The 144179-nt window shown below is 40.3% G+C and overlaps 3 protein-coding genes and 1 pseudogene across 5 annotated transcripts; all 4 read right to left on the reverse strand.

The window, feature by feature from the left end:
- Positions 1-20867: 20867 nt before the first annotated feature.
- RPF2 (ribosome production factor 2 homolog) lies at positions 20868-60635 on the reverse strand. The gene is made up of 10 exons (XM_060114682.1): positions 60537-60635; positions 58440-58572; positions 57455-57492; positions 52319-52358; positions 47786-47867; positions 47044-47120; positions 40788-40887; positions 29303-29405; positions 21869-22013; positions 20868-21094 (listed from the first exon to the last, which is right to left on the reverse strand). Exons 1-10 carry the CDS (start codon positions 60557-60559, stop codon positions 20915-20917), a joined length of 921 nt encoding a protein of 306 aa, XP_059970665.1. The 5' UTR covers positions 60560-60635; the 3' UTR covers positions 20868-20914.
- LOC132499965 (ubiquitin-conjugating enzyme E2 D3-like) lies at positions 44398-45408 on the reverse strand (annotated as a pseudogene).
- A 703-nt stretch (positions 60636-61338) lies between the features above and the next one.
- Positions 61339-73108, reverse strand: GTF3C6 (general transcription factor IIIC subunit 6). 2 transcript variants are annotated; one of them, XM_060115224.1, is made up of 6 exons: positions 72882-73108; positions 72450-72530; positions 70699-70762; positions 70549-70593; positions 68912-69025; positions 61339-61407 (listed from the first exon to the last, which is right to left on the reverse strand). In XM_060115224.1, the coding sequence occupies exons 1-6, from the start codon at positions 73017-73019 to the stop codon at positions 61397-61399; spliced, it is 453 nt and encodes a 150-aa protein (XP_059971207.1). In that variant the 5' UTR covers positions 73020-73108; the 3' UTR covers positions 61339-61396. The 2 variants fall into 2 exon arrangements, with proteins under 2 accessions (XP_059971207.1, XP_059971206.1); XM_060115223.1 differs by lacking the exon at positions 61339-61407 and adding an exon at positions 64208-65770 and having other exon boundaries at positions 72882-73067.
- Positions 73109-102582: 29474 nt separating this feature from the next.
- On the reverse strand, positions 102583-126298 carry AMD1 (adenosylmethionine decarboxylase 1). Of its 2 annotated transcripts, none has more exons than XM_060114823.1 (9): positions 125867-126298; positions 110133-110219; positions 109008-109134; positions 107211-107313; positions 105924-105966; positions 105681-105825; positions 105476-105568; positions 105205-105360; positions 102583-104783 (listed from the first exon to the last, which is right to left on the reverse strand). In XM_060114823.1, the coding sequence occupies exons 1-9, from the start codon at positions 125974-125976 to the stop codon at positions 104643-104645; spliced, it is 1005 nt and encodes a 334-aa protein (XP_059970806.1). In that variant the 5' UTR covers positions 125977-126298; the 3' UTR covers positions 102583-104642. The 2 variants fall into 2 exon arrangements, with proteins under 2 accessions (XP_059970806.1, XP_059970808.1); XM_060114825.1 differs by lacking the exon at positions 125867-126298 and adding an exon at positions 115769-115861.
- Positions 126299-144179: the final 17881 nt, after the last annotated feature.

Raw genomic sequence — 144179 nt, forward strand, 5'->3', positions numbered from 1 at the left:
ATATCTTTAGCATGAAATCTTCATCCTCGTGGTTGCAAGATGATTGCTGTACCTCCAGGCATTGTATCCTTTTCCCAGATAGGAAGAAGAAGAAAGAGTGTAGGATAAAGGAACATACCTTTTTTCAGTAAAGCAATAGACTTCCCTGAGACTATTGAAGCCCATTCAATAGACTTCCAAATTATATCTCTTTAGCCACTTATACTGTCACATGGCCTCCCAAGAGGTTCCCTGTGCCAAGGGAACCAGTCAATTTTGCATTTTTGACTGAATACATTGAAGCCTTGAACAAAAAACAGGGTTTTGTTAATTTTAAAAAATGATGTCTAGAAGCATTGACTACATTCCCTTTAACATAGCCCTTGCTTCTAATCTTTTGATGGTTTTCCATTGCTCTTAAGAGCAAATCTGAAATCCTTAATGTTGCCATTATGGACTGAATTCTGTTCCCCCGCCTTCCCAGTTCATATGTTCATATGATTAAAAGATAAACTAAGCTATATTAAAATTTTTAAGAGTTTATTTGAGCAAAAATCAATTAGAATTGGGCAGCAGCCAATGTGGCAGATAGAAGGGAGCTCCAAGGAGCTGTACAAAATGAAAGACTTTTATAGCCAGAAGAGAACAGGATCAAGGAAATTATACTAGGCAAAAAAGCGGGTTAGTTATTGTAAGGTCACTTTCCTTTAGGGGATGACACGGGTCTCTTGGGCAGATTATCTAACTAGTGCTGATCAGACAATTCCTGATTGACTGGTTTAAGATTCCATTTCTGGGAGAGCCGAAACTGTAATTAAGTCTCAGTTTGATGACATGGGGCTTAGTATAAGCAACTCCACTTTGGGCCTGTTGTTTGTTTTTTAACATCCCACTACTTCAGAAGGTAACTGTATTTGGAGATAGGGCCTTTAGAGAGGTAATTAAGTTAAAATGCCTTTAGGGTGGGCCATAATCAAATCTGACTAGTGTCCTTATAAGAAGAGATTAGAACATACAGAGACACCAGGGATGCATGGGCACAGAGGAGAAGCCATGTGAGGATACAGAGAAGGCAGCCACCTGCAAACCAAAGAGAGATGCCTCAGGAGAAAGCACACTGCCAACACCTTGATCTTATTCTTCCAGCCTCCATTTCTCCACTGTGAGAAATAAATTTCTGTTGTTGAAGCCACCTAGTCTGTGCTATTTTGTTATGGTAGCCTGTGATATTGTGATTTATAATAAGAACTATATATTTGGTTTTCCTCCACTTGCTAGCACAGACCTCCTAAAACCCTTGGAATTTTCAAAGTGATGAGAGCAATAAAGGTGTCTTTTGTTATGTTAATAAAGTGACTTTTGGAAAGCTCCTAGGTAACTTAAGGATCTGGGCTGGTTGCCAGGTGAACCAACCAAGGGATTAGAGGATTGGAAATTTCAGTCCTCCAAAGAGGGGAGAGGGGCTGAAGATTGAGTTCAATCACCAAAGGCCAATAATTTAATCAATCTTGCCTATGTAATGAAGCCTCCGTAAAAATCCAAAAGGACCGAGTTCAGAGAGCTTCTGGGTTGGTGAACACATGGAAAGGCAGGGAGAGTGTTGCTCCCAGAGAGCATGGAAGCTCCTCCCCACTTCCCACATACCTTGCCTTAAGCATCTCTTCCATCTGGCTGTTCTTGAGTTATAGCCTTTTATAATAAAGCAGCAATCTAGTAAGTAAAATGTTTCTCAGTGTTCTGTGAATTGTTCTAGCAAATTAATTGAACCCGGGGGAGGGGGGTGCATCTTGTAAGACTAAGCCCTTAACCTGTGGGATCTAAGCCTAGCTCCAGGTAGACAGTGTCAGAATTGAGTTACTTGCTTCATGGTATAGAAAAAATGAAACAAAACCCACATATCCTAGGCCCTAGCAAACTAATACAGTTGCTTAAAAGAGCTGAGCATGATCTGGATGCCCACTAACCTTGGGCTCCCTCCAGTGCCATTCTCCCTTGCTTACTACCTTCCAGACAAGCTGGCCTTCTTTAGTTACTAGAACAGGTGAGTCCTGTTCCAGGCTCTGGACCTTTGCATGTGCTGTTCCTTCTCCCTAGAGCTCTGTTCCCCTGCTTTTTTTTTTTTTTTTTTTTAACTTATATTTGGCTGCGTTGGATCTTCGTTGCTGTATGCAGACTTCCTCTAGTTGCGGTGAGCAGGGGCTACTCTCCATTGCAGTGTGCGGGCTTCTCACTGCAGTGGCTTCTCTTGTTGCGGAGCATGGGCTCTAGGCACGTGGGCTTCAGTAGTTGTGGCTCGCGGGCTCAGTAGTTGTGGCTCACAGGCTCTAGAGCGCAGGCTCAATAGTTGTGGCTCATGGGCTTAGTTGCTCTGTGGCATGTGGGATCTTCCCGAACCAGGGATCAAACTCGTGTCCCCTGCATTGGAAAGTGGATTCTTAACCACTGTGCCACCAGGGAAGCCCTGTTCCCCTGCTCTTTACATGACCAACCTCTTGTCCCACAGGTCTCATAAATCTTATGAAAGGTTATTATGATTTATAATAATTTTGTTTGTTTACTTTTGTCACGTTCTTTGTTTGTCTTTTCCAGTAGAGGACCTCAAGCTTCATCAGGGCAGGAAGATGTCTAGTTCCTACTTGTGTCCCTATGGCCTAGCACATTCTATACCTTCCATAAATAATTTCTGAAAGAGTGAATAGGATGTATGTTATCTGATATTTTCTGTTGGTTAAATTTATTTTTAACTGTGTGTGGAATGAGAGGAGGAAGAGCAAGTCTGACCTTTTTGGATGGAGGATGGGTAGCAGTTGGATACAATCACCACCCACAAATATGCTCCTGGGGTTTTGGGGGAAAGTGGTACTCTCCTGCTTCCTTTAAGCCATTTAACACCTTTTACTGACCTCATTGGCATGGAGTGAAGATGATCTTCCAAGCAGTTTGCTTGTTAGTGGTTCTAGTAACAACTTAGTGAAAGAAGAGGTTAGAAGTAATCGTGTGACCTAAAGTTGGTCAGAATCTCATCAGCTGCAGTGCAAACTTTTCCAACTCTAAGCCAAACTCAACCTAGTCATTAAATGAAGACATCCAAATGTATTCAAATCCTTATGTGTTCCCTTTGTAACAATCCAGCAACAAAAAACAAAACCCAAGCTATTTTTATAAGTTTTGTAGAAGGGACGATTATTCCAATCATCACATATCACAAAGGCTGAACATTCCACAAAGGACTATCAAATGCAAATTGGAATCTACTCCAGGTCTCTAACACTGAGCCAGAAGTAAAAAGAGTCTGTTATAGGGACCTCCCTGGAGCCTCAGTGGTTAAGAATCCACCTGCCAATGCAGGGGACATGGGTTCAATCCCTGGCCCGGGAAGATCCCACATGCCGTGGAGCAACTAAGCCCGTGCACCACAACTACTGAGCCTGCGCTCTAGAGCCCGTGAGCCGCAACTACTGAGCCCATGTGCCTAGAGCCCGTGCTCCGCAACAAGTGAAGCCACCACAAGGAGAAGCCCGCACACTGCAACGAACAGTAGCCCCCACTTACTGCAACTAGAGAGAGTCCACGCGCAGCAACGAAGACCCAACACAGCCAAAGAAAAAGAAAAAGAGTCTGTTAGAGTCTCTACGTCTAAGGTGAAATCTTAAGATTCAGAGCAGTGATTGCCCTGACTCAGCCAGCCATAAATATCTCCTGGTCTGAAAAATTCATGCCTGCCAGATTGTTGGAACAATGCAATATTATTTCAAAACATCCATGATTATGTAAATGCAGAGAGACTAACTAAAAATAAGGATATAATAAGAGTTACTGGAGTTCCATTAATAAAATCTACCTCAAGGGACTTCCCTGGGGGTCCAGTGGTTAAGACTCTGTACTCCCAATGCAGGAGGCACAGGTTTGATCGCTGGTCAGGAAGCTAAGATCCTACATGCCATGTGGCTGAAAACTAAAATAAAATAAATTTTTTTAATTAAAAAAAAATTTTTTTAATAAATAAATAAATAAATAAAATTTACCCCAAAAGGTATTCTGTCCCAAAGGTTTCTGAACATGTTGAAAGGGAGCAAAAATATTATGTTTGCATGTTTCTGCTAAATGAATAAAATGTGGACAGAGTTGGCTAATCCTCTCAATAATTAGATCAGGGCTTTTCCTCTAAAAGAAATCCAAATATTAGCTTTCCCTTTTTCTCATTTTATAACCATAGGTGTGCCTTATTTTAAAAGACATTGTGTTCCTGGAAGGATGTATGCAAACAATACTTTTAGAAATGAAATCATATAATATCTAAAGATGCCAACTATTTTAGGGCTCCTTATCCTGAATTTTTTTAAAAATTAATAAATGTGTTTGCAATGAAAATATTCACTTTCTAATTCTTCCATCTTTGTAAAAGTAGATTTTAGAGGCTCACATTTGTTTATCTTGTAGAGTATAAGAAGGATTATAGGGCTTCCCTGGTGGCGCAGAGGTTGAGAGTCTGCCTGCCGATGCAGGGGACACGGGTTCGTGCCCCAGTCCGGGAAGATCCCACATGCCGCGGAGCGGCTGGGCTCGTGAGCCATGGCCGCTGAGCCTGCATGCTCGGAGCCTGTGCTCCGCAATGAGAGAGGCCACAACAGTGAGAGGCCCGTGTACCGCAAAAAAAAAAAAAAAAAAAAAAAAGGATTATAGGGCTTCCCTGGTGGTGCAGTGGTTAAGAATCCACCTGCCAATGCAGGGGACATGGGTTTGAACCCTGGTCCAGGAAGATCCCACATGCCGCGAAGCAACTAAGCCTGTGTGCCACAACTACTGAGCCTGCACTCTAGAGCTCACAAGCCACAACTACTGAGCCCACGTGCCAAAACTACTGAAGCTCGCATGCCTAGAGCCTGTGCTCTGCAACAGGAGAAGCCACCACAATGAGAAGCCCATGCACCACAACGAAGAGTAGCCCCTGCTTGCCACAACTAGAGGAAACCCGTGTGCAGCAACGAAGACCCAATGCAGCCAAAAATAAATAAATAAATTTATTTAAAAAAAAAAAAGAATTATACACCATGATCAAACAGGGTTTATCCCAGGAATGCAAGACTGGCTTTTAACATCCAAAAGTCAATTAATGTATTATATCGCATTAATAGAATAAAGGCCAAACCCCACAGGATCATCATAATAGATGCAGAAAAAGCATTCAACAAAATTCAAGGCCCTTTCATGATAAAAACACTCAACAACGTAGGAAATGTCTTCAACCTGATATAAAGCATGTACAAAAAAGGAAATGTCTTCAACCTGATATAGAAGGAAATGTCTTCAGCCTGATATAAAGCATCTACGAAAAACCCACAGCTAACATCAAATTAATGGTGAAAGACTGGCTACTTTCCCTCTAAGATGAGGAGCAAGACCAGCATGTCTGCTCTCCCCATTTCTATTCATCATTGTGTGGGACATTCTAGCCAGGGCAATTAGGCAACAATAAGAAATAGAAGAGGGACTTCCCTGGTGGTCCAGTGGGTAAGACTCCTCACTCCCAATGCAGGGGGTCTGGGTTTGATCCCTGGTCAGGGAACTAGTTCCCACATGCGTGCCACAGCTAAGAAGGCCGCGTGCCACAACAAAGACCTGGTGCAGCCAAAATAAATAAATAAATAAATAAAAAGAAACAGAAGCCATCCAGATTGGAAAGGAGGAAATGAAATAAAGAGAAGAATTCCATTTACAATAGCATCAGAAAGAATAAATACTTAGTACTAATTTTAACAAAAGAAGTACAAGGCTTTTACAATAAAAAACTACAAAACAGCATTGAAAGAAATTTTAAAAGGCCCACATAAATGGAAAGCTATTTCATGTTCATGGATTGGAAAACTTTAAATTGTTTAGATGGAAATATTCCTCAAATTGATTTACAGTTTCAAAGTAATCCCTATCAAAATCACAGCTGACTTCTTTGCAGAAATTGGCAGCTGATCCTAAAATTCATGGGAAAATTCAAGAGACCCAGGATAGCCAAAATAATTTTGAAAAAGAACAGAATTTGAGGACTCACATTTCTCCATTTCAAAACTAACTACAAAGCTACAGTAATCAGGGCTTCCCTGGTGGCGCAGTGGTTGGGAGTCTGCCTGCCGATGCAGGGGACACGGGTTCGTGCCCTGGTCCGGGAAGATCCCACATGCCACGAAGCGGCTGGGCCCGTGAGCCATGGCCGCTGAGCCTGCGCGTCCGGAGCCTGTGCTCCGCAACAGGAGAGGCCACAACAGTGAGAGGCCTGCATACTGCAAAAAAAAAAAAAAAAAAAAGCTACAGTAATCAAGACAGTATGGTACTGGCATAAGGACAAGCATATAGGTCAATGGAATAGAACAGAGTCCAGAAATAAACCTTTATATTTACTGTAAATTGATTTTTGACTAGGATGCAAAACTATTCAATTAGGAAAGAATAGTCTTTTCAACAAATGGTGCAGGGCCACTGGATATCTATATGCAAAAGAATGAATTTGGGCCCCCCCATCTCACACCATACAGAAATTAACTCAAAATCAAAGACCTAAGAGCTAAGACTCTAAAACCCTTCAAAGAAAACATAGAAGTCTTTGTGACACTGGAATAGGCAATGGTTTCTCAGCTATGACACCAAAACACAATCAACAAAAGAAAAAATTAATAAATTGGACTTCATCAAAATTCAAAATTTTCATGCATCAAAGGACATCATCAAGAAAATGAAAAGACAGCTCACAGGATAGGAGGAAATATTTACAAGTCATGTATATAATAGGGGACTTGTTTCTAGAATATATAAAGAACGCATACAACTTAGTAATAAAAAGACAACCCAGGGCTTCCCTGGTGGTGCAGTGGCTGAGAGTCCGCCTGCCGATGCAGGGGACATGGGTTTGTGCCCCGGTCCGGGAAGATCCCACATGCTGTGGAGCGGCTGGGCCCGTGAGCCATGGCCACTGAGCCTGCGCGTCCGGAGCCTGTGCTCTGCAACGGGAGAGGCCACAACAGTGAGAGGCCCGCGTACCACAAAAAAAAAAAAAAAAAGACAACCCAATTGTAATATGAGGAAAGGATCTGAATAGATATTTCTGCAAGGAAGATTTACAAATAGCCAATAAGCACATAAAAAGATGTTTAACATCACTGATCATGCATATCAAAACCACAATGAAAAGCAAATCTGTCTGAAAACAGCTTATGGCAACCTGTTGTTTTTTTAAAATTATTATTATTTTTTTTTTTTAATTTTTGGCTGCATTGGGTCTTCTTTGCTGCATGGGGGCTTTCTCTAGTTGTGGCGAGCAGGGGCTACTCTTGTTGCAGTGCACGGGCTTCTCATTGCGGTGGCTTCTCTTGTGCGGATAACAGGCTCTAGGCGCACAGGCTTCCGTAGTTGCAGCATGCAGGCTCAGTAGTTGTGGCTTACAGGCTCTAGAGTGCAGGCTCAGTGGTTGTGGCTCACAGGCTTAGTTGCTCCACGGCATGTGCAATCTTCCCGGACCAGGGCTCGAACCCATGTCCCCTGCATTGGCAGGTGGATTCTCAACCACTGTGCCACCAGGGAAGTCCCACAACCTGTTATTTACTGTCAAAGAAATATCTTTCTTTGACAGTAAATAACACAAAAGACAAAAACACAGAATGAGATACCATTTAACATCCATTAGGAAAATGAAAAATAACAAGTTTGGTAAGAATGTGGAGAAATTGGAACATAGAATTACCACATAATTCATTTATTCTACCCCTATACACCCAAAAGAATTAAAAACAGGTATTCAAACAAATACGTGTACATAAACATTCATAGCAGCATTGCTTACGATAGCCAAATGCTGAAAATAATCCAAATGGTCATCAACAGAAGAATGGATAAAAAGTGGCATATCCATACAGTGGAATATTACTTGACAATTAAAAAATTAATGAAGTACTGATACATTGTACAAAATGGATGAGTCTTGAAAACATTATGCTAAGTGAAAAAGGATCCTATTTCATATAGTTCCATTTATATGAAATGTCCAGATTAGGCAAATCCATAGAGCAAATAGGTTAGTAGTCATCTAGGACTAGGGAAGGAGAGGGGAACTGGAGGATGATGGCTAAGGGGAGAAAGGTTTCTTTTGGGATAATGAAAATGTTATAAAATTGACTGTAGTGATAGTTGCACAACTCTATGAATATTCTAAAAGCCATTGAATCGTACATTTTAAATGGATGAATTGTATGGTATATGAGCTATAGCTCAATAAAAGTGTTTAAAAAATTAACACTAGGTACTTTTTATTTTTTTATTTTTTTTATTTGTTTTATTTTTTTTTTTTGCGGTATGTGGGCCTCTCACTGTTGTGGCCTCTCCCGTTGCGGAGCACAGGCTCCGGATGCGCAGGCTCAGCGGCCATGGCTCACGGGCCCAGCCGCTCCGCGGCATATGGGATCCTCCCGGACCGGGGCACGAACCCGTATCCCCTGCATTGGCAGGCGGACTCTCAACCACTGCGCCACCAGGGAGGCCCAACACTAGGTACTTTTTAGAAAAAAGCAAGCTACTTCCTTGGAAGAAGCACTACTATTTCTGGTACCGAGACTGAAGAGACTAAGACAGATCTTCAGAGTATATCCTGTAAGATGTGGTAAGTGATAGTCTCAGTGATATCCTTCAAGAAATGCAACAACTTAAGGATGTTTTTAGAATACTCTTTAACACAGGGTAGTGCATTAAAGAAAATGCAATTCAGTGCCCTCTGGCTTACTCCAGGAACGTACTCTGGAGAAATGGACAGACTACACATCTTTCAGGAGAACTTCCATAACTGTTTCTTTCAGCCTGTTTTTTTGTTTGTTTTTTTTTCCTTCCCCTCTTATTTACAAATATAATGCATACTTGTTGAGGAAACTAGAGACAAATGAAAAGAGAAAATCAAAATCTCCCATAATTTTACCACCTAGAAATGATCACTGTTAGCTTTTGAAGTTGGAGATAATCAGTATTGGAAAAAAGTTGTTTAAAAGAAATCCATTTAAAACAGGAGCCAACATTTCATAGTAAATAGTATGTGGGGTGGGGAGGGAAAGATTTGATTCGGATACTCTCTTAAAAAATAAAACAAAAAATTATGAAGAGTTATGCAATTTATATTGTTTTTACAAATATGAGTGAATCAAACTTCCATTTTAGAGATGTGTAACTTTATTAACATATTTGTTTGATAACTTGATTAGACAATCTTCATGGCATTGTTTGACCTCTGCAGCACAATTCCATACAAAGCATTATTTTGCATATATATTTCAGTACCTCACCCATTTTTCCAAGGGCCTAACTGTTGAATACTGAGTGAGAGTGAGTTCAAGATTATACTCTCTGGGGACTCCCCTGGTGGTCCAGTGGTTAAGAATCCACCTTCCAATGTAGGGGACACGGGTTCGATCCCTGGTTGGAGAACTAAGATCCCACATGCCACAACTACTGAGCCCACACACTCTGGAGCCCAAGCACCACAACTAGAGAGAAGCTTGTGAGCAGAAACGAAAGATCCCGCGTGCTGCAACGGAGACGTGAAGCAGCCAAAAATTTAAAAATAAAAATAAATATTAGGGGGCCTCCCTGGTGGCGCAAGTGGTTGAGAGTCCGCCTGCCGATGCAGGGGATACGGGTTCGTGCCCCGGTCTGGGAGGATCCCATATGCCGCGGAGCGGCTGGGCCCGTGAGCCATGGCCGCTGAGCCTGCGCGTCCGGAGCCTGCGCGTCCGGAGCCTGTGCTCCGCAACGGGGGAGGCCACAACAGTGAGAGGCCCGCATACCGCAAAAAAAAAAAAAAAGAAAAGAAAAAAAAAAGAAAAAATAAATAAATATTAGGGCTTCCCTGGTGGCGCAGTGGTTGAGAGTCTGCCTGCTGATGCAGGGGACACAGGTTCGTGTCCCAGTCAGGAAGATCCCACATGCCATGGAGCGGCTAGGCCTGTGAGCCATGGCTGCTGAGCCTGCGCGTCCGGAGCCTGTGCTCCGCAATGGGAGAGGCCACAACAGTGAGAGGCCTGCGTACCGCAAAAAAAAAAAAAAAAAAAGAAAAATAAATAAATATTTTTAAAAAGATTATACTCTGGTATATCCATACAAAGAAATATTATTCAGCCATAAAAAGGAGTAAAGTACTTACACATGCTGCAACATGGATGAACCTTGAATATATTACGCTAAATGAAAGCCAATCACAAAAGACCACACATTGTACCATTCCACTTAAATGAAATATCCAGGATAGGCAAATCCATGGAGGTAGAAGGTGGATTAGTCAGAGGAGGGAAGAATGAGGAGTGACTGCTAATGGATATGGGACTTCTTCTCGAGGTAGTAAAAATGTTCTGAAGGTTGTACAACTCTCTGAATATACTGAAACCACTGATATGTACACTTTAAAACGGTGAATTTTATGACACATGAATATGTCCCAATAAAGATTATACTCTCTGACAAGTTCATGGAGAACAGCTGTCCTCTGCTACTGGTACATGAACTGTCTTCTTCCACAAATTGAGGACCCTAAGGATGACAAGGGCTGGAAAAGTAGGTCATACCACATCCCCTAGAGGTGATGGAACCACAGCTTGAGGAGCCCTGCCTTAGAGAGTTTTATCTTACTCCTATCCTTTATGCACCCTTCCCACAGCATAGAAGCTGCCAAGAAATCCTCCTGCTGATGACCCTAAATATATTGTTCATTCATGTAAGGAATCAATAATTGATGATATGCTTTATTGAATTGATATGACACAAAGCTGTATAGTACTAAAAACATGCCTGCACTCTTTACCTGATGATTACAGAAGCATCTAGACAAGGACTGAGGACATCATGGAAGGATGAAAGCTGCAGTTTCTTAAGTCAGTGAAATAGATGGTTTTCTACTCCTCTCTGCCTTCCTCCTCTTCCTTTCCTTCCTCCTTCTCCTCCTTCTTCTGTTCCTTTATTGTTCTTAAGTTTGCACAATAATTAAAAGTAATTATAGGGCTTCCCTGGTGGCGCAGTGGTTGAGAGTCTGCCTGCCGATGCAGGGGACACGGGTTCGTGCCCCGGTCTGGGAAGATCCCACATGCCGTGGAGCGGCTGGGCCCGTGAGCCATGGCCGCCGAGCCTGTGCGTCCGGAGCCTGTGCTCCGCAGCAGGAGAGGCCACAACAGTGAGAGGCCCACTAACAAAAACAAAAACAAAAACAAAAAGTAATTATATAATTTAGTCTTCTAATACATTTTCAAAAAGACTGCATCTTTTATCTGCGTTAATACCTTGGTAGATATCATTTAATTTCAAATCACTATTATTATTTTTAAATGGACAGATGTAGGTATGTGCTGAAGGATTATCCCTATTTTTATTAACATGTCCTCACACTTCCTTGTACACTAACCATAGAAGGTGTCATTTAACTGAAAGAAGATAATGCATCCTTCTTTTTCTGGCCTCTCAAGGAACATTTGAATGTTTTCTGAGTGCCTATTGTTAAGCCCCAAATTAGTAGAAAAATGAAATATTTTTTTCTATCAGTTGCCTTACAAATTAGTGCAAATTACTGCAGTTTTTCTTTCTTTTTTTCCTTAACACTTGGCTGCCACAAGCCAGTGTAATTAGTTTTTAAGCTGGATTTATATCTGCTCAATAATTCACTTTGAGAGACCAAAGTCACTAGTTAGTTCCATGTCCATCTAGCTGTAGTTGTTATTCATATTAGTAGGAAAGGTCTTAACAACAACAACAAAAAGAAATAAAGAATGAAAACAAAACCTCAACAACAAAAAAGGACTTAAAACTTGGTCCTTTTCCTACCCCCAAACATCCCACTATGAAAAGTTTCGACTGAACCCAAGCTCTTCTCTATGTAATGTCTGCTCACTGGTCATATTTATACCTCTAAAATTTCATAGAATAAATGTAATCCCTTTTCCCCGATTGTTTTTTGAACATCTGGAGACAACTGTTATATCCTTCTTAAGTCAAACTCCATCCTTTCTCAAGGACTTTGCTCTTAAAGTTCCCAGTTCCTGGAATGTGCTCCCTCAAACCTTCATACATTGCTTCATACATTGGAGAACTAAGATCCCACATGCCACAACTACTGAGCCTGCACACTCTGGAGCCCGAGTCCCATTCGGGACTCGGTTCAACTTAAATGTCAGCTCTACAGAGAGATCTTCCTTCATCATTCTAGTTAAGATAAACCCTTCTTAGTCACTTTCAGCAACTCTTTTATCATCCTTATGTCACTTATCACTTTCTGAACTTATCCATTTGTTGACATGTTTTACTGCCTCTTTCTCCTAGAAAGTGAGTCTGGGAACCTGTTTCTCTTGTTCGTAAAGTTCCTAGTGGAACTGAGTGTTCAACAGGACCCAGCCATTCCATTCCTAGGCATCTACCCAAAAGAAATGAAAACATTTGTTCACACAAAAACTTGTAACATGAATGTACATAGCAGCTTTTTCCATAATGGTCCCAAACTGGAAATAACTCAAATGTCCATAATCAGATAAATAGATTAAAAAAATGTGGTACATCCATATGATGACATACCATCCAGTAATGAACTACGGATAGATGAAGCAAGATGTGCAAACCTCAAAATCTTCAGACTGAGTGCAAGAGGCCAATCACAAGAGTCCTGCTCTTCTGTTCCATTTATATACAATTCTAGAAAATATTAATTCATCTATAGTGACAGAAAGCAGATCAGTGGTTGCCTAAGCCTTGGGGTAGAGGGAGGATGGACTACAAAGAGGCATAAGGAATCCTTTTGGAGTAATGAAAATGTTCCCATCTTTATCGTGCTAGTGTTTTCATGGGTTTATACAAATGTCAAAACTCACCAAATCATACGCTCTAAGTGGATGTACTTTTATTGTACATAAATTATATTCCAATTAAGCTGATAAAAACAAATTTTGTTCAATGACTGCCTTTCGGGGCCTCCCTGGTGGCGCAAGTGGTTGAGAGTCCGCCTGCCGATGCAGGGGATACGGGTTCGTGCCCCGGTCTGGGAGGATCCCATATGCCGCGGAGCGGCTGGGCCCGTGAGCCATGGCCGCTGAGCCTGCGCGTCCGGAGCCTGCGCGTCCGGAGCCTGTGCTCCGCAACGGGGGAGGCCACAACAGTGAGAGGCCCGCATACCGCAAAAAAAAAAAAAAAAAAAAAATGACTGCCTTTCTCCCCCCTGGTAAACCACTTCTGCCTGATCTGGCAAGGTTTGGAGATTTTTCATTACCTTCATCACCATCTTCTGAACACAGTCCAGGGAGCTCAAGTTCCTCCAAGGGTGTGCCCAGAACTGGGACAAATACTGCAGATGTGGTTTGAGCAGATTAGAGTACAATGTGTCTCTGTTCCTCCACTTTTTTATTACTGTATATTCATATCAGGCTTTGCTGTTTTCAGACTTTCTTGTCTGTCTCATGTATTATTTCAGTCAACCCGAATGTTCTACTTCTGTCAGTGCAGTTTAAATTTCTGTGGACCTTTCTGGAAGTCTGCTCACACTGATCACTGACATAGGGTTTGTCCCCTGGGTCATTTCCCAACTGTAGATCTACACCTCCCTTATTCTAAAAATGTTCACATTTTCCCCTCTAAGTACTGAACTTTTCATTTATCTTACTCAATTTCTCCTTTTGGCTTCCGTCCACCTTCCAAGCCTGCTAAGATATTTTACATTTATGTCCTCTTAATATTCTCACTGCTTTGTCATCCACAAATTTAACAAATGTGTCCTGCCTTCATTCAAGTGGAAGATAAACTAGTTTAAGGAGCAAAAGTCAAGGACAGAGCCCCTGAGGCTTGCCGATAAAGATTTCCTTTGTAGATACCACAGATTTATGCATCATTCATCAACACTCTTTGGGTATACTAGTCCTTCGAATCGTTTTGCATTAGCCTAACTGCTTTTTTAGTTACATCACCTTTCCCCATTTGATTCACAAGAATACCTTGAGACTTAGATGTCCTGTTGAGAATCTACTCAACTAGGAATTAGAAAACAGAGGTTCTATGTCCAGCTTTACCTCTTTAGCTGTGTAACTTCAGACAAGTTAATCTTTCTGAGCCTAATAATATATAGTACCACCTGCACTATACATTTCACAGGTTATTTTAAATGTCAAATGAAATCAACATGTGAAAATATTTTCTAAAAATATTTCTCTGAAAGGATATACATCACATTACATGTAACAATGCCAAAAGGAATTGACATTAACGCCCAATAGTAGAATGACAAAATTTTAATACATCCATATAACCAAGTATTGTGTAGCTATCAAAAATAGTGTTTTCAGGGCTTCCCTGGTGGCGCAGTGGTTGGGAGTCCGCCTGCCGATGCAGGGGATGTGGGTTCGTGCCCCAGTCTGGGAAGATCCCACATGCCGCGAAGCGGCTGGGCCCGTGAGCCATGGCCGCTGAGCCTGCGCGTCCGGAGCCTGTGCTCCGCAACGGGAGAGGCCACAACAGTGAGAGGCCCGCACAAAATAAACACACAAAATAAATAAATAAATAGTGTTTTCAAAAAAAATTAATGACAAGAAAATGCTTACAATTTAATATTGATTTGAAGAGCAGGGTACCTAGTAGTTAACTGGCTCATGACTGAAGGCAGTACAAAGGGCTTCTGTAGGTCTTGACAATATTTCTATTTCTTTATCTGGATAATGGTTATCACAGTACATTCACTTTGTAAAAATTCATTGCATTTACTCATCTGAACACTTCCCCATTTGTGGTATTAGTTTAAAAATTTTAACTTTAAAAAGTTTACTTTTTTTTTTTTAAAGCAGAACTCCAAATAATATAGTAAGATCATGTTCTTATTTTAAGAGCCTGTATTTTTAAAGTGATAAAAAATACAGCAAAATGTTAATAGTGGTATTCTGGATTGTAAGATTACACATAATTTTATTTCTTCTCTGCAAGTTTCTCTTCAATAATCAAAAAAATGAGGGACTTCCCTGGTGGTCCAGTGGTTAAGACTCTGCACTTCCAATGCAGGGGGTGTGGGTTCGATCCCTGGTCAGGGAACTAAGATCCCACATGACACGCAGTCCAAAAAAAAAAAAATCAGAAAAATGATTTTTTATAATCAGGAAAAAAATCGAAATTGTATTTTATTTATTTATTAATTAATTCATTCATTTATGGCCAGGCTGCCCAGCTTGTGGGAGTATAGTTCCCTGACCAGGGATCAGACCCGGGCCCCCTGCTGTGGAAGCACAGCGTCCTAACCACTGGACCACCAGGGAATTCCCAAAATTGTATTTTAAAGAACATGCTTTCTAAATTGTAAACATATACAATGTCTGAAACATAATGCTTGATAAATGTGGAGTGAATGACTACTCCCCTCCCTATCTACCAGGAAAGGACTCCTTTCAAAAAAGGAATGTGATCAGTTGACACTCTTAGCTCCCAGGGAACCCATGGTGGCTGTTAGCAATGACTACGTTCATGTCTAAATAAGAGCTCACAAGCCACCTATGTAATGATTTTTCCCAAAATGTTGCCAGGACCAAATCTCTACCTCACTCTGCTTCTTCACAATTCCTTCAAGATTAACTGATTGTCCTTTTCTGGGATTAAGACTCCAAGTCATTTCAATCAGCCTGGTGCTTTCCACACCACATCTCACCCACCTTGAGGTTAGGACAGGACTATGGAGCACCACTTCTCAACCATGATGGCTCTGCTCTTCTCAGTTTCTAAGCATGGAAATCAGATAAGAATTCTGTCAGCTAGCATTGTACCACCTGCCTTATCAGGCCCCCTTTAAAAAAACTGTCGTACTACTACTACTACCACAAAACAAAATAAAGCCTCATTTATTTCCTTTGCATTTCTCAAAAGACGCTGGGAACTAACACTTTTGACATTACTTAGAGAACCATTCCACTAATTGGTATTGCCAATGGTTTTGCCTGTCTTTAATTGGGTCCTTGCCCTTTTAAGTCTTAGCTGAGGGCTCAGTGAGCATCAGGAGATGATGTCAGTTTCTTTCTTTTTTTTAAATATTTATTTTTGGCAGCGTTGGGTCTTCCTTGCTGCCATGTGTGTGGGCTTCTCATTGCAGTGTTTTCTCTTGTTGCAGAGCATGGGCTCTAGGTGCACGGGCTTCAGTAGTTGTGGCACACGGGCTCAGTAGTTCTGGCTCACGGGCTCTAGAGCGCAAGCTCAGTAGTTGTGGTGCACGGGCTTAGTTGCTCCACAGCATGTGGGATCTTCCCGGACCAGGGCTCGAACCCGTGTTCCCTGCACTGGCAGGCAGTTTCTTTTAACCACTGCGTCACCAGGGAAGCCCTGTCAGTTTCTTTTAAGGCCACAACTTTGGGCCCCAACACTGCACTACCTGCTGTCCCTCTCTCCCACATATTCCACTTTTGAGGAGCTCCTAGCCACTTGAGCATTGTTTATTGATTTTTCAAGATTCAGTTTAATCCTTCCCCAAGGTCTCCCTATGCAAAGGAAGGTGCTGGGCATAAAACTCACAACACATTTGTGACACAGACTAGCTTCAAGTGGTGAGTCAAATGGATGGAAATGGGGCTTAAGGGGACAGCAATGAATTCTCGTGCTCTTTCCCACAGTGCCAAAAACCCTAGGGCTGCCTCTGAGTGCCAAGCCAGAGGCCCTGTTGCAGATTGTCATCTAAAGTGATATGTCTACTCAGGTCACCTTGCCATCTGCTTTGTCAGCTGACTCTGGGGAACTAGCCAAGGGATTGAGAAAATAAACTTCTCAAGTTGATGGGTGTGAATCTTCCAAGTCCATTTCAGATGCACCCGTTAAAACAGGTTGTGCTTTGCCCTCCAGGAACATCTTTCTGAGCTAGCTTGCAGTGTTTGAGAGGGACAGAGGAGATCCCTGAACACAGTCTCTGCTTAAGCTCAACTCTGACTCTGGTTACAGGTCTTTTCCCCTAATCTGGCATCCAGAGCCAGCACCTCTGCAGCTCTGGGTTCCAGCTTAGCCAAAGGGCATGCCTCACAGATCCAACACCTGTCACTCTGCTTCTAGCTGAACCTGTTTTGAGCTTGAGGAATCAATCCCAATCCAGTAAAAGACTTAAAAGCTCAAGGGCTTTGATCTTTGCTTGGCAAAAGCCTTAACTGCTGAGCTCTAGAGGCTTTGCCATTTCCCTTTTTTTAACCTTCTTTCATATAGGCCTCAACCCCACTAAGCAGCAGGTGCCTGCCCAGCGTCAGACTTTTCTCCGTGTTTAGAACCTATTTTTTCTGATGCTCAGAGTGTGAAGGGTCGGGGTGGGGGGTGAGAATGTGTAGGGGAAAAGAGGAGGGAGGTTGTTTAAAGGAAGCAGCAGCAGCAGAACAAAATTAAAATGCATGTTGGTTATCTAGAACATGGTTGGCCATGTTCTAAAACTTTTCCCTAAGGGTTTTGAATTGGGAAAAGTGCAAAATGGCTCCAGTTCAACCAAGGCAGTCAAACTTTCTAACACAGCCTAACATGGTCCACTTAAAGGAAACTGTGTTATCTTTGCTCATTTTAAACTTGAACCACTCGCATTGTTGGTATGAGAGGAAAACAACATACATTTAAAAGCAAATTGACCTTCTTCTCACAGCTGGCATAAACCTTAAGCCAGCAAGCCTAATTTATCTTCTTGTTTACAGTAGTTTCTTTAAAGGGATGTGAAGGGCTTCCCTGGTGGCGCAGTGGTTAAGAATCCGCCCGCCAATGCAGGGGATACGGGTTCGAGCCCTGGTCCGGGAAGATCCCACATGCTGCGGAGCGGCTGGGCCCGTGCACCACAACTACCGAGCCTGCGCTCAAGAGCCCATGAGCCACAACTGCTGAGGCCCGTGTGCCTAGAGCCCGTGCTCCACAATGAGGAGAAGCCACTGCAATGAGAAGCCCGCACACTGCAAAGAGTACCTCGTCACAACTGGAGAAAGCCCGCATGCAGCAGCGAAGACCCAACGCAGCCAAAAAATAAATAAATAAATAAATAAATAAATAAAGGGATGTGAATATCTATACAATTTCATAACGTATATATATACTAGGATATATTTGCCTTTCATGCAATTATGGGATGTTTTGACCATTTCTATGATCTATTAAAAGTGCATTAAGGACACGATAAAGACCCTGTATTTTTGCAGGCTCTTAATTTTATAATGGAAAAAGTACCGATACCTGAAATTCCATTAAAAAACAAACCTTCTCTTCTTGGTCAAATTTAACAGTGGTTTTAGGGATTTTAACTTCTTCCATTTTAAAGCTTCTGTGAATCCTTTCCTGGCCTCACCCTTTGGTAAGGGGGAGGAGAAGTGGTTAAAAATATAAATGAAAGGAAGGAGAGATCAGAAGCAGCTAGATAATCAGATAATTGAAAACTGACTTGGGGTAAGTTCTTTTTTGCCCTCTTTCTTTATTGATTTGGGTATTTGCCCTCTTTCTTTAGGGTAATAACATCTCTACTTTGGATTATGTTCAATACCAAGAAAACAAATAGCAGCATTTAAGTTATTAAAAGCAATCAGATTTCATGAAATCATATATAGCTTGGTATTAGTATTAGCATCCTAAAAAACAGGAAAAATACAAAGGGAACGAAAGATGCCCACCAAACTGAGAGAGTATCTTTAAACCGAACAATGAGGCAGGCGACTCCACATAATCAGTGGATCCGCTTATTATAAGGCAGTTTACTCACAGGGTGGGAGAGGGTGGATGACATCCAGAAGCATTCCTAACTGCCACTGGAAGAATTTTACAGTTAACCTAGGGTATGGGGGTACGTGCTTGGAAACAGGAAGTGAAGTCCAAAGTCCAGATTTATGAACGGGTAACTAGTCTCATGGGCACCGGGAATACGTCAGCGAAGCTCTTCATTATTGTTTGGAGACTAACAGCACAGGGGCCACCTGGACCTAATGGTCATTAAACAACATCTATTAACTACAAAGCCCCTGACGACAGAGATTTACTACACACTACAGCCCTAGGTAGGGTCAGTTGAAGGACGGGGGGAACTGAACAGGCCCAAGATGGCATCAGTTATGCTAACAGCCATAGTGTGGCAGGGTCCAAGTGGCTGGTGAAAAGGACCCACGGCTCTGCCTCCTGAATCTGCCTACCTTCACTATTGTTAGCTGGACCAGCCAGGGGTCACACGTTGGGTAAGGGCTGTGCATCCTTTTTTTTGGTCTGCGTTAGATCTTTGTTGCTGTGCACAGGCTTTCTCTAGCTGTGGCGAGTGGGGGCTACTCTTCGTTGCACTGTGTGGGCTTCTCGTTGCAGTGGCTTCTCTTGTTGCAGAGCACGGGCTCAAGGTGCGTGGGCTTCAGTAGTTGTGGCTCACACGCTCTAGAGAGCAGGCTCAGTAGTTGTGGCGCATAGGCTTAGTTGCTCCACGGCATGTGGGCTCTTCCAGGACCAGGGCTCGAGCCCGTGTCCCCTGCATTGGCAGGCGGATTCTTAACCATTGCGCCACCAGAGAAGTCCTGCATCCATCATTTCTGATGCCCCTTTCATGACGCCCCTTCTCCCCAACTATTGTCCATTGTCCATCTACTTGCAGATGGCAGGATATGAATCATTTTCATTTCGCCCTCTCTCCCCATTTAGACATATAATGCAAATGCCTACTTCCGATCTAAAATCGTGTAGTCTTTGGTTAAATGTATAATCAAATAACAAGTGTAAATGAGTGATACCAGCTCCCTCCTTTTTAAGAGACTATTAGCAGGAAAGGGCTGGGGAGAAGGAAGGCTAAGGAATGGGTTTACAAGAGAAGGGAAAGGATAAAAAAAGTAAAATTGAGGTTCTAGCTTTTAGCAAACTCACATAAATGCATTCACACATAGACATGGAGGAGCTCCTTGACATGGAATTGAAAACAATAGCATTTCTACTTTACATAACACATCATGGTTTATGTATGTTTGTACTTTTACAGCATAATTGCCTTGTGCTTGTATAAAGGAGCCTCTTTGCCAGGGGCTCAGTCAAGGAAACTAAATTGTACATTTAGGGAAAACAAGTTTGCAGTACTAGGGAGTAGGAAGCAGAAAGCTTTCCCCCATTTTCCTAGGCACAGGGCCAGTCTTCAAGAAAATTTCAAAATAAGCTGTTTGGCTTTGGCTTACTCCTACTCTGTATGCAAACACCCAGGGCCTTCATGTGACCTTTAGCTACCTACGGCTACCCAGTACCTTAAAATGTCATGTGTCTTAACTTACCTAATCTCTCCTTCTCACTTCAACCCTTATCAAAACTTCCTTTCTCCCAAAGAAGAGGAATAGGGCTCCATTTAGTAGCAGAATCTCTTAAAATAATCAATAGTAAGGTAGTATGTCAATGATCAGGTAGTGGACATCTCAGAGATCTGTTTTAAGACACAGAGCTTAAAATCTCAAACTTAATCTCTAACTGGTAGAATTTTAGGTAAAACAACAGGAAAGTAAAAAAATAAAAGTCAGGTTGTATGTATATGCTGGAGGATGGGGTCAACTTTCCAGGTAGCTCATACTGAGCATGTATACAGTTACTTTGGACCATTTCTACTTTCCATAACTTCCTCCCTTTATCTAAAGCTTAACCCAACATTCTCTAAAATACCAATGATTGTTCTGGAGATCCCTCCTCACTCACCCACCCAATGAGATAGGACTTTGTAGGGGGTTGGCAGAGGGAAATGTCACATCACAGACAGAAAACGGCATACCAGGGTGTAATGTCTCCAGTAAGAGCCTGACTTTCAACCTAATACTAGTATGTTACTGTTCACAATGTATATAATATATAATTTAGGTAAATTATCAAGTTATAAAAATATACAATAAAACCTTACAAGAAACTCTGAAATAATTGATACTTGATAATTCTAAGTAAAGACTATAATAAAAATGCAGTTATTGGCTATATTCCATCAATCCTTTTTAATTCTCTTTGACTTTTTCTCCTGGTCTCCTGCTTTCCTTTCTGCAGGTCGCTTCTTCAACCCCTTCATTTTCCTGGTTTGTAGTTTGCTTAGGTCTTGCTTCTGCATATGAATTCTTCCGTAAGTTGTACCAAAAGTATCGTGAGAGACATTTTTCTTCTTCTTTGGCTATGAAACAAGAATATATAAATATATATTTGGTTGGGTCTACTACCATGAACTGGTAAAAATCTAGTGTACAACAACTATCGGATTAACAATCTCCATTAGTGAGCACACCTTTAATGATATAGAGTCTATAGCTCTACAGCCCTTTCTCCTCAAACTTAGGTATAAACAGATCACTCAGAGCTTGTTAAAATGCCAATTCTAATTCAGTAGGACTATGTGGGATCTGAGAGTTCAGCATTTCTAACAATTCTCAGGTAAACTGTCAGACCATATTTTGAGAAGCAACACAACAGACAGCAACACTGTCATGCACTGAGAGGATTTCCTGTGTTTAGCTTAAGGATTATAACTTCACTTCAAACTTTATTGGCATTCCAGAGATGCCATTTCTACTTGCTTTTTAAAACCATTCAAGAGTCAAAACACATTTTATGTAAGTATGGGTTACACATCCTATGCTTGAAATTACATTTTCACAATGCCTAAAATGAGCCCCATTTTTGCTGAAAACTGGCAGTCTTGACTACCAGGAAGCTCTCAGCAACACCTGATGCCTGGTTTCTACAATTTTATTATCAATTATGGTTGGCTTATTTGCTTCTTCCTCCTTTCTTTGGCTCTGAGAGTCTAATTTTTTTTTTGAGAGTCTAATTTTATCTATTTTATTGACCTCTTTATGTACGCTCTTCAATATAATATGCCACAAATTCATTTTTGGAAAGAAGAATGGAATATACAAATAAACATGGCACCCATCTACAAGTCATGTACCTTGAGGGCTTTGGGCATTTTCATAGATAACTTATAAAGGTCATCTGATGCTAGGTGTGTCCTCCTCAGAACCAGATCCAATGAGGGTCCCATCTCTTCCAATTCAATCCGAGGTGTTCTGCAGCCAGATTTCTTCAACAGCAACCTTTATGAAATAGCAAAAAAGAAATGTTGCTTTGACTTTGATAAAAGTCCCACCCCACCCCTGCAAATATTTTTGTTCTAGAAGATTACAGTTCCATAAAATATCATAAAATGTTTAGAAAGGTTAAGCTTAAAGACTTCCCTGGCAGTCCAGTGGTTAAGACTCTGCACTTCCGGGCTTCCCTCGTGGCGCAGTGGTTGAGAGTCCGCCTGCCGATGCAGGGGACGCGGGTTCGTGCCCCGGTCCGGGAGGATCCCACATGCCGCGGAGCGGCTGGGCCCGTGAGCCATGGCCACTGAGCCTGCGCGTCCGGAGCCTGTGCTCCGCAACGGGAGAGACCACAGCAGTGAGAGGCCCGCGTACAGCAAAAAAAAAAAAAAAAAAAAAAGACTCTGCACTTCCAATGCAGGGTGAATGGGTTTGATCCCTTGTCAGGGAACTAATATCCCAGATGCCACATGGCATGGTCAAAAAGATTTAAAAAAAAAAAGAAAAGGAAAGGAAAGGCTAAGCCTTAATACTTTATATACTTAGACCAAGTATTTTCTTTTTCTTTTTTTTTAAAATAGATTTATTTATTTTATTTATTTATTTTTGGCTGCACTGGGCCTTCGTTGCTGCTTGAGGGCTTTCTCTAGTTGCAGCGAGCAGGGTCTACTCTTCGTTGCGGTGCGCGGCTTCTCGTTGAGGTGGCTTCTCTTGTTGCGGAGCACAGGCTCTAGGTGCATGGGCTTCAGTAGTTGTGGCATGTGGGCTCAGCAGTTGTGGCTCGCAGGCTCTAGAGCGCAGGCTCAGTAGCTGTGGTGCATGGGCTTAGTTGCTCTGCGGCATGTGGGATCTTCCCGCACCAGGGCTCGAACCTGTGTCCCCTGCTTTGGTAGGCGGATTCTTAACCACTGAGCCACCAGGGATGCCCCAAGACCAAGTATTTTCTTTAGTCTACTTATTTTCAAAAATAAAACATAAGAGGATGCAATATTGTTGAGAAACAGCGGGTGATACAGTTCTAAGAAGTGGAATCCTTTGATTTGACTCCTTCATCTTACACAAGATTTACATGATTATAAAAAAATCTTAACTGGGTTTTTGAAACATTATATTACATGATTGATTAACAAATTCTTATTTCTCTAAGACCTATTCAGAATCAACTTTTCTCCATAGCACAGATATTTACTGATCTCTATAAATTGGAATGAACTTAATATAACAAAACCACAACTTTCTGGATACCATATGTCCAAGTAGCTCTGGATTTGAAAGCATATGAAGGATACAATGGGGAGGAAGGGAGACTCAAATTCTTTTTTTGTGAGAGATACCACAAGAACTGCTCAAAGACCTGAAGATTATTTGAGTTAAAAGACTCAATTTGGGGCCTCCCTGGTGGCGCAGTGGTTGAGAGTCCGCCTGCCGATGCAGGGGATACGGGTTCGTGCCCCGGTCTGGGAGGATCCCATATGCTGCGGAGCGGCTGGGCCCGTGAGCCATGGCCGCTGAGCCTGCGCATCCGGAGCCTGTGCTCCGCAACGGGAGAGGCCACAACAGTGAGAGGCCCGCATACCGCAAAAAAAAAAAAAAAAAAAAAAGACTCAATTTGTTACTGTGGCCAGATCTCCATACGGGGAAAAAAAGGACTAAATAATAATGTTTTAAAAAGATCAGCCTTTTCACATAAAAGCCGGAGTGTGAAAAGAGGCAACAAGTGACATGAGAGAAGAGAAAGAACAGAAGAGGAAAGCAGAGTAAAGAATACCCAGGAGGGCTTCCCTGGTGGCGCAGAGGTTGGGAGTCCGCCTGCTGATGCAGGGGACGCGGGTTTGTGCCCCGGTCCGGGAGGATCCCGCATGCCGCAGAGCGGCTGGGTCCGTGAGCCATGGCCATTGAGCCTGCGCGTCCGGAGCCTGTGTTCCGCAACGGGAGAGGCCACAACAAGTGAGAGGCCCACATACCGCAAAAAAAAAAAAAAAAAAAAGAATACCCAGGAGAGCAGCAAACACCAGGAAGCAGGAGTGAGAGTGCAAAAGCTTGTTAACAGCCCTGCATCACATGAAGACAACCAATCAATACAGTCCATTCACGGGAGGTGCATTTACTGGCTATGGAAGAGTCATAATGATAGATACACTGTATCAGACACAGTAATTTATACCAAATTAAACAAGGCAAAAAAACCACACACACACACAAAAAGCACAACCTACAACCTAGGATATGTAAAGAGCAGAAATGTTAAACAAAGAAACAAAATGATACTAACATTATAAGATAAAATAAATATTAGTATGGGGCTTGAAGGGAACAAGCACAGGGAAAAAGAACCTAAACAAGGGTCTTTAGGTCACTCTCCTCACAGTGGTTCCAGGAGAAGAGACCTGAGAGAAGGCCTATCTCAGGCCTACCGTAAGGGAAAACATTTTTAGGAGCTTAAGTTGGCTAACATCATGGCATCTTCCCTAATACCTAATTCACGCATATGGGGTCAGTGACCATTTGATCTTTTATATCACAGGTACTTATGCAGTTGCATCCACATGTTCAGTACCTCCAAATAAATGATATCTACCATGCTGAACTCATATCGAGACTAAATCTTGGGAATTCCCTGGCGGTCTAGTGGTGAGGACTCCACAACTCCACTGCAGGGGGCACGGGCTTACTCCCTGGTCAGGGAACTAAGATCCCGCATGCTATATGGTATGGCCAAAAAAAGAAAAGAAAAAGAAAAAAAGGAAAAAAAAAAGACTAAATCTTGATTAATGTATTGTGTTCAGTATATTACTTTGAAAAAAAATCAAGGAAATCACATATATAAAATATCAATGAAAAAATTTTCTACCACTTAGGATGCTAATTTTCAACTAAATGAAAAACTTGTCAATCCAGAACAGTTCATGTATCTTTTTATTTATGCAAGTGCCCTCCTAACGAAGTAAATCTTTTGAGCAGTATAGAAAATTTTTTCCAAGTAACTACATATAACTACATATGTTGCTATTTACTGAAGAATTAAGTTGCAGTGCCATACTGCCTGTGTAGATGATCTTATCTTAATCACTTCACTGAATATGTTTACTATTCTATTTGATAGAAATAAAAGGAAACTTTCTCCAGTTATCAGTTCTCTTCATATGGTTTCTCGTGATAGGGCTATCATCTTTTCTTTTTATTAACAGCTTTTAACAGTGAAATCTAGAATCTAAAATCATTGAGACTTCCCTGGTGGTCCATCAGTTAAGACTTTGTACTCCCAATGCTGGGGGCCTGGGTTCGATTCCTGGGAGGGGGACTAGATCCTGCATGCCACAACTAAAAGATCCCACATGCCTCAACGAAGATCCCACACACTGCAACTAAGACCTGGTGGGAGGGAGGGAGGGAAGGAAGGAGGGAAGGAGGGAAGGAGGAAAGAAAGGAAGGAAGGAAGGAAGGAAGGAAAGAAAGAACTGAAAGCTTAAAAAAATCAATTGTTAATCCTTTAAAAAAAAACAACCTGTTTACTCTTTCTCAGAGGAAATGTATTAATAGAGAATTTATAAAGGATTTTTGTGATTATGCTAAGGAAAATGAACAGTCTATTAAACATCGACTCTAAAAAAACAAAATGAAAACCATTTCCTTTACCCTCAATGCCATCATAGACACTGCACTTCTTTTTAAAGACAGACATTTTGACTCCAGGCTTTCATATCTCCAGCCAAATATCTATTGCCCAGAACCTTTACACCCCATGTAAATCTCCATTTCAGATCTTAACCTCAAGCTTTGTTTGTTTTGTTTCCTTATAAGCTCTAAATCAAAAGTGACATTCAGTTCTGCAAGACTACATGGTATAAGATGCAGGGACACAAAGACAAACAGAACTCAGTACCTTCCCTCTCAGAGTGGGTTTAGGCTACTAGATATGTTAATTGGTAATTTCTGTAATATATTTAAATATGATTTGCCTATTTCTTGACAAAGACTGGCATTACCACTCTTGTTTAAATTGTAATTTCCTTATTTTTCTCTCTTCCATATCCCTCTCTTCTGTTGACATTCTGTTTTCATTACTTAACTCCTTGCCTAGAATGTTGTGTTTGCTTTTTAAGGTATGCTAATACTTCCTGCTTTGCATATTTCTCCCCATAAAACCTACCCAATGCCATGGCAAAGGCATACGTGGCAGTTACTAAAGATCTTCAGTTTCATACTAATAGCTCTGGCCCTATAGTGAATAAAATTCTCCAAGGAATTAATTATTATAGGATATACAGGCAGGTGCCAGTAACACTATGATTTATTTCCCCAAAAGAGGAAAGGTCAAAGGTTCTATTAATGTAATTCCATGCTCAGAGTTCTTTTCATACAAGAAGCTCAAAACCATTTTATAAGCCTTATTGATCTTCACAAATTAATAAGTGTCAATTTTTTTTTTTTTTTTTTTCCGGTATGTGGGCCTCTCACTGTTGTGGCCTCTCCCGCCGCGGAGCACAGGCTCCGGACGCGCAGGCTCAACGGCCATGGCTCACGGGCCCAGCCGCTCCGCGGCACGTGGGATCCTCCCAGACCGGGGCACGAACCCGCGTCCCCTGCATCGGCAGGTGGACCCCCAACCACTGTGCCACCAGGGAAGCCCAATAAGTGTCAATATTAACTACTACCTTTAACCAACTGCCTAAGGGCTGGTTGGAAGAGGGCAGGACACCCAAGAGCAGCCTGTGAGAATGCCTGAGGAGCCACACTAGGTCAGACACACTTCTCTGGCACATTCCCACCTCTATCTGCACCCCTCTCCCTCTCATAAAGGAGAATTATCCGTCTCAGAGGGACCTCAGAATTACCTATATGATATCACCACACTTTGCAAAGGAAAAACAGGGGCCCTGAGGAGTGACTTGCCCATGTCATGTGGCAAAGCCTGGCACAGAGCCAGGTCACTAGGCTCAGAGGTGATGCTCATTTCCGGGACCACCTCTTCCTTCCCCTCCCAAGCAGAGCACAGCCCTTGGAGGCTAAGCTAATCCACATCCAGGGACTTTCCCCAGTAGCAGCTCGCTCTCAATCCCACTGTCCATTTTCTATTTCAAATCAATAGCTAGCAGGTATTACAGGATATAGATATGAAAACCTGGGATTAAAATTTTACACTAGGGTTTCTGATCTTAAAAATTCAGATCTTGGGACTTCCCTGGTGGCCCAGTGGTTAAGAACCTGCCTTCCAATGCAGGGGACATAGGTTCGATCCCTGGTCAGGGAACTAAGATCCCACATGCCAGAGGGCAACTAAGCCCTGTCACAACTACTAAGCCCATGGGCCTCAACTAGAGAGCCCATGTGCTGCAAACTACGGAGCCCATGCACTCTGGAGCCCACGTACCACAACTAGCAAAGCCTGCGTGCTGCAACTGAAAGATCTTGCATGGTGCAAAGAAGACCCCAAGTGCCGCAGCTAAGTCCTGATGCATGTATGCATGCATGTATGCATGCATACATACATACATACATACATACATTTCGTAAAAAATTCAAATCTTTTTTTTCATTATGGTAGATGCCATGCTAACCTAACAGTGATTCCAGCAATTACATACTTCTTAAAGTAAGTGGACAGACAAATATGTGTAGTTACACTGCTTATTTATCCTTGTTCTTAAGCCTGATTTGCTAATTTTTTGTCCATTTTGCTTTATTTTCTCTGTGTTTTCTTTCTTTCTTTACAAATTTATCTTTCTTTTCACTAAATACAAGTTCTGATACAAGAGAATACATCCTTTGAAATTGTTCACCATGAGTTTTAGATTATTGTTATTATTCATTTCTCATTCTCAAAGACTTTTATCTTTATATTTTTAGCTCCTTTGTATCCCAGGGTCTCCTTGTTTAACATAAGTTTTCAAAAAGATTTTTTTTTGTTAGTGAGTTTTCATCTTTTATATCTTGCTCTATAAATAGGAGTCACCTTCATAATATTCTTTTTTTTTTTTTTTTTTTTGCGGTACGCGGGCCTCTCACTGTTGTGGCCTCTCCCGTTGCGGAGCACAGGCTCTGGACGTGCAGGCTCAGCGGCCGTGGCTCACGGGCCCAGCCGCTCCATGGCATGTGGGATCTTCCCGGACCGGGGCACGAACCCGTGTCCCCTGCATCGGCAGGCGGACTCTCAACCACTGCGCCACCAGGGAAGCCCCATAATATTCTTAACTGCCCCAAAATCAAGTTTGGAAATGCAAACAACAGATTATAGGGACTTTCAATCTCAACTAGTTAAAAATGATTATAAAATTATTATTTAAAAGAGAAAAAAATTATTTTTTGCCCATTATTATTTAAATGAGGAAAAAATAGAAAAACAGAAATGGTCGTACCACTCATGTGGTGAAAAGAACTGAGCATCTCTGACTCCATACGGTTGAGACAAAGATGGAAATTACTAACAAAAAAAGAGGTGATTACTTAGTTTATTTGGATGTTCACTGGACACAAGCTGGTCAACCATGTATTCCATTATGATAAAAAACAAAATTAAAACCATGGATGAAATGCTGAAGTCCACGAATGGTTGCACAAACGGCACCACTGCACGAAGACACTGTCAACACTGGGCTGTCGGCGCTCAGGCTGCACTGCCACCCCACAGCGCGAAGCAGACGTCAGGCTGAATTCAATGTACCAAGGGAGGCAGTTAGTGGGAGTTAATGTATTCTCTAGGAAAGTGTGCGCTCCATCAATCTGCACTAACACTTTATTTTAAATAAGGAAAAAAACAAGTCATGCTTACCTCAAAAGGCAGTTGCAGCATGTCATTAAGGTTTTTATGAAAACAGAATGTGCTTGTTAGGATTTATATTTATATTGTGGTGGGGGTACGGGTAGAGGCCTGGGCTGGAGAAAGAAGGTAAAATGAATCTGGCCACTGAATCTTCTTATTACTTTCAGACTCCATTTTTTAGACTCAGGACTTTGAGATTTGCTTTGGCTGGGCTAAGACTTGTGGCTTGGCGCTCTAAATTTAGTCAAGAAAAACAGGGAGATACTGCATAAAAGTATGGTGAATAAGCGTTCTAAGCTCAGAGGGAGTGTAGTGTTTGATGCCCCAGGGCCCTGGAAAAGCACGGTTTCTGGGAGGCAGAAGTTAGCAGGGGAGTGACAGACCTGAGGATCAGCACAGAGCTACTTTGTCACTGCTATTCTGCAAACTCTCCAAATAAACTTTTGGCCAGACACCAATTCTAAGTCTGAGCTCTATAAAACAGTCACACTAAAATGCTAACCCTGAGGATTAAAAAAAACATGCTAAGAAATGCACTTACTTATAGCTTCGAAAGTAAATCTTCCCATTCAGTGCAGTGAAGTGCAGAACATACTCTAAACCAGCCAGGCGGACATTTGATACTGTGGGGCCTCTGAAGAAATCTAAAAGCACACATCAGGTTGTTTAAAAAAAAAAAAAAAAAAAGATTAACATATCTTTAAAATTCAGTTACAAATCAGCTGCATTCTAAACGCAACTCTCCGTATCTTATCTAAAAAGCAGCACAAAAACTGATGCCTGAAAAATCTGATGGTCCCGCCCCTCTACCATTTAATCTCATGACTGTATTTCTGTTTAGTTCACTGAGCCATGTAATTTTTCAGTTTTGCAGTTCTCCCTCTAAGCCAATGCTCAGCACCAGAGTATAACAGGTTTATTGTGAACAGTAACTTTTTAGAAAATGTAAAACAAGGTATAAAATTTTAATCAGGGCCTCCCTGGTGGCGCAAGTGGTTGAGAGTCCGCCTGCCGATGCAGGGGATACGGGTTCGTGCCCCGGTCTGGGAGGATCCCATATGCCGCGGAGCAGCTGGGCCCGTGAGCCATGGCCGCTGAGCCTGCGCGTCCGGAGCCTGCGCGTCCGGAGCCTGTGCTCCGCAACGGGGGAGGCCACAACAGTGAGAGGCCCGCATACCGCAAAAAAAAAAAAAAAAAAAAATTTTAATCAACTAAGACAGATAGGTTAAGATGGCAAAAGTCTATAAAAATGGCTGTTCAAACTTTGACTATTAAATTGAACTAGTGTTTGTTATATGGCAGACGCCAACAAGCAAGAAAATTCTAACAAGGAATCTCAATTATATGAGCAAGGAAAAGCCATCTAGTGTCAAAGTCAGAAAAAAACCATCAAGATCAATGAGTAGACTGTTTTCCCACAGAGTGGTAATTAATACCCAAGTGGCACATATGAGATAATTTTAAATGATACACAGACAGATATAATCTACAATGCATTATTTATGTTACCATACACCATTTTCCATTGAGAGTAGGGACATAAAGTTTCCTTTTAAAAAGAGGAGTCAATTTAAAGAAAAATCTCCAGTGAACAATGCTATGGATACTACACGGACATGGCTAACGTCATGAAGGTGGCACATGAATGAAAAGAGTTTGGAAAACAGCAAACAAGTTTGGTCACCTCATTTTACAGATAAAAAGATTGAACTTGGGGGGAGGCTAAATGGGAACACACAAATAACATCTAGTTAAGAAAAAGTTACGCATAAAAGGGTCATCCAAATTAATTACTTAGGAAGAGGTGCCCTAAGACAGGTGATGTCATAAACAGGAAATATCTCATTCTGTCCCAATCTATAGCCACTTAGCACTTGCTTCCCTCCTCCCATTAGCTCATAAGATGGGAATTATCTCCATGTGCATGGACATATGCATCTTTTATAGTTTGCTTTTTCCTTCTTATAGGTAACTAAAAGAAAATCACATCACTAACATACATAAAGCAGACGTTAAGTGTGCATACCCTTGTACACACCACCCTTCCTTACTACCACAAACAAAAATCCCTTGGGGGTACTTTTATAAACCAAATATGTACTTTTTCAAGGTATTTTGATCTAAAAATTGATTTTAATTAATGAAGAACTTTCCCATAGTTTTGCCAAAACCTGACTCTCCTTCAGTGGCCAAGTTAATAAAGCCCCACTCACGGTTGTGGCAGCATTACTGAAGTCAGAGTCATTCTGGGGAACAAGATATGTACATTCCAGTCTCCCCTGAAACAGTTTTTGTAATGCAAACCTTACAGGCATGTGCTTTTTCCATAAGCTTTTAAGAAAGAAAGAAAAAAAAAAAAAAAAAGAATGAAACAAGGTAGAAAGTTTTAAGAACATTGACCCTTACCTCACACCGTACACAAAAATTAACTCAAAATGGATCATAAACCTTAATGTAAGATCTAAAGTTATAAGACTTCAAAAAAATATTTATGGGCCTCCCTGGTGGCGCAGGTGGTTGGGAGTCCGCCTGCCGATGCAGGGGATGCGGGTTCGTGCCCCGGTCTGGGAGGATCCCGTGTGCCGCGGAGCGGCTGGGCCCATGGGCCGTGGCCGCTGGGCCTGCGCGTCCGGAGCCTGCGCGTCCGGAGCCTGTGCTCCGCGACGGGGGAGGCCGCGGCAGTGGGAGGCCCGCATACCGCAAAAAAAAAAAAAAAAAAAAAAAAAAAAAAAATATTTATAAGAGAAAAAAAAATCTTTGCAATCTTGGGATAAGCAAAGGTTTCTTAAAACAAAACACTGTATGAACAACCATTAAAGAAAAAAATTGGATAAAGTACACTTCACAAAAATTTAAAACTTCTGCTCTTTAAAAGACATCACTGTTGGGCCTCCCTGGTGGCGCAAGTGGTTAAGAGTCCGCCTGCCGATGCAGGATACGGGTTCGTGCCCCGGTCTGGGAGGATCCCATATGCCACGGAGCGGCTGGGCCCGTGAGCCATGGCCGCTGGGCCTGCGCATCCGGAGCCTGTGCTCCGCAACGGGAGAGGCCACAACAGTGAGAGGCCCACATACTGCAAAAAGAAAAAAAAAAAAAAAAAAAGACATCACTGTTTGCAGACGACATGATACTATACATAGAAAATCCTAAATATGCCACCAAAAAACTACTAGAGTTCATCAATGAATACAGTGAAGTTGCAGGATACAAAATTAATACACAGAAATTTGTTGCATTTCTACACACTAACAGCACACTGTCAGAGAAATACCTAGGAATAAACCTACCTAGGGAGTTAAAAGACCTATACTTGGAAACCTGTAAGACATGGATGAAAGAAACTGAAGACAACACAAACACATGGAAAGATATACTGTGTTCATGGATTGGAAGAATTAATATTGTTAAAATGACCATAATACTCTATAGATTCAATGCAATCCCTATCAAAATACCAATGGCATAGAACTAGAATAATTTTAAAATGTGTATGGAAACACAAAAGCCCCAAATAGTCAAAACAATCTTGAGAAAGAACAGAGCTGGAGCAATCATGCTCCCTGACTTCAGACTACACTACAAAGCCACAGTACTCAAAACAGTATGATACTGGCACAAAAACAGACACATGGATCAATGGAACAGAATAGAGAGCCCAGAAATAAACTCACATACTTAAGGTCAATTAATCTATGACAAAGGAAGCAAGCATATACAATGTTGAAAAATCTCTTCGGTAAATGGTGCTAGGAAAACTGGACAGCTACACGTAAAAGAATGAAATCAGAACATTTTCTCACACAATATATAAAAATAAACTCAAAATGCATTAAAGATCTAAATGTAAGACCAAAAACCATAAAACTCCTAGAAGAAAACATAGACAGAAAACTCTTTGACATAAATCGTAGCAATATTTTTTTGAACCTGTCTGCTAAGGCAAAGGAAACACAAGCAAAAATAAACAAATGGGACCTACTTAAACCTAAAAGCAGAAGATCTGACTAGACATTTTTCCAAAGAACACATACTGATGGCCAACAGGCACATGAAAAGATGATCAACACTGCTAATCATCAGAAAAATGCTAATCAAAAGCACAATGAAATATCACCTCACACCAGTCAGAATGGCTATCATCAAAAAGACCACTAATGGGCTTCCCTGGTGGCGCAGTGGTTGAGAGTCCGCCTGCCAGTGCAGGGGACGCAGGTTCGTGCCCCGGTCCGGGAGGATCCCATGTGCCGCGGAGCGGCTGGGCCCGAGAGCCATGGCCGCTGGGCCTGCGCGTCTGGAGCCTGTGCTCCGCAGCGGGAGAGGCCACAGCAGTGAGAGGCCCGCGTGCTGCAAAAAAAAAAAAAAAAAGACCACTAATAACAAATGTTAAAAAAAAAAAAAAAAATGTTGGTGAGGATGTAGAGCAAATGGAGCCCTTGTAGGAATGTTAAGTTCTACAGGCACTGAGGAAAACAATATGGAGATTCCTAAAAAACTAAAAATAAAACTATCATATCCAGCAATTCCACTCCTGGGTACATATCCAAAGAAAACAACACACTAATTTGAAAGGATACATGTACTACCTCAATGTTCACAGCAGCATTATTTACAATAGCCAAGATATGGAAGCAACCTAAGTGTCCATCAACAGATGAATGGATAAAGAAAATGTGGTGTGTGTGTGTGTGTGTGTGTGTGTGTATATATATACACACACACACATATATATACACATATATGTGTGTGTGTGTATATATATATACACACACATGCGCGCACACACACATACATACATACAATGAAATACTACTCAGCCATAAAAAGAATGAAATTTTGCCATTTGCAGCAACATGGATGGACTTGGAGAGCATTATGCTAAGTGAAATTAGAGGGAGACAATGGATGATATCACTTGTATGTGGAATCTAAAAAATACAACAAACTAGTGCACATAACAAAAAGCAAGCTGACTCACAGATATTGAGAACAAACCAGTGGTTACCAGTGGGGAGAGGGAAAGGGGAGAGGCAAGGGAGGGACAGGGGGTTAAAGATACAAACTAGTATGTATAAAATAAACTACAAGGATATACTATACAGCACAGGGAATATAGCCAACAATTTATAATAACTGTAAGTGTAGTATAATCTTTAAAAATTGTGAACCACTGGGCTTCCCTGGTGGCACAGTGGTTGAGAGTCTGCCTGCCGATGCAGGGGACACAGGTTCTTGCCCTGGTCAGGGAGGATCTCGCATGCCGCAGAGCAGCTGGGCCTGTGAGCCATGGCTGCTGAGCCTGTGCGTCCGGAGCCTGTGCTCCGCAACGGGAGAGGCCGCAGCAGTGAGAGGCCCGCGTACCACAAAAAAAAAAAAAAAAAATTGTGAATCACTATGTTGTACACCTGAAACTTACATGTTATTATAAATCAGCTATACCTCAATAAAAAAATTTTTTTAAAAAGACACCATTAAAAACAAAAAGGCAAGGGACTTCCCTGGCAGTGCAGTGGTTAAAGACTCCATGCTTCCACTACAGGGGGAGCGAGTTCGACCCCTGGTTGGGGAACTAAGATCCCACATGCTGCATGGTGTGGCCAATAAATAAATACATAAATCAATAAAACAAAAAGGCAAGCCACAGACCAGGAGAAAATATTGAAAGATTGTATGTCAGACAGACAAAAGACTTATCTCTCTCTCTCTCTCTGTCACACACACACACACACACACACACACACACACACACACACACCCCTTCCACATTAGTACTCAATAAGACAAATAACCAAATAAAAAAATCAGGCAAAGATCTGAACAGACACTTTACCAAAGATATACAAATGGCCAATAAGCACATGAAAAGATGTTCAACATTATTAGTCACCAGAAAATGCAAACTAAAACTGCAATGCTACCACTCCTTTATTTTGTAGATTTGACTTTGGAAACATATTACTGTCAGTATTCAACACCTATTAGAGTAACTAAAATTAAAAAGAATGGCCTACCAAGTATTGACAAGGAGATGGAGCACCTACAGTTAGTGGGAATGCAAAATGGTGCAACCATGTTGGAGAACAGTTTGGCAGTTTCTTAAAAATGTTTAACATAGGGCTTCCCTGGTGGCACAGTGGTTGAGAATCTGCCTGCCAATGCAGGGGACACGAGTTCGAGCCCTGGTCTGGGAGGGTCCCACATGCTGTGCAGCAGCTGGGCCCGTGAGCCACAACTACTGAGCCTGTGCATCTGGAGCCCGTGCTCCGCAATGAGAGGTCACGACAGTGAGAGGCCCGCGCAAAAAAAAAAAAAAAAAGAAAAAGAAAAAGAAAATGTTTAACATACACTACTCACCCAAAGGAAATGAAAACATAGGTCCTCACAAAAATTTGTATATAAATGTTCATAGCAGTTCTACTGGTAATAGTTAAAAGCTGGAATCAATCTAAATGTCCATCAACAGATGAAGGTATAAACAAACTGCAGAATAGCTATAAATGGAATACTGCTCAGTTATAAAAAGAAATGGAGGGTTGATACATACAACAACATGAATGAATCTCAAAACAAACTGAGTGAAAGAAGCCAGGCCAAGAAAAGTACATACTGTATGATTCCATTTATCTAAAATTCTGGAAAATGCAAAAATGACAGAAAGCAGATCAATGTTTGCTTAGAATAGAGAAAAATAATGGATTGCCAAAGGGCACAGGGAAATTCTGGGAAATGATGGAAAGGTTCTGTATCTTGATTGCAGTGGTGTTTTAGAGGTATATAAATATGTCAAAATCCATTAAATTTTAAAACTTTTAAAGTATGTGCATTTGGACTTCCCTGGCGGCGCAATGGTTAAGAATCCATCTGCCAATGCAGGGTTCGATCCCTGGTGCAGGAAGATCCCACATGCCGCAGAGCAACTAAGCCTGTGTGCCACAACTACTGAGCCTGTGCTCCGCAACAAGAGAAGCCACCGCCTGCGCACTGCATCGAAGAGTAGGCCCCACTCGCTGCAACTAGAGAAAGCCCGTGCGCAGCGACAAAAACCCAACGCAGCCAAAAAATAAATAAATTAATTAAAAAAAAGAATTTAAAAATAAATATGTGCACTTGATTGTATGTAAATCATACCCCAAAAATTGTTTAAAAAATAATTTAAAATTAAAAAACTTAATAAAGTTATCCCTAAAAATTGAAAACAAAATGAAATGAACCTGTGTATTGGGCTGAAGGCATAATCATACAGAAAAGGACTGTTTCAAGTGACTTCAAAACACAGTAATTTGACCATATTCCTAATAGGATATATAGACATATAGAACTGCAAAAAAAAAAAAAAAAACACAACACACAAAGAAACAAAACCAAACACCCTTCAGTTGCACTCAATATTCATATTACCAGTAGTAATAATGGTATTTTATTCTAAGACTGTGTTCTATGTGTAGCACAGTATAAAGTAAATGCATCATTATGTTGGAGTCATTGAGAACCTGGATTTTCGTCATGGATGAAAGAAGGTACGTATGTGTACATATCCTTCTGTCCTAAATTTGAGTTGGAAGTTTCAGTATGAACTCAGGATATATTTTATCTTAACAAATAAATCTCATAGTTCTGTCCACTGAAAAAGCCTAGAAACAATGACCAACCCAGAAATACTCCCTAGCACACAAAATGTGATTTCTAAAATAATTTCTCACTTAAAAAAACCCCAGGATCCTTATAGAAATAGCTGATTCCAGGACTGGAGCAATTAAAGTACAAGAGGAGTCTAAAACATCAAAGGGGTGATGGATTAAAATGTGTTGAAACTCAGAGCACTGTCAAAAAGGCTGACCCTAAACTGGGCAGGAATGATGGTTGAGGTAAAAAGGGAGATATTATGAGAACAGGGATAAGGAGAAAAACCTGGTTAAACAGAAATAAGGGGGTAGAAGATAAATTGGTTATAATTAGAAGGAAAGCCCCAGGTTGGACATTTTTTCAATGGATCAATTCCAAGCAAAAATAACACCTTCAGTGTGACTGTGTCCATGAGTAAAAACACTGGGAAAGGGCACAGGAGGATGACCAGGGTGTTGACGGGAAAGACTGGGGGATGTGGAGTCAGAGAATGGATAAGATACTGATTCTGACACTTACTAACTCTTCACTCTGGACATAAGTGCACTGGTCTCAATTTCTTCATCCACAACATGGGAATAATATTACCATAATGAACTGAATGTTTGTTTAAGCTCTAGTGTGACTATATTTGGAAATGAGGCCTCTAAGGAAGTACTTACGGTTAAATGAGGTATGTCATAAGGGTAGGGTCTGCTCCCACAGGATCAGAGTCCATATAAGAGACACCAGAAAACTTAAACCCCTCTTTCCTCTGTCTATCTCCCTCCTTCCCTTCCTCCCCAAGGAAAAGCCTTGTAAGTACAAAGCAAGAAGCCAGCAAGAGAGTCCTCACCAGAAACCTGGACTTCTAGAACTGTGAGAAAATAAATTTCTGTTGCTTATACGCCACCCAGTCTATGGTCTTTTGTATGGCATCCTGAGCAGACTAATATAATTATCTCTGTAGAGCTGTAGAAAGAATTAAATTTAATAAATTACCTGACCTAATCTATGGCAGTTATTTTCATTATTATATGTATTAAAGTGGAATAAGAATTAGGAAATGAGAAAGGTTAAAAAAATTAAAACAATGACCACAGGTGTAGATATGACCACTAATATAGACAAAGGCAATGAAGAAAAAAAACCCAGTTAGGTAGTTAAGTTAAAGGTAGGCTTTAAAGGGACACTTAATAAAACTAACCTATTACTTGATTCATTATCATCTTTATATACAAGGAGTAGTCATACTAAAAAACAACCATAAAAGTAGGATGGACTGGGAATTCCATGGTGGCCTAGTGGTTAGGATTTGGCGCTTTCACTACTATGGCCTGGGTTCAATCCCTGGTCCTTTCTGGGAACTGAGATCCCACAAGCCACACGGCACAACCAGAATTAAAAAAAAAAAAATTAGGATGGACTGAATCAAAAAATAGGCACTGGTGGCACAGTGGTTGGGAGTCCGCCTGCCGATGAGGGGGATGTGGGTTCGTGCCCCGGTCCGGGAGGATCCCACGTGCCACGGAGGCTGGGCCTGTGGGCCATGGCCGCTGGGCCTGCACGTCCGGAGCCTGTGCTCCGCAGCGGGAGAGGCCGCGGCAGTGAGAGGCCCGCGTACCACCAAAAAACAAACAAACAAAAAAAAGGCACTGGTTTTCTGTAAAGAAAAGCAGGACCTGCTAAGATTAACTACAAATCTATGTAATATTTAAAGCAAAATTCGAATGAACAAAATGGGTATCTGGCATGAAAACACTGAAGTTAACTTTTCTTTCTGGCCAATTACAAAAAGAAAACAAAAACACCACTTCCAAACAGGAAAAAAGCCCTTGATAAAATTCTCTTTACCTACTGCTCTACATTATTTCATTTGAACACACAACACAAACCAAGAAGTCTGCAACTTTCTTACTTCTTATTTATATTAAAAACTCAACTTTGGTTAGCGCCAGACAATGTCACTCCATCCTGCTACCTTTCTTCTTTCTTTATTCCTTTTTGGTTTTCACTCCCTCCCTCTCATTACTGCATTATGTGGTTATTCCCGCCATCTAGTGGAAGCACAAAATAGTAAGATAAAACCATTTAAACAGAAGCAACAAAGCTCCGTTGTAACAAATTATAAGTACTTCCCTCACTAATAATAATTATATAGAAGAACGAGGGGAAAAATGCAGGAAATCTGAGCCAACACAGTACAAGTACTAGGAATCTTGGCTAAAAAAACTCCCTTGATGTTTCGGGCTATGTAACAGTCAAAGAAATGTTGGTCTCTGTCTTCCATGTATGAATTTTTTTTTATTAATTTATTTTTTGGCTACGTTGGGTCTTTGTTGCTGCGCGCGGGCTTTCTCTAGTTGAGGTGAGTGGGGGCTACTCTTCGTTGCGGTGCACGGGCTTCTCACTGCGGTGGCTTCTCTTGTGGAGCACAGGGTCTAGGTGCGTGGACTTCAGTAGTTGTGGCACGCAGGCTCAGTAGTTGTGGCTCACAGGCTCTAGAGCGCAGGCTCAGTAGTTGTGGTGCACGGACTTAGTTGCTCCGTGGCATGTGGGATCTTCCTGGACCAGGGATCGAACCCATGTCCCCTGCATTGGCAGGCGGATTCTTAACCACTGTGTCACCAGGGAAATCTCTTTTTTTTTTTTAATTCATGGAAAACAGAGGTAAGAACCTATAGTAAAGACTCTGCAAAGGAATTATTCACCATGGGCAGGATGAAGAGAAGCAGAAAAGCACAGGCTTTGGGTTTTGATTCTGCTTCACCTACTTATAATAGCTCTTAACCTCTCTGAGCCTCCAACTTCCCATGTGTAAAATGAAATGTTACCAAACTCAAGAGCTTTAGTAAGGATTAAACAGGTAACAGTGATACTTAGTTTTTCAAAAATAGCCATCATGAACAAGAGAAATGAGAAGTCCCGAAAACTGTATTCCTAACAATAAGAGCATATATAATCCCAATAAGGAAAAACAAAAGCAATGTGTCTGCCCACAAACCTTCTTTGGTTGGCTCAGACTTGTAAAGAGCATGCATATAATTTATTTATAATATATACCCCACCAACTTTTCAAAAGTCATCTAGGGCAAAGTATATAAAAATCCAAAAGAAGGGCAACCAAAAAAGTTAAGCCATAGCTTGTAAGAATGGTGCAAGAAAAGCTCAAATAGAATAAATTATTTAAACTTTAGAAAATGCCACTGAGTATATGAAGAGTTTATATCTCTAGGGAAGAACTAAATTACCTTCCAGAGTTAGAACAGAGCTGGCAGATGTGATCACACAATATTAAGTATTAGTAACCGTTAAGAAATCATGGAGAATAATGCCAGCTTTTCAAAAAAGGAGAGAAAAAGTGATTTAAAATTGGTAAATTTAACATCAATCTCAGAAAATAACTATATATTGTATATTGGATTTTAAGAAGGTGGCTTGTGAACACATAAAAAGTAATGTAGTCATTAGATAAAACATTAGGAATGAGCAGAGTTCACTAAGAACCGATCACCTTTAAAACAACCTTACAAGGTTTTTTGCTTTTTTTTTTAAATGGAAAAGGGAGGAATGAAATTGGTGGAGATTAAGAAAGCAAGTTATGGGGCCTCCCTGGTGGCGCAGTGGTTGAGAGTCCGCCTGCCGATGCAGGGGACACGGGTTCGTGCCCCGATCCCGGAGGATCCCACATGCCGCGGAGCGGCTGGGCCCGCGAGCCATGGCCGCGGAGCCTGTGTGTCCGGAGCCTGTGCTCCGCAACGGGAGAGGCCACAGCAGTGAGAGGCCCGCGTACAGAAAAAAAAAAAAAAGAAAGCAAGTTATATGGGGTTACAGTGTGAAAAGCCTTGTATATCAGACTAAGAAAAACTAATAGAGGTTTTTCCTCTTTTTTTTTTTTTTTCTGTACACGGACCTCTCACTGTTGTGGCCTCTCCCATCGCGGAGCACAGGCTCTGGACGCACAGGCCCAGCCGCTCCGCGGCATGTGGGATCTTCCCGGACCGGGGAACGAAGCCGTGTCCCCTGCATCGGCAGGCGGACTCTCAACCACTGCGCCACCAGGGAAGCCCTAATAGAGGTTTTTGAATTGGAAGTGGATGATGTATAATAATCTTGAAAATTTAACTTTTCAATTCTCTGAATTTAATTTAATAATGTCAATAATGACAGGAGATGGGTGCAAGCATTAAATAGGCTGGTACCAAAGTTACTATACCATCAAAAAGTAATAATGATCTGTAGAGTATAACATCCTTTTAACTCTCTCCTGCTTCTAGTGGGGAATAAACAAAATAATGAAAAGGAAAAAAAAGAGATCAAAGAAAAAAAGCTGTATATCTAGAGTGAAGTTGCAAAGTGCCACAACCAATGGCAACTCTTAGGATGCCTACCTGAGCTATCCTGCAGATATGTATTAAAATACTTACCAATAAGAAGGCTTTTTAGCCTTCTGTAGTCTTCTGTTACATCAAAATCATCACCTGCGAATATTAACATGGGTTTTGTTCCCTCCGGACATTTACTATTCTAGGAAATAAAAAAAGTAATTATATAATTATCAAGTCTAAATTGTTTATATGCTGATTTTAAAGCAGTCAATATTTATATATAGCAGGAGTCCCCAACCCCTGGACTGGTATCAGTCCACAGCCTGTTAGGAACCGGGCCGCACAGCAAGAGGTGAGCGGCAGGCGAGCGAGTGAAGCTTCATCTGCTGCTCCCCATCGCTCACATTACTGCCTGAACCATTCCCCATCCCCCCATCCATCTGTGGAAAACTTGTCTTCCATGAAACTGGTCCCAGATGCCAAAAAGGTTGGGGACCGCTGATATACAGTGACTCATTTTCACATTTTCTTAACTGTCCTAAAAGTATGTCTATGAATGCTGATTTTATTTGTTTTCGCCACACGGTGTGACATGCAGAATCTTAGTTCCCCAACCAGGAATCGAACCCGTGCCCCCTGCAGTGGAAGCGCAGAGCCTTAACCACTGGACCACCAAGGATGTCCATATGAACACTGATTTTAGACTTAAAACCAGAGTGGGGATTTTTTAATTTACAGATTTTTATACTAAAAAATAATTTTTCATTCCACTCCCTCTTAGTGCCAAATTAATAAGTGATTAAAGAATGATGTAAGCTACTTTTTATCACTTTCTATGCAAAGAATAAAATAAAAAGCTAAACTTGCTGCAAAACAAACACAGCCCTCTAACAGCCAACATCTCAGAGTCAAAATAAATTTAATTTCTTTGAATTATTTGTAACAATGAGCCTTTCCTACTGTGTCACACCAGCAGTATTTTTAAATGAAAGCTAAACTACCAACTAAACATTCACATGGGAAGCAATATAATGTTACACAAGCTACAGAAAATATGGGCAATTCTCACTCAGCAGGATCGAAGCTCTACTCTAAAAAATATTTTGCCTAGTTCTGGATTTTCTTTTCTTTCTTTTTTTTGGCTGCACCACACAGCTTGTGGGATCTTAGCTTCCACACCAGGGAATGAACCCGAGCCCTCGACAGTGAAAGTGTGGAGTCCTAACACTGGACCGCCAGGGAACTCCCTAGTTCTGGATTTTCTTTTTTTTTTTTTTTTTTTTTTTTGCTGTACGCGGGCCTCTCACTGTTGTGGCCTCCCCCATTGCGGAGCACAGGCTCCGGACGCACAGGCCCAGCGGCCATGGCTCACGGGCCCAGCCGCTCCGCGGCATGTGGGATCTTCCCAGACCGGGGCACGAACCCGTATCCCCTGCATCGGCAGGCGGACTCTCAACCACTGCGCCACCAGGGAAGCCCTCTGGATTTTCTATACCAAAAAGAATGTGAATTTTTGTTTTACCAAAGTGAAAGAAAAAATCAAATAGAAAAAATTCTTTAATTGAAGGGTTAATTTATGGAGGAAGAAGAATCGGTCTGAGCTTCCCACTGATTCTAATATCTCTGCTCTGACACTAATCAAGGATTATCCAAGTGGAGGGGGTGGGGGGAGACAGGACAACAAACAAACAAACAAACATCCTCTGCCCTTGGACCAGAGGTCACGTGTTGCTTCCCTGTTCACCATGACCACTCTTGTTGACATTCTCTGCTTCCAGCACGAACCTGAACTGTCTATACTTAGGAGATGGGCCTAAAATCTGTCTGTCTGATTGAGGGTCTGAATAGACCTTCCAGGCCCAATGACTCTTCTGTGTTCCATCTGTGCCCAACTAACCTTTAATTTTAAATCATCTCATTTCTTAGGCTTATTTTATGCAGAATAACCATCCCTAGAATTTTGGCCATCTTAGAAAACAGGCTTCTAGAATAATCACTCTATTTCCTGGTAGCGTCTAATCACCTATTGCTTAAGAGTTAACAGAGGGATGAGGCTTGGCAATAAAAGTGGGCAAGTAAGAAAGAAATGCCTGGTAAAGATGTCTTAAAAACGAGGAGGGGGCTTCCCTGGTGGTGCAGTGGTTGAGAGTCTGCCTGCCGATGCAGGGGACACGGGTTCGTGCCCCGGTCCGGGAAGATCCCACATGCCGCGGAGTGGCTGGGCCCGTGAGCCATGGCCGCTGAGCCTGCGCGTCCGGAGCCTGTGCTCCGCAACGGGAGAGGCCACAACAGTGAGAGGCCCGTGTACCGCAAAAAAAAAAAAAAAAAAAAAACCAAGGAGGTAGAAATAAAGATGAAATAAATATGGAAGGTAAGTGCAACAGAACATGCAACTCCAAAACAAACTAAAAATATGAGGTTGTAACCAAATAATGGGGTCAAAGTGAAGGGGACTGGCTAATAGTCTATGTAGGAATTGCCAATGTAAGCACATTCTCATCATTAATGAATTTTATAGTTATGGATATGCTCCATGAGTGAAAATTTAGTATTCGATTTATTTTTATTTTTTTCCCCACACCAAAACAGTACTTTATTTTGTAAATTTTGACCCATTATTACTCCCATGTTATGGTTTTTTCAGCTGTCAAGTCTACAAGGTAAAGAAAAAATTTAGTTAGATGGGGGTTGCACCTGGAAAATAAATTTCTTAAACTCCATATACATGTTTCAAAACTGCTGGGTCCCAAGTCCATCTATGAACCCCCGGGCTGTCAGTATCATGTGCAGCATATTAAAGCTACATTATCTGAATAGCTTATTAATTCTGCATAAATCGGGTCAATCAATGTGTCAGCCTGTAACAGACTGCACACTTTTAACTGAAAATGGCAAAATATTCACTCTCTAGAACTTTACATCATCATTTGATGTCAAACAATGAAGTAAATCCCAACAGTATATACAAAAAACAGTTTTGCATTTACAAAAGATTGTTCCCATACTGATTAATCCAGGCAGCTAACTCACTGGTTTATGCAACTTTATTGAAGAAAAATAAATCAATTACTAGCAGAGCTATTAGTTGATCACTCATCTATTGACAACTTGCATCATTTACTCAGTGCTATATTAAACAGTGTACTGGAAGATAGATTAACTAATAGCTCCAAGCCTCCTAACAATTTAAATGAAAATTACAAAATGTTTGAGACCCTATTTTGGAATACAAAGGGTGTCTGACTTCCAATTTCCATTCTCTGTAGAACAAGAACAGGTCATTCCTTTATTGACATGCATAAAATACATCACATTTTCTGTCCTGCTGATGCTATAAATTCAATACAAATTTTCCAGCCACGTCAGTTACGAGCATAAAGTATATCATGTAACCTCAAATCTCTAACAGTGGAAGGCTTACACATGAATGGATGCTGCTAGACTAATGCTGCTTCCTTTGATGTGATAACTCAGCATCCATCTCCCCCCCCCTCAGATAATTCTTCAGCATGTTAGAGCAGTGAGGAATGGTTTTAGTCTCATAACCAAGTTAGAGTGAAGACACTGGCCACATAATACACATACTCTATTTTTTAAAAAATTCTGAATCTTGGGCAACTGTTCTATTGTAACTACTTTACAGTTTCTAAAAGCAGTTATTGTCCAAAGCTGGAAGGACTTAAGTCTTCTCAGATGAGCATGTGAATGAGTGGAGAGAGGTAAACAAAAACTAAAATTAGAAAAGATGAGGTCTGATAGGGGGGCAGTCGGATAAGAAAATCAAAAAAGGAACAGTAATTTAAAGTTTATTCCAGCTATAATGCAGGTTATTCTGACTTTAAGGTAGCATCACATGGCATACTTCTGAGTCTGTTCCCGAGATATTCTGTTGTACTTATCTCTCTGTTTCATAGATCCGTGCAATCTCTGCTACTAGAGGGTCACGTGGGTTTGGATCACATAGCAGTGAACAAATGGATAAAAGAACTTTAGAAACAGTTAAAGCAGGAGAACACTGTGATCTTAGAATATCGAGACAAATGCTGCCATTACTGTTAATATTTGGATGATAAATTCTTGTTGTAAATGCAACCTTAGGTGGTTTGAAGGGGTAGTCTGTAGGAAAATGAACTGTCAAAAGGAATACACCGCCTTGATATGGGCTGTCATTAGGTCCCATAATTGTGGCTTGCCAATGAAACATATCACCCCCAACTGGACCTGCAAAACATTGTGCTGGAGGGTCACGGGCCAAATCACTAAGTTCCTTATTAATCCATTTCAGCACCATCGTCTGTGCTTTTCACCTGGCTCCTCACTATTTCGGTGTGTGCTCAAAGTTCCGGCCAAAACTCTTGATGCTCCCAGTGGCTGGGAAGGATTGTCTCTTGGTCTCACATCAGCTCTGCCAGACACAGGTGCAGAGGGGCCGGGGCCTCCCTCAAGCTGCGGCCTCGGCCTCCTCCCCACACGGCAGCTGGTGCCTCCCTGGCCCTATGGGGCTCACGCGCACGACACAGCCACAAGATCCAGTACTCAATTTAAATGGCTCTTGTTAAGAATACGCCTGCCAAATGATCCTGATTTTGTGGTTCAGTTTAGAAGCTGCACCGTGACGGGGTATTCCTTTGCTTTGGAAGGGAAGTGGAGAGAGCAGAGGGGTTGGCACGCAGGCATCAGCCAGTGCTCACACCCACTAACTGGTAACCATGCTAACAGCAGTGGTACTGCTCATCTCCAGGGATTCACACACAGCCCCAAAGACGACCTGTAATAAACTGTCATAAAATGATGACATCCATAATAAAGCATCACAGTTTATACAGTTTTCAAAATACCTTTCAATATATTAAATTCCTTGATAAGCATTTTCACATATATTATCTCGTTTGATGTTGTTATACCTGTTTAATACTTGATTGCAATTGTGGGTCAGGGAAGTAACTGACTGTCAGGTCACAAATGCTATCTAAATGAGCAAGAAAGGCCTCAAACCCAAGGGTTCTGCCTCCAAATCCAATCTCACTGCTCTGCCCTGTACCTGAGGAAGGTGGTATAGCTGACCAAGTAGGGATCTGGTAACAGCCTTTTTTCAAACACACAGGAAACCTAGAAGGCATGTCTTCTTCTTAGGGGAGGCTAGGAAAGGAGTGATTATATATTTGCTATAATTCTTTCAACTATACAAAGACCCATAGACTGAGAACAATTATGTAACTTTCCATTACAAACTTCAATATCCTTTCTTTCAAAGCCCTTCAGTCCTAATCTTGGTCATACCATTTACTGTATGTATGACTCTAGGTCACCAGTGGAATTCCTCTGGGCCTCAGTCACCAAATCTATATAATAGGGAAAATAATTTCAGTCTTAGAGGGTAGCTAAGAGGTCTTAAGTGAAATGATGTATTTGATGGACTAGATTAAGCCAGGAGCAGAGGGCTGAGGGAGCAGAAGCCCAGCTGGGATCCAGGAACTGCATTAGGGCAGTTTTCTTGCCTTTCTGTTTCATAATCCCACTCAAACAAAGGAGACACAAAGATGCAAGTCCTCAAGGGGAAAAGTGAGCTAGCAATTTGGTTCCCAGCACCCAAAATACTGTAGGATCAGCCAAAGCTTCCTAGGTCTAAAACAGGGCTCACTTTGAAAATTGTGGGGACTTCCCTGGTGGCGCAGTAGTTAAGAATCTGCCTGCCAATTCAGGGGATATGGGTTCGAGCTCTGGTCCAAGGGGATCCCACATGCCACAGAGCAACTAAGCCCGCACACCACAACTACTGAGCCTGTGCTCTAGAGCCTGCGAGCCACAATTGCTGAGCCCACATGCCACAACTACTGAAGCTCGCGCACCTAGAGCTTGTGCTCCGCAACAAGAGAAGCCACCACAATGAGAAGCCGCGCACCGCAATGAAGAGCAGAACCCCTGCTCGCTGCAATTAGAGAAAGCCTGTGTGCAGCAACGAAGACCCAACACGGCCAAAAATAAACAAATAAATAAATAAATACAATTTTTTAAAAAAGAAAGAAACAAAGAAAATTGTGGTATTTCTGAGGTTCCATAAAATGGGTACTGTGATAATTCAGAGGGAGAGGAGAGCATCTCAGCTATGGGCCTAGACAAGAGTTAGTAACGACTCTGAAGTCTAACTGCCTACATATGTGTTATACGCTGTAAACATCTCCCTCTTTTTAAAGGTAAAATGAAGTTGTGCTTTTTAGTTTAGAGCACACTAAAATAAAACCAAAGTTCTTTCTTATTTAAGTTACAAAACTGTATCTTTACTCTTTACCACAAGATGTCACTATTGCCCAAGAGCAACATTATAAAATGCTTATTTTTATGATCAGTATCTTACCTTAATATCTTTAAGGGAGACAAACTTCTCGATACCTACTTCAATCATATCCAGCACGTGGTAGTCATACATACGACCTAGAAGGAAAATACATTTTCTTTTAACCATTTATTTCTTCCCAAACAGCTGCCTTATATTCACCTACTTATCTGCGTGTTCAAAATGTCCTAATATCTGCCTCTTTTCTTTCTCCTTAAACCTCCCAAACATGTCTCTTCTTTCTTAAATTTTCAACTCTACCTAGAATGTACTGTTGCAACTTTGGACCTGGAAAGGATCTTAAAAGATCACTTAGCCAAACTCCCTTACTTTACAGAAGAGTAAATAAAGGCCCACAGAGGGTAAAGGGCTTTACCTAAGCCAGTGAGCACGTCAGCCCAAGCCTCAATACACAATACAGGGCAAGGGTTCATTTTCAAATGTATTCATTATACAGGTATTTATTAGGGAAGGGTTAATTTGTGTGTGTAAGTATGCTACTTTTTTTCTAACTCTAATACTGATTTAGGATATATGTTTTATATTTGAAAAACTTCCACAACTTGAGGTAGGGTGATATTTACATGCCCCTTCTTTACCTGAAGACTGGTAGGTAAAAACAAATTTTATTCACACTCACAAGGAAAATAAAAAACTAGTTTAGTGCTAACTGGCTACTCCTGAATCCTCAATACCATCAATTAATCTGAGTCACAGAACTGACTCTATAAAATAAAAGTATTAAAAAGTAAATGATATTTACCTATTACTAGATTATTTGGCCGCTTCTTATTATGGGAGCCAAACATGAATAAAGAACAATCTGACTTCTTTGAAAAAAATTCCTGTAAAACCAAAGAAATCTCCTTCAATCAATGCATAAATATAAGAACCTTAAGAATTGTACCTCTTTGAAATAAAAGGTATCCAAATTGGAAAGGAAGAGGTAAAACTGTCATTATACGCAGATGACATGATACTATATATAGAAAACCCTAAAGACTCCACACAAAAACTACTAGAACTGATCAACATAAATAAAACAAAAAGACAACCTACGGACTGCAAGAAAATATTTGCAAACAATGAGACTGACAAGGGCTTAATTTCCAAAACATACAAACAGCTCATACAATTCAATAACAAAAAAACCAACCTGATCAAACAATGGGCAGAAGACCTAAATAGACATTTCTCCAAAGAAGACATACAAATGGCCAAGAGGCACATGAGAAGATGCTCAACATCACTATTAGAGAAACGCAAATTAAAACTACAATGAGATACCACCTCACACCAGTCAGAATGGCCACCATTAAAAAGTCTACAAGTAACAAATGCTGGAGAGGGTGTGGAGAAAAGGGAACCCTCCTACCTACACTGTTGGTGGGAATGTAAGTTAGTGCAGCCACTATGGAAAACAGTATGGAGGTTCCTTAAAAAATAAAAATAGACGGCTTCCCTGGTGGCGCAGTAGTTGAGAGTCCGCCTGTCGATGCGGGGGACGCGGGTTTGTGCCCCAGTCCGGGAGGATCCCACATGCCGCGGAGCAGCTGGGCCCGTGAGCCATGGCCCCTGAGCCTGCATGTCCGGAGCCTGTGCTCCACAACACGAGAGGCCACAACAGTGAGAGGCCCGCGTACCGCAAAAAATTTTAAAAAATTAAAAAAAAATAAAAATAGGGTTGCCATATGAACCAGCAATCCCACTCCTGGGCATATACCCAGACAAAACTATAATTCAAATGCACCCCAATGTTCACTGCAGCCCTGTTTACAACAGCCAAGACATGGAAGCAACTTAAAGGTCCATCAACAGATGAATGAATAAAAAAGATGTGATACATACCTATACTAAGGAATACTACTCAGCCATAAAAAAGAATGAAATCATGCCATTTGCAGCAACATGGATGGACCTACAGATTATCATACTAAGTGAAGTCACACAGAAAAAAGACAAAATATATCACTTATCATACGATATATGTGTTATATATGTTATATGTGGAACAAATGAACTTATTTACAAAACAGAAACAGACTCACAGGCACAGAAAACAAATTTATGGTTACCAAAGGAGAAAGAGGGTGGGGAAGGGATAAATTAGGAGTTTGGATTAGCAGATACAATCTACTATATATACTGGGGTGGCCAAGAAGTTCGTTTGGGTTTTTCTTAACATGTTACTGGAAAAATAAACAACAAGGTCCTATTGTATAGCACACAGAACTATATTTAATATCTTGTAATAAATCACAATGGAAAAGAATATGAAAATGAATATTATATAAAACTGAATCACTTTGTTGTACACCAGAAACTAATACAACATTGTAAATCAACTATACTTCAATTTAAAAAAAAGAATTGTACCTCTGAACTAAAAACAAAATGTACATCTTTTTTTTTTTCCAGTGGAAATTAAAGAAGACTTAATGAACTAGATAGGAATAAACAAAGAAAAAGGACTTTATTTGTAGCTTTTTACTTCAAATTTTCTGATTTGGGGTACCTAGGGAAAAGATGTAAGTTTAAGACTAAAAATATATGAAAACTACTAGGTTAATACATTTTAAAAGGCCCTTTATTTTCAGCTGTGCAGTTATTTTGGAATAGCACACCAAGTTTTCCATTTGCTGAACAAATGCCTTCACTCAAAGGACACACACAAATATACTGGGGACTTACATGAATTAATCAATATGGTTCCTTTGGATGTTTATAACTGTACTCATGAGTTTACAATGCATATAACTACTTTTCACTGCAAACTTCATCCACACAGGATTCTTGCCCTAGAATCTCCACACCATCCCAGCTGTGACTAGTTCCATTTTATGTACCAAGCCAGGACTGACTGACAGATCTATGATGTTCCTACCAGTAAGAGATATCTCCTCCATCTGGCTCTCAAAAATATTGACTTCTATTACAGATTTGAGAGGGATGGAAACACAATTATGGGGTTTCAATCCTGAACAGCTCCTTCTACACTAGTGCCTAAACTTTATATCCTACCTACTTTGATTCAGTTTATTGAGATTCCCAATCTTAGCACAAAAATTAGATTGAATGTGTTCTTGTCTACTTCTAGCATAGTTGGAAAAGCCTCCTAAATTAATGACAAAAATGTTAAAGAACACTCGAAGCAACCATAGTCCTCAACTTTTCCTTATTGAGTGCAAGACCCCCTGAGGTATGGGCCCCTCGTTTGGTTATCATTCATTCGTGTTTAAGCAGAAGCAAATAGGAACAAACAACTGCCTACTTGCCTATCCACTCCCTGTGTAGAGGATACAGAGTCAGAAAGTCCAAGAATTCTGGCTTTGCCATTTGCTATGGGATCTGGTCAGCCTTTCTGAGAATTAGTTTTATCATGTGTAAATCAAAGACAATAACACTTCCTGAAAAAATCTGCAAGGGCCACGTGACACGTCATATGTGAAAGCAACTTACACTGTGTCTGGCACAAAGCAGGTGTTCAAAAATGTTTTTTAAATGTCCAAATCAATGAAAATCCTTTCTTAAAAAAAAATTTTGGGGCTTCCCTGGTGGCGCAGTGGTTGAGAGTCTGCCTGCCGATGCAGGGGACACAGGTTTGTGCCCAGGTCTGGGAAGATCCCACATGCTGCAGAACGGCTGGGCCCGTGAGCCATGGCTGCTGAGCCTGCGCATCCGGAGCCTGTGCTCCACAACGGGAGGGGCCACGGCAGTGAGAAGCCCGTGTACCGCAAAAAAAAAAAAAAAAATTTTTTTACATTCTCATGTTAACACCCCAAAGCTTTCCATAAACTACCTTTCACATATATATAGTATTCATCTGTCATCCTTCTCCATAAAGTCCGCTTTTTGTTAAAATTCTACAGCAAGAGTAGACAAATTATCTTCAAAAGACTAGATAGTATATATTTTAGACTTTTTATACGGTGTAAAAAAAAAAAACTTTAAAAACGTAAAAACCATTCTTAGCTTGTGGTCCTCACAGAAACAGGGATTTAGCCCACAGGAGGTATATTTGCTAACTCTTGTGCTAAAGCACAGGTCCAAGATTACAGCAGAAGAAATGTGCTATTGGGGGATGGGCAGTCAGGAGGAGGAATTCAACCAAATTTCCAACATGATTACTGTTTCCACAGCCATTCTGAGCTCTAGTGGTCTGAGATTTACAGCCAATGAAATATCTTCTGTCTCTGGAAGTGGGAGATCAAAGAGAGGAAATGCCACAATTTTAAGTATAAGAAAAGCTGTCATATTGACACTGGATTGAAAAAAAAGTACAGAATGCTACAGATTCTACAACATAACACTTCTACAAAGTGGTCACTCAACTGAAAGCACCATGGTGTCACAAAACAAAATCAGCCCTGGATAAGTCACGTGTGGAAGAGAGAGATTTCTGGGTTAGACCCTCCATTTTTACTTCCATGATCTCTTCAAAAATGATGGTGAAAAACCCAAGACTATGATAAAAGCAATTTTATTTAAAAAAACAATTTTTTTGACAATATTTTTTAATATAATTTTCACTGCAGTTAGTTGCCAAATTAGGATAAGATGCTCAATTTCAGTTTTCTAATTAGTTATTGAGATTCTTTTCAAAAATTTTTTCTTTTAAATTCACTAACTAAAAGAACAAGCAATGGCGGTCCTGTCAAGAGAACATAATCATGTTCTGATTTTTTAAAGTCAACTTAAATAGTTTAATCCACGTATTCCCTTAAGATTTTCTTTAGTAAGAAACTAATATCATCACATACTCAAAGTCCACTTATCATTCACCATTTATTATATACCACCTTTTACCTTCTGATTTTATTCACTAGACTTTTTCATTTAGTTTTGATTGTCAACACACTCAAACGGGAATTTGATTAACTCTAGTAAAGCAACTGACAATTGTTAGTAATCATTTGGGTAGTGTTTCTTGTTCTAAAAACACTCAAAAAAAGAAAAGTAAAAATTTTTTAAATCAAACTTGCTCTATAAAAATAGATCCATAACAAGCTTCCTTTTGACAATCCATTAATTATGCACTTAAAATGTAATTCAATTTTTTAAAATTCTATCAATATACTTGCAAGCAGTGAATACATAACATTCACAGTGAAATGTAAGCTCTATAGTAATCTTTTTGAAAGTATAAAAGTCTTATTTCCCCTGCATTCTGCATCAAAATTCCCTCACATAGGATGATTTCTAATTCAAAATCAAAAATTAGGAGTACTATTAAATTAAATAAATTAGTTTGAATAATCACTTACATGCCTTCTTAAATCAGAAAGATTCTACTTACCAATGATGTCTGATCCTCAAATGGTCTTGTAATATTTTTCCTAATATTAAAAAAAGTTACCCTAATTTTAATAATCTTAATAAGTAATTCACCCATAACAATAAATACTAAGATAATTTTATATTCAGATGATCAAAAAAAAAGCTAGAAGAATATTCATTCAAATATTTATTTAGTGCCTATTATGTGCCAGGCACTGTTCTAGGAGCTAGGGATACCATAATACCGCGTCAAACAAGATCCTTGCTTTCACGGAGCTTACATTCTAGAGGAAAAATGAACAATTTCAAAAAGTAATATCTGTTGTGACAAAAATAAAATAGGGCACTGTGTTAGTGTGAAGAATGGAAAATGATTATTTGACCTGAGACCTGATAAATGAGGAGTTAGCCATGGAAAAGTTTTGAGGTTAAGAGTATTCCAGGAAAAGGAAACAGAATAAGAAAAGATTCTGAGATGGAAACAAGCTTAGACTATTCAAGAAACAGACGACAAATGTCACTGGAGCTTAGTGAACAAAGGGTTAACGGCGGGGTATGAGGTCAAAGATGTAGACTCGGCCCAGAATATGTAGGGCCTTGTTGGTCAAGGTAAGGAACGTAAGTTACTAAAAGAGTAACAGGAAGCACTGGGGGGGTTTTAGGCAAGACAGTGATATGATTGGATTCAAATGTTCTTTTTTTTTTTTTTAATTTAGTTATTTTATTTATTTATTTTTGGCTGCGTTGGGTCTTTGTTGCTTTCCCCGGGCTTTCTCTAGTTGCGGTGAGCGGGGGCTACTCTTCATTGCAGTGCACGGGCTTCTCATTGTGGTGGCTTCTCTTGTTGCAGAGCACGGGCTCTAGGTGTGCAGGCTTCAGTAGTTCTGGCACGAGGGCTCAGTACTTGTGGCTCACGGGCTCCAGAGTGCAGGCTCAGTAGTCGTGGCACACAGGTCCAGCTGCTCCGTGGCATGTGGGATCCTCCCGGACCAGGGCTCAAACGCATGTCCCCTGCATTGGCAGACGGATTCTTAACCACTGTGCCACCAGGGAAGCCCCAAATGTTCTTTTTTTTTTTTTTTTTTTTTTTTGCAGTATGCGGGCCTCTCACTGTTGTGGCCTCTCCCGTTGCAGAGCACAGGCTCCGGACGTGCAGGCTCAGCGGCCATGGCTCACGGGCCCAGCCGCTCCACGGCATGTGGGATCTTCCCGGACCGGGGAATGAACCCGTGTCCCCTGCATCAGCAGGAGGACTCTCAACCACTCCACCACCAGGGAAGCCCCAAATGTTCTTTTTAAAGGACTGCTCTGTCTGCTATGTAAGGATGGAATGTAGCACAGCAAGAGTGAAGGGGTTAGTAAGGAGCTATCACAGTAATCCAGGAGAGAGAGAAAAAAATGGTGGGTTGGACCAAGAATAGTAGTAGTGGAGATGGAGAAACAGTGGGTAGAGAAACGCAGAATGCTATCTTTCATGCAAAAGGGAGAAAAATAAGATTATGTATTCTTATTTGCTTAAATATGCATAAAGAAATTCTGTTAAGATATGTAAGAAACTAATGATAGTGGCTGTTCTGGGAAGAGTGTGTGTTTATATTTTCACTGTATATTTTTGGATTTTTAGTCATGTACATAAAGTATAAAACAGTTCATAATTTTTATGAATTTAAAGAGAAATAAAATCATATACACATGATCTCAATTTTGTTCAAAGAAAAACATATATAGATATAAAACGTCATGAAGAGAAAATATACATAGTGCAAATATACACAGTGCTTATCTATGGGTGATTATTTACTCTTTTCCCAGTTATCTAAGATAAACATATATTACTTTTATAATCAGTAAAAAACAAAAAATGTATTTAAAAAAATGATGCAAGACAAACAAATCAGGAAAAATTACTGCAGCATTTATGATTAACAGCTAACAGCAATTCACAAATAAGCAAATATGACCTGTTGGAAACATAGGGAAAATGCAAGTTTAAACAAAATGTCATTTTCACTTCTTAATTTTAAAAAACAAACCAAAAGTAGGTAGAGACCCATGAAACTCATACATTTTACTCTGCCAAACTTCTCAAAAAGCACTACTGTTAATATGCTAGATTGGGCATGAAGTTATACCCAGTAATCTCACGTCTAGAAATCTCATGTAGGAACCAATACAAAAGAAGAACTCATTTGTGTAAAAATGGCCATTTTAGCATTATTTATAAGAACAACAACAAAAAAGAAAATCAAAATTTCCTCAAGTTAAGGAACAGTTAAGTAAATTTTAGTATAACCATTTAATAGGCATTATACTAGCATTAAAAATAATATCTAAAGGACACCTATCAATAGAAAAATGTTTACAAGACAAATGAAAAAGGCACAAAAGAATTGTCAGAATAATGAAATTGTTTCTGTACCATGACTGCAGTGGCAGACACAACTCAATGTATTTGTCAAAACCCATGGAAGTATACACCACAAACAGTAAATTTTACACATAAATTTAAAAACCAACAACCAGGAAGTGATAGAAAACCCAAAACAGAATACAGACTGTAATAAATGACCTTAACTATAGTAGAAATGAATAACACAATCAATCACACTGAAGGGACAAAAACAACCTAACCTGACTTACACTGGAAAACAATATTTTTACTGCATATTGTGAGGTTAAAGACAAAAAGAACTGCACATAAATTCCATACTCTAGTTAGTAAAATTGTTTCTTATAAGGTTAGAAATTCTGAAACTACTAGAATTACACAAGTAAGTAAATATGTTATAACAAAAGCAAGGTTTCATACTGTCAGAAGATAGAAGATACAAAGAAAAAACGGAGAAAGGCTGGAAAGAAGTCTCTGGTATTTGACTGGAATTGGAAGCACTAGTATGCACTCATGATTTTTTAGGAAGTATCAGGATCAACTCAGGGTTTTTTAATACATAAATAAATATAAACAAATATAGACGTGCGTACATGCATAGGTTAATGTACATAATATTTATTTTCAAGCTCTGTCTGCTGAGAGGACCTAGAGACAATGACACTCCAGTAGCAACTGAGCATAGATCTGTTTCTAAATTATCTGTCTCCAGTATATGGAACCAGGGCTGATTCCAAGGCTGTGGCAATGAAAACTACAAGATGAACCCACAGCATCTTGTGGTGCCAGAAAGGAAGTGCTCAAACACAGGGGGCCAAATTGAAAAGCCAACCTGACAGAGATCCCAATGGCCAAATGGAGAACAATTTATGCAACAAAATAAATCATAACAGGACTTCCCGGGTGCTGCAGTGGTTAAGAATCTGCCTGCCAATGCAGGGGACAAGGGTTTGAGCCCTGGTCCGGGAAGATCCCACATGCCACAGAGCAACTAAGCCCATGTGCCACAACTACTGAGCCTGCGTGCCACAACTACTGAAGACCGCGAGCCTAGAGCCCCTGCTCCGCAACAAAGACAAGCACCGCAATGAGAAGCCCGCGCACTGCAACAAAGAGTAGCCCCTGCTCGCCACAACTAGTGAAAGCCCGCGCACAGCAACGAAGACCAAATGCAGCCCAAAATTAAATAAATAAATAAATCATGACAGCACTGGATTATAACCCCAAAGAACGTAATAAATATCTGTAAGTCCACACTGACATAAATAATTAATTAAACAAATGGAGGAAAAGGGACAGATTTTCCTTACAGAATTCCAATTAATAAACGTAGAGGGAATGAGAGAAATTGAAAACCACTACTAGAACACCACAGTAATCACTGTTGTAGACAAGATCCACTGATGAATGCTAAAATGAATACGCAAAAGTTTGAGGAGAAATAGGATTATCTGCATAGTCTCTAAGTATCTCCTCTAAACGTTTGTTAATTACAAAGGGGAAAATAGAAACTTTATAGTGGAGAAACCCAGCAGACACCACTTTAACCAAGGTTAACAACACCAGTAATAAGACATAATGTACTCCCTGGTATGATTTACTGAAAAAGGCACATCACTTTTGTGGTATTCTTGCCCATAATGCATAATCTCAATCCACTCATGAGAAACTTAAGACAAGTGCAAACTGAAGGTATTTTACAAAATAACTGACAAATACTCATCAGAAGTGTCAAGGTCATCAAAGACAAGGAAAGATTGAGGAACTGTAACAAACTGGAGAAGACTAAGGAGACATGACAACTGAACACAATGTGGGATCCTGGAAGAGAAAAAGGATATTAATGAAAAAACTGGGGCTTCCCTGGTGGCACAGTGGTTAAGAATCCATCTGCCAATGCAGGGTACATGGATTTGAGCCCTGGTCCGGGAAGATCCCACATGCCACGGAGCAACTAAGCCCGTGCACCGCAGCTACTGAGCCTGTGCTCTAGAGCCCGTGAGCCACAACTACTAAGCCCGCATGCCGCAACTACTGAAACCCGTGCGCCTAGAGCCTGTGCTCCACAATGAGAGAAGCCACCGTAACAAGAAGCCCGCGCACTGCAACTAGAGAAAGCCTGTGCGCAGCAACAAAGACCCAACACAGACAAAAATAAATAAAATAAATAAATTTATAAAAAAGGAAAAACTGGCATAAACCAAATCAAGCCTGTGATTTAATTAACATTATTGTACCAATGTTCATTTCTTACTTTTGATAACTGTATTATGGTTATGGAAGTTATAACATTAAGAGATGCTGGGAGAGGGTATATGGGAACTCTACAATTTTTGTAATTTTTCTGTAAGTCTATTACTATTTAAAAATAATACATACATGCTATGATTACAACTCTGTAAGAATATTCAGTACAAATGAAAACACAGACGGGAAAGAAACAAATTTTAAAATACCCATAGCAGGACTTCCTTGGTGGTCCAGCGGTTAAGACTCCATGCTCCCAATGCAGGGGGTCGGGGTTCGATCCCTAGTCAGGGAACCAGATCCCGCACGCCGCAACCAAAGACCCAGCGCAGCCAAATAAATAAATATTTTTAAATAAATAAATTAAATAAAAATAAAATACTCATAGCTATGTATGTAAGGAACTGTAGTATTTTTTAACCAAAATATTTTTCTAAATCTCCCATAAAGTGGTTGGTTGTTACTTTTATAATGAAACAATATAATTTAATAAGTGAAATAAAAGAAATCATGACTTACTTTTTATACAGAACTCCATATGGTTTCTTCAGTGCATACTGTAAAACATAATATATAGCTTTCAAAACAAAACACATTCTGAAAAGCAGAGGTAAAAATCAAGCATTGTAACAGTCATTATACAAGATTATCCTGGTCCCTGAATCCTATTCTGCTATCTTCTGCATGGCTCCCTTTTGATCACTTATAACTTGCAACACGAGCTTAATTTTGTTAGCTGGGATTTTCCTAATTAAAAATTTCTATGCCCTTTCAATATTCTATCCAATTTAAATGATTCCCTTCATTTCCTTAAATTCTAGCTTCATCTAGCCCACTCTCCTTTAGCCATCCCCAATTATCTGCAGTTCCCCAAATGCATCATGCTCATTCACATGCCCTTTTGCACAAGCTTTTTCCTCAGCCTTGGAAGCCCTTCTCTTCCGCTTCCTTTTCTCCTTCTTGTTCCAACTCCTCCTTCAAAATGATGCTTAAGTGTCATCTCTAGGAAGCCCGTCCTGTGTGTGGCAACCCCCATGGGATTTTAACTCAGCCTCCCAACCTATCCTGTGTGTACCTCCAGCACAGCACTTCATTCACAATGCTGTTAACTTTTACTTGTCTGTCTTCCTCACTAAGCTCACTGAAGGGAAAGACTGTGTCTTATGTAACTATTAATCCCTAGCACCTAGCACAGTAGTTGGTATTGTTGAAAGAATAGATAGTAATATGCAGTTACCTCGTTTTACAAATTAGATATGTTCCTGAAATGTGAGTAAATCAAATGCTAGTAATTGAAATCAGGTGAAATTTACTAAGGGAACTAGCTGCTGTAAGGAAAACCAATAGTCAGTGCCTTGGTGAGATGTTAGTTTTTCTCTAAGGCTAGCATTTCTTAAGGCAAGCCAAATTTATCTATGTATTTCTCAGGCAGTCCAACTAGTATGCTAAAAATTTCCTAAGATGATTTCAACACCATTTAAAAAGTAAGTATATATATACGTACCACATCTCTAAGTACTTGTGTCACTGTTGAACTTGCATTGCCCCCTTTAATCAGCATAGCATTTTTAATATTTTCACTGAGTTTCGGTTCTCTTTTCTCAAGGAATCTCTTGGCTCTTTTTGTTTTGGGCTTTCTATTCGGAAAAATCACAATTCATAACAACTTAAAACATTTTCCTCATATTACAAAACCATGACTTATGTGCAAATTCTTAAAAATCAACAGAGACATTACATGACATTTATCAGTTAGGATTCCACCACTAAACAAAATCTCACTTTTTAGAGGAATATTAGTAAAAGATATTCAGCTATTACTGTTAAATAAGTGTTAATTTTATTAGATATGGTCTTTAAAAAGACTCCCATTTTTATATTCCCAGCATTCTTTTATTACTGTTTTCTAAACCTTTTATTTAAAAAAAGAGATAGAACTTCCCTGGTGGCACAATGGTTAAGAATCCGCCTGCCAATGCAGGGGACACGGGTTCGAGCCCTGGTCCGGGAAGATCCCACAGGCCGCGGAGCAACTAAGCCCGTGCGCCACAACTCCTGAGCATGCGTTCTAGAGCCCGCGTGCCACAACTACTGAAGCCTGCACACCTAGAGCCCGTGCTCTGCAACTAAGAGAAGCCACCGCAGTGAGAAGCCCGCGCACTGCAACGAAGAGTAGCCCCCGCTCGCTACAACTAGAGAAAGCCCGCACGCAGCAACGAAGACCCAATGCAGCCAAAAAATTAAAAAATAAATACAAAAGGCATTAAAAAAAAAAAAACTAACCTAGACCAATCACTCTGCAATTTATGAAGGGAAAACAAATCCATTATTCTGATTGTATGATGTGACAGCAGGAGTAGAACGCTTTTATACAGTCTGTTCACCTCTACTTACACTACGGTGAGAATCTTGATTTTCCAACAGTTCTCTGCCATCCACTGAAATAATTCCTCTTCCCTTAAATAACTATGACCCTCCCTCCTTCCGGTCCCACGGACACTTCGTGAAGTAAAAGCAAAACAGAATATACACAAACTTACTTTACCATGCAGACTTAAAAAATTCACCAGATAAAATGTCAAGCACATTTAAAGCTTCTAATCATTTACTGGTTGATAAAGATACACAGTACTTTTTAAGTCAAACCAAGAGAGATTTAGTGTGTCTATAACCCAATAAAAGTGCTATATGTTCTATATTCCATGTGCTTTATTACTTCGACTAACCAGCAACTAATGCAAATAACACCTTGTACGTTTTATTAGCTGTTTGTCCCACAATGAGACAGTACACTAGTCTTACTCATCTTTGTGGTCCCCACACCTGCAGAGGAATATTCAGCACATGTGCAAAAATCCCTGATTTAATGACCAAAAGAATAATTTGTCCTTTTGATTACATGTTAACCCAGGTAAAACGCAAGAAAACCATAGCAAATAACAGCAGAACTATTTATGAGACCAATAAACATTTTCTGGACTAATATAAAGCAGACATTACCCAAGGATAACTCAGAGAAGTGTACAAGTTTGGGAAAAAGAAAAAAAGCTAATGAGCATCTCTACGTGCTGCCGCAAAACCTTTACATAAATTCTCGCAAATATTCCTCACAGTTCTATGAAGTACGACTATTATGAACTCTATTTTACAGAGTAAACTGAGACTTAGGGAGGCTAAATGGCCTAGTCGCACAGCTTTAAGTGGACGGGCCCGGACTGTCACCTAAATCTGTCACATTCCCAGGCCTGTGCTCAGAGCACCTCACACAGGTGTTCTGTGCCCAGAACACCTCTCTCACCTTCCTCTCACTTCTGCGGAAGCCGAGACACTTCTAATTGTCTAGGATAAAAGCGGCCAACGCCTCGGTGCCACCTCCACGCCGCGGCTCCCACACACGGCCTTCCCTGCTCTCCGTCTCCCCGCAGGCCGCCCCAACAGACAGAGACCCAAACTAGTGGATACATCCGCACGGAGTGGCAACGGGTGTGAGGAAGGAGCGTGGGCGGCCAGGAGGAGCGCGAGGCAGAGGCGCTACTCCTCCGTCCCGCTACAGAGGCCCTTCTCCCCAACGTTACCCGGGGAAAGAACCCACTCCACTTACACAACTCGATCCAAAGCGTCCATGCTACCGCAGCGGCCTCCTGGCGCACGCACGTGTACCGCAGGGTTACACGAGATAGGGCGGCGCGTCGACCGAGGCGGAACCGGAACTTGGGCGTGACGTCACTTCCTGGCACCGCCGCCGACGTGGAGGCGCTGGCGGCTGTTTGGGATGAGATAGCGCTCTGTTTCCTTGGTTACAGGTGTTTGTCTTGGCTCTTTTCCGGAAATCAACAGGCTCCTCTTGGAGCTTGACGTACACACCTGTGTGTGATAGACCAGGGTTCTCGGCCTTCCCCAATCAATAGAAATTGGTAAGAGGCCAGTCAAGAAATTCAGACAAGGCTTTTGGGGGGCTTCTGTGGCTGCAGGAAGGAGCAAAACCAAGTAACAGGTTCCCTTGCTAGTTCCCGAAGGTAGGGGGTGGGGCGCAGGTGAGCTGGTTCCTTATATGGGGTGAGGGTAGGGTGTGTCCAGGGGCGGGCTGGAGGGGTAGCTTAGGTGGTTTGCTCATGCATTTGGTGGTGTTGGTTGCAGGGGGCATGCGCACGCAGTACCTTGCTTTTGCTCCCTTTGCTTCCAGCTCTCCAGAAGTGGCAGTGGGATTTTTCTGATCTTTTTGTTTCTTGCCCATAATTTACCCCAACTGTGCATGCACATATTTTTAGTCTCTTATAGTTTCTTTGTATTTTGTTACCCCAGGAGACGTTTGTTCAGGTGCAAGCATTGCAGCACTGCAAGAAATGGTCCCAGGTCCCAGCCTGTCTCATGTGTATACCTGGACTCAGATATTCAGGGAACAGGTGTTATTCATCTGGGAATCCTCCAGGATGCTAGAAAGGTTGGTGGCATGGTAGGTTCTCACATAGTCACTAAAATTATCAATGTGAAATATGCACTGTTGACAAAACTGTGAGATCAGTGAGGCAGAGTTTATAAACAGAGTTTATAACTGCCACAGTGCCTGGCACATAAAATGTATGCAGAAAATAACACTTCTGATCGTTATTTTCCCCCCAACGTTTAAGTTGTCATATACATCACATACCATAAGTTACCCCCATAAAGTGTACAATTTCTTGGTTTTTAGTACATCCATCAGCACTATCTAATTCCAAAACATTCTTATCACCCCTCTCATAACCAGTAGCACTCTCCACTTTCCACCCTTGTCAACCCCTGGCAACCACTAATCTATGTCTCCGTAGATTTGCCTATTGAGAACATACCATATAAATGGATTCATACAATATGTGGCCTTTGTATCTGGCTTATTTCACTTACTATGCTCATAAGTGTTCATGTTTAAGGTTCATATGTGTTGTAACATGTATCAGTACTTCATTCTTAGTACATTAATTTCTTTACTTAGGACTGAATAATAGTCCATTCTATGGATATACCATGTTTGTTTATCCATTCAAAAATTTATGAACATTTGTGTTTCCACTTTTGTACTATTATGCATTATGCTGCTTTGAACATTTATGTACAAGTTTTTGTGTAGACTTTTGTTTTCAGTTCTCTAGGAGTAGAATTGCATGTGGTAATTCTATGTTTGACATTTTGAAGAACTGCCAAACTATTTTCTGTCTGCACCATTTTACATTTCCATTAGCAATGTAAGTGGGTTTGGAATTGGTTTTTCTATTGGTGCTATAACAAATTACCACAAATTTACTGTCATAACACAAATTTATTATGTTATTGTTCTAGAAACCCGAAGCCTAAAATTAGTTTTACACGTCTAAAATTAAGTTGTCAGTAGGGCTACATTCCCCCAGAAGCTCCAGGGAAACTCTGTTTCTTTGCCTTTCCAGTTTATAGAAGCTGTTTGCATTCCTTGGTATTCCTCCATCTTCAAAAGGCATCACTTGAACTTCTGTTTCTACTGCCACAACTTCTTTTTCTCTCTGACACTTCTGAATCCCTCTTATAAAACCCATGTGATTACATGTGGCCCAACTGGATAATCCACAATAATAACCCCCATCGCAAGATCCTTAACATAATCATATAGCAAATTCCCTTTGGCCAAATAAGGTAACATATTCACAGATCCCTGAGTTTAGGCATGGGCATTTTGGGGAGAGCATTATTCTATTAATCACAGGTTCCAATTTCTCCATCCCTCTCCAAAATTTGCTATTGTCCATCTTTTTTCATTAAGCCATCCTAGCAGGTGTAAAGTAGTATCTCATTGTGGTTTTCACTTGCATTTCCCTGATGACAAACGATTTTGAGCATTTTTTCCATGGGCTGATTGGCCATTTGTATACCTTCTTCAGGAAAATGTCTATTCGAATCTTTGCTCATTTTTAAATTGGGTTGTCTTTTTATTATTGAGTTGTAATAGTTTCCAATATATTCTACATACAAGTCCCTTATCTGATATATAATTTGCAAATATTTTCTCCAATTGAGTAGGCTTTTTCATTTTCTAGTGTCCTCTGAAGAGAAAAATTTTTCAATTTTGATGAAGTCCAATGTATCCATTTTTTTTTCATTGCTTGCAATTTTCATGTTATATCTAAGAGGCCATTTCCTAATCCAACATAATAAAAGTTTTTTGGTTTTTTTTTTTTTGGCTGTATTGGGTCTTCATTGCTGCGCGCAGGCTTCCTCTAGTTGCAGCGAGCAGAGGCTACTCTTCGTTGCAGTGCGTGGGCTTCTCATTGTGGTGGCTTCTCTTCCTGGGGAGCACGGGCTCTAGGTGCATGGGCTTCCATAGTTGCAGCACGCAGACCTTAGAGCATGCAGGCTTCAGCAATTGTGGCGCATGGGCTCAGTAGTTGTGGCTCACAGGCTCTAGAGTGCAGGCTCAGTTGCTGTGGCACACAGGCTTAGTTGCTCTGTAACATGTGGGATCTTCCCGGACCAGGGACTGAACCCATGTCTCCTGCATTGGCAGGAAGATTCTTAACCACTGGGCCATCAGGGAAGTCTCTAAAGATTTATACCTATATTTTCTTCAAAGAGTTTTATCATTTTAAGCTCTTACATTTATTTAGACCTTTGGTCCATTTTGAATAAATCTATATATACATATAGTAGAGATGGGGGGATCCCACTTCATTCTTTTGCATATGGATATTCAGTTGTCCCAGGACCATTTATTGAAAAGACTATGTTTGCTCCATTGTATTGCCTTTGCTCCTTGATCTAAGATCAGTTTACTATATGTATGTCTATTTCTGGGCTCTCTATTCTCTTCCATTGAGCTATTTGTCTATTCTTTCAGCAGTTCCCACTGTCTCTATTACTGTAGTTCTATAGTAAGTCGTGAAGTCCTCCTACTATGTTCTTCAATTTTGTATTGGCTATTCTGGGTCTTTCCCTCTCCATATAAACTTTAGAGTTGGTTTGACAATATCCATGAAAACCTTGCTGTGATTTTATTTCGGATTGCATTGAAACTATAGATCAAGCTGGGAAGAACTAACATCTAGATAATACGGCCACTTTCATATACATGAGGAAAGCTGGGCACACTGCTAACCTGAATAAATTCTGGGATTCTGTTACAAAGAAATAAAGGAAGACCAGGTGCTGGCTCAAGTAATTAGCAGTCTCTCCATATAGAGACTCCATACCATTTGGTAGAAAAAAAAAAAGCTTTTGATTAAACAAAAACTGACAGTAAAGTCATATAAAAATTGGGAGGATACACACTTATGATTTGGAAATGCTTTTAATCAGGGTAAGTTGTTTTCCAAATAAACAGTAAAAATTTACAAAACCTACTGAAGGAAAAAATTCCTCATCCTAAAACATTAGTTCTCTAATCTGTCACAACAAAGTTACACCTCCAACAGTTGTGAGATATAATTAACGTGAGGAGTGTTTTAACTTATTAGTACCAGGTTAAACCATATAAAATTGCAGAGTTTTATAGTCAGAAACAAATATTGGTAGTTTCATATAGTTCAACCTGTATCAAAGTTTGTGACTAATTTACTTAAAAAATACAAGTTAGGGTAGATCTAGGTTATCACCATAATATTGTAGAATGTTACAGCTGAATTCCAATCATCTTTCTTCAGTGGGAAAGAAGTGAAATTACAGCTGGAATATTAGAACTGTACCTTCACCTTTAGCACTTCTGAATTCTTTTTCTGTTCTTAGGAGTAATACTGACTTTGGTAGACTGGAAAATGGCCCCCCAAATATTTTCATGCCATAATTCTCAGTTTTATGCCTGTTTAAATTACATGGCAAAAGGGACTTAAAATAGGGAAATTACCCAGATGTGCCTAGTGTAATCAAATGGACCTTTAAAAGAAGGCAGAAGGGTCCATCATCAATAGGATTATGGAAGAAGCAGGAGAGATTCAAAGACTGAGAGGGACTTGACCATTGCTGGCTTTGAAGAGAAGGGGACCATGAGTGAAGGAATGCAGGCAGCCTCTAGAAGCTGGGAATGGCTCTCAGCCAACAGCAAGGAAATGGGACCGTGATCCTTCAGCTGCAAAGAACTGAATTCTGCCAACAACTGAATGAACAAGGAAATGGAGTCCCTCACGCCACATCCAGAAGAGAATGAAGCTCTGCAAATACCTTGATTTTAGCCCAGGTGAGACCCATGTCAGATGGCTGACCTACAAAACTAAAAGACAATACACTTGTGTAGCTTAATACACTTTAGCCACTAAGTCTGTGGTAATTTGTGACGGCTGCAATAGAAACTCACAGTTACCTTAGTAAAACCCCCATTTTAAAGGACTCATCACAGAAGGGTCCCTACAGTCATTGAAACCATATTTTTAAAAACTCGTATCTGGTCCTTAATGGTTCTAGTATATTAAACTATATTATAATTGGAAATGTGTATATAGCCAACAAAAATAATAAAATTGTGAACTGAAAACTACAAAGCCTGTTATTTTATATAAAAACTCTAAAAAGTTCACGACTAGTTTTTATGAGAAACATTTCATCGAGGAGTGATTTCTAAGGCAGTTTCTTGAGTTTCCGTAAAAACAGAGCCTTCTGTCTCAGAAGAAGGGATATCAATAAGAGGACCAGAATCCTCTATGTCCAAGTTTGGTGGTTTCTCCTGTTCATAACTCAGGTTTGAATTATCTTTCATTTGAATCTCTTGCTCTTCCAACTCCAAAGATTTATCTGGGTCTGGAGCTACAACTTCATCCTCTTCATGATCATGCAGAAAACTACAAATCATGTTGGGTCTACAGGAGAAATCATTTTCCTTGATTTGCAGCCATTCCACACCACCTAATGGAGGAGGCAGGAGGACAAACCAAGAAACATGAAAAAGGAATTTCAGTTACTTATATATTTTTAATTTAAATGTTCATATGAATATTTATCAAAATAAAACCCCAACGTAAAGAAAGGAACATGGTGCCTGTACCTGCTGATAAATGATCATGTAATTTCCATCTTACATGGAGACCTTGGAATGCCTATAGGGTATGCATCATCAAAATCACTAAAAGTAATCAACTTCAGTTACTATTCCAAGCCCTTTTCCCAGAGTCCAATTCCCAACTCATTCTGAGAGATAACTGAGCTCACACTGCCATCTCGTCTTGAAGAAAATTTTGTCCCTTCCCTACAATTTTCTCCTTACCCATTCAGTTTTCATAATACAATGGATAATACCACTCTATCATCTTGAGTCAACATTTATTTGTCATTTTGAGTTGAAAAATCCAATTGTGAAATAAGACACCTCTCCAAAAAAAACTTGAAAAAATTTTTTGTTCCTTTCCATACTCACAGTCAAAGCCCTTACCTGTCAATGAACTCCTATAATCGAGAATTGCTCCAGGGTCCAGTGGTAAAGAATCCTACTTACAATGCAGGGGAAAATGGGTTTGATCCCTGGTCAGGGAACTAAGCTCCCACATGCTGCAGGGCAACTAAGTCCACATGCCACAACTACTGAGATCACGCGCCTCAACTAGAGCCTGCGTGTTGCCAACTACAGAACCCACGCACCCTGGAGCCTGCATGCCACAACTAGAGAGAAGGCTGTGCACCACAATGAAGAGCTCATGTGCCGCAACGAAAGATCCCAAATGCCTTAACGAAGATCCCGTGTGCTGCAACTAAGACCTGACACAGCCAAAAATAAACAAAATAAATAATAAATAAATCTTAAAAAAAAAATTGCTCCAATAATGCTAGCCATTTTTACTTTCATCCTTATGACCCTTTCAGTTAAGTATTTTCAATGGATCCTCAATTCCTATAGCCCAAGCTGTTTACTCTCACCTTCAAAGTTCCATTAGATATCTGTAAGATATACCAACCTATCTTGTCACCCTGTTCATGCATCCATCTGTTCCTGTTCCCCATCATAAACTAACTCTTCTGCAGCTGTTTGTTGAAACATCCTTACTGTTGATCCCGTATCTTTTCTCATGTATTACTACTATAAAGTCTCCCTCTTTCAAAAATCTATTTGTTCTTTCCCTCCAGTTCAGCTTCAACTATTGACTTCATAGTTTTTTCTTGCTATAACGTCATTCTCCTAGTCACCAAGTTCAAAACCTCAAAGCCATCCTAAAGCCTACTCTGTTATCTAGCATAATACTTGGCACATAACAGATACTTAAAATAAGTTGAGTGAAATGGGTGCCGAGTCATAGTCATCCATGTCTGTTTCAATGTGATTTGCTTTAGAGTACAAGTTCCTAGAAAGTAAGGACCATATCTCCTGTCTGTTTTGTTCTGCCTCCAGCATCTTGCCATGTTTGGCAGCCAGCCTCCAAGATGGTCCCCAATGATCCTCACCTTCCTGAAATGCACGCCCCTGTGTTGTCCCCTCCCACATGGAATAGGATATCACAGAAATGACAGAATGTGACTTCTAAGGATAGTTCATAAAAGACATTGTGGCTTCTACCTTGTTCTTAAGGATCACTTAGTCTGGAAAAGCCAGCTGCCGTGTCAGGAAGGCACTCAAACGGTAGTGTGAGGAGGTGAGGAAGTGAGGCCTCCTGCTAACAGGCAGCACAAACTCACCAGCTATGTGAGTGAGCCATCTTACAATTAGGTTTTCCGGCCCTACTCAAGCCTTCAGATGACTACAGCCCAGCCAACACAATGACTACAACCTCATGAGAGACCCCAGCCAGAACAACCTAGCTAAGCTGCTCCCCAGTTCCTGATTCACAGAAACGTGTAAGATGGTGTTCTGTTGTTGTTTTAAGCCTTTAAGTTTAGAGGTAACTTTTTATGCAGCGACAGATAACCAATACAGCCTTGAATAGTTGGTTACTAATTTATTTAATTGAAAGAAACACCCAAATCTTCCCAAAGATCTATTAGATTATTAAGGACTATAGGAGAGGTAATTGTATAACTTCCTTTAAAAAGAATATCTAAATGATAGCTAAGCTATCTGGTATGTATCTGCTTTTCAAATTCATTCTAGAACTTCAAGTGTCTACTTCCTATTATTTTTGGAGTGCCTAAAAAAGGGATAATTGTGGAATATATAAGAACAAAGATGTGTTATATAGTTACGTGTAGCTGGTATAATTAATTTCTAAATGATTAATGTACCTTCGAATGTTTATTCCTTAAAATACAATAACTCAAACCATGAATATTCATTAATAGGGTCTCATTCACTAGAGTTTCAAATATGTCTTTGAGCAATAAGCCTTTTTTTTTTTTTGGTGGACAAACACCTTTATTCTGACAGTGTCCCAAATTCCCTAGGGCAAGAGAAAGAGGTTGGTGTGGTGAGCAATGGGCTTTTAAACCACCAAGTGTTTCTTTGTTCATCTCCACAAACATGCGCCTGCTATGTGTGCAAGAAGCCCTGGCCTAAGGTCTCTAGTGTGGGATGACGAGCAACTGGAGAAGGCTAAATGGATGCTTATTAAGAACGAGACACAGGACTAACAACTCTGGTCCTAGAGTCCCTCCCACATATAAAGCCAGCTTCTTCCAGTTTTGAGCATCTTGGGGAAGGTTACTGCATCTGCCAAAAGTTCAGGAGATCCTATGGGGTTACTCCTTGGGAATCGAGAACTGCTATCATCATATCTTCTGCACTTACAAAGAAGTTTTAATGAGAGAGAGAGAGAGAGAGAGAGAGAAGTATCTGCTGAATTCCCTGGGGTTGAAATCATGTCAAGTTTCTTGACAAACTCCTCACAATCGTTTCCAATGCAAAGAAGACAGAAATTTCTTGTATGTCTCCAGTGCCCCCTGCTATGTGAGAATTCAACTAAATTTTAAATCTATGTTTGGTACTTTTCATGGAGTACCCTCAATTTTAATATACTTTACCTATCACATATAGTTATTCCTACAAAGTACAAAGAACATCCTGGCAGCAGTGTTTCATAAAGCCAATAGTAAATCACCTATTTTCAGAGAACTAAGTGAACTAACCTATGTTTTCTTCTCCTTCCTTCTTTTCTGTCAGAAGAGTTCTTGTCATGCTGAGCTTCTTCATTGTGTGGCATTTATATTTTAGCACTGTTTTATTATTGCCTTCTGCATCCACTAGAATATAAAATGAACACTGTTATACTGCTTGATGCCATCAAATAATCATGTTAAGCCTCAATGATTCCAGTTTAGAGAGTTAAACTATTTCCTGTCAAGATAGTGTAGTAAGTTCAAGATTTAATTCATTCCTCCAGCTCCAAGCACAGAGAAATATCAGATAAAATACATAAGAACAGAAGGCACAGTGAACTCAAAGACAACAAACATCTCCAGGGGACAGAAACACAAAGTGAGATTAAAGCTATGGGCCTATTAGGCTCCAGCCCGGAAGCAGGAAAGGGGGGCCAGGAATTTGGCCTTACAGGGTAATGAGGTTGAAAACTCTGCCACTCAAAGTGAAGGACCAAAGGCAGACCTACTGCTTGAAGCCGGACTGGAGTGGAGAACATTACCGATCATGAAAGAAAATGAGAAAAGAACTGCTGCCAACCTGCTGCTGGGGGTCACAGCTTTATAAAAACTGTGGGCGTAGGCAGGAGGGAGGATGAGGCTCTGTGCTAAGGATATGAAGCACACGGAAAACTTCCACACCCTGCCACTGTGTGGCTGATGATACACTTTAGAAAGCAACACAGTGACATCTATTAAGTTCAACCACATGAAACTGTCGCTATTCGGCCCAAATTGGTAATTTCATATGGTTGAATCCAGTACACACACTCATCAATCTAGCAGTTCCTTTTCTAAGCGTATACCCGAGAGACGTTTTTACATATAAGCACAAGGAAACATAAAAATATTCTCGGCAGCATTTCTGTAGTGAGTTAATAAGCATAATTAAGAAAATGGGCTCTGGAGCAGACCGCCTGGGTTCAAATCCTGGTTCTGCCTCTTATCCTGTGTATGACCTCGGGAATGTTATTTACCTCTCTGTGCTTCAGGTTCTTCAAATATAAAATGAAGATAACAATGGCATCTACCTCATAGACTTGTGGTGAGCATTCAATGAGTTAGTACTTATAGCACCTGGAACAGTGCCTGACATCCAGAAAGCACTCAATAAATTTTAATAGTTATGAATAATTACTGGTAAAAATGGAAGCAACTACATGTCCATTAATTGGAGAATAAACTGTGGTATAGTCACAAATAGAATGTTAAGCAACAGGGAAAACATATATATCAACACGTATAAATCTCGAAACATCTCTAATTGAAAAAAGACATAGAATAACATGTGTAATATGCTATAACTTATATCGTGTGAAAATACAAGAAAGTGCTATTGTGTGCGGATACATACATACGTAATATAAAATCAGGTATAGGAAAGAAAAACACCAAATTCAGGAGAGTGATTACCTCTGAAGACAGAGGAAGGGAGTAGGTTTGGAGAGGGGTATACAAGGGGCTTCAAAGGTATGTGGAATGTTTTTTAACTACCTAACCAAAAGGGAGGATTTGATACAGCTAGACAAGGGGTACATGAGATCTTATAATTTTAATATCCACCATACATAAGTATGTTTGAAATATTTCATAGTAAAAAGAGTTGAGTCAACATAGCAATCACTTACCATGTTCAACATTTTCTTCAAAGATAACACAGGTCCCAAGAGTGTCTGCAGAAAAACATGAAGGCAACTTGTTGAGAAGTAACAGAGCTACTTTCTCGGAAAGGCATATAAAAAAAAAAAGGGAGTTTCATCTCTCTGACTTCCTCCTACCTTCATACTCTCCAGCAAAGACATAGCTGTCCACTTGCAGAATGGGCTTCTCAGTATCAATTCCCTACAACAGAATATAGGATCATTAAAAAAATCATCATTAGAAAAAGGCTTGGGGGTGGGGGGAATGGGTGAAATGGGTGAAGGGGGGGCTCAAAGGATACCAACTTCCAGTTATAAAATGAATAAGTCCTGGGATGTTTGAGAACATCATGGTGACTATAGTTAATAATACTGTACTTTATATTTGAAAATTGCTAAGAGAGTAAACCTTCAAAGTTCTTACCAGAAGAAAAAAAAATTGTAACGATGTGTAGTGATGGGTAACTAGACATTGTGGTGGTCATTTCACAATATATGCAAATATTGAAAACGTTGTACAGCTGAAACTAGTATAATGTTATACGTCAATTATTTCTCAATTTAAAAAAGAAAGCACAAGGGACTTCCCTTGTGGTACAGCGGTTAAGACTCTGCGCTTCCGCTGCAGGGGGCACGAGTTCGATCCCTGGTCAGGGAACTAAGATCCCACATCCCGCATGCCGTGTGGCATGGCAAAAAAAGAACAAGACTTTTACATGAAACCTTACTACCAAGGAGACTGATTTCCAAAGCTGGGGAACCTCTGGAGCTTCTTGTCCTAGCAAGTAAAAGATAAGCTAAAACTGCTCTCATCACAGCAGCTACAAACTGAAGACTACTTAATTCATACCCAAGTAGCAAGGTCTATTTCAATTAACATCCTCTTCAAGATAAAGTAAGAACAGAGGAAGTTTTGTCAAAAATGCTCAAAAGATTTTAAACATAAAACAGATGGTAACTCACGATACCATAGCAAGTCAACAGCACAGTGTGAGGTCTCTGAAGTCCTTTCTTAATAGGTATTCTCTCTCCCTTCTCCACACTATTTTTGTTTGTTTTCCATATTTTATTTTATTTTTTGAAGTTTTTTTTTTTTTTTTTTTTTTTTTTTTTTTTTTTTTTTTTTGCGGTATGCGGGCCTCTCACTGTTGTGGCCTCTCCCGTTGCGGAGCACAGGCTCCGGATGCGCAGGCCCAGCGGCCATGGCTCACGGGCCCAGCCGCTCCGCGGCATATGGGATCCTCCCAGACCGGGGCACGAACCCGTATCCCCTGCATCGGCAGGCGGACTCTCAACCACTGCGCCACCAGGGAGGTCCTTGAAGTTTTTTTAATTTTATTTTTTACTGAAGTATAGTTGAAGTACAATGTTGTGTAATCACTGCTGTACAGCAAAGTGACTCAATTATACATATATACATTTTTTCATATTCTTCTCCATTATCATTTATCACAAGATATTGAACTATAGTTCCCTGTGCTATACAGTAGGACCTTGTTGTTTACCCATTCTATATATACCAGTTTGCATCTGTTTAATCTCTGTGTGCATATCTAACTATCCTCTCTACCCTTTGTGTTTTTCTCACCCTCCTCACTATATAAAACGGTGTATTTTTTCAAAACCTAATGTTCCATATCAAAATGCTTTAACCCTCCAAATCTTTACCTCTCTCCAGCCACACAGGCAGACACTCAGGCAGAGTTAGGCATTAACTTTCTCCCAGCTGCTCCCACAGTCCCCCTGCACTTCTGTGATTGTCTCCAGCGTTCACTGCTTTGTTCACGTGAAATTAATATATCAATCTTAGGGACGGGTATATTTCACCACTCATTCTTGTTTTAAATTTAAGAAAATCTACAACAACCCCCCAATTCTACAAGACTCACCAAAATCTTGCATTTATTTTCACATTTTGAGAGAAAGTCTGAGTCAATAATTCCTGATAATTCCACCAGAACCAACTGCTCCTGGTGGAAGAAAGAGGGGTTAAAGGCGCTAGCTTGCGAGTGTGCAGGAAGAAGCAGGCATTAACGAGAGAAGCCAAACCTCCCCAGTGCAACGATCCCACCTTTGTGAAAACTAGGTCCTGCTTTCAACAAGAGGAAGCACGCGCCGTTACTTAAGGTAACTTCCCTCCTTCCCCCTCGAACTTCCGTGTGGCCCGTAGGGCTGGGGCCAGCTGCCCGCCGCTCCGCGCGCCCTGGGGCACAATCCCGCCAGGAGCCCCCGCACGCCCGCCGCGTGCCGACTCCCTTCCCCGCACACAGCCGAGCGGCCACCCTCGCCACCGCCGCGCGGGCTTCCGCCGTCGCACTCACTGCCTCCTCCTCCTCCTCCTCCTCCTCCTCCTCCTCCTCGTCCCAGTACCCCCGACTCGGCTCCTCGGCCGCCGCCGCCATGCCGCCGCTCCTCCGCGCGGCCTCCGAGCTGTGGGCCCCGCCCGCCGGGGCCGCCATCTTGAGTACGGGCAGCAGCTCCCGCCCCGCCGCGGCTCCGACAGCGCCCGCTGCTCCTGCCAGCACGCGAGATGGCGGCTCCGGGGCCCACGTGGAGCCCCTTGTCCCTGTCCCGAGAGCCGGAGTCGGGGCCCTGGCGGGTCGGCCGGGCAGGTCCCGCGACCTAGGGAACCCTCGGGCTCCCGGCCCAGGTGGGACGAGAGCACTGTGGAAGCCGAGGGGATGAAGTAGGTGCAGGCAAGGAGGCTACGGTGCGCGAAGGTAGTGGAGAGGCCTCGTGTGGCCCCAGCCTCCAATGCTTGGAAAGAAATTCCTACTGTCGTGTGAGCACTGATCATCAATTCAAGTTCTCCACGAGCCAAGTAAAGGGCAGTTCTCAGTTTCCACGTATCGGGCGCCCACTGCGCGGGGAAGTGAGCTGGGGTTTCAGGCAGCCAGGAGACATAGAATTAGGGACCAACCGATGCTAATCAGATGGCCCTAGGTGCTGTAAGAGACCCAGATTGTTTGGGGAGACTCCGAGAAGTGAAGTTTTGAACAGGATTTTCTTAAAGTAACCTCATGGATTTTTCTGATTATAAAATAAATGATCTTTGTACGTGAGACAGGATGATCTACCTCCAAAGAGCATGAGGTTTGGGGTCTGATACCCTTCCGGTTCTGCTGCGTTACTTAACAGTAAGCCTTTAGGCAAGTTGGTTATTGTGAGGATTAAATGAGATAAGCCCACTATTCAGCACATATTAAGCACTAATATGCATTTAATCTGGTATTAGTAATAATATATAAAAATTTAGAGCATTACAACTTTTAAAAAACGTTTTCCGGGAATTCCCTGGCGGTCCAGTGGGCAGGACTTGGTGCTTTCTCTGCCGTGACCCTGGGTTCAATCCCTGGTCCCGGAACTAAGATCTTGCAAGTCACGCGGTGCGGCCGAACAAAACAAAACAAAAAAAACGAGGGGACTTCCCTGGTGGCCCAGTGGTTAAGTCTCCGAGCTCCTAATGCAGGGGCACGGGTTTGATCCCTGGTTGGGGAACTAAGATCCCACGTGCCCTATGGCACAGCCAAAAAATAATAATAAAAAGTAAAAAAAAAAAAAAAAGTTTATTCAAAAAACGCATTTTCCTACACAGTATATCTTTCCAGCTTCTTTCTACATAAAAACATTGTTTATGTGTACATCTGTTTTAAACTTGCTTTTCTCACTATATGTAGTATTATGGATGTTTGTCCATATTTTCCATGATAAGTACAGATCTATGTGGTGGTATTTATTGTGCAATATTGATATTGAACAACACTTCAGTAAACATCTTTGTGCATTTTTACCCAGTTCCTCCATTAAATGAATAGGATTTCGTAGCTTAAAAAACGTGGAAAAATCACTGGACTTGTTAGCAGTTGTAGATTTGAATTATAGCTCTGAAATATAATAATTGTGACCTGGCAGAAGCTGCTGCACTTTCTCATCCCCTGTGTTCTTATTTATTGAATGAGGATAAAATTATTCATCTTCACTATATATATTTTTTTGTTTGAAGATTAGATCATGTATCTAAAAGTGCTTTGTAGGGGACTTCCCTGGTGGTCCAGTGGTTAGGACTCCCTGCTCCCAATGCAGGGGCCACAGAGTGCCATCCCTGGTTGGCGAATTCATATCCTGCATGCCTTGCGGCACAGCCAAAAATTTTTTTTTAAAAAAAGTTCTTTGTAAATTGAAAAATCATATAAATTGTCAGATTTTATTGAGGGTTCAAGGAGGATAAAGAGGAGAAGGACAATCCAAGCTGAGGGAGCAGCAGACAGTGAAGGCTTGAGGAATGAAAATATGTTTTACAAGGTCAGTGTAATGACGCAAGATGTCCCTTTCAAAGAAACAAGCCTCATACTTCTAGCCGAGGTTATTATTGTTTACTATTTAAGACATAATTATTATTTTTATTTTGAACAATTTACGAAAGGATAGAGACTGAAAAGTAAGCCTTCCATCCCTGTTCCCCCAGCTCCCCTTTCTATAGGCAATTAGTGCTTAGCGGTCTAGCCTTTCTAAGCAGACCATAGGTCTTGACACTTCTCCAGGGTGCTGCTAGGGGAATGAGGATGCATCAGTTTACACTCCTTCCCAGCCTAAGGAAATCTCATTTATTTCCTCCAGTGTAAATAAAGGCACCTCTTCCCTTTTACCTCTCAGACATGTAGCACAATTTCTTCAGTGAGCTCAGACTCTAACAATAGATGGGAAAAGCCACGGGCTTCAAGTAGCTTCAGCTTTCCATCCTTTAGACATCCAAGACAAAGGAATACAAATGGCCTGGCTGCCCGCTTGGAAGGGATCAAGGGGAAAATGTCGTGTACTAGTATCTCCATAAATTATCCTGTCATATTAATAAAATCTTTTGGAAGAAATCAAACGTGTCTTGTTGATTTTAAGAGTCAAAGGAATCTGTTCACACCCTAAGTCAATATAGCCTAGGGGCTTGAGGGCCCAAAGTGCTCACTGAAAAGAGATTCGGAGGCAGTGGCTCTCCCAGTACCCTGGAGATTTTGTGTGGTTCTCGTGGCATTGCCAGAAAGGGAGCGGTGGTGAGAGGAATAAAGGTAAACACCTGGATGTTGTTGACATTCTGTAAAGGAAGAAAACTTATTTCATATGTTCTAAGTAATGAATTTCTACTGCTAAGAAGTTGGTAACAAAATGAGGGAAGATTTACAAGTCAGATTAAAAAGAGCCAAGGAAGAGATAAATTACATGTTTTTCTACAGCCATAGTTGGAGCTAATATAGAAGAATCTATGTCATTTGGTAGGAGGGCCAATTGACTTTAATTGTAGCTAATAAGAGGAATCATGAAAAAAAATTCAGAGCTATGATTTCTGAGAAACATAAATGAGGTTGTCGTGGTCAATATTTAAAAGCCTGCCACTAGGAGGAGACAAATGAACTAAAAATTGTTTAATCTGGTCTTCTTCCTTTAGAACACATTTTCTAAATTAAGAAGAACCTATACGAAAATTATATTTAGTAGCAGAAATCTAGTAAAAGAGCCTTTAGTGAGGGGCTTCCCTGGTGGCGCAGTGGTTGAGAGTCTGCCTGCCGATGCAGGGGACACGGGTTCGTGCCCCGGTCCAGGAAGATCCCACATGCCGCGGAGCGGCTGGGCCCGTGAGCCATGGCCGCTGAGCGTGCACGTCCGGAGCCTGTGCTCTGCAACGGGAGGGGCCACAACAGTGAGAGGCCCGCGTACAGCAAAAAAAAAAAAAAAAAAAAAAAAAGATAACAAGAGTCTACAAAGAAATTTCTCCAAAGTGGGTATAGAAAGGTTTAAAAGCCGCTAAGGGTTACATTCCATAAGGGTACCCTCCTCCCCACCGTTTATATTTTCTCTGCTGTTAGAGGTACTTTTGTAGAAACATTGGAGGAATACTGGTGTAGATCAAAATGGTTGATGGCTTAGAACATCATGATGACATTCATAGTTGGAAACTGCCAGGTTTCAGCAGCACCTGTGATATGTGGTACAATCTGTAGAACTTGGCTTCTCAGTAGATGGAGTAGGGTGAGGGGAGTAGAAAGAAGAGGAGCAGATAGAAACATCGAAATTACTGTGATTAAGAGCCTGGATGACTGGTACAATGGGAGTGTGTGTGTGTGTGTGTGTGTGTGTTGTTTTTTATTTTGTTTTGTTTTTAAAGGAATAAGAAAAACCCGAGGAGGAACTTGTATGAGTAGATAAATGTTGAGGTTGGCTTTGGACCCCGAGTTCGAGCTTCTCAGAGTAGTTAGGTGGAGCTAGCAGCTAGTAGTTGAAATGTAGTGATGGAACTTGAGAGGGTTTAGAAGTTAAATTCTAGAGTCATCTTTATAAAAAAGAAGTTCAAGTTTTTTCCTAAGTAAATCTGGTCCTAAGAGCTCTCAGGTGGGTTTCTCAAGGGAAAGAGTGGGAGGTCATGATAGAAACGAAACGTCAGTGTGGAAAAGTAAGCATGTAAATATTATTGACTTAAAAGGGAAAAATTTAGAGATGTTACAGTGATTAGTTTCATGAGATCGGCAAAGGGAGCCAGTGGAAAAAGCATCTGGGGACTGTCAGTGGGAGAGGTAGTTTGGCGTGGCTTGGAACAGGACGCTTTTCTGTAGATGTTCAGGTGTGGGGAAATGAGACCCTGAATTAGGGCAGTGACAGAGGAAAATAAAAGGGCAGGTCAGAGACATTCCAGTTGAACAAGCAATAGGACTTGGGTGACTGCCTAAATGAAGAGGCCATTAAGAGAAGGAAGTTTTAAAAAGTCTCCAGTTATGAGCCTGAGAGTCAGAAGTATGGTATTTACAACATGAGGTAGAGCCCCATCTGCTCTGTCCAAACAGATACAAGAGGGACTAACCAGACCAGTGTTTCTCAAGTGTGGTCCCCAGACCCGTGTAGTCAGCATCACTTGGGATTCTGCCACAAATGCAAACTCTCAGACCGTACCCCAGGCTACTAAATCAGAAATGCTGGGAATGAGGCCCAACAATTAGTGGTTTAACAAGCTCTCCAGGTGATTCTGATTCACACTTAAGGTGAAAATGGAGCTAGGCCAGATTTTTTTTCCTTTTAAGAATTTGAAATGGATATACAGAGAGGATCAGTCTGTTGGTTGTGGGGAGAGAAGCTGGAAGTCAGTCATAGATACTATGAGTAAGCTGGAATTATGAGTAAGCAGAGTAACTAACTAAATGAGGTGGTTGGCTGGTAGTCACAGGGACACAGGAATGGTGACACACTATGGCTGGGGAATACTGCATTCCTGCGGCAGCCAAGAGTGACAAGTTAACCCAGTCTCTAGGGGCACATGGAATTTGTCTAGTTCCATGTTCATTTCAGTTCCCAATTGAAGCCTAATCATACTGCTATTCTTAGGTACCTATGATATTCTTATCTTTTATTGTCATGTGTATCCTTAAAATAGATAGGCTTCCAGTTACTTGAGGTGACCTGTGAGTCTGTGCTCCTAAAGCATAAAAAGCTGATATAGCTCCAGAGTAGATGGAGCAAAAGTTTAATAGAAATAATTCCTTTTAAAAAAATTATGCACTTATTTTTTATTCTTTTTTAAAATAAAATTTACCATCTTAACTATTGTTAAGTGTACAGTCCAGTGGTTAAGTATATTCACGTTGTGCAACCAATCGCCAGAACTTTTTCTTTCCTTTTTTTTTTTTGGCTTCACAACGTGGCTTGCGGGATCTTAATTCCCTGACCAGGGATTGAAACCAGGCCACAGCAGTGAAAGCGTGAGTCCTAACCACTGGACCACCAGGGAACTCACAGAACTTTTTCATCTTGCAAAGAATTGCTTTTTTTTTTTTTTTAATTTTAGGTGTTTTAGGTATCCTTTTTTTTTTTTTTTTTTTTGGCTGCATTGGGTCTTCGTTGCTGCACATGGGCTTTCTCTAGTTGCGGTGAGTGGGGGCTACTCTTTGTTGTGTTGCAGTGTATGGGCTTCTCATTGTGGTGACTTCTCTTGTTGCAGAGCACGGGCTCTAGGCACACGGGCTTCAGTAGTTGTGGCTGGCGGGCTCTAGAGCGCAGGCTCAGTAGTTGTGGCGCACTGGTTTAGCTGCTCCTCAGCATGTGAGACCTTCCTGGACCAGGGGTCGAACCCGTATCCCCTGCATTGGCAGGCAGATTCTTAACCACTGTGCCACCAGGGAAGCCCAAAGAATTGCTTTTTAAAGAACTAATTTTTGATGAAATCTATTTTAGTACTATCACCATTCCACCTGAACAACTGAGCAACTTCCAAACTTAACCATCAGGTCTGATGCTCAGGTTCATATTTGCAGTTTTTCGTTTGTTTGTTTTTACTCTCTTACTGGCCTCCTTATTCAGGCAGTCACTCAAAAAAGTATTGGGTTGGCCAAAAAGTTCGTTTGGAAAAACCCAAACAAACTTTTTACTTTTAGTACTTTTAGCTGGAATATCTCTTGACCTCTCCTTTCATTTTCCTCAGCTACTGCCCTAATCCAGGTCTAAACTTCCCACCCTTCAATTTCAACATCTTCTGTATATGATGTCTTTATCTTTTCTTTTTCTAATTATTTACATGCTTCATATTTTCTGTATTGATCTTCAAATAATAACAATTATGCAATTCAGGTGGAGTTGTAAACATTAAAGATTCCATCAGCTGTTGGTAAATAGGGCAGCAGCCTAGCTTGGCACTGTCAATACCTTAGGACCCTAATCTGCCTGGATCCTTGACCCCTCAGCTTATAAAGAGGGGTTAAATTAGAAGGATAATCTCTAAATTTTCTCCATCCATGACATTGCCTAGACCGTTATATTTTTGCTTTATCATCTTGATGGCATTTATTCTATATACAAAATATTACTTATTTAAATAGCTCGGTCTTACAGAATTAACGTTTTATTATCAATACATTTCAAGAGAGGAAGTCAAAGTTTTAAGAATAAAACTGTTATACTTAGGGTGTTACAAATGTTTTAATTTGTTATGACAGTTTGGCTTGTATCAGAATGTACCATATGTACCAATGTACCATACCTTATCAAACCTCACACTCTTCCTTTTCACCCATCAACTAACCCTTTTGTTCCAACCAAGCCAATCTGTTGAAACTCTACATCCTGCCTTTTTTTTTTTTTCTTCTGTTTGCCACTGGGCCTTTCCTAATGTCATTTGCTCTGCCAGGCTGACCTTTGCTCCTTAGTCTCTCTCTGCCTATTACTTCTCATACTCCAGGAAACTTGTCCTGACTAGCCTACTCTAATAGTATATTCATTCATTCAACCCACATTTACTGAGCACTTAATATATGCCAGACCCTCCCTCTACTTTTCCTATGAATTTCTCTACGCAGCTGTTAATTAAACAAAAAGTACATTACACTGAAGTGGTTCGAATTCTGTGGCAGCCTAAGTAAGCAATTGGAGATCTAAGCCTGTACATGCCTCAAGGTTATGAAATTGAAACCTAAGGACAACCAATCACAAACAGCCAACTAAGCTTTAAGCTAAAACCAACCAATAAATTCCTTACTTTGCTTCCCTGTCTTCTCTAAAAAGTCTGTCCCCAGATTCTGTGGATGGAGCACTCCTGACCACTTCCAGTTTGGCACTGCCTAATTGGACCTGATGTTTGTTCAAATAAACTCTTAAAATTTTTAATATGCTTCACTTTATCTTTTAAGACAACTTTAAATCATATTGCTCACATCTGCTTTGTATTTGTTAGTTCATGTATGTGTATTTTTTTCTCAACTTGATTTTAAGTGCCTTGAGTTAATTTTTTTTTTTTTTTTTTTTTTTTTTTTTTGCGGTACGCGGGCCTCTCACTGTTGTGGCCTCTCCCGTTGCGGAGCACAGGCTCCGGACGCGCAGGCTCAGCGGCCATGGCTCACGGGCCCAGCCGCTCCGTGGCATGTGGGATCCTCCCAGACCGGGGCATGAACCCGTGTCCCCTGCATCGGCAGGTGGACTCTCAACCACTGCGCCACCAGGGAAGCCCCTCTGAGTTAATTTTTTTGGCTTCCTTGCACACTGCTGTGGGTTCATTAAGGTTATTAAATGAATGGGTGGATGGATGAATTAAAGAATGTGAAACTGGTTTAACTCAGAGGATTTGAGGGAAATACTTAACTAGAATTTAAGTCTTAACTAGATAAAAGTCATTCAAAGGACTTCCCTGGTGACGCAGTGGTTAAGAATCCACCTGCCAATGCAGGGGACACAGGTTCGAGCCCTGGTCCGGGAAGATCCCACATGCCGCAGAGCAACTAAGTCTGTGCGCCACAAGTACTGAGCCTGCGCTCTAGAGCCCGTGAACCACAACTACTGAGCCCACATGCCACAACTACTGAAGCCTGCGCACCTAGAGCCCGTGTTCTGCAACAAGAGAAGCCACTGCAATGAGAAGCCCACGCACCACATCGAAGGGTAGCCCCCGCTCGCCACAACTAGAGAAAGCCCGCACGCAGCAACGAAGACCCAATGCAGCCATAAATAAATAAATAAATTTATTTTTTTTTAAGTCATTATAAGTCCAAACAGCTTTGAGGGTTATGTTGTAGATGATTCAGCTGAGTGACCTATCTCTATACTGTGCAGTCCTCCATAAGCATTTTTTACTGGACTCACTCAATTTTTACCCTTATTCATTCACTGTTTACATTATTTCTTCTCTACAGAAGACTTGACTCAGTGACTGACACATGTTAAGTGTTCAGAAAACAGTTATTAATTATTAAAAGGAATTACTGTTGCCTTTGCGATAATGGTACAAGTTCTTTCATTGCAGGGACCCAATACTTGAAGTAATTTCACACACACAAATTTTTAGAATTAATATAATTCTGAATTTACAGTGGATACTTAATAAATGTTTCTGGAGTGGATGAATATATTGCAAAGAAAAATGTTTTACCCTTAGAAGAAAGAGTCTTCCTTCCCTAAGTCTGTGTTTCTCAGTGTGATACTGGACCCCCTATATTAGAATCACTTGAGATGCTTGTTAAAAATAGAGATTCTTCAGCCACAGACCTACCAGAATCAGAATCTTCTGGGGGTGAGGTTGGGTGGGTGGGTGGGTGGGTGAGAAGACCAGAAATATGCACTTTTAACAAGTGCCTCAGGTGATTCTGATGCTCCCATAAGTCTGAACACCATTGCCCTAAGTACAAGGTATTGTAGGATTAATAAACAAGGCCCATGAATGCTCAGCAGTTAAGAGCACAGACCTTGAAGCCAGATTGCCTTAGCTTATCACTAAATGTATGTTCTGGGCATGCTATTTAACCTCTGTGCCTCAGTTTCCTCATCTACAAAATGGGAAGAACAGTCTATCTCAGAAAGTTGTTGTGAGGGTTATATGAGTCAGTATATGTAAGGTGCCTGGAACAGAGTCTGGCCAGTGTAAATACAGAGTCTGGTGTAAATACTACATGTATGCTTCCCATTATCAGAAAAGTATGTACTTTCCAACAAAATGATACATTTCTATATATAGCCTGTCTTATTGTAAGAAGACCTAACCCGCAGAGTTTGTTCTTTATTTCCTTTCTCCTTTTCTGTTTTAAAGGAGTAGACACTTCAGGATAGGGTATTACCTTATTGCAGGGCAAACCTGCACAAAGAATGCTTAGATCTTTTGCCACATGCTGCTGAGCCGGAGATGAGTATTCAGTCTTTTGTACAGCTTACCCATAATTAAAATCAAATAAAAAGGGCAGGGATTCAAATGAGTCTAACGTGTTTTCTCACTTACCAGAAAGTGTTTGGATAGCTACGAAGAGTAACAAAACAGCCTATTGTAGCCACAGTCCTACAGCCAAGTCATCTCTTGTCCCAAGTCTCTGTGGAGATCACCTTGACTGTGGGACCTCTTCTTCCTTCCTACTCTTGTCTCCAGGACACTTGTTAGCCTCTGGTGGATGGAGAACATTCCCAAGACCAAACCAGAGAGTTTATAACTCTCCCTCATAGAGTGAGATGAGCTTTGGCAACTGATGACTCGAGGATGAGTCCTTGATAGCAGGTGTGCCTGGGAAGTTTAGGAAGGTTTTTTGACAATGGGTTTCATGTTGGTGTATGACTCCAGACTGGATATGATTAATGGACTCTTTTTAAATTAGACTTTTATCATGTGACTTCTAGAAAGTTACTTAGAATTTCTATTTCCCTGTTTGTAAAAAGGAACTTAGAATGTTAGTGCTAGAAGGAACATCTAAGAATTTAATACAACTCAGTAAATTTTTATAAAGAAGCTAGGTCCACAGAGGTTGAGGGACATACTTAAGGTTAAAGAGCATGTAAGTGGTTGGGTCAGGAATAAAACATGTGGAATTTAGTTAATTTGGCTATTAACAAAGGGATAAAATTGGGGAAATGATGAAATTTTTGCTTGAAGGCCAAAAATTTTAATGCATTGGTATTTTACTTTTTTGGTATTATTTCTGACAATCTAGCTAATGAATAAAAACATAAAGAATTATTTTCTAGTATTTCATCTAATGAGAATATAATAGAAGCTTTGCTGTTAAACATAAGATATAGAATTTTTATGGTTTCTGTGAATACATATTTTTCATAATAATTTGGGATCATAATTTTAATTGATGTTTTAATGAAAAAATTCTTTTAAAAAATTATTTCATTATGGTATATGATTATATCTCAATTAAAAATGATTCTAATTTTCCATCATTCATCAAAAGTATATTTCAATTCCATGAACTTTAATTATACTTAAAGATTTTTAAATATAATTTCAGATATACAGAAAAGTTGCAAGAATAGTATAAAGAATCTCCTGGATAGTCTTCACCTTAAAACATTGCATACATATAGTATATTTCTTTAGTTCTATTCATGTATCCACTTTTTTCTTTTTCTTTTTCTTTTTCTGAGACATTTAAGAGTGAGTTGCAGACATGATGCCCTTCTAACCTTAATTCTTAACTGGAAAAAGTGTACCGCACCCAGTAACTCTAGAGTAATCCAGTATCGGTCTTTTCAGCAACACCCACTCAGGCAGATAATAATCATTGTTGATAGCATCATTTTCAAATTGTAGCATCTTCTGACTTGAATAATGGTAGATAAAAATCTAGCTGTAAGAATTATTAATACAGTCTTTTAGCTCAATAGGTATTTACTAAAGAGTATTTTGGTGCCCTAAATGATGAAAGAATAAAACATGTTCATAGTTTGCTCATTTGAGAGTTGCTGAACTCAACAAAGGTTTCTCTGTTTTCCCCCCTATTTCCCCCTAATACACTGAAGCATTTTCTTTCATAGTGAGAAGAGAATTTAAAATAAAATTGCATTTGCTTATGGATGAACGATCAAAGGATCAAATCAGAGATCTAAAACGACCAGTTCTGAACTCTCTAAGGATTCAGTTTTGCTTTCTGCAGTTTCATTATTGTGTTAACTGTTTCTTTTTTGCTGAAGTTGCACTGAAATTGGATGGTGTCAAACAGATCTTTAAGGAGTTTCTCTTACTTGCTTCTATTGCATTGTCTTCCAAATGATGTTAACATTCACTGGATGCTTGCAGTACTTAAGGAAACCCTTTCCCTTGTCAGCCTTGAATACACATTCAGTCCAGATCTCCACATGAATCCTGATTGCCTTGGCATCAATAGCAATAGAGTTTGTGAGATCATATAAGGGTATAGTGGACAGTTAACACAGGAGCCCTTAGATTAAAACTGCCACAGGAGCTCTGAGGGGCAAAAGAGGACAGAGGGCCAGTAATAATACTTGGCATTTATTTAAGCATTTAAATTTCCAGTGCTGTCTTTTCCAAACAAAGCACCCTTGGGTAGAAAGTTAGTTATCATTACTATATAGATCAGCATAAATAATCAGAGCACAAAATGGCCTGTTGTAAGCCAAGCTCATGTCTATGAGCAAGAGGGTTCTATAGCAACAAATTGTTGGCAACAATTAGACCCTTATTCCTGGTTTTAAGCAAAGCCTTTAGAACACAATTGTTTCTCATGTTTAAGAGGACAAATTTGTGAAAGATGTCTAAACCTTAGTTATAACCTCATCATTCTGTACTCCCTGATGTGAAACTGGCCTCTTACCAGATGAATAGAGCATGACCTACTGTTTTAGTAGCATCAAATATTGCAAGGGTATTGCCATCTTTCTGGTGCCAATGTGTCTTTGGTTATTTAAGGTCTGAAGAAAAATACTTTATAATATGAACACAAGTAAAATACACCTTATTTTTGTTGTGTTGATAGTCCAAAGACTACTGGTAAAAAAAAATCCCAGCTATCCTTATAGCCTTTTGTAGAAATGTAGTGTCAGTGAATATGTATCAAGCTCCCTTGCTACATGAGATACTGTTTCACGTATTCGTGAAATGTGGAAATAAATTTAAAAGTTGATGATGCAATTTCATTAGTCTGCACTATGATTTATGAGGCTGTGATTTTTCCACAAAGATAACGTTTCTTTTCATACTTTGAGTGATACTGGATAGCAACTAGTTAAGGATAAGAGCTTCCAACATTAAACAGAAAATTTCCAGTGTTTTAAAAAAAGAACCTGATTAAGTAGTTGTCATTGGATCTTCCTCTTATTTTGTTTCACCTCATTCTTTGTTTAAAATGACATCTTGACTGTAAGCAATGAGCACTACTAAGTATCATCTTGACTGGGTTCTCTCATGTTCTGTTTTTTGTTTATATGTATTTTCTCAGGTGTTAATTCATACACCTGCTTTTTTTGTGGGGGGAGGGTTGGGGTTTTTTTTCCCTTGGAGGGAGATGCTTGCTTCAGTGTCATAGAATTCCTGTAATGATTCATCACATAATTTTCTATATGGAAGTCACTCTGGTAGGTTGGGAACACAGATGGGTATCACCCGTGGCTTTTCATAAGCCTCTGATAACTTTAGATATACTTTAGGAAAAAGAAGAATTATCTTACTCACATTATGCTAAATTAACAGCAGCTATTTATCTCTCATGAACTTGTGTTCCATGAAACACTGCCCAGTATCTGATAAGCAACTGGATAGCAGGGGACTATGTGTTACTTGTTAGTGTCCTTCAGTGTCAAGCATAAAACAGTACACATTGAAGGAAATTGATACATATTTGATGAATTGGAACAATTCATTGCAAAAGTCCAGTTTGAAGATAAAAATTCAGTACATAAGGGCAAAAAAGGATTGACTTGGGGGAACAAAGCAACCTCAGTTCTTCTAATGTTCCTAACATTAAAACCACATATATTTCTATTCAGAAGTATATTACCAAATCCAATTGGGTGTCATTTAAAGCTTGGGGGGAAAATATGTACTCATAAAAAGTAATTTTAAATTTCTTATATATTATTGTGTTTGATAGTTTTCTTTGGAGAAGTAACAAAGGTTCTTTTTTAACTGTCACGGAAAGAAAGTGTTGCACCACTAGTAGAGATATGGGGACGGGCAGCAGAAGCTTCTCAGACCACTTAATTATATCGGTCTAACTTACTGTTACCAGTGTCACATCCTGGATTAGTCATGAGATAAGTTTAAGACATGTCTAAAAGTGGCAAATTATAACATAAAACTTAAATGTAAGTGCCGTTATCATTAAAGAAATGAATGAAAGAAAAAGCCTCATGACCTTTAAGCAAGTTCTGTAACAGACATCAGCTGTTTCATTTATAAAATGAGAAGAATGGATTGGATAATACTATGGTCCCTTCCACACAGCTTGCTTAATGCTTTTTCAGGAACAAAAAGGTCTCGTGGCTGAGACAAGGAATTGACAAAAAACAGTTCCTATGAGAATAGTGAAAAGGGTGATGATAGAAAAATACATAGTATCATCATTCTGTAGCCCTGTACCAGACACTCTTGTTATCTACCTGATGTCATCCACAATTAGAGCATTTTGCCAGAGTTTGCCCTTAAAGGGGTTTACTGTGTTCTGGAAATGGACTACACAACAGTGTGGCAGTCAGGAGATTTTTGCTTCAGTCCTGGACCAACTTTCTGAGCTTCCTTTACTCTGCAAGCTGTTAGTCCGGGATTTAAATGTTGGTGTTCTCCACTATATTGTAACCTCTTACAGGGCAGGGATCACACCCCATTCAAGTCTGTATCCCATTCTACCTTGCATAGTGCTTTGCAGATAGTCGGTACTCAATAAATGTCATTGGAATGATCTCTTTGTTAATGAAATAATGATGAAACCGAACTCATTTCCCCCCCCTCTTTTATTTTCCCTTTTGGCCACCGTGTGTGGCTTGTGGAACTTCCTCGACCAGGGATCAAACCCGTGCCCCCTGCAGTGGAAGCGCAGAATCTTAACCACTGGACCACCAGGGAAGCCCTTGGTTTTTTTTTGAAACCGAACTCTTAAATAGAGGTTCTCATAAAGGAATATAATATTCAAATAGTACCTACCACCTAAAATGTATGCTTTTCCTTATGCTCATTAAACATTTGACCCTTTCTTCAGAGTCAGATCAGGTTCAGCCTTCTCCGTGAAGCACTAATTGGTTGTCACAGACTTTGATGATGGCTTCTTATTTTTTTGTACCACTCAGGTGGCTGAGCATATTGGGTCTCTATCACATTAGATTTTCAGTTTACCATAGGGAAGAGGAGTTCAATGTCTCCTTGTATCCTGTAAGCATGGCGCCTTCACAATACAGGTGCTAAATTTTTTTTTTTTTTTTTTTCGGTACGCGGGCCTCTCACTGTTGTGGCCTCTCCCGTTGCGGAGCACAGGCTCCGGACGCGCAGGCTCAGCAGCCATGGCTCACGGGCCCAGCCGCTCCGAGGCATGTGGGATCTTCCTGGACCGGGGCACAAACCCGTGTCTCCTGCATCGGTAGGCGGACTCCCAACCACTGTGCCACCAGGGAAGCCCTAAATAATTTTTTGATGATGATCTCAGTGACCGTAATGATCAATAATAAGTGATTTACTGTTGAGGATTCATATCAGTTGCTTATAGCAGACCCCAAATACTTCAATTACATGTTTTCTAGGAGGCAAGTGCTTTGGGAGTGACAGCTTTGCTCCTGTGTTCCTCAGTACAGGCCTCCCTTCCAAATCCCTGCACCCTGGCTCAGCTTGTACCCAGCCATAGCCTTCTCTATATTTTATTGTCATAGTTTTTCTGGAAGCCAGGGGATTTGGAGAAAGATCAAATGTTAAAAAAAAAAAGTCAAAATGTTTTTCCATGAGTTAATCGTGAACATACTGTACAAAGGGTAACAAAAGAATAGACATTATAGACACTGCAGTTCAGTATAATCTAATTGGATACTCTGGATACACACAATTGAAAATATGTAAGAATGTATAACATAGAAATACAAATGTATATATGATATATGAACAATTCTACCTCTATACTCAGAGCCAGAAGTAGTCAAAGAAGGCCTGATGGAAGGAGAGAGGCAAGAAGAGGGGAGAAGGAAGAGAGGGAGGAAGGAAGGAAGGAAGGAAGGAAGGGAGGTGAGATGAGATGAGATGAGAATGTGTCCTAGGAAGGAGGGATGGTGCTGTGTGAAGCTTTGGGGTGAGTGGGGATGACCTCTGTGTGGTATATTTAAACGACTGGGTTACTGGAGTGGCGCTCACGTGCCACAGCAGGTTAAGAGACTGGTAGAGTAAGGAGGAAGAGGTAAACTGAAAAGGGACCAGAAGGCTCAGTGTAAATTGTGGACAGTGTCTATGAGGAGCTGCTTACAGATGTGCGATGTATTCAAAACAGCACTTGAGGAAGATGAATTGTACTATAACAATAATAGCTAACATTTATTGAACACTTACTATGTGCCAGATGCATATATGTAAGTGATTTATGTATTAGCCCATTTCATCTTACAACAGCCCTATGAGGAAGACACTGACATCTCTATTGTACAGGCAAGGAAACTGAGGTGAAGATCTGTTAAAGTACTTCTGAATAGCAGACCTAAAATGTGAACTTGGGCTGTCTGACTCTAAACCTGGTGTTCCTACCCCTTATGTGATGTGGCCTCTCTTTCCATAGAGCTCTTTTTTTTTTTAATTTATTCATTTTATTTATTTTTGGCTGCATTGGGTCTTGGTTGCTGTGCGTGGCTTTCTCTAGTTGCGGCAAGCGGGGGCTACTCTTTGTTGCGGTGCGTGGGCTTCTCATTGCGGTGGCTTCTCTTGTTGCAGAGCACGGGCTCTAGGAGCGCAGGCTTCAGTAGTTGTGGCACGTGGCCTCAGTAGTCGTGACTCACAGGCTCTAGAGCGCAGGCTTAGTAGTTGTGCACTGGCTTAGTTGCTCCATGGCATGTGGGATCTTCCCGGACCAGGGCTCGAACCTGTGTCCCCTGCATTGGCAGGTGGATTCTTAACCACTGCGCCACCAGGGAAGCCCTCCATAGAGCTCTTTACCTATGTGACAGAGAGCTAGGAGATTCCTGAGGAGGTTGTGGTAGTCTGAGGCATATAGTGATTAGACCCTGAGCATGAACTGTGATCACAGAAAAAGTGAGGAAGGGATGAAATTCTCCCATTGGAGAATCAATCAGACTTGCTAGATATATTTGAAAATGCAGAAGAGAGAGATTAGGATTCCAAAAACATTTATTGAGCACTTACTATATGCCAGGAACTGTGTTACATGCTGGGGCAGGAAGAGTGACCCAAGTAGGCGAAGTCCCTGCATTTATGGAGCAAGATTGTGTTATTAGTTAAAAAAAAAAAAAAACAGAAAAACAGTTATATGCATAGACTAAGTCTAGAAGGAATCCAACAAACTGGTAACACTGGTTGTTTAGGAAGGGAAGAAGATGGAAACGGGCATGTGTAGAAGGGAAACCAGTGTTACGCCTACTGGATTTTAACACATCATGTGTAATCTATGCAACAGTCATAATTGTTTTTTAAAAACTGAGATAATAAGACTGTGTACTAAGACATATATGTGTATGTGTGTGTGTTTGTGTATATTTGCCTGTGTATGCATAGACTTTCTGGCATTTCATACGAAGAACTAGCAAAACTGGACGCTCTTGGAGAGGGGAATTGGGCAGGTGGGGAACAGAGGTAGGAGGGTGACCTTTCACTCTACACTCTTTTGTATGATTTGCATTTTTATGAATTCAGTTACTGAATATATTATATATATATAAGTATTAATTTAAAAATTGAGGTTTGAAAATAGTAAGCAGAAACCTAGGAATAGAGGTTTTATATACAAAGAAAGTCACTCAAATTTTTGACACGTTTTATGTACTAGAGTGCTTTCTCCAAGTTGTAACATTCAAAGAATGTTACAAACTTAACATTCAAAGAAATAGTATGTGTGTGTGCACATTTGGTGTAGGGAAACAAGCAAAAACGTTGGTGTTTGTGAAAATAAGGGAACTGAAGTATTCTGGCCTTTGGCTAATGTAGGAAAAACTTCTCAGCTATCAAAATTCTCTAGATAAGGTTTCAAAAGACGCCTGAGGCAGTTTCACTTCATACAATAGACACACTGTTGAAATAGGTTCAGCTGGTGGCCAACCTCCACCCAAGGCTTCAGGGGTTTTGTGCTTTCTTGTACAACTAACCCCGACAGGACAGCTTGTACTGGGCTTTTAATCTGAATTGATCCACTCAGTCCCAAACAAAGTTTGGATCATGAAACCCCTTATTCTTTCACAGAACTAGGAGGGCCAAATTTGGTGAAATCATGATTAGAAAATTTAGTTTTTTTGCAGATATTTTAACTTTCAGAGTTTTAAACAGCTTTACTGAAGTATAATTGATGTACAAAAATTGCGCATGTTTTGGTATGGGTACAGCTATCACCATGGTGAAGATAACAGACATATCCATCACCTGTAAAAATTGTGCCATTTTGTAATCCCTCCCTCCTGTCACTCCAGGCCCTCTCCCCTCCCTAGGCAACCACTGATCGGCTTTCTATCACTATAGAATAGTTTGCATTTTCTAGAATTTTATATAAATGGAATCATTCAGTATGTACTCTTTTGTCTTCTTACAGTCAGCATAATTATTTAGAGGTTTATCTATGTTGTAAGTACCAAGAATTTTTTTTCATTAAAATATTTGAGATTATAGGTCCACATACAGTTGTAAGAAATAATACAGTGAGATCTTGTATACTCTTTACCCAGTTTCCCCCAATAGTAACATCTTTTTTTTTTTTTTTTTTTGCGGTACACGGGCCTCTCACTGTTGTGGCCTCTCCCGTTGCGGAGCACAGGCTCTGGATGTGCAGGCTCAGCAGCTGTGGCTCACGGGCCCAGCTGCTCTGTGGCATGTGGGATCTTCCCGGACCGGGGAACGAACCCTTGTCCCCTGCATCGGCAGGCAGACTCTCAACCACTGTGCCACCAGGGAAGCCCATAACATCTTATAAAACTATAGTACAATATGACAACCAGGATATTGGCATTGATAGAATCTACTAATCTTATAGTCTTCTGTGTGGGTACATTTAGTTCTATAGTTTTTTTTAAATTTAAGAGTAATTTATTTGTTATTGATTCTTTTTTAATTTAATTTTTATTTTATATTGGAGTATAGTTGATTTACAATGTTGTATTAGTTTCAGCAAAGTGATTCAATTATACATATACATATATCCATTCTTTTTCAGATTCTTTTTGCATATAGGTTATTACAGAATATTGAGTTTCCTGTGCTATGCAGTAGGTCCTTGTTGATTATCTGTTTTATATAAAGTAGTGTGTATATGTTAATCTCAAACTCCTAATTTGTCCTCCCCCCACACAAGTTCTATACAGTTTATCACAAGTAGGTTCATGTATCCACCACCCCCTCCAAGATACAGAACAGTTTTATCACTGCAAAGTTCTCATTTTGCCCGCCTATAACCTAACCAACCTCCCAACCATACCACTCACATCAGTTTATTCCTTTTCATTGCTGAGTAGTATTCCATTGTGTGAATATACCATAATTTGTTTTTTCATTTACCTATTGCTGGACATTTGGGTTGTTTCCAGATTTTGACTGTTACAAATAAGGCTACTATAAACATTGCATTACATGTACAAGTCTTTGAATGAACATATGCTTTCACCTCTCTTGTGTAAATATATAAGAATGGAATGGCTGATTCATGTGGTAGTTGTATTCTTAACTTTTTAAGTAATTGACAAACTTTTGCAAAGTGGTTGTACCCACTAGCAGTACATGGAAGTTCTAGTGGCTACACATTGTCTCCAACACTTCAACCTTTTTTAAAAATCAGCTTTGAGGGATTTCCCTGGCGGCGCAGTGGTTAAGAATCCACCTGCCAGTGCAGGGGACATGGGTTCAACCCCTGGTCCAGGAAGATCCCACATGCCGCGGAGCAACTAAGCCCGTGCACCACAACTACTGAGCCTGTGCTCTAGAGCCTCTAAGCCACAACTACTGAGCCTGCGTGCCACAACTACTGAAGCCCACGTGCCTAGAGCCAAATCTCCACAACAAGAGAAGCCACTGCAATCAGAAGCCCGTGCACAGCAACAAAGAATAGCCCCCTCTCGTTGCAACTAGAGAAAGCCCGTGTGCAGCAACGAAGACCCAACGCAGCCAAAAATAAATAAATAAATAAATGTGTTTATTAAAAAAAATCAGCTTTGAGATATGATTCACATATCATACAATTCACCCATTTATTTAAAGTATACAATTACCTTGTCTTTAGTGTATTTACAGAGCTGTGCATCTGTCACCACAGTCAATTTTAAAACATTTTCATCATCCCCAAAAGAAACCCCACATCACAGCAAGGTCACTGCTCCTCATTTGCTCCCCAGCCCTCAACACCAGTCATATGCAACCACTAATCTACGTTCTGTCTTTGTGGATTTGCCTATTCTGGACATTTTACGTAAATGGAATCGTACAGTATGTGGACTTCTGTGACTGGCATCTTACACACATTAGTGTTTTCAAGGTTCATTCATGTTGCAGCATGTATCCGTACTTCATTCCCGTTTATTCCATTGTATGGTTATACCAGAAACCCACTCACTAGTGTATGGACATTTGGGTTAATTCTACACTGCAGCCTTTTATTTTTTAATTTTTAAATTATTATTTTTTTTTTGCTTTTTAAAATTTTATTTTATTTATTTATTTTTGGCTGCGTTGGGTCTTCGTTGCTGCATGCATGCGTTCTCTAGTTGGGGCGAGCGGGAGCTACTCTTTGTTGCGGTGTGCGGGCTTCTCATTGCAGAGCACAGGCTCTAGGCACACAGGCTTCAGTAGTTGTGACATGTGGGCTCAGTAGTTGTGGCTCACGGGCTCTAGAGTGCAGGCTTCAGTAGTTGTGGCGCACAGGCTTAGCTGCTTAACAGCATGTGGGATCTTCCCGGACCAGGGCTCAGACCCATGTACCCTGCATTGGCAGGCGGATTCTTAACCACTGCGCCACCAGGGAAGCCCTACACTGCAGCCTTTTAAATTGAAGCCATTTTTATAGGTATGTAGTGATACCTCATTGTGATTTTTAGTTTGCATTTTCCTAATGATTAATAATGCTGTATGTCTGAAAAAGTCTTTATTTCATTTGGTTTTTGAAAGGTATTTTCAAAATACTGTGTAGAGAATTCTAGGTTTAGAAGTTTTTCTTTCATGCCTTTGAAAATGTTCCAGCTTGCACTGACAGGATAATTTGTTCCCATCTTTAGCTTTGTTCCTCTGTAGGTAATGTATCTCTTTTTTCCCTTGGCTGTTTTTAAGATCTTTTTTATCACTGATTTTAAGCAATTTGATGTTTCTTCATGTTTCCTGTGTTTGGGGGTTATTAAAATTCTTGGAACTGTGAGATTTTCGTTTTTATGACACTTGGGAAACTTCTAGCCAGTTTTCCTTCAAATATCTTCACCCTTCAGGAACTCCAATTACATGTACATTTGGCCTCTTGAAGTTGTCCTATGGCTCACTGATGCTATCTCTTTTTTCTAGTCTTTTTTGTTCCATTTTGGATCTTTTCTATTGCTATGTCTTCAAAATTTGATCATCTGAATTACTTCTAGGTCCATTTTGATTGATTTTTTCTCCTCAGTATGGTTGTATTTTCCTGCTTCTTTGCATGCCTGGTAATGTATTGGATGATAGCATTTCTTGAGCTTTGTTCTGGGACCCAGTTATCAATACTTAGAAGCAATTAGATCCCTTTGGGTCTTGCTTTGCAGGAAGCACTTGGTCAAGGGCTCACTATTGAAGCAAAAGCCTTCAGCCTATCCAATGTCCTGTGAAGTACATTGTTTTTTACTTGTTTCAGGTGAGAGGGTATATCCTTTCCTTGTTATTCCATCTTGGCCAGAAGCATAAGTTTATCTCCAACTTTTACAGAAATAATATTGTGTTTATAATACCATATTTAATTTATAATTTACATAGGCAAAATGGCAGAGATGGTACCCTAGGCAACTTTATTAATGCTCAAAAATTAATGAACTCTTAGGTGTAAGACATGATTGGCAATAAAAGATGGGAGGGAATTCTGAGGAAGAATAACATTCCTTTCTACTTCATGTTACATCTCAAACTCAGCTTCTCTTCCTAAAATTTACCTACTGTATATCTGCTTACCTCAAAGCCTACGTCACTTTCTGCTAAGTGACAATAATTCTGGCTATTATTGATGAAAGTTGGGTTATTTCTGGCAGTTTTGTTCCTTCCTTCGTCTATTATTTCTTAAATGCCCACTATGTGCCAGGTAAGTAGTTCTAGGTGCATGGTACATTAGCTCTTACTATGTTAAATAGCCCCGAATTTAGCAGCTTAAAACAATAAACTTTCAATAAGTCTGAAATCTGGGAGCAGCTTAATTGGCTCTGGGTCAGGGTTTCCTGAGGTTGTAGAAAAGATGTTGTTGACCAGGACTGCAGTTATCTAACGGCTTGACTGGGTCTAGAGGATTTATTTCCAAGATGCCTTTTATGACCTTTCTTTGGAAGTCATACTCTATAATTTCTGCAATATCATACTGGCTACTTAAATCAGCCCTATCAATGTGAGAATAACTGGGGGCCATCTTGGAAGGTGGCCTCCACACTTGAGAAATAGAGAAACAAAATAGACAAAACCCCCTACCCTCAAAGTTTACATCCTAGTAGAAGCAGCTGGACAATGAATAATAACATGATAAATTACTCAGCATCTAATGGAAAAAAACTATTTAATAAAAATTAAGTGGTATTAGGATTGCTTTGGGGTCAGTTTGCAATTTTAAAATAAAATGTTCACAGTAGGTCTTACCGATATATTTAAACAAAGACTTTGGGTGGGGAGGGAGGGAGCTATGTAGGTATCTAAAGGAAGAGCATTCTAGGGCACAGTGCAAAGGTCCTGAGACAGAATCATGCCTGATGTGTTCTAGGAGCAGCAAGGAGCCAGCATACCTGGAGTGGAGTGTGCAAGGGGAAAGTAGATGAGGTTAGAGATGAGGGAATAAAACTGAGTGAAATGGGAAACTATTGGAAGATTCTGAGCAGAGGGTTTTATACTTTTTTCATTCCTTCTTACAATGTCTTGCACTTCTGTTCAGTAAGTATTTGTGGACTGATTTCAATGGGAGCCATATGTGAAAATGCTGACTTAAGAGTTACATACTAATAGTGACGAGTGCCGGATAGTCCTAGGGTAGCCAGAAGGGGAGTTGTTTTGAGGCAGATAAAACATAGTGGAGGGCCTCCCTGGTGGCGCAGTGGTTGAGAGTCCGCCTGCCGATGCAGGGGATACGGGTTCGTGCCCCGATCTGGGAGGATCCCATATGCCGCGGAGCGGCTGGGCCCATGAGCCATGGCCGCTGGGCCTGCGCGTCCGGAGCCTGTGCTCCGCAACGGGAGAGGCCACGACAGTGAGAGGCCCGCATACCGCAAAAAGAAAAAAAAAGAAAAAAAAAAAACATAGTGGAACCTTCAGGCTACACCACGTAGCTAAAAATAATTTAGAAATATCATTAAGATAATTTACACACTTAAAAAAAGGTCTTCAGTCCCACCGTCTCATTCTTTTGAATGGAAATAAAGGAGGCTTCCCTTTGTCTACTCTGACAACACATGATAGCTTTTTATACTATGACCACAAGCAGTGCATCACAAATATAGTGTCATTGAGTCACAATGTAGTGTTTTTAAAAGGAGAGTACAATGTTAAGATCTGATAATTTAATAAGAAAGAATCTGATCAAATTTCCTTCCAGGGCATAGAACAGTTAGCTACTAGATTAGTGACTTATTGGTCATAATTGTCAGGTGCAAGAAAGGTTAGACTGTGAAGCAACCACTTTAATTAGGTTCTACAATGATAATTATTTGAAATGTGAATGCTTTTCAGCTGTAAGAACTTTATGTTCTAGGAAGTGTGTTGTTACACTTGTTTATATGTATTTTAATAACATGTTTTATAAATGCCTACTAAATAAAATCTTCAAAAAATTACTCAGAATTATTCTGCCTTAGCATAGAGTTCATCTCCTCAGGACAGGCGGTACCAGAACTTCAGTGTTTTTTGAACAACCTCATGAATGAGTGAGCTGTGTGGTGGGTTAGCATCTGCCCCCAAATGCATTTGGATCCCTGTTTTCTTTATCAGGGTGGCACGGCTTCCACAAAGATGGGAAGACCACACTCGTGTCATGTCTCCCCTCCCCTGTTCCCCAGTTTCTACATTCTAAAGTACAGAGCTCTCTATCAGCGCTACAAAACGTCTGCTGACTCCTATCAGTCCCAAACTGTTACCAGCTTGCGACCAGATAAGTACAGAAACGGAGGGCAAGCGTTTAAGAGCTTTTATAATACTTGGCAGAGTAATTTTGTTGGTTGAACTTTTAAAAATCAGGCTATATCTTTTTAAAAATTCATTTTCATAGTAATTGACTTATAGCAGTTTACACAGTCATCCGTCCATGACAGATTGGAAACAAAAACTGGTCCTTCATGTCAAAAATTTTAACAAACACTCTTCTAGATGACCCTTTAGCCCAGATACCAACAGAAAAAAGGCCTAGTGATTCCTGCATCAATCCAGCCTTGTCTTTTTTAACGTGTGAATTCCACTGGCCTGTCTCGGAACCCACCTGGCCTTACTGCAACCGTGGCCTCCATCCTATATTTGCATCTGGGCTGAAACACAATATACTCAGCCCAGCATGTCTTCACAGGGCTGTGCCTGCCCAGAGGGAGCTGTCTTCTAAATTCACACTACTGTCCCTGCATGGTATAGAGTATGATAGGTGGCTCAAGGGGAGCAGTGAGCAACAGCAGGAACTTTTCTGTTAGATACTCTTATTTACTAGTTAGTTCTGTCACTTACTTTTCTCACTTAACATGTTACAAAAGTGTTATCATGCCAACATAGACCTATACGTTTTGATAGCTTCAACACATTCCAATGTACGATTATTTAACCAGTTCCCTACAGGCCCACAGGCCTGTGTTAGGCAATTCTTTCAAATTATAAGTAAATAAATTGGAAGTTTGCATAGAAGTTTATTCTTTTTTTTTTTTTTTTTTTCTTTTTGCGGTATGCGGGCCTCTCACTGTTGTGGCCTCTCCCGTTGTGGAGCACAGGCTCCGGACGCGCAGGCTCAGCGGCCATGGCTCACGGGCCCAGCCGCTCCGCGGCATATGGGATCCTCCCAGACCGGGGCACGAACCCGTATCCCCTGCATCGGCAGGCGGACTCTTAACCACTGCGCCACCAGGGAGGCCCAGAAGTTTATTCTTTATGCAAGTGCCCATAATCTCACAATCTCAGCAGAGAAAATCTGGGTTCCTTTATCCACCTTTTGGCTCATTAAACTCAACATGTCCGAAAGCAGACCTGTTACCTCCTACCCCAGTCCTCTTCCTTTTCCCCAGCTGTCAGTAGAACCACGCCAGAGAACACCAGGTCTTCTCCTTACCTCTTTAGTGTCTCATGTTTATCATTTTCTGTTGCGGTGACTTCACTGCATTAGTTGTAACATTTCTTACCTCTCCTCTTGAAGGAGTCTAACTGGTCTCCCGATACCGTTCTTTTCCCCCCACCCCTTGGCCGCATTTCGCGGCTTGCAGGATCTCAGTTCCTTGACCAGGATCGAACCTGCGTCGTGGCAGTGAAAGCCTGGAATCCTAACCACTAGGCCACCAAGGAACTCCCCAGCCTAACTTTCTGCAATCCATTTTGAAGCTCCCTCCAGGATTTTTTTGCCCCCAAATTAAGTTTCTTCAAAAAAATTTTCCTTATTATACAGAACTCTTTAGCTGAGATCAATTTCTAGAGTCAGCTATGAGCCGCCAGTAGCCAGTACTGGGGTGGGGGTGGGGGGCAAGCCAAGGGGGAAATGAAATTCAACTTTAGCACCAAAGTACCCACTGGCAATCTTTCCACCATCTTAATCACTTTCCGTCCTCCCTCCACCTAAATGGAGATTCTTGCTATTTCTATAGCAATTCACCTGGAACTCTTTCAAAAAAGATCTGCTTAGAAGGCTACATCCTTGTTACTTAGTATATTCCCACAGCTCTTAGCTCAAAGATGACCTTCTTCCATTACGTCTTTCCTAACCTCCCTGGGTAAGAGGCTCTTGCAGAACGTCACTATCAGATCACTGTTTTTTGTTTTTAAATACAGCAGGTTCTTATTAGTTATCTATTTTATACATATCAGTGTATACGTGTCAATCCCAATCTCCCAGTTCATCCCACCACCATCCCCATTCCCACTTTCCCCGCTTGGTGTCCATACGTTTGTTCTCTACAGCACATCACCTTTTATAATCTACTTCCTCTACTAGAATGAGATCCTAGGAGGGACAGTGATTATGTCTTACTCATTTCTATATTCTCAGCATCTAGCACTATGTCCTGCATTGAATTCACACCCAGTATTTTTAACTATTCATGTAGTTTTACCTAGTTAGTATAGTGAGCACATTTCCTTTAAAATTTTAATGTACTTGCATAGACATTATGACCAGATTAACTGGGACCCTAATTTCTTACATCTAGGTTGTTTCTACAAGTGACTCTGTATATGGCTATCTACCTACATATTCCCTCAAGTTAAAAATGCACTGCCGGGCTTCCCTGGTGGCGCAGTGGTTGAGAGTCCGCCTGCCGATGCAGGGGACACGGGTTCGTGCCCCGATCCCGGAAGATCCCACATGCCGCGGAGCGGCTGGGCCCGCGAGCCATGGCCGCGGAGCCTGTGTGTCCGGAGCCTGTGCTCCGCAACGGGAGAGGCCACAGCAGTGAGAGGCCCGCGTACAGCAACAAAAAAAAAAAAAAAAAAAAAAAATGCACTGCCAGATCATCCTTCCGAGGAACTATTTTCCAAGGTACCATCATTGAATTGGTATATATTTCCATAAAAGCTTCACCAGCATTAGATTTCATTATTTTTTCCTAATTTTGCAGGCTTTTAATCCTTGCAAAATATTGAGGGCTGGTTGGGGAAAAAGTTGACTGGGAGATACCATGAGCCTGTGTGGAGCATCAGGGTGAAGGACATCACAGGGTTAATGAAGGCGGCGAACTTCCAGGGTTCACCTCAACCTTACTACTAAAATGCTAAAACTGAAGTCAAAAGAAGCAAATGTACTACCAAGAATGGGGAACTAATTCTTGAATTGTAAATAAAGTAGGTGAAATAACTGAATCCCCAAGTTTTAGGTAGCTATAAAAGGGAGACTTATTTGGAAAAGAAGGTTTAGCTGAGAGGCTGCATAGTCATTAAGAAAATGAGTCAGAGTTTTGAATCTAGACATTTCTACTTGTGCAACCTTGGGCAAGTTACTTTAAACAGGAATTTGGGGAATGTGTTTCAGTCTTAAGTTTCCATTAACTAAATCCTCCTCCCCAAGGACAGGAATAGTATGTTATCAGAATAAAGGAGACAAACCATATGGTCATTTCAGTGGATGCAAAAAGTGGGCGGGGGGGACAGGGGGAAGGAGTCTGCCAAAATTCAGTACCCATTTATGAGAAAAACAGAGCAAACTAAACAGAAGTAGACTATGTAAAAGGTATCCATCTAGGCATCTACATAAAACCAATAGCATTTTTCTTATTTAATAAATATTTATTTAATACAAATACATTTTTAAAAATTTAGTTGGAGTAAAATTGCTTTACAATGTTGTGTTAGTTTCTGCTGTACAATGAAGTGAATCAGCTATATATATACCTATATCCCCTCACTCTTGGGCCTCCCTCCCACCTCCCCCCATCCCACCCATCTAGGTTGTCACAGAGCGCCACACAGAGCTGAGCTCCCTGTGCTATACAGCAGGTTCCCACTAGCCACCAATAGCATTCTTGATGGACTGCTCTTTTCTTCCTAAAATTGGGATGAGCATGCCTTAACAGAAGACCAGGATAAGGCTGAGGCGAGGAAAGCCCCTAGGGAGCAAAATGCAAGGATGCACTCACTCCCAGATGCCCACTTACATCACCCTGACGCTACCTCCTTGAATTTTGCTCCCTAGGTTGTCTTCCCAACCTCATCTTAGTAGGCCTGCTCTTACCACCTATACTCAACATGTATTAGAGGTCCTAACAGGGCAATAGAGAAGAAAATAAAAAAATTGTAAAACCAGTGAGCTTAAGCAAGGTCTCATGATACAAGAAAAAAAAATTTTTTTTAATTGTGTAAGTTAGCAATTGGAAAAAAAAACAATCCCATTGATAGGTTTTTAGCATCAAGAAACCTAAAATAGTTATGACAATCAAAATCACACATTACACAAAATATTGCTGAGAAAAATTAAAGATGACAGATGGATTCAACTCAATGCTAATTAATCATAATGCCCATCAGGCTTTTAAAAAATAGAAATCAACAGGCTTACTTTAATATTTACACAGAAATACAAAGTACACGAAATAGTCAAAGCAATAAGCAGACCTACACTTATATAGTCAACCTAATTTATTAAAAGGCACCAAAGTAATTAAATGGAAAAAGCACAAATGGTGTTGGATTAACTGATCATATGGATAAAAATGAACCTCGATCCCTACTTTGTATCACTTAGAAAAATTTGAGATGGATCACAGATGTAAAAGCCAAAAATTATAAACTTTTACAAGAAAACAATACCATCACAATGTGGAGGAAGGCAGATTTATCCACAGAAAAGATCCATTAAAAAAGTTGATAAATTAAGACTGTTGAAATTAAGAACTTCTACTCATCAAAACACTTAGAAAAATGAAGAAGACAGACTAGAAGATATCTGCAAAATACTAGACCAAAAAATTGTATCCAAAATATATAAAAGTCCTGTATCTCATTAATAAAAAGCCAACCTAATTTTAAAATATACAAAACTTATTTTCATTCAAATATAGTAATGGCTAATTGACACAGAGCATGTTCATTAGAGAAATGTAGATTAATACAAGATACTATTACATACTCAGAAGCCACAATGCTTATATGCAAATGTTCATAGCAGCTTTATTCATATTTTCCCAAAACTGGAAACAAAATGTTCATTAACAGAATAGCTAAACAAATTGTGGTACATTCATACAATGGAATACTACTCAGCAATAAAAAGAAATACATGGTTCAACCTCTCAAAACTTTATACTAATGAAAGCATTAAGTGATTCAATTTAGTTTCAGAGCTGGGGGGGGAGGGAAACCCTAGTCTATGGTGAAATAATATGGATAGTAGTTAAACTACCAACTAAAGTAGGGGTAGTGCTTTGTCACTTAGGTAGGGGTATATAAGGGAAACTTCCCTTGTCCTGATATGGCTGTGGGCTGAAAGTATCCATTTTCAAAATTGTAGTTAAAATTTGTGTATTTCAATTTTTTTAATAAACCTTACCTAATAAGAGGTGTGCATAATGGACAGATGAATGTACCAAAGCAGAACTGAGGACTATCAAAGCTAGGGTGTGAAGGTTCAAGGTACAATTTTTTTAATAGACATCCAATTAAGATGTTTAATTACAAATCTCGACCTATTTTTATGGGCTCCTAGCTCACATATCCAACAGCATATTGGACATCTCTTGACACCGCCAATGGCTTTCTTCCAATCTTAGTCACTTAACAGGTATCTCTACGACCCTGCCTCAATTTCATCCTAGGTTTCCGGTTTCAACAACTCAGGAAAATGCTAGATTGCAAGAAGTAGTCTGAAGAGGGTTCAGTCTGGGGTAAGAATGGACATTTGTCATCTTGTGAAGGACTAATAAAGTAGACACTAAGGAGCAAACACAAGTGGGAAGAAACTAGAAAAGTAAAACAAACTGATGGTGATCAACAGTGGACATGCTTGCAGTGAACTCAGAAAGTCTCTGAAGGTAGGAATGGGTGGATAGAATCCAAAGGACCAATACTTCTTCCATTATGACAAAAAGGGTAGATGAGAATGTCAAGTTTGAAGGTGGGTAGCCAGGAAATGGTGAGTTATCTGGCTAGGACAATAAAAGCCTTTTATCTTTCATAGTATGATATCACATTTACCATATTTTTCAGATTATGTCCCTGAATCTGATTAACACCAAGTGTCTGCCAAACTCAGTTACCTGTTTATGTAAAAGAATCTGGTGCTGTAAGTATTGCACACATATGTAACAACCTGCTTTTCTATGATCAACCCTTTTTAACTCAGATGATGAGATATGTACCTGCATGGCACAATGATCAAAAGCTTGTAACTCTGTTCTAGTTAATAGAAATAACCATGAGTTAAACTCTGCTCCCACCCCACCATCAAGAGCCTATTTCATAATAAATGTTAGACTATTCCACCTTCAAACTTTTCACTTTTCTAGCTCCAAACTCTAGCATTCTTATTCTTACTACTTACACCCTTTCTATTCTTTGATATCCTGGTATATAGCCCGGATGATTTCCTTTGAGCTTCAGGTATGAAGCCACTAACAAAAAAATGTTTAAATCTGTTCTCCCAGAAGCTTAGAGATCTTATCTTTATGACAACTCCCATAAATCTTAAAAAATGATCATTAAATATTGATTTACTCAATTAATTATAAAAACTTTAGATGTCTAGTATTTGGTCATGTATACAATTTTAAAAAATACATCAACAGAAAACTTTCTGAATGTCACTAGACAATGAATTAGGCAAACCTTTATTGAAGCTTAAATTGTGGTACAGAAATACATTTCAACTGATTTAAGTTCAACACCATGAAGAGAGAAATTATGGCACCAAAATTTTCCCTCCTCTATCATACACACTAGGATTAATTTAGATTACTATTCAATCTATAGTTTTTATTTTTCTAGGCTTTGTTCCATACAAATTTGTGGAGTTTCTCAACATTAAATAGAAATCTTAAATCTATTGGGCTGGGGCAGGGATCAGACCTCAAGCCAATAAATGTTCATCAAATCTACTGGGACACTGTTCAAGAACAAAATCCACTTTGAGCATTGGTCCTCATAATAGCACCAAAACATCAGGTACTGTGCACTAATTACAGAATCGGACTGATCCATTGATTGAAAGCTTCTTCAATGAAGCTCTGAATCAACATGTTTAAAAGTCAAAAGTGTTCCAACCACTTGATTTCAAACCAAGTAGAATTTATGTTTAGAAACACTAAAAAAAAGCGTTTCATTTATAAATACGGAAGGAACAAAAACATCACTGCATCAATCCAGAAAGAATCAAAAATTGTTTGAGGACAAGAAAAAATACAAAATTGAGTCAACTTTGCTGTTTTCTCAGCTGCTTAAATAAATGTCCGTATTAGCAAATACAGCGAAAAGATGCCAACTCTTTTAAGCCTGTATTTCTAGTCATTTCCCATTGACCATTTTGGAATTTTGTATGTTATGTTTTATGGATAGCACTCTGCTTCACTATGTAGTATGTCTGAATAACCTGAACAGTCCTTGTTCATCACTTGATGTTACTCCATGTGGAGAAAGAAAATACCAGTGAGAGGAACCGTCAGAACACTATCACATGCATCACAAAGTCACAGAACTTTTTAAGTCACAAAGATGGCAAAGACATCGATTCTGCTTTGAACGAAAGTTTATGGCATATCATTAATAGAAATTAGTGGAAATGGCTATGAAAGTAAAAGTTGAGGTGAATCATCTGAGCTGACTTAACTTGTTGAATCCAACACAACCTTTATCTTAAATCTCCTTGCTAACAAACTTAGTGATTATTTTTTTATATTACTACTTAGCAAGTTAATAAAGACATGGTACCCATGAGAAGCTAATCTCATTTAATGGGGGGCACAGAATGGCATACAGTTTCCATACAGTTCTGCCAATATTCCCTAGTATCAATCTACACCTTCTTCGCTAATCAACACCAGCTTATTCCAAAAGAGCTCATGGTAACGAAAAATGCCAAAATCCCTTGACCTTAAAAGAAAATTAAGCCCAGAGTCCACCCCCACCCCCGTTCCCCCTCTGGGGTAATAAGGTTAGTGTAAACCCACAGTGTAACAGTGTATTGCTTTATGGAGGGGGTGTGGTTGGGAGGGAGACACCATGGTGAGGAATGAATCAAAGTCACACTAGTATAGGAAGCAGTGAGATAGTAATACACAAAATGGATAACTGCAGTCATTTTCGTAGAGGACTCGACTCGTGGAAGAAGAACTTTGATTGGTGCTGCAAAAACATCTGTATGAAGTAGAAATTGGTTTCAATAACATTAGGAGAGAATATGTTCTAGAAAGTGGAGGTAACTGGATGCAAAATCCTGGTAGCAATTTAATAGAACAGTCCCAGATGGCTAGGCTGAGGCCAACACCTAATGAGGACGAAAGCCTTGTCTGTGGGGAATTTTGGATGATACCTGGAGAAATATTACACTGTGCATAAACCGAATTGAGTTGTTTTCACAAGTGTTGTAAAGTTTCATACAGTAAAAGGTTTTTTCTACATGCACTTCAATTTCACAGCAAGAGTGGCATAGGATACCTAAACACAGAAGAGAGCATTCATGCAAGATATCTAACTCCTTGATATAATAATGCATACAATTCAAAATGATTACACTATCATTACATCTAGGGCTTTCTGCAACTACAAGGTGGTGGTTATGGAAAGCATGGCCCTTGGTATCAATATCTAAAAAGCAGCCACCACCTTCTTCTATGTGTGTTCTCTTTTTCCGTTTTTTCTTCATTTTTCTTAATCAACTCTGCTGTTGTTGCTGCTTCTTAGCAAAACTGGTAAAAACAAAATTGTAATCATTGAACATAGCGCTCTGGCAATCAAGACGTTTAAAACCTTCAATCTTCTGGGGTGAAGAAAGCACTGTGCGACATTTAGAACTCTGGGGAAAAAATTAAATTAACCATGAGTGCTTCCAATCTGCAGAAATATTTTCAAACAAATCAGTCATGCAATAAATATTTAAGACTACTATTTTAGTCAAACTGTGGCACTGAAATATTTTAGCTGACTTCTTAGGGGTGGGAGGAAGTGGGGTACCTTATGTCCCCCGGCACCCCCCACCCCAAGGTCTATCAACAGGGAAAATAGGACAAGAGGAGCCCATGAACTGGGTTAGATATAAAAACAAGGACCAACAGAAGTCTAATGAAACACATAAAGCTTCTCATCTACCAAACACCTCAATTAGTAGTACCTCTGAATATATGACTGATTACGTGCCATCTCAGAATACATTTTACGACATGCCTCACTATCTTTATTTTCTGTAAGATTTTATTGTCGATAATAAAATACATTACCTGATTTACAAACAGGGTGGTCACAAATTTTCCTGGCTTGAAGACTTCCACAACTTTCCTGATCAGGTCATCATAGGAGGTCTGACTTAAGTTTGTTTCAAAGCTAACATAAGAAAATTCTGGTTCTGGAGTGATGTGAATAGTCCAATAAGTTCCCTTAGAGAAATAGTTTTGTATTAATAATGGAAAGGGCTTTAAATATTTCAATTATTTCAAATATTTCAAATTATTTAAAAATATTTCAATTATTAAGCAAGATAGTCTTACTTACATCCGATTTCATTCCATTCATTGAATACCCACAAGGATTGAACAGTGTGGCATCAATGACAGAACCTGGTATCAGGTCACGAATTCCACTCTCCTAGAAAAAAGCCCAAAGACTGAATTAGAAACAAATCTGAAAAATAAATGGACAATGAGCTAAAATATTTAGTCACCAAGCAGAATACAGAATTATTATTGAAAATGCTTACACGAGTGACATCCTTTGCAGTAACACCATCTTTCATGTAGAACTGGTCCATAACTGCTGGGTCAAGCTCACTCATCAGAATTTCCAGGGTTTGATCTGGCTGATTGATTACCCGACTCTCTGGGAAATCCAAAGTATACAAGTACCTATATAAAAGTACAAAATAGTTTCTAAAAATGACAACTCCAAGTTCAAGGTAAATCTTATGTAGAACAAAACTTCCATCAAATTGGGTCCAACATACCAACAATCAGAATTCATGCGTCCCATACAATATGCTGCTCCATCTGTTGAAGGAGAACATAAAATAAATTTAACAGATCCATTCGATAGCAAGTAAGCAGGATCCCCCTCACCTTTTGAGAAAAAACTTTACTGGCTGTCATTTAGAGATGCACTTCAGCTAGTGAGTCAGTCTAAATGGTGCTGAGAAAACTATGGTTTACTCTCCCCTAAAACTCCATTAGGAAATGGAATTTGGCCACCCATTTATCTACTCTCGCAAGTAAAAAGTTATTTTATGTAATACGTCCTCCTGTCCATAGTGTTTCAAAGCCTCATTAAACACAGTAAATTAATAGTTGGTAGATATCTAAATTATACTCAGCACTCTTATTTATATAACTAGTACAATTTCATATTAGTAGATGAGATAAGAACAGTAGGATAGAAATCTGATTTTCTTTTTAAATCATTCCTGTGAACAACTTTGTCCCATGTTACTAAAATCATCTAGGTTTTCAGCCTCCTTTAGGGTATTATGAGGGTGTTAGATTAGATAAACTTTACTTCCCTGTCCTTGAAGCTCACAAAGGAAGGTCTATAAATAAAAGCTTAGCAAATGGATGGAAAAAATCTTGCCAATTTAGTTGAAGTGACACTATGCTCTCACTAAGTTGACCATTTTTAAGCTAGGTCAATTCCTATATAGAGGGCTTCCCTGGTGGCGCAGTGGTTGAGAGTCTGCCTGCCGATGCAGGAGACGCGGGTTCGTACCCCGGTCCGGGAGGATCCCACATGCCGCTCAGCGGCTGGACCCGTGAGCCATGGCCGCTGGGCCTGCACGTCAGGAGCCTGTGCTCCGCAGCGGGAGAGGCCGCGACAGTGGGAGGCCCGTATACCGCAAAAAAAAAAAAAAAAAAAAAAAATTCCTATATAGAATGCTCAGAGTTTCTTAACATGGACCAGTGTCTTAGCATGGGTTTATGAGGTGACTGGGCATTTTTCTGGATGAAGGGATTACAGCCTTCATAACCACTAAGTTAGATATAAATGAGAGCAACTGCCTAGATGAAGATGAGCTCTCCCTCTGGCAGGTGATTAATTCCTTGATTCTTCCCCCATCATTTCAACAACACTTACACAACATACCCCAAAAATTGTAATCAGCTACAATGATATAGTTATCTTAACTATATAATGTGCTGCATTTGATACATAGGCGCGCACGCACACACACACACACACATATATTTGAGAGAATATATCTTCTAACTTTAAGAAAGCAGGATTCAATTCTATTTAAACTTACTTGGGAAAATTGCATTAAGAAACTCTATTTCTTCCTGGAAATTCCGGTGTGGGTACCCTTGGTGAGAAGGCTTCATGAAATTCTTACGAGAATAAAAGAAGCTCTATAAAAAGACAGAGAGATAACTTCATACACTGAACTCTATCACCTTTCCTAAACCAATCAACTATTTTCTACATATACATATCAAAATCAAAACTATCTCCACAAATATCTTCCCCAATGACACCTAATATAGTGTTTTTCCTTTAATATACTTAATAGATGTGTAGTACTTTGCTGGCCGACAAACAAAAGCAAAGGCCACTGTGTCAAAGAGCAAGGTTTCAGACCAATACCCATGGGTTAGTGTTATACAGAGCAACTTTGTTTTTCAGCTGTGAATAGAGTCTAAATAGAACATTAACCATGTAGATTGTTTCACTGAATTTCTAGAAACTAAAAAATGCCCAACTACTAATGATGGGTCATCACAACTGTAGAGACAAGGTACAATATTTATTTCTAGAGCAGAAGTTTCTTTTTCTTTGTTTTTTTTCTGTGCCATATCACGTGGCATCTGGGATCTTAGTTCCCAGACCAGGGAATTGAACCTGGAACCTTGGCAGTGCGAGCATGGAGTCCTAACCACTTGACGGCAAGGGAATTCCCTAGAGCAGGAGTTTTCATTTTTTTTTTAAGTTAATTTATTTTGGGCTTCCCTGGTGGCGCAGTGGTTGAGAGTCCACCTGCCGATGCAGGGGACACGGGTTCGTGCCCCGGTCTGGGAAGATCCCACATGCCGTGGAGTGACTGGGCCCGTGAGCCATGGCCGCTGAGCCTGCGCGCCCAGAGCCTGTGCTCTGCAACAGGAGAGGCCACAACAGTGAGAGGCCCGCGTACCGCAAAAAAAAAAAAATCAATTTGTTTTATTTAGTTTTTTGGCTGTGTTGGGTCTTCGTTGCTGTGCGTGGGCTTTCTCTAGTTGTGGCAAGCAGGGGCTACTCTTCATTGCGGTGCGCAGGCTTCTCATTGCGGTGGCTTCTCTTGTTGCGGAGCATGGGCTCTAGAGCGCAGGCTCAGTAGTTGTGGCGCACGGGCTTAGCTGCTCCATGGCGTGTGGGATCCTCCTGGACCAGGGCTCGAACCTGTGTCCCCTGCATTGGCAAGTGGATTCTTAACCACTGCGCCACCAGGGAGTCCCTAATCTGAGCTTTATAACAGGCATGTAAGCAAAAATTTCGTGGCAGAACATGTGTATGTTTAGTTTCAAAAGAGCCAGTGATCCAAAAATTAAGAACATATTGCTAAATTTAGATCTTCTTAAAAGGGTCAATAATTAACAAAAACTGTTTTAGGTCCTAATGACAGCTATCCTTTGCCATAGTTAAGTAAATTATTAAAATTCAACATTTGCTTATCAGAACAATTATACCCTAAGTATAAATTCTGATAGCATTCAAGAATTAACTGACTATTGCTCTTTAACATAATCAATTCTTTATTATGAAGACTGGATGATTTTTCTTGCTTTTCTTTTTCTTAGTTTCTCTACCATTCATAGTAATAATATTAAGGAATTAACTACTGAAAGTGTCTGGTTTTCTTTTCTCCCATTTGAGTTTTATCCCAACTCATTCTCTGGTTCCTCCATATTTTTTGCTATTAATGAGCAACAGGCACTCTTTCTCCCCATGTTGTGAACGTCTTTACCCATTAAAACTGAACAAGTATACAAATTTATTTACCAGGCACATCACCGGACCCTAATATTTATGCCCCACCCCACAAAAGGATAAATATTTTTTGATTACTTACTTGAATTGAGTCAAACCCACTGTAATCCCTAGCAAGTTTCAACAGGGGAACCAGTGCTTTCAGCAAGAGGGTGGTACCACATGTCTTCAAAATGAAACGTCTCTTGGAGACAAACATGCTACTCTCACTGCAGTTTAAAAAAAAATCACAATATTATAACAATGTTTATGTACTACTGAGATGCTTAATCTACGGTTGCACTGTCATTTACAATGTAAATTTTTGGCTAATAATTTTAAATGTTAAGATCTCAAGGAGGCAAATAATGTACTGTAGTATTCTTCCTCTTTTATTATATAAAAATCAGTGTAGGGTTCTAGGACCCCACAGAAACAGAACTTAAATTAGGTATAAAGCATATTAACTCTCTTACACAAACTCTCTTTTAGTAGTCAACTTTCCTCCTCACCTAACCTAACCTAACCTAACCTAGGACACTAAATTCATACTTTACCTCATCTTGACCTGCTCACTCTTGTGTATTTCTGTAACTATCTCATTACTTTTCATTAGATAATAAGCTCTATGAGGAAAGGAATGTTTGTTTTTACTCACCATTATATCCCTAGGATCTGGCACATAATAATCATTTGATAAACATCTGTATATGCCAAGCACAAGCTTTGTAAAAAGCAGGCACCATGTTCAATACAATAGCCCCAAGGCCCATTATAATATTATTATAAGAATTCAATATAGTATCTTTGTACCTATAAAAAGGTTGCACGGCTTTCTTCTCTTACATACAGCAATCCTATTTGTATGATGAAGCTAATTTTCACTTTGCCTGAAGTTCCGAGAGAGAGGCATATACTAAAAAGGAAGACCTGTATCAGGGACTGTGGTCAAGGGAACAGTGCCAGTCTACCCTCCCCTCCTTCACAGACATTTCCTGCTAACCTCAAGGAGGTAGTAAAGATGGCAACCATCTTGAAGAGCTATTAGGTAAGACTTTAAACCTACTGCCTAGGGACATTGGAAGTAAACATTTTATTTTACACCATATTTTAAAAAATAAGATGAAAACAATTATAGAACTAAGATCCAGAAAAATGATTTGCTATTCCATGTAAAGTATGATTCAGACTGAAATTGATTAACCAACACTTGCTTTACAGGACTTACCTGAGTACATAAGCTTCCTGCTTGTCAGTTTTTGTCACACTTATGATTGAACATTGCACATCCTTCAAAAGTATGTCCCACTCGGATCTATTATTTAACCAAAAAGAGGATGATTAATTCATAACAGTACTCTCATAAAAATTACAAAGGTCTCAAAGGTTTCCAATGATTTAAGATCACATTTAATATTTGTTGTCACATTCTTGTTCCAGCTTCTCTTATGAATACCAACATTTAGTTTTGTTTCAAAATAATTTATATTGGGGCTTCCCTGGTGGCGCAGTGGTTGAGAGTCCGCCAGCCGATGCAGGGGACACGGGTTCGTGCCCCGGTCCGGGAAGATCCCACATGCCGCGGAGCGGCTGGGCCCGTGAGCCATGGCCACTGAGCCTGTGCATCCGGAGCCTGTGCTCCGCGATGGGAGAGGCCACAACAGAGGCCCGTGTACCGCACAAAAAAATTTAATAATAATAAAAAAATAAAAAATATATATTGACATACCCACCAAATAAGATGGATACAGGGGCTTCCCTGGTGGCGCAGTGGTTGAGAGTCCGCCAGCCGATGCAGGGGACATGGGTTCGTGCCCCAGTCTGGGAAGATCCCACATGCCGCGGAGCGGCTGGGCCCGTGAGCCATGGCCGCTGAGCCTGCGCGTCCGGAGCCTGTGCTCCGCAACGGGAGAGGCCACAACAGTGAGAGGCCCGCGTACCGCAAAAAAAAAAAAAAAAAAAAAAAAAAGATGGATACATTTTGCTAGTGTGTAAAAAACAAAAAAGCAAACCAAAACCCAGAAAATTATACTACATATTTGCAATTTATTAAGAAAAAGACAAATGGGGGGGGAGGGAAAAATAGACAAAATAATGTAAATAGGCCATGTACAGAGGAAATACCAAAGGCCAATAAACCAAGGGAAAACATTACCTTTCACTAAGTGATTAAAGAAATACAAGTTAAAATGAGATACTTTTTTCCCCTATCAAATTCTGATTTTTTGGGGGGGTGGGGTGGGGCGGTGCACCGCACAGCACATGGGATCTTAGTTCTCCGACCAGGGATCAAACCTGCGCCCCCTGCACTGGAAGTGCAGATTCTTAACCACTGGACTGCCAGGGAAGTCCCTCAAATTCTGATTTTTAACCTTACTATATGAATTACAATTTAAAAAGCAACATTTCCTTCACCAATTAGATTGGCAAAGAGATTTAAAAGTTTGACAGCAAAAGTAAGCTGGTACTCTCACACAGTTTTGCTACTATTTTCTTCTATCAAACTGGCAGCTAATCACAATGCCCAGTGCTGTTTAAAGGTCTAGAAGCATTGTCAAAAAAACCCAAAAATGCCTTTGGCTGACAATTCAATAGTACAAGCATACCCGTAAGATCTTGGGAATACTGTTACACTCTATCTAATGTGATGACAAAATGCCCATTTCAACAAAGTTGAAAGGCAGTAAGGCAGTAGACAGCAAAAAGGAAGTCATGGGCTAGTCTTAATCTACCCAACTGAGACCTAAGGTAGTGCTTCCTCTTCAGTGTGACCACTATAAAGAGAAAGTTAACATAAAATATTCCCACAGGACAGCTTAAAATGGCCAGATTAAAGGCTAGAAATATGTTTTAAGCCTCTTAATATTTGGCAACTCAGTCTTGTATACCCAAGAAAATGGCACATTAAAATTTTCTTTTCCAGTTAAGACCTTGTGAGAGAAATCCTCAACAGCACAGCCAGCACAGAAATAGGTATGCTTATTCTTTTGTATTAAAGGCAAACATAATACCAATCAATCCTGCTAGAATTTTGTGCCTGTTTCATCATTTTTCTAAAAGAAAATGTTATTGGCCCAATGGGCTATTGGATGACCAGTCCCAAGGCAGTAGTAATTCCTCCCACTGGTAGATTAAATTGAACACTACTCAGACCCATCTGAAAACTTAAATGATTTAGCCTCGCTAATGATTAATTATAAAGCCTATTTGCCCATAACTTTATCAAGCAACTTTTTTTTTTACAAAGCAACTTTTAAAAAGAGCTAACAATTACTCTTTTTAAAAGGTGCTAATGATTGTTTATCTAAAGAAGAAAATACATATTAGACTTGGCCATGTTTTTGCAGTTTGTTTCAAATTTTAAAAATGGTTCAATCTGTTGTTCAGGGAAGGAAAAACAGTTGCAATTAAGACCCAGTTCTGAGTTAATACAAATTTATAGATTGTCTTAGGTACTGAAGTAGTAGCTTTCAGTTTCATATTTCTAAGATTCAAGGTCACTAAATGTGCAAACATTCCAGAACCCACAATATTTCAATTCTACAAAGAATATGCCTTCATGCAAAAAGGAATAACCAGAACTAAAGGAAAACATGAGGCTCTTATTGAAGCTATTGCTTTTCTGCTTTGTGACATTTCTTACAATTACCCCTGGGCTTGGTTTAATAAAACCTACCTCACATGACTGATAAGAATAAATTACATAATGCATACAAAAGTTACCTACTAGATAATAAGAATTCAAATACTGAATATGAACGTAAATAATAAAAATACCCACTATAAACATTAGAAGCATTAAGTAAAATTCTGGAGCACAGGGATCTCTTTAGAGATCTAATTCAGATCTTCCAATAATGCTATTGGCTAATGTCATTACCTACTGACTTCCCACTAGAATTAAGCACTCCTGCAAATATTCTCTTCTATCCACGGGACATAACATAAATAGTGAATAGAACTGAAAAGGGGTGATTAAAGTTAACTACCCTCCCCCAGTTTTATTCAGATATAGTTGACATACAGTTTCAGGTGCCCATCATCATAGTGATTTCACTTATGTATACTGCAAAATGACTACTGCAATAAGTTTAGTTAGCTTTCATTACCTCACATAAATACAATTTTTTAAAAAAGGCATTAAAAGAAAAAAAATTTTTCGGTGTGTTGAGAACTCAGGGTTTATTCTCTTAACATTTTCTTCACATATCATACAGCAGTGTTAACTATAGGATGTTAAGACTTAAATGTGTTCTGTGGCTGAGCTAGATATAGTATAACAAGAACTTTTCCTCTCTTGTATAGCTTTTTTTTCTGGACTTAGAAGCTGTCTTGCTTTTTCATTTGCTTCTGTTTTCTACACACTTATCCAAATTTATCCTCAGATGTTCCCCCAAATGTCTCCTCTTTCAACGTTTCTTTTAAGTGGTTCTTGGCCAAGAATAGGGTGCTAAGACTTAGCTAGTCAGAAGTTCTATGCTTGTTTAGTGGACCTCTCTCTATCTAGGCTGTTTCACTGGGGAACTCCGTGTTTTTTTGCTGTTGTTCTTTCCTGGGTAGGTCAGATTACCCAAATATTCGGTTCTCTTGCCTGGAACATATTAAGATTTCTGGTAGGTAAAAGAGCTGATAAAGGGCTAGGGATCTCACACTCAGTATAAACTTTTTATTCTGTTTTCAGTTTAGTGATTTTACCCCTCAACTGTACCTGCTTCCCTTACTTCAGAAAGATCCTGTTTTACTCTCTCCAAAGAGTAAACTATTATCTAATCTTCAGATCTCCAGGGATCCCCCCCCCTTCTCATCTGACACATTATATGATAAAGACACAATGAGGGACTTCCCTGGTGGCGCAGTGGTTAAGAATCTGCCTGCCAATGCAGGGGACACGGGTTTGAGCCCTGGTCCGGTAAGATCCCACATGCTGCAGAGCAACTAAGCCTGTGCGCCACAACTACTCTAGGCCCTTGTGCCTAGAGCCTGTGCTCTGCAACAAGAGAAGCCACCACAATGAGAAGCCCGCGCACTGCAATGAAGAGTAAACCCGCGGCTCACTGCAATTACAGAAAGCCCGCGGGCAGCAACAAAGACCCAAGGCAGCCACACACACACACACACACAAAAGACACAATGAGAAGAATAATTAAAGCAAATAAAGTGTACATTGACAGATATATAGATAACTAATTCACCCAAATCAAGCCACCTGAGAGTGAACAAGAACCTTATAATTATGCTGAAACAACAGGTGCAAACTTTGACTGTTCTGGATACTGCTGAATGGATTTCACTCTACCTAGAACCTCTGTCCCCACCTCCCTTCCTCCAGCTCAAGCCACCCCACTACCCCCACCAGATCAAATCTGCCATTAAAATGTTTTAAAACTCAGAAGGCTTACCTAAGTGCCTTAGTTGTATGGCTATTTTGGTATTCATGTTAATCCCACCAGAATCATTCCATGTAGTTAGGGATTGAATGTTTTACTGTTTCCATCCTCAGTGCCTAGGCCAGTTCACAGCAGGCCCTAAAATATTTGTTGCATCTGGCAATAATTTTGATTAGATCTTACAAACTCGCTAAAAAATCCAAGAGCCTTAAATTTAAAAAATCTAAACTGCTACATGATCCCATTCAGTTTTTTAAATTTGTCACCATAATAATTCAGGTATTTAGAGGGTGAGTTCTTAAAAAGAAAAAATAAAAGATTCATTTAACAGAATTATTCTGTTAATGAGCTACAGATATATCTTCCACTTGAAATGCTATCTTAACCTGCATAAATGAAGCTTAGTCATTTCACTGTCCAGTATCTTAGCTGTTATAGAACCCATTCATTATAATGAACCTAGACGTGGACTATTTGCTCAATTATTTTTTCTGCATCACACTCCTCTTTCTGTGAATCTGACACAAAATGTTAAAACTTCTGGTTTGTCCCACCAGGATCTGTTCATTTTCAGTCTCAATATTTTCTCTGTTGTTCACACTGGGCAATTCCTACTGATCTGTTTTCAAGTTCACTCACTCTTCTGTCATCTCCATTCTACTAAATAAAGCCCATTCAGTAAACTTTTTATTCCAGTAGTTATTTTTTAGTTCCATCTTCTATTTCTCTGCTAAGACTTCTAAGTGTTCTCCTTACTTCTTATAGAATGGTTATGATAGATGCTTTTAAATTTTGATCTGCATCACCTAGAGGCTGGAGTCTATTGACTGTCTTCCTTTGAAAGAATTTCCTGGTCATTTATTTGTATGTCGAGTAATTTATGATCGCATCCTGGACATCACACTATATGATTTTACATCTCCTTTAAATCCTATGGAGCATGCAGATTTTAAAGAACTGTGTTAGGGGACTTCCCTGGTGGTGCAGTGGTTAAGAATCTGCCTGCCAATGCAGGGGACATGGGTTTGATCCCTGGTCTGGGAAGATCCTGCATGCCATGAAGCAACTAAGCCCATGAACCACAACTACTGGGCCTACGCTCTAGAGCCCGCGAGCCACAACCACTGAAGCCCGTGCGCCTAGTCCGTGCTCTGTAACAAGAGAAGCCACCAATGAGAAGCCCGTGCACCACAACGAGGACCCAACGCAGCCAAAAAAAAAAAAAAAAAAAGAAAAGTGCTAGCAGACAGTTGAAATGGTTAAGTTCAGTCTTGTTCTTATCCAACTTCTATGGGTTATGTTACGACTTCAGAGTTATTAAAGCCATTGCTATGGAATTCTGAGCTGGCCTGCATATGTGCCACCCAGTGGCCAATCTGTCAGTTTTCAAAGCCTTTGATACACTGTTTAGGGTCAGATCCACACATGAGCAGCTAAGGAGTGTTCATATAAATCATTAAGGGATCACCTTCTTCACCTCTTTCTCTCCATAATCTCCACAGCAACTTCTGGCTCAAGGGGTGGGGGGGATGTTGCGGGCGGTGGCGGGTGCTGGGGTGGTAGTGAAGATGGCCTGCTTCTTGGTCCTCTGGCTAGAAAGCCAAGGCTTTAGTTTCCCCACTCTGCAGCAGTCTGCTACAGGACTGCCTGAGCTGTGGCAGGAAAGAATAGAAAAAAAGCAAAGCAATACGAAAATAAAAAAGGGATTTTCCCCACTCTCTCTAACCCAGAGGGGCCCCCTTCCCTTCCTTCTTTGCATTCCAGAAAAAGTCCTCTCTCAGCTCAGTTTGTGTGCAGTTCCAGGTTTCTGGCAGCTTTTGAGACCACCCCAGGAGATACCAGAGAAAAAAAGAAACAAACTCACGGCTATTTCAGTGATATTTTGAGTTTTGGCTTCCTTCTCCAATTCACCTAACATTTACTTTTCAGAGTTCTCAGATAGCTGCTCCATGCATTCTGTCCAGGTTTTTAAGTTGCATTTAGTGAGAATAGAGTGTGCTTATTCCATCTTGATGGAACAAGAATGCTCTTGCACTCATTCATCACTGTTAATAAATTCTACAACCAAACTCTTCCTCACCTAATAGAAACCTTCAAGTAGGATTTTTCAAAGTCACAGTATGAAAGGAATTGCTTTAAAACACCCTAAGCCAAACACAGTTGAACAGTCTATCAACCAAGTGATTATAAAAACACAATCTTAGGAGAACTGTTGGCTCAAAAAAATAATATATCGAAGGGCAGGAAAGATGCAACAGAGATACAGAATTGAAGAAGTTAATACAATGCCATACATGAACACAAAGAGGAAGGAGAAAACCAAACAGCTGAGAATTTCAGCAAATTATTAATATCACATTTCTGAGGGGAAAATAAGCCTCCTTTTGTAAATAAAGCTTTTTTTGGATCCTAGCCACACCCAGATCATGATAAATATCCCAAATAGTATGCTCTTTACAAATGACAGTACATGGATTGAATGATCTTAGTCACTATGCCAGAAAAGTAAAACATTAATGGCATGCCATATTTTATATTATAAATTTTCTTAAAGAGTCTGTGGTCTAATAAAAATAGAACAAACTGGGGTGTTAACATGGGAAAAGAGGCAATTAAAATGACAAGAGACTTCTATGTCATCTGATTCAATAATACTTGTAATGGCTAACTGAGTACTTTTTTTTTTTTTTTTTTTTGACACACCACACAGCTTGTGGGATCTTAGTTCCCCGACCAGGGACTGAACTGGGCAACCGCAGTGAAAGCGTCTAGTCCCAACTACTGGACCGCTAGGGAATTCCCCTGGCTACACTCTTTAATGTAAAAATTTAAGAAGTAAACACCTCAGGTCAAATGACCTTTAACAAAAGTGCAAGACTAATTGGGAAAAGAGTCTCTTGAGCAAATGGTGTTGAGAAAACTGCATCTGCACACAAAAGAATGAAATTAGATACTTACTTTACACCATATAACTCAAAATGGATTTAAACACCTAAATTAACAGACTTCCCTGGTGGTCCAGTGGCTAAGACTCCTCGCTCCCAATGCAGGGGGCCTGGGGGTTCGATCCCAGGTCAGGGAACTAGATCCCACATGCCACAACTAAGAGTTCGCATGCTGCTGCAACTAAAGATCCGACATACAGCAACGAAGATCCCCCGTGCCGCAACTAAGACCCAGAACAGCCAAATAAATAAATAAATAAATAAATAAATAAATATTTAAAAAATGTTAAACACCTAAATTAAGACACAAAACACCTATAAGAAAACATAGGGAAAAACTTTAGGGCATTGGATTTGGCAAAGCCTTCTATGGAACTACATAAAACTTAACTTTTATGTATCATAGGAAAACACTCAGAGTGAAAAGGCAGAATTGGAAAAATATTTGCAAATCATACACCTTACAAAAGATTAATATCCAGAATAAATAAAGAACTCCAACAACAAAAACAAATAACCCAATTTAAAAGTAGGCAAAGACTTAGACAATTCTCCAAAAACAAAGATACACAAATGGCCCACAAGCATGTAAAAAGATGCTCAACATCACTATTCATGAGAGAAACGCCAATCACATTCTTGATACCACCTCACACCCATCAGGATGTCTGCTATTTAAAAGGAAAAATAAAATAACAAGTGTTGGCAAGAATGTGGAGAAATTTTAACACTTATGCACTATTGGTGAAAATGTAAAATGGTGCAGCCATTATGGAAAACAGTATGGACATTCCCCAAAAATTTAAAAATAGAATTTACCACATGATCCAGCAATTCTACTTCTGGGTATATATACAAATAATACAAAACAGGATCTGGAAGAAACACTTGCACATTCATGTTCACTGTTACTCACAACCGTCAAGAGAAGGAGGCAACCCAAATGTCCATCAAGGGATTAATGGATAAAGACAATGTGGTATAATATATAAAATGGATTATGTGGTCTTAAAGGAAATCCTATCACATGCTTCAACATGGATGAATCTAAGAATTTTATGCTAAGTGAAATACGCCAGTCACAAAAGGATGAATACTGTAGGTTTCCACTTAAATGAGGTAATCAATACATTCATATGAAGCATCTAAAGTAGTCAAAATCATAAAGAAAGGTGATTGCTAAGGGCTGGAGGAAGAAGGGAGGGGAAATTAGTGTTTAATGGGTAGTTTGTTTTGCAAAATGGAAAAGTTCTACAGATCTGTTGCACAACAATGTAAACACACTGAATACTGCTTAATTGTACACTTTGTTAGACTTTTTAAAAAATCAAGTAAAAGAAGTAAATGATGGAGGGAACAGAATGCTTCAAGCAGGTGGAAGAAACCCTTTAGAGCAGAGTTTCACTCTTATCACTTAGATTCTACCCTCAGATACTGTAGGTCAGATACTCTGCAGATGGTGCCTAGAAACCTGCATTTACTTAAAAGGCCTCCATGTGATTAGATTCCTCTAGTGGATTTCTTCCTTTAAGCAAAAATCACTGGTTTCAGGGCTATCAAGTAATTTACCCAAAAAGCCACCCAACTGAACTATTTGAAGCTTCCCTGAACTGTGACCTTAGCTAATAGCTTGACTTACCTGTTTCAGAGACTCTCCTTATCACATTACTTTCAGGCCTCAACACCATATCCAAGGTAGTAGTACTAGTAATGGTAGTCTGAGTCAAACCCATCCTAGAACATGAGATTATTCTTTAGCAAAGTCTAGGCTGACCAGAATTTAATTCAGATTATCCAGAGAAATAAGTTTTTATCTTTTGTTCAAAGAAATCAACCCAGAATGCACTGTTAATTATAATCAGAGTACTAATTTCTCCACCTCAAACTTTACCTAAAAACTAAATGAGTATAATTACTGCTACATTCATTTGATTATTACTTTCAATGTGTACCTCTCAAAGAAAGGTGGTTTAAAGATAGCAGTTCAAACTTTTCTGAAACTGCTGTGAGGAGTGTAATAAGAGGCTTAATTCAGTAAGAAGCTTTTCACTCTGAAACATTTACGCTAAAAGGTTTTTTGGCAATGGGTTGTAAATTCCTTAAATGTAAATTATTGATATTGCAATATGGTGCAGTCATTTAGTCAAGGCATGAGTTCTGGGAAAGTTAATGCTGAGGTGTAATTTACTATTTTTGCAACTGCCCCCAGTCCTTTACTGAAGATTTTATTTTAGCTTACAAATTTGAGTGAAGGAAAGAATGAATAGCAGAACATGCCACTAGTCCTAAATGTCTTTTCCAATATTAAAATTATAGATGGTAGTTTTCATCTAACCTTCCCACAACTATTAACACCTCTAACCTTCCCACAATTAGTAAAATATTTATTCTCTTCACCTCCATCCACTACAATTTCCCATGTGAACCTACCTCATTACTAAGAATATACAGCTCAGGTCTGAGATGAATTCTAAAGCAAAAAGGAAAGCCAATTTTAGAGTCCTGAAAGATCAGATTAAACTATCTTTCCTCACCAAAATTTCTTATTTTCTAACATACTTCCTCCCCATAGCTGCCATTTCTTATAAAAAGGCTTTTGTTTGGTCCAAGATTTTAGTCCGGCAATTCTAAGACATTATGGAAATAGACATAAATGGTCTATTTCTATTCAATGTCATTTGAAATCTCAAAAATTCAGTAGGGAAAACTGCAGGTTAAACCTCATATACTACTCCCTCTTTTTATATTTCAACTTTAATTACTGTGTGAAATAAGTCAGTTTTAGAAGACATCATCTGTTCCTTATTCATTTGGATGTCTGGACTACTGCTTTTCTCCAACATATTGTTAACCAGTATTATTTAACTCAAGCCATACCAGAAAAAAATAAAACAAGATCTATATAATGTGCCCCTTTTGTCTCCCTTGAGAAATTAGTTTAAAAAAAAAAAAAAAAGATTCTCAGTATTATGTCATTTGTTCAGATTACACTGAAGGTAAATGCTACAATTCTACTAAATGGCCTACAGGAGAGTGGGAAATGTTTAACAGAAAGTGGGTTCCAGGGAATTAACTCCCTGGCGGTCCAGTGGTTAGGACTACGCGCTCTCACTGCCAATGGCACGGGTTCCATCCCTGGATGGGGAACTAAGATCCCACAAGCTGCGCAGTGCTGCCACCCCCCCCCAAAAAAGAAAGAGAGTGGGTTCCAGCTTGACTTGGAGTTAAAGCTTGGAAAGATGGGCCAACTTTGCTTCATGTGCTTTCTATTCCCTCATACCATATTAAAATATCAATTCCAGATGGATTGCAGATCTAAATATGAAAAGTAAAACAAAGTTTAGAGGGAAAAAATAACATCTTCGTTACCTCAGGATGAGCAAAGATACCTTAAATAGGATACAAAACCACTAACCATTAAAGGTGAAAACACTGATAAATGGGACTACATTAAAATTATGAACTTTTGTTTCTAAAGCTATCATTAATAAAATGAAAAAGGAAACCAGAGGGTATAAAATATTTGTAATACACATACTGGACAGATAATTCATCCATAATATATAAAGAACTCCTGCAAACTGAAAAATGATCCCAAAAGAAAAACAGGCTGACTTGAACAAGCATTTCACAAAAGATAGCCAAATGGTGAATAAAGATATGAAAGGATGCTCAACTCCATTAGTCTGAAGGGAAACACATAGACCACTATATACCCACAATAATAACTAAACTTAAAAAGACAATACAAGTGTTGGATGAAGATATGGAGCAACCAGCATCCTTATGCTGACTACATGCACACCCTATGACTTAGCAATTCCATTCCTAGGTATGTGTATATTTAACAGGAAAGCATACATATTGCTCACTAAAAGACACTTACACTAGTGTTCACAGCCATATACTTGTATTAGCAAACTGGAAATCACTCAAATACCCGTATTAACAATAGATTTGATAAACTGTGGCATATGGACACAAAATACAACATTGAGTATGAACTAAAAAACCTCAAACATAATGCTGAACAAAGGAGGCATAATGCATACTAAATGACTCCATGTTACATATAAAATGGGGAAAACTAATCTATGGTGTGTCAGAAATCAGGATAGTGGTTCCCTTAGGTGGAGAGGGGAATAGGTTATAATTGGAAGGAGGTACAGGGGGATTTCTGGCTAGTTACATTCCTTAGATTTGAGCGCTGTTTACATGAATGTGATAAATTTGTGAAAATCAGAGATGTACTTATGAGTATTTATTTATTTAGGCTGTGCCGGGTCTCAGTTGCGGCACCTGGCATCTTCGTTTCGGCGTGCGGGATATTTTTGCTGCAGTTCCCCAACCAGGGACTGAACTTGGGCCCTCTGCATTGGGAGCACAGACTCTTACCCACTGGACCACCAGAGAAGCCCATGATTCTCTTAACTTTTGTGTTATGCTTCAATAAAAAGCTCAAAAAACCCAAAATATCTGTATTCAGAAGATATGCTGTTTTACTATTAGTCAGATTTTTCATATCATATTGTTTTATTTTGGCAGATTACCACTTTCTCCAGCTCTGCTGGAATATTTCCTTCAAAATGGCCCTATGGGCTTTTTTTCTCTTGGTTCATGTCTGTGGAATATTTTTCATGTCACAAATTCTTCAAACCCCACACGGCTTCCAATTAAGTATTTTTTGGGATCCTTATACCTGATTATAGCAGAATCTTTTCTATAAAACTATTTCAGCAGCTTTTCAAATTCTCCAAATTCATATTCATCGTTGTTACTGTACAAAGAATTTGGGGACATACAGTACTCTAAACTTCAAATTCATTTGAATCTTTTCATTTACATTAAATCCACAAGATTCTTGACATACACGTATACCTGGGAAACTATCACAAAACACTGACCGCATGCATCACCCCATGCTTCTCCATAATCTACCCTTCCCCCTTAACTCCATCCTCAGGCAACCACTGATCTGCCTGTCAGATTCTTATGAATTTTCTGGTTTTACAGACATGAAATCTTACAGTATAGTACTTCTTGTGAGGCTTATTATTTTTTCTCCAGCACAATTATTTGTTGCATGTATCAATAACAGTTCATCTCTTTTTTTTTATTACTGAGGAGTATTCTATCGTATGAATAATCATAATTTGTTTATCTATTTGCTTGTTAATAGAGACCTGTTTTCAGTTTGGGGGTTATTGAAAAATAAAGCTGTTATGAATACATTCATGTAAAAGTCTTTGTATGGACACATTTCCTGTTCACTTGGGCAGATACATGAGTGGACTAGACTGGTTGGATCATACGACAGATGTATTAACTTACTAAGAAACTGCCAAACCATTTTCCAAAGTGGATGTACTGTTTTCCATTCCCATCTGCAGTGCATGAAAATTCTGATTCCTTCACAGCTTGTCAGGGGTCTGATATCAAAATTATACAAACCCCAAAAGGAACTGTGATGTGTATTCCCTTTCTGTTAACTATTAGAATGTATGAAGAAGGTGGGAATTATTTCTTCCTTGAATGTTAGAACACTCCAGTATAACCATCTGGGCCTAGATTTATATTCATGGGATGATTAATGATTAATTCAATTCATGCAATGGTTATAGGACTATTAAGATTTTCTGTTTCTTCTTGCATCAGTGTGGAAAAGTATTTTTCTAGGAATTTTCCCATAATATCCTTGTTATCTTTTAATCAATAGTGATGCCCTCTTAGGACATCTTAACCCTTTCCATAACCTTAAGTTTTATGTTTTATAAACAGTGTAGTTAAGTTGTTAACTGTATTCCAGTCTGTTAGTTAATGTCTTTTGACTATGACTTTTGTCTATTTGCATTTCGGCAGTATTACTGAGGTTGGAGATGTGAGGTAAGGACAAGGAAGGATTTTCTGGCTTCCAAACTTTTATATCGTTAAAACAAGAACAAAGCTACTAAAGACTGATTATTCCGTGGAAGAATTAAGGTTTAACTTCATTAAGCAATCCAAAACTCACCATCTCCTCTACTTGAATAAAAATACATCAACTTGGTACAGCACCATTTAATGTTAAGTATCTGATATACTTTCTCCTCCAGCCTGGTTTGCTTAAAGAAAAGAAAAAAAGATTCTGTCCTTAAGGGTAAAGAATCAAATATAAAGATGTTAACACTTATGGTTACTATTTGTCAGTCAGTTTTTAAGTACTATATATGTATTAAGCCACTTAATCCTCACAATTACCCTATGAGGTAGGTACCATTATTTTCTCCATTTTAGAGACATGGAAATATCAAACAGCTAGCTATTAGATGATATTTGAATTCAAATCTAGACATGCCATAGGTCATGCACGAACCATCTTATTATGCATTACTCTTCTGGATGACGGATAACTCTTCTGTGGTCTCTAGGGCCTGCACCTCACCTCCTCGGAGACCAGAAGCCAGTGATTTTCTCTGGCCAGGCCATTGATTTTAGGTGATGTATCAAGCATGTATTGTTTTTCAGGTACTTTTTTTTAAACCTCCGAATAAATAACCTAACCAGTTGATCTCTGCCTGAGAGGTCACTGAAAAATGTTCCTCGAAGGTTACCAACGGACATCTCTGTTAAATCCAATAGATGTTTCAACAGCAGAAATGTGCTAAACTCTAACAGTGACCTAACAAATTTTAAGTGTCTACAAAACGTATGGCACTAAATCACGAATTCAACAAAACTGAACATCCTGTCCTTGAAGGTATAACTTTTGCCATCATTTTAAGATCCACACTGAAGCAGTAAAACAATTTCAGCTGATTAAAGTACAAAAGCGGTTCTCAAACATTTAAAGAAAGCAAGTTGCCCATTTATAAGCCTTTCTCCTCCTTGATTCAGGGAACTCTTAACCAAAAAAGCCCAAGCTTAAATTCTGGCATTTTTGCCCAAGAACTCGGGGAAGAAACACTCCCTTCCCTTTATTAAGAACGTGTGCTTACAAATAAAGCTTCAACCCATTTAAAGAGCCAGAGCAGAAAATTTTGTTATTCATTTTATAAAACTGTTCTTACTCATTAGTTCTTCCTGACAACATTTTCTAGATAATCCCATCACAATCGTTTTACCAAAGGCGTATTACCAACACCAGGGAGCTTTCCCATCTGTGAAATGGAGGAAATACTAAGCTTCCCCATATTTTGTAAGTAACTGCTTCCTATAAACATAAAGTGCTTAGAGTAAAGGGCTATATTAAGACATTTTTAAGTGTCGCACAAAGCTTGAAAAATGAAACCGGTCACACTTTAGCTAACGCGATGCTCTTCTACAGGAGATTCCTTCAACATACATCGCCTTAAAGTCCCAGCAGCACGTGTCCGCCTGGATTCCCTTCTCCAGTTGCTTTTTGTCAGAGAAGGCGGCGAGCGCAGCCAACATTCCTGAAACGCCCATTGGCCCACACCCCGGGGCCAGGCTCCCGGTCGGGCCAACGAGCTCATTGGTCGTCGCCTCTCAATGAAGCGGCCGCGCCGGCTCCGCCGCCGCCGCACGGCCACTCTAGCTAGCTGCACTTGTGCGCGGAGAAGCCTAGAAAGCCGAGGGGTGCTTAGCGAGCCCAGCCGGGGGGAGCCGGCCCAGCCACCCCAGGGGTCGCCTGCGCCCTCGTCTGCGATTGGATCAAGGCCACTACAAGACCTCTCCTTTTCTGCGCGATCGCCCAGCTCTCTCGCGTGACTGCCCGGGGTGGGAGGCTGGGGCCCCAGATTCCTTTGCTGGATTAGGCATTAAAGGTATTATGTCCGAGCTCGGACGGGCCTCTAGCCCGTGAATATAGGCAAGCCTCACTCTACCCCGCACCTCGCCCGGACCCCGCCGACTCGGTAACAGGTTACACAACCCAAGGTCAAGAGAGTCGGGAGCAAGCCTCGGTGGGCTCCCCGGGCCGCCCCGAAAAGGCTTTGGTGCAGAGCACGTTAGGGCGGCGGTGGGGCCCAGCCACTGCGACACAGCTGCTCCCGCCCAATCCCCGCCGCCCGGGCGCCACATGCTGCCAGCGCCGACCGCGGGCGGGAGGCCTGCTCGTCAGCCCCTCGGCCCGGCCCCCTCCTCCCGCAGCACGCGGAGAGAACGAGTCGGACTCCGGTCCCGCTCCCTCCCACCTCCATTCCCGAGGCAGACACGCCCGAATTAGCGCCTGACTAAGCCCGCCGAGCCACACCTGCTGGGAGGGAGCCCGCGCAGCCCCCACCCCCGGGCACCTCACCCGGGGCCCCGAACCGCCAACTCCCGCGGAGGGGGAGGTAAGTTGGGAGGCGAGGGCCGCCGAACCACCCCGAGCGGCGCCGCCCGCTGCCCCGCACGCCGCGCGGGGGACGTTACCTGAGCACGCGGCGGCGCCGGCCTTCTCCCCTCCCCCCGGGCAGCGCCCGGCCCTGCAACGGTGGCGGGAGAAGCCGGCTCGGGCTGCGCGTGGACCTGGCCGCTCCCGCCAGCGCCGGGGCCGCCCTCCACGGCCGCCCAAACGACCCCCGCCCGCGAACCTGCCCTCACCTGAAGGCTGCGGGAATCCAGCCCCCCGCCCCCCAGCCTGGGGCTGGTGCCTCCCTGGCGGCGACAGCCCCCAGACCCGACTGTGGGCGAGAGCCCCGAGCACCCACCTTGGGATGGTGCGAAGATCCCCAGATCCTTGGTTTGCGTCGGGTTGCTGCCTGGAGAACCAAACCTCCAGCAGCTTCTCGGTCCCTTCGAAAAAATGTGCAGCTTCCATCACCGTGAGACTAGCGAACAACCAACAACCACAGAAAATCAACTAAATTAAATCTCTTCTCCCGCCGCCGCCGCCGCCGCCGCCGCTGCGGATTGTTCCAGCTGTGTTACTAAAGTTCAGGTTCCTTTTTTGCTATAATTTTATATTAACTTTTTTAAAAAAGGGTTAATAAAATTTTCCCGGCTTCTTTTTGTGTGTGTGTGTGTGAGCGAAAGTTGAACGTGAGTCTGTTGGAAATACAGGCAGATACAGCTCAGTCTCTTGTAGTCCGCTGTTTCCCCGTTAGAGAGAGTAGAGCGAGCGCTAGCTAATGTCGCCGGCCATACTGTGGGAGCGAGGGCGCTGCGTGAGCACCGAAATTATATACCCCATCTGCCCGAAAAGCCAGGAAGTGACGCAGCGTCCCGCCCCTGCGGCTCATTGCTCCAGCCTCCTGTCAATCACCAACGACCCAGTTGCGGCTGCCTGGCCGCCCGCCTGCGAGGAGCGCGGGGAGCTGGCTCCCTCGCTGCGGTGCGGGTTCGGGCTGGCAGCTGGGCGGGAGACGGCGGTCTGTTGTTCGGCTGGGGACTACAAACCTGGGGTCGAATGCGGAGTGGGTGGGAGAGCGGGGACAGAGTGAGGAAAGGCTGTGTAGCCCTGCGTAAAACAACTGGTTATCGGGGAATATGGGTGGGTCCTCTGGAGGGTTGGCGGGGTTCGGTGGGGGCGGTGGCCACTGCTCGGCTGGCGTGGGGGTTTTGATCCTGTGCACTTCGTCGCGATTGTCGAGGTACTCGGCCATTCTCTCAAGTAAGCTTCCCCAAGGCGAACGAAGCCAGGCATTAAAACTCAACATTGGTCCGTGACGCACATGTTGCCAAGGGTCGGATTAGAAGGCGCTTTAATTCTGCTCTCGCTTTAGCTGATGTGCGAATGAACGCAGTTCTCGACCGGTTTACACAATAGCCAGAAGCGTTGTCTCCCTATTCAAAAAGGGAAAAGCAACGTGGCGCCCAGCCTCGAAGGGCTCCGGCTCTACCTACCTCCCAGCATGTGGCTCGCCAAGCCTCCGAGTTGGCCCAGCGCGGTAGCTGCCGTGAAGCACTGGCGATTCCGCGCTCAATTAGGTCAACTGGTGGGACTTTATTCTGCAAAACTGTTTCTAGAACCTGATTTATTAAGTATAACTTGAAAGTGGGACATAAAGGGGTAGGGGGGAAGGGGGGGTTATTTTGGGATTGTATGAAATCATCTGTGTGAGACTTTTGAAAACTGTGAAGCACTATAGAATTTAAAGACTCCATTCAATAAAAAAGAACCAAAAATAAATATAATCTGAAATTGTTTGCAGGGAAATGAGCGTAACAGGGATTCAGAGCTATCACTAGTCGTGATTTAGAGTCATGAATCTGTAATTTCAGTAATCAAATAAACTGTAAAAGTTGTCGAGTCGTAGTCAAACAGTTTAACCTGAGGTGGCAAAATTGTGGTAACAAAGTTGTGACTTTTACTCAGAAATATGGGAGAAAAAACCCAACCAGACGTAAAAATCAGCACTGTCACAAGACAAAAGACCTTTCCTTATCATCCTTAGAGAAAGACTTAACCTCAACTACAAGTGAAATAAGACAATGTTGTAAGCGTCAAAAACTTAATGAAGAAGACGTGCTTTGAGTTTGTACTCTAGATTCCCTGCAGGGTAGTAGTTGTCTTTACAGGAGCATGAGTTTGTTCGCATTTCTACGTCAAACCTGTTGAAAGAAGCTATGTTGTGCACTAGGTACATATGCTACTCTTGCCTTGTTTTTAAAAGCATCCAACTCAAACTGGGGATTGGGACAAAAGATAATGAATGTTGCTTATTTTATTATAATAATTCAAAGAGAATGCGGTGCTTACACTTGGAATAAAGATAAAAGAAGTATTTATGTGTTTTACAAGCTATTCTATGATTTGATAGTTGCTTATTGAAATGAAGAATCAGTCTACTAAACCACCTCAAACACTAATTTTGGTATAAACATAATTTGGCTTGTAATTGCTTATAATTAGTTGCTTTTCAGTTACTATTATGCTTTTTCCCAATGCAATTTAAGTGAATATAAAAGTGCCGAGAATCCTGGCAAGGTAAGTCCTTGTTAATTTGATATAGGATAATTTTTTTTTTTGGCCATGCCTTGCAGCATGTGGGATCTTAGTTCCACTGGACCACCAGGGAAGTTCCTAGGATAATTTAAATGGTGTCTACCAACTGGACTGATCCTTTGTAAAATATATTATTTTTCTTAAGGATCATTACTATCTTGAAGCTCAAAGTCTCTTGTACTAAGTTGGTCAGTTAATCTTATTTAAATATTTCACTGAACTTAATATGTCCAAAACATATGTCACTCCTTTATCATCTGCCCTATTTTTATCACTGATGATTTTTCCCACTTTACGAGTTTAAAAAAGAAATTCGTATTGAACATTTTTTGCTTTGCACATAAAGGATTGCCTAAAGGACTTAAAGGATTCCCATCCCCTAGACCTTCTTAAGACACCTCTAACTGTACCCCTCACCCCTCATTCTCTTTAGTAATCCTTCCTATTGAAATCTTACCCAAATTAAAAAAAAATCCTTACTTGACCCCACTTCTGCCTTCAGCTAGCACCCAATTTTTCTGCTCTCCTTCAACAGCAAAACTCCCTAAAAGACATGTCTATACTTTTGGTCTTCACCTCCTCATCTCTTCTTCACCCTTGAAATAGATATTTCTCAAGGCCCACATCTTGTCGAAGCCAGTGGTTCAAAGAATGATGTCAGTCCTCGTTTAACTGTCTTTCAATAACTGTTGACACAATTAACTACACCTTCCTTCTTGAAACAATTCTCCAGGCTTTTGTGACACCTCTCTTTTTTGGTTTTCCTTTGACATCTATATATTCTATCCAACACTGCAGTGCCCTTGGCTTCTCCTCCGCCCTCTTCTCCATGTGCACTTTCTCCCTGAGTGACCTACTTCATCCAGTCCATGGCTTTATAACACATCCATATACTAGTGACTTTCAAATCTGTATCTCCAACCCAGACATCTCCTTTGAATACCAGACCTTTGGGACACTTGCCTACCTGACATTTCAGATTGAATGTCTAATAAGCATATTGAAGCTAAAGTGGCTAAGAGAGCTATTCCTTTTCACAGCAAAACTTGCCCCCTCCCCACAAAAACAAAAACAAAAGATCCAGCTGTCCTCAATTCAAGCTCCCTGGCTGACCTTTCTGCTCTGCTCTTGCATCCTTATGGTCCATCCTTCACGTAGCAACTATCTCATTAAATAGCAGTTGCTCAAGCTCAAAGTCATCCTTCATTCCACTCTTTCCTGCACTCCTCCTACCAATCCAATCTATCATTAGCCTTCTTGATGATACTTCTAAAACATTTCAAGGATTTATCCTCTATCTTCGTTGCTACCTTAGTTCAGAGCACTAAAATTTGTTCCCCTGGACTACTGCACTAGCTTTCGAAACAATCTCTCTGGAACTTCCCTGGTGGTCCAGTGGTTAAAAATCCACCTTCTAATGCAGAGGACTAGGGTTCAATCCCTGGTTGGGGAACTCACATCCCTCCCACATGCCGCGGGGCAACTGTGCCTGTGCGCTCTGGAGCCCATGCGCTGCAACTAGAGAGAAGCCCGTGCAACGCAATGAAAGATCCCACGTGCCACAACTAAGACCCAACATGGCCAAATAAAGATTTTAAAAAAAATCTCTGTGCCTTCACTTTGCCCCCTCGGATGACTTACCACTGAGTAGCCAGAGTGATATTTTTTTTTTTTTTTTTTTTTTTTGCGGTATGTGGGCCTCTCACTGTTGTGGCCTCTCCTGTTGCGGAGCACAGGCTCCGGACGCGCAGGCTCCGGACGCGCAGGCTCAGCGGCCATGGCTCACGGGCCCAGCTGCTCCGCGGCATGTGGGATCTTCCCGGACTGGGACACGAACCCGTGTCCCCTGCATCGGCAGGCGGACTCTCAACCACTGCGCCACCAGGGAAGCCCCAGAGTGATTTTTTTTTTAAAATCCAATTATGACACTTCTCTTATTTGAATATTTTAAAATTCTCGAATGGTTTTCTATAACATTTAAACTAAAAATTCCCTACCTTAACCTTGAAACCCCTATGTGATCTGGTCCCAGGCTAATTCTCCAAGCTTATCTCTGCCATTCACACCCTATGCCCCAGCCATACCGACCTTTCTCCGTTTCGGTCCTTTTCATTTGTCTGAAATGCTCTTTCTCCTCTTCTTTGTATGGTGTGTTCATTCTTGTCACTTAGGTCTTAGCTTAAATGTTGCCTCTTCTGAGAGGTCACCTGTAGTAGCAGGACATAGGCTCAGTACTATAACGAAGAGGTTCCCAAATATAGTAACTCAAAAATATTAAAGTTTATTTCTCTCACATAACAGTCCAGAGGTAGGCAGTTGGTAAAGGGTGAGTGGGCAGCTCTGCTCCATGAAATCATTCAGAGACCCAGGTTCCTTCTAGCCTGTTATAGATGGTTCAGAAGGTTCAATCTTTGTTCACATGATTGAAGCTGTTCCACACCTGTCTACATTTCAGCCTGGAAAAGGGGGAAAAATAGAAAGTGCAGAAAAAACAAGTTCCTTATGAAAACAAGATCTGGAAATTGTAACATCAGTCTTGCTCACTTAGTCACATGTTCACACCTAGCTGCAAGGGAGGCTGGGAAATATGGTTGCTACCTGGGTAGCAAGTTGCCTGGTCAAAACTTGGGGGATTCTGTTACTAGAAGGAAAGAGGGAGAAAATGGATGCAGGGGACAATCTACAGGCCTGCCACCCCTTTTCTTACCACCTAATCTACAGTAGCCAGCTAGTCACTCCCTAACACACCATTCTGCTTTAATTCTCTGCATAATCTTTTTGTTCTCTTGTATTTACTTGTTTGTTGATTGCCAGCTCCCTCTTGCCCACAATTAGATTTTAAGCTACATAAATCTTGTTTGTCTTTTCTCAATACTGTATAACATTGCCCTCCAAAAGTATTTGGCATAAGGTTGGTATTAAATCATTATTAGTTGAATAAATGAATTTTTATTTTTATTTTTAAAAATTTATTTGTATTTTTAATTTTTGTTTTCAGCCACGCTGCACAGCTTGAGGGCTCTTAGTTCCCTGACCAGGGATTGAACCCAGGCTCCAGCAGTGAAAGCGCTGAGTCCTAACCACTGGATTGCCAGGGAATTCCCATAAATGAATTTTTAAGTGCCTTCTTAATAGACCCTACTCTTTCAAACTAAGCTTATCTTCCAATGTTCCCTCAAAGCCCCCTCCAATCCCTGCACTATCAAAACTCATTAAAATTTAAATTTCTAATACTACAATCCCACATAACATTCTCTAGGACAATACTCCAATACACACTGACTATATTAGTTATCTATCACTGCATAACAATTTACAGAAACTTAGTGGCTTAAAACAACACACATTTATTATCTCGTTATTTGTGGGGCCAGGAGTTTGCACATGGCTTAGCTGGTCTTCTGCTTCACGGTATCTCACAAGGCTGCAATCAAGGTATTGGTCCATGCTGCAGTCTCATCTCAAGTTCTAATGGGAAAGGATCTGCTTCCAAGCTCACACAGTTGTTGGCAGAATTCAGTTCCTTACAAGCTGTTGGACTGAGGACCTCAGTTCCTTGCCATGTGGGCCTCCCCATAGATCAGCTCACAACATAACAGCTTGCTTCATCAAAGCCAGAAACAGAGTCTGCTAGTAAGACAAAAGTTACAGTCTAACATAACATAATCACACAAATGGCATCCCATCACCTTTGCCATATTCTGTTGGTTAAGGAGGTTAGAAGAAAGTAACAAGTTCTGCCCACACTGAAGGGAGTGGATTCCACAAGGGCATGAGTACCATGAGTTGGACGTCATTGAAGGCCAGTTTAGAACCTGTCCATCAACTCGCTACCCTCTGAGAACTCCAAAAGCATTTGTAACTGAGACCACATATATTGATAATTTACCACTTAATAGCTTCATTGTTGGTTTAATCCACCAACTACATTGGCATATCCAATTTTTTTTTAATTTTGATAATCCTAATCTCAAAACAAGGCACATGTGCATGTATATGTTTCATATACTTTGGATTCAATTTAAAGTGACTGTTGGTGTGCTGGAGCTCACTTCCTCTTGTTTGCAAGAGCCCTTTGTTAACTTTTCAGAACTTTTAGGAGCCAGTTGACATCACATAGGTAGCTTGACATTGGCCATGCTGGGAGTAGTCACTTCAAGGAAATTGGTAAACTCTACAAGCAGGGCTCTCCATATCCTCCAAGAGACAGTTGTTAAACATTTACCAGTATACCACTGGTTGTCACAAATCTGTCACTTTGATGGTGTTGAAAACATGGTTTTCTCTAATGTAAATGTGAGTTCTACCACCCATGGCTGTTGTGGGGCTTCACTGGCATTACAAGTAATAAAAGTGATTTGGAAACTGTAGATAAGGTATGGTATTATTACAACAAAATACAGAAGCAAAAGTACCAAAGAAAGGAACAATATTGCAATGCCTGAGATGTTTTACATTAAATCGTGAAACAAAAGTGCCCAGGTATAATCTGTCCCAAAGCTATTTGACTTCTTGGGTGTGACTAACATGGATAAGAGGAGATATGCCAAAAGTCAAAAAGCAGTTTTGTTTGGAATGACTCCCCTTCATCTTCTGTATTGTATTCAACTTATCAGACACAGGGGAAAGACAAGTAACAGAAGAAAGTGAAACTACTAAGAGAGAATTAGAAACTCAGAATATAACAACTTTAGTGATGATGGTGTTTCCTAAGCCGAATTAAATATTTAACAGTAGATGTAAAGTTAAAAATAAGAAAAGATATACAATGACCTTAATGTAAAAGGACAAAGTCATTTATAAACAGTGTAGTTGACCAGTGTCCTGACAAAATATGTTAACATAAGTTTCTTCGTCACTTTCATCAATAATTAAATATTCAGTAAGCAAAGAATTTGTAATGTGCTGTTTGCAAATTTCATGTGGTTCATGAACACTCTCATTGTTTCAGTTTTTAAATATTCGAGCAGGTAGCCTCTTTGAAGGTTTTTTAATTTATTTTTCCTTTTGAGAGTTTTTTTTTTTTACTGTTTTTGAGCTCCACTCTTCTATCTTCTTTTTCTGTCATGATCTCAACTTGTACTCATTCTGTCATCCAAAGGATTAAAAAAGTGATTATTTTGAATGTGTATAAAATATAAATTAAAGTAAATGTAAAAAAAAATCACAAATTAAAATTATTTTCATAGACATTTCTCCAAAGAAGATATACAGACTGCCAACAAACACATGAAAGAATGCTCAACATCATTAATCATTAGAGAAATCCAAATCAAAACTACAATGAGATATCATCTCACACCAGTCAGAATAGCCATCACCAAAAAATCTAGAAACAATAAATGCTGGAGAGGGTGTGGAGAAAAGGGAACACTCTTGCACTGCTGGTGGGAATGTGAATTGGTACAGCCACTATGGAGAACAGTATGGAGGTTCCTTAAAAAACTACAAATAGAACTACCATATGACCCAGCAATCCCACTACTAGGCATATACCCTGAGAAAACCATAATTCAAAAAGAGACATGTACCAAAATGTTCATTGCAGCTCTATTCACAATAGCCCGGAGATGGAAACAACCTAAGTGTCCATCATCGGATGAATGGATAAAGAAGATGTGGCACATATATACAATGGAATATTACTCAGCCATAAAAAGAAACGAAACTGAGCTATTTGTAATGAGGTGGATAGACCTAGAGTCTGTCATACAGAGTGAAGTAAGTCAGAAAGAGAAAGACAAATACCGTATGCTAACACATATATATGGAATTAAAGAAAAAAAAATGTCATGAAGAACCTAGGGGTAAAACAGAAATAAAGACACAGACCTACTAGAGAATGGACTTGAGGATATGGGGAGGGGGAAGGGTAAGCTGTGACAATGTGAGAGAGTGGCACTGACATATATACACTACCAAACGTAAAATAGATAGCTAGTGGGAAGCAGCCGCATAGCACAGGGAGATCAGCTCGGTGCTTTGTGACCGCCTGGAGGGGTGGGATAGGGAGGGTGGGAGGGAGGGAGACGCAAGAGGGAAGGGATGTGGGAACAGATGTATATGTATGACTGATTCACTTTGTTATAAAGCAGAAACTAATAAAAAACTTATTTTCAGATAACTCAAAAAGCTATTTTCCTACCAAATGTACAATTACCCATTAAAATTAAAAACAATAAATATATGAATTTTATTTAATATTAACAACTCAGATTCACAATTATAAAGTTTTTAAATTTAATTTTTGAAAATTTAATGAAACCTTATTACATATTTTTATGAAAATCAAACTAGCTGCAATTCTAGTATAACACGTCCATTTTGCTAATGTAGAGTTTGTATCACACTTCATGTATGCTATGTCTACACCTACATACACACAATTTGAAAAATAATACAAAAGTGTTCAGTATTGTAAAATGTTCCTCAGCCACTATGTTCAACTGTTTGAAATTTTCTTTAATTTGTGAGTATCTCTGGTGTCCTGAGAGAAGCAAGAAAATGGATACTTGGCACTAGGGAAGATACTTCATTAGGCCAAAAGCTATTGCATTCACAATGAGAGGAAGAATTTGACAAGTTAATTATTTTGTCTTTTCTCTTATCTGTCTCTGCTACTCAAATCCTCCCCACATTCCAAAGCAAGTTCTTTCTCCTATGTCAACTGCACCATAAACCGTATTCCATGGTATTTGTATTCAGTTGCCTTTTGTATTGTAGACGTAGGGCAAAAGATGTGGAGAATTATTTCCTTGGGTACTAAATGGTGTTATTTCCAGGATTGGATGTTTATGAGTCACAATTGTACCAGCAATATGCACTGGATTCCAAGTATCAGAGGTGCCTGTGTGTTATTTAATAAGTTCATTTTAGGTATGTTTGTGACATGTGGGGTCCAGGGCAGGGCTCTTCCACCTGGGTCTCAGGTACTGGTTCCAGAAAGTTCACACAATTGTTATTTCTAGATTGCGGCTTCTAAAAGCCTTTTATAACTGTGGCTTAAAGCCCCAAATCCCCAGTTCTCTTCTAGTCTTCCAATGCCGCTGGTAAATATAAAGTTTTCTTAGAGTAGAGGTTTTTAATCTTTTGGGTCCCACTGTCCACTCCATCTTAAAAATCCTGTCAGATTGAAATTTAAAAGTCCGCATTTTCTAGGGGCAAATATTTAGAGAAATTTAGTTATTGTGTCTATTGCTTATGGTAAATTTTTAAGTCAAGTACTACAGGAAGTAAGTTCTTTTGAGTATTTAATTTATAAATCTTAGAGAAAATTAGCCCTATTCTCCCCCTCCCCCCAGTGCTAATGTTTAATATCAGAAACCAGAGTCAAGTTTATATCCCAGAGTTTGGAGGCTTCTACTCTGTAGACACTGAGTAGCTCCAAATGAAAGAGCTCTATCTACATACTGACATTTGAGGCTCATTTCAATTTTAAAAAATGCAACCTGGTCTTCCTATGGTGAGGTCCAGAATCCAACAGCTTACAATCTGTTCTGTTGTGCTTCACACTTAAATACTAATAGCCAAGTATCAGATTGAAGGAAGCCTTCAGTGTTTGAAGGGAGATCAAAGTAAATAGGAAAAAAAGGAAGCCAGAAAAAAACAAATAATAATAGGAAGTAGAAGTAAACTTCTAAGAAAAAAAGACCATAATTATACTCCATAGGGATAAGAGAGTCCATCCATAAAAACTAAACAAAACAAACAAAAATAGAATACTACATAAAATATATAAACAAGAAATGTTCAAAGAACAAGAAAGAGTACTTGGAAATTAAAAATAGGATAGCTGAGAGTGATTAAAAAAAAAAAGGTGGCACATAAAATTTAAAGAAATCTCTGAGAAAGCAGAGTAAGCCAGAGATGAAAGATAGAAAAGATAGGAAAATTAGTTGATCAGTCCAAGAGTCCCCACACCCAAATAATAAGAGAAAGAAAGAAGAGAGAGGAGGCAATTATCAAAAAAATAATATAATAAAAAATTTCAGAACAGAAGGATATTGATTGAAAGGACTCACCCAGTACCCCACACAATGAAAGAAAGAAAGAAAAAAAAAAGATCCAAAGCAAGGCATATAACTGTGAAATTTCAGAACACATTGGATAAAGATTTTGAAAGCTTCCTAGTGGGGGGAAAAAAAAAGGTCAAAATCAAAGGATAAAGAATCAGAGAGCACTGAACTTTTCAGCAGCAGCACTGGAAGCTTAAAGACAAGGGAGCAATATCTTCAAAATTTTGAGGAAAAAAGTATTTTTACCTGAGAACTCTATACCTAGGCTTTCTTTCTTTCTTTCTTTCTTTGTCAATTATTTATTTTTTTGTTGAGGTATAATTGACATATAACATTATATTAGTTTCAGGTGTACAGTATAATGATTCGATATTAGTATACATTGCAAAATGATCACCACAATAAGTCCAGTTACCATCTGCTACCATAAATAGTTACAAAATTTTTTTTTTCTTTTTCTTTTTCTTGTGATCAGGACTTTTAAGATCTACTCTCTTAGCCACTTTCAAATATGGAATACAGTGTTATTAACTACAGTCACCATGCTGTACATTACTACCTTGGTTTCTGGATAGGCACTGTGCTAAACTGAATGTATCATGTTTTATGCAAAGCACTAGTAAAAGCAAATTGTCACTACAACTTATTATAACCTATTAACAATTAATTAATAAAAGGAAGTGATCCCTCAAACTATTAAAAATCAGAAGTAAAATGTGATTTTTCTGTTTTCATCACACATAGAATGGTATTACAATTAGGGCAATGGAACCAAAATATTAAAGAATTAAGTTCTGTTCGTGGCTTATTCTCTTGTAATCTTCTTGTTTGAGAAAGTTAATTAAAGGAATAATTGGATCAATAAACTATCAGTATCAGTATGTTATCTCTCTTAGGATGTCTTTTTTTAAAATTTATTTATTTATTTATTTATTCTTGGCTGTGTCGGGTCTTAATTGTGGCACATGGGATCTTTCCTTGCGGTGTGTGGGCTTCTCCCTAGTTGTGGCCCACAGGTTCCAGAGCACATGGGCTCTGTAGTTTGTGGCATGTGGGCTCTCTAGTTGAGGCACAGAGGCTCTCTAGTTGTGGCGTGTAGGCTCAGTAGTTGCGGCGCCCGGGCTTAGTTCCCCCGCGGTATGTGGGAATCTTAGTTCCCCCACCAGGGATCAAACCGGCATCCTCTGCATTGCAAGACGGATTCTTAACCACTGGACCACGAGGGAGATGCCAGTCTCTTAGGATATCTTTATTTGGAGCTTTAGAACAAAAACTATTCTGGCATCTGGAAACAGGTTTTAGTTGGTTACTCAAAGCTTCCTCTCAACCTGGACACTAGAAAATTACTTGGGAAACCAGTAGCCTTAGTATACCCTCTCCCTTTTTTTTGGCCGCGTAGCGCTGGCATGTGGGATCTTATTTCCCCAACCAGGGGTCAAACCCGTGCCCCCTGAAGTGGAAGCGCGGAATCTTAACTACTGGACCGCCGGAGAAGTCCGTCCTCTCCCATTTTTAATAGACTAAGGTATACCTGCCACATAACGAAACCCTGCCTTTTTTTGAAATAAGGAGAATATGCTGATATTCTCTAAGGAGAATATGCTTCTTTCTTCCATAGCCTGAACTTCCAACAAAAAAGAAAGCAAGAAAAGAAAGAAAAAGGAAGGAAAGAAGGAAGGAAGGAAGAGGGAGGGAAGGAGGGAGGAAGAGGGGGAAGAAGTGGGGGAGGGGGAGAGGGAGGGAGGGAGAAACCAACTGAGAAAGTCCAACTTCAACATATCCTGTATCTGGGAACTTGAGATAGTAATTGTTTCATTCCCACTCGCATGCCCTTCTCAGAGAATCTGCCCCACCCACAGTTCCTGGTAGAGGCAGCACTACTGGCATTAGATTTTGTCTCCAGACCCACAGCTGATTGGACCAGGGGAGAAACCTAGTGCAATCAGATTCTTCTGTTTGATTATTTAACCAGAGACCTAGGTACTGAGTCAGTAACTCCATAGAGGCTGTAGAACTGTAAGGTCAGGTAGACTCAGGACAGGCGCCATTTTTTGCTGTATGCGTACAAATAAACCGAGAAAACCGTTCTTCAGAAATAAACCATAACATAGATGTGCTAAAGTAAGCAGAAATTAGACAGCCCTAGTGAAAGATTGAGAGAACAGTGGTCTGATAGCTTTGATGATTCCTATACTTGTATTTGGGATCCATGAGATTTCCCTATGGATTTCTAACCTCATGCTTTTTACTTGAGTTAACTTGGATAGCTTCATTTTGCTTATAACCAAAGAATGCTTGACTCAACAGTTTTTTTAAAGTGCATTTTTGCGGGACTTCCCTGGTGGTGCAGTGGATAAGACTCTGTGCTCCCAATGCAGTGGGCCCGGTTTCAGCCCCTAGCCAGAGAACTAGATCCCACATGCATGCCGCAACTAAGAGTTTGAATCTACAACTAAGGAGTCCTGGAGCCGCAACTAAGGAGCCCGCCTGCCGCAACTAAGACCCTGTGCAACCAAATAAATAAATAAATAAATGAAAAATAAAGTGCATTTTTGGAACCCCACACTTCTACATTTTCATACCTCTCTTGTAATGTATTTTATGTTGGTTGGGGGCAGGGAAATATAGGAGAGGAGAAGACATTTCCTTTGCAATGTCCTACAGAAGAGATGCCTGGATCCTTCTAGTCACAGATATTCATAGGTTCTTAAAGGATCACCTTCTTCAAGACTCAACCTGCTCTTCAGTAGTTCTGGTAGATGCTAGAAGAAACCAGATGATCAGCCACCGGATTAATAATCCATATAGGGCCTCCCTGGTGGCGCAAGTGGTTGAGAGTCCGCCTGCCGATGCAGGGGATACGGGTTCGTGCCCCGGTCTGGGAGGATCCCATGTGCCGCGGAGCGGCTGGGCCCGTGAGCCATGGCCGCTGAGCCTGCGCGTCCGGAGCCTGTGCGTCCGGAGCCTGTGCTCCGCAACGGGGGAGGCCACAACAGTGAGAGGCCCGCATACCGCAAAAAAAAAAAAAAAAAAATAATAATAATAATCCATATAATTTGATGCCATTTATTAATTTATAATTATGTCAAACTGTAATTTATAAGTAAATGTTGTAATAAAGTTATTAAATTTATTATGGTTTGTAAAATAAAGCCATTAAATCTTAGTTGCAGGTCCCTACCATCAGTTTTTCTATAGATTTAATACATATAGTTACAGTATTTTAAGTATACATGAACATTTTTAGAAATTTTTCATTTATTTCCTTGATCTCGGGATTCTTAAAAATCTGGAAAGGGCTTCCCTGGTGGCGCAGTGGTTGAGAGTCCGCCTGCCGATGCAGGGGACACGGGTTCGTGCCCCGATCCCGGAAGATCCCACATGCCGCGGAGCGGCTGGGCCCGCGAGCTGTGGCCGCGGGGCCTGTGTGTCCGGAGCCTGTGCTCCGCAACGGGAGAGGCCACAGCAGTGAGAGGCCCGCGTACAGCAAAAAAAAAAAAAAAAAAAAAAAAAAAATCTGGAAAAAAAGGAATTTTGCAAAAAGCAAAATGAATTTGATTAAACTATCAACCAAGATAGATTTTATCTGATAGAGAGAGCAGATTCTAAAACAATGGAGAAAGTTATTGTTTAAAATTATAACCTTAAGACACTCAGTAAATTAAAGTCTAAAAACTCTCCTTTATACATTGACATAATTAATGGAACTGACAATGCTTTGCTGGACAAAAATACTCCCAGCTCCTCACCACCAGACGTTGAAAACACTGTTCCACATCAGGCAAGGTAGTTACTTTTTAAATTTATTTATTTATTTATTTATTTGGCTGTGCTGGGTCTTAGTTGTGGCATGTGGGGTCTTTTAGTTGCAGCATGCCAACTCTTAGTTGCAGCATGTGAGATCTAGTTCCCTGACCAGGGATCAAACCTGGGCCCCCCGCATTGGGAGTGCAGAGTCTTAGCCACTGGACCACCAGGGAAGTCCCTTTTTTGTTGTTTTAAAAAATGTAAAATTACATTTTGTGGGGGGGAATTCCTTGGCAGTCCAGTGCTTAGGACTCGGCTCTTTCACTGCCGAGGGCATGGGTTTGACTCCTGGTCAGGGAACTAAGATCCTGCAAGCCGCACAGTGTGGCCAAAAAATTAAAAAAATAAAATCACATTTTTTTTTTTTTGGTGGGGATGCAGTTTCCTTCTTGGTTCCTTGTTGAAACTTTATTTTAACAAACTATGTGGTATTGATATCTCTATTTGAGAAAGCCTCTGCTGAGAAATTATCAATTTTCAGCCATGTATTCAGAGAATGTGGAGAGAACATTCTCTGATATTCATGAACAAACCTAACCTTCATAATTTTTACAGAACCAGTTTGGTATTACTCATTCAAAATCCACAACTGTAGTTCTCAGCTTAGCAAAACTTTGTTTTGTCTCCTGTGTGCTTCGTACTATGTGAAAGCATAAGATCAGGACCCTTCAAAGGACTACACATAAAATGCATGAAACTAGGAATTTATACATTTCAGTATAAACTCAACTAATGGATTTTATTCCACAGAGTGTAAGAATTACAAAAATTTGAAGTAGGGGAGATGCCACTGTTATGAGTAGCAAAGTGTGTAAAGTATGTATGGGTAAACATCAGATAATTATGTAGACTTTTGTATGAGGTCATAGCACAAAGTATGCACTTTTAAAGCAGCTTCCTCTTTAAATGACTTTCAAATTCTGAGATAATTAAAAACCATATGTTTATTTATAAGTTGGTCACACTATTTACAATCATTAAATTTTTATGACAGTAGGGAAGACCAAAAATGAAAATCATCATAATTTTGGATGAAAGGAAATAAGTTATTTTTATCCTTAGTTAATTAAAAATTAGAATATTTTACATGTTTAACTATATATGACAATTTTTATCTACTCTGAATAGTGAAGTCACGATACTGTTTATTTACTTTCATACCTAAAGGAAACGTGAAACTTTCCCATTCACCTTGATATTTCTACAACCTACTTTATATCTAGCATTATTTTCACTTAACCTTAAAAAGAGTATAAGTGGGACTTCTCTAGTGGTGCAGTGGTTAAGAATCCACCTGCCAATGCAGGGGACATGGGTTCGAGCCCTAGTCTGGGAAGGTCCCACATGCCGTGGAGCAGCTAAGCCCATGCGCCACAACTACTGAGCCTGCGCTCTTGAGCCCGTAAGCCACAACTACTGAAGCCCACGCACCTAGAGCCTGTGCTCCACGATGAGAGAAGCCACGACAATGAGAAGCCCACGTGCTGCAACAAAGAGTATCCCCCACTCACCACAACTAGAGAAAGCCTGCGCGCAGCAAAGAAGACCCAACGAAGCCAAAAATAAATAAATAAATAAATAAATAAATAAATAAATAAATAAATAAATAAAGGGTATAAGCTTTTCCTAACAAAAACAATATTTAAGGAGGTAATCAATTCATCTATTTTTTATTTTTATTTTATTTTTTTAATTTTTTGGCCATGCCATGTGGCATGTGGGATCTTAGTTCCCCAACCGGGGATGGAACCCGCACCCTTTGCATTGGACAGGCAGTCTTAACCACTGGACTACCAGCAGAGTCCTGAATTTATCTAATTTAAAAAATTTAAATATAGTTGATTCACAATATTATATTATTTTCAAGTGTACAACATAGTGATTCAATATTCAATTTACCTAATTATTACTTTAATTTTCCATTGGATATTTTAAAGCTTAATTTTTTTTAAAGAAAGCAATTATGTGAACAAAGTGTTGCAGTTATTCTATTCTTTCTATTCTATTCTATTCTATTCTATTCTATTCTATTCTATTCTATTCTATTCTATTTTTCGGAGCAGAGGATGTTTTATTGCAGGGCCAAGCAAGGAGAATGGGTGGTTCATGCTCAAAACCCCCAAACTCTCTTGCAGTAAATTTAGCCTAGCTTTGTCCAAATAGGCGGGTGTTGATGTACGGTTGACCCTTTAGCAGCCAGCCCTCCATATCTGCAGTTCTGCATCCACAGATTCAGTCAACTGCAGATCACATAGTACTGAAGTGTGTACTTAGTGAAAAAAGTCTGTGTATAAGTGGACCCGTGCAGTTCAAACCTGTGTTGTTCAAGGGTCAACTGTATATAGTTTATCCACTCAGAATTCTAATTACACTCAAGGAATATTTACTTTATCCACTCAGATTTATACTTCTGTGTAAGGAGTTACATAAAAAGGAGTGATTCCTTTCTCCTTTGTACTCATTTATTTTCCTACATAAAAGTTAGTTGTCACTCAGCTACATGTAAAAGGATGAAATTAGAACACTCCCTAACACCATACACAAAAATAAACTCAAAATGGATTCGAGACCTAAATGTAAGACCGGACACTATAAAGCTCTTAGAGGAAAACATAGGAAGAACACTCTTTGACATAAATCACAGCAAGATCTTTTTTGATCCACCTCCTAGAGTAATGGAAGTAAAAACAAAAATAAACAAATGGGACCCAATGAAACTTCAAAGCTTCTGCACAGCAAAGGAAACCATAAACAAGATGAAAAGACAACCCTCGGAATGGGAGAAAATATTTGCAAATGAATCAACGGACAAAGGATTAATCTCCAAAATGTATAAACAGCTCATGCAGCTCAATATTAAAGAAACAAACAATCTAATCCAAAAATGGGCAGAAGACCTAAATAGATATTTCTCCAAAGAAGACATACAGATGGCCAAGAAGCACATGAAAAGCTGCTCAACATCACTAATTATTAGAGAAATGCAAATCAAAATTACAATGAGGTATCATCTCACACCAGTTAGAATGGGCATCATCAGAAAATCTACAAACAACAAATGCTGGAGAGGGTGTGGAGACAAGGGAACCCTCTTGCACTGTTGGTGGGAAATGTAAATTGATACAGCCACTATGGAGAACAGTATGGAGGTTCCTTAAAAAACTAAAAATAGAATTACCATATGATCCAGCAATCCCACTACTGGGCATATACCCAGAGAAAACCATAATTCAAAAAGACACATGCACCTCAGTGTTCATTGCAGCACTATTTGCAATAGCCACGTCATGGAAGCAAACTAAATGCCCATCAACAGACGAACGGATAAAGAGGATGTAGTACATATATACAATGGAATATTACTCAGCCATAAAAAGGAACGAACTTGGGTCTTTGTTGAGACGTGGATGGATCTAGAAACTGTCATAGAGAGTGAAGTAAGTCAGAAAGAGAAAAACAAATATCGTATATTAACACATGTATGTGGAACCTAGAAAAATGGTACAGATGAACCGGTTTGCAGGGCAGAAGTTGAGACACAGATGTAGAGAACAAACATGTGGACACCAAGGGGGAAAGCCACGGGGGCGTGGGGATGGTGGTGTGCTGAATTGGGCGATTGGGATTGACATGTATACACTGATATGTATAAAATGGATGACTAATAAGAACCTGCTGTATAAAAAAATAAATTAAATTAAATTCAAAAATTAAAACAAACAAACAAACAAAAACTTAGTTGTCACTTATTGCAAGTCTCCAGTGTGAAGCAGGGTATTGCTTAACTCAACAGGGCTGTAACCCGAAGTGTGAGAAGGGGAGTGTCAGCGTTTCCCAACAACAACGTCTTTAGCAATTAAGGCGTGGCACCACCGGTACTAAATAACCCAATTCCAGTCAAACATGTTCCTGTTCCTCATCTTCCACTGTGCAGTAAACTCTCTGATATATATGTTCTAATCCTTAAATAAAGGGAAAAAGCTAGAAAGAAAAAAGAAAAAAACACCATCCAAAAACCAAAAGTCGTCTATATCAGTCATTGGATTTTCCTTCATCCCTGCCAAGTTCCACAGCCTCCGAGCAGGTTTCCCAACAGGAGATGAGAGAGGAGGGGCAGGGAAATGTTGCTAAGTAACACACGGGGTACAGTTCTGTAGTGGGTCTATCAGATGACACAAGCTTGAGCCTTCTGCTGGTTCACAATCTTTCCACAATATAATAAAAGAGCTGCAATATTATATAGATACAGAGAGG

Source organism: Mesoplodon densirostris, chromosome 12, assembly GCF_025265405.1.
Source record: "Mesoplodon densirostris isolate mMesDen1 chromosome 12, mMesDen1 primary haplotype, whole genome shotgun sequence".
Lineage (NCBI taxonomy): Eukaryota > Metazoa > Chordata > Mammalia > Artiodactyla > Ziphiidae > Mesoplodon > Mesoplodon densirostris.

What these genes read in the sequence shown, in the direction of transcription:
- AMD1 (XM_060114823.1), bottom strand. Translation starts at nt 125,976, where the DNA reads ATGGAAGCTGCACATTTTTTCGAAGGGACCGAGAAGCTGCTGGAGGTT. An exon ending in CGCATGAATTCTGATTGTTG is followed by an intron (nt 105,826 to 105,923) that starts GTATGTTGGACC and finishes ACTTTTATATAG; the next exon opens with GTACTTGTATACTTTGGATT. An exon ending in CCACCCTGTTTGTAAATCAG is followed by an intron (nt 104,784 to 105,204) that starts GTAATGTATTTT and finishes TTTTTTCCCCAG; the next exon opens with AGTTCTAAATGTCGCACAGT.
- GTF3C6 (XM_060115223.1), bottom strand. Translation starts at nt 73,019, where the DNA reads ATGGCGGCCCCGGCGGGCGGGGCCCACAGCTCGGAGGCCGCGCGGAGG. An exon ending in AGGAGGAGGAGGAGGAGGCA is followed by an intron (nt 72,531 to 72,881) that starts GTGAGTGCGACG and finishes TTCTTCCACCAG; the next exon opens with GAGCAGTTGGTTCTGGTGGA. An exon ending in CTTTGCTGGAGAGTATGAAG is followed by an intron (nt 70,594 to 70,698) that starts GTAGGAGGAAGT and finishes GTTTTTCTGCAG; the next exon opens with ACACTCTTGGGACCTGTGTT.
- RPF2 (XM_060114682.1), bottom strand. Translation starts at nt 60,559, where the DNA reads ATGGACGCTTTGGATCGAGTTGT. An exon ending in GACGCTTTGGATCGAGTTGT is followed by an intron (nt 58,573 to 60,536) that starts GTAAGTGGAGTG and finishes TTTTCCGAATAG; the next exon opens with AAAGCCCAAAACAAAAAGAG. An exon ending in GCTAAAAAGCCTTCTTATTG is followed by an intron (nt 29,406 to 40,787) that starts GTAAGTATTTTA and finishes GTGTGCTTTTAG; the next exon opens with ATTTCTTCAGAGGCCCCACA.